General features: G+C 40.7%; 2 protein-coding genes across 2 annotated transcripts in view; one reads left to right on the top strand and one right to left on the bottom strand.

Annotated features, from left to right (window-relative positions):
• Positions 1-29,308: 29,308 nt before the first annotated feature.
• ARHGAP18 (Rho GTPase activating protein 18) lies at positions 29,309-97,627 on the top strand. Its single transcript, XM_081998052.1, has 15 exons — positions 29,309-30,095; positions 60,125-60,324; positions 62,630-62,865; positions 65,645-65,717; positions 71,182-71,351; positions 73,584-73,749; positions 76,485-76,576; positions 79,219-79,296; positions 82,088-82,247; positions 84,797-84,879; positions 86,090-86,296; positions 87,105-87,251; positions 92,855-92,979; positions 94,197-94,258; positions 97,409-97,627. Exons 1-15 carry the CDS (start codon positions 30,022-30,024, stop codon positions 97,498-97,500), a joined length of 1,965 nt encoding a protein of 654 aa, XP_081854178.1. The 5' UTR covers positions 29,309-30,021; the 3' UTR covers positions 97,501-97,627.
• A 29,644-nt stretch (positions 97,628-127,271) lies between these two features.
• LAMA2 (laminin subunit alpha 2) overlaps positions 127,272-144,179 on the bottom strand; it is a 291,049-nt gene continuing 274,141 nt past the window's right edge. Inside the window, exons 56-62 of the mRNA XM_081997942.1 lie at positions 140,237-140,349; positions 138,550-138,739; positions 136,034-136,189; positions 132,197-132,350; positions 131,707-131,837; positions 130,317-130,539; positions 127,272-127,855 (exon numbers count right to left, since the gene is read on the bottom strand). Coding sequence (XP_081854068.1) covers positions 127,698-127,855; positions 130,317-130,539; positions 131,707-131,837; positions 132,197-132,350; positions 136,034-136,189; positions 138,550-138,739; positions 140,237-140,349 — 1,125 coding nt within the window. The 3' untranslated portion in view covers positions 127,272-127,697. The remainder of the gene's footprint in view (positions 127,856-130,316; positions 130,540-131,706; positions 131,838-132,196; positions 132,351-136,033; positions 136,190-138,549; positions 138,740-140,236; positions 140,350-144,179) is intronic.

Here is a 144,179-nt window from a genome sequence, read left to right as displayed (position 1 = left end):
ACGCGTGACCCGCGCCGCTGGCGACGCCGCCTCCGCCGCCTCCCCGTCCCTCCCCCCCGGCAGCAATCGGGAGGGAAACCTGGGCGGCGGCCGCCAGGTGCGTTGCGGTGCGGTACGGACCCGCGTGAGTGAAAGTCACGGGGGTGGCACCGCGGGTGGGAGCGCGTCCGCCCCCGCAGCCAGTGCCTGGGCTTCGTCCGGCCCTTCCCCGAAGCGCGACTCGCAGCATGACGGGACAAGAAGGCGCTGGGTGGAAAATACGGGTTATTCTTCTTTAGTCTGAGAAGTTGGTGTCCCTGCAGTACTTGTGTAGCGTAATGACAGGGCATGGATTAGGCAAATGGCATGTTTCTTCTTTTCTGTACGGCTTCTGGCAGGATGCATTACCAAGCCATTTTTCCCAATATCATCTATTCTCATTAGAATTTAGCAGATAAATGCAAGTATTTTTTGCGCTGAGTGGAGAGAAAGCAAAAATAATACGCAGTCCTGGTGATGTTCCACTTTTACTTTGTTGAATCACAGTTTTTCTCCCGTATATGAATGTTCAATGTGCATCGAAAGACTTGATCAAAAACATAAAGAAAATGTATCAAGAGGCAGCATACATTGAGCAAGAAATTTAATTTGTGAAAGCAGTGATATTTTTGTGGAGCATGTTCACATGAGTGAGGCATGCCGGCTGTGGGGACTGATTTCATTTAGCTGCATTTTTCCAAGTTAGCCATAGAAGGGAGTAGGAAAAAGGGCAATCAATTGTACTGTAACTTTTTATTGGTGTGATTTAAGACTTGATTCCTAGGATATCTGCAGTCTGTAGATTATTTTTTAACAATTATTAAAGTAATAATACTTTGGCATGAAGTACATGAGAGAAGCACGTAACGTCACCAGTTTTTAACCTGTTTTTTCCAATAGGATGTTTTAACTGCTAAAACAGCTTAACCTATTCTGCAAGCCTAGCCAAAATTACAGCTCTAATTTAATAAATTTGTGCGGTTTTATGCTGCCATTCCTTGGACGGGGAGATAGAGAAGGAAGTCAAGAAGGAAAAATCCCTGCCAATTCCATACGCCTGCCTCTCTTCTCCTCCTCTGAAAAGTGGCTATTTGTTTATCAGCATATTACTACTGGTTTTGAACCAGAGCTTCATGGCTCTATTTGCTTTATAAGCATCAGACACAAAAAAATCTCAGCCTCAAAGACTTTATAATACAAAGGAAATTCCCAGCAAATAATGCAGACACATAGGGGAATGCAGCAAAGCAATAGTTATATTCTTGAACCAGCAGCAGCCTGATCACTGTCAAGAGTTTTGTAGGTATCATGAGAAAGGATGCAAAGATGCAAACAAGTTCATGAAACTTAAAGGAAGCTCTTCTCATGCTGGATGAGCATCAGGGTACCGAGAAAGTGTGATGAACATGTATGAAAATTTAATAAATGCGTGGCCAGTGGCCTGCCTGAAGGCAGTATTAGATTATTTTAGTACTGAGTAAAAGAAGTCAGTAAAATTAGTGAAGATGTTAAAAAGTCCAGCAATTTGCTTTTATAGGATAAGTAGAGCTATTGGAAATGTGGCTGGAAAGGGACTCAGTAAATGCAACAGGCAAAGAAACTGAATGCTATAGTCCTGAATGAACATGAGTTAGGATAATTTTCCATTTGTCAGACCTAAATAAGAGGATGGATACTTCACTGAGTATTGCTGGAGTGGTAAATAGTGGCAGTATCTGACGGGACATAAATAAGCAAGAGGTGTTCCCTGGAACCCGTACACATCAGCGAGACAGAGCACATTGGCTCGCACAAGAGGTCAGGGAAGGGTACTCGGTCATCTTTAGTGAGTCTGCAGGCTTAACGTGCAGCTTGATTTTAGCAAAATCACATAATACTTTTGTCCATCCACGTCACAAAATCATGACAGATAGGTCATGATGGATGTTTCAATCCATGCCAGTCAGGCATGAACAGCTATTATCAGGCATTACAGTGTGCTTATTCTGTGCCTCCATTAGCAAGGGACCAGCAATATAACAGTGAACCCAGAACACAGTAAAAAGAGAGTGCATAAATATGAAATGGTCTGACATGTTCTTGAAATACTGTAATTTATGAGCTCTGATTAAACCATTTTAGAGGTTTCTGGCTAGCCATGCAATATTTTTCCTATATGTAAAGATGGAAATAGTTAAAAGCCAATTAACAGCAAGGAAACCGAAAAATAAGCTGCTCGACTGAGTTAAGAATAGTTAGGCAGCTGGTGTGCTGGGAAAAATGCTCAACATCGGCATTGTCCCTTTTTCTCCCCTGAGTGCAGCATACACAGAAATGCTAAGGGTCAGCTGTCATCCTCGTATTCTGTGTAAATTCTTAACCAGCGAGGCCTGGTCCATGAATTGGATTTTAAGGTTCTGCCACAGTTAAGTGAATAAATATTATGGTAATATGTCATAGGAAAAAGATATTTGAACATGAAAGACTGTACTTATTATGTTTATAAGATTACAGTTTGTGGCAAGATTAGACTATGCCAATAAAATAGTATACCGGAAAGCCCAAACAATTTCTATAATCAGATCCTTAGAGAATCATAATTATGCCCTTAATTCAGTACTTACTGAGAAACATAATTAATTCAAGTCACTGTAGGACTTGTACAGTTAGCAGAAATGTGGACATCATAGGAATCTGTCTTACCTTTGAACTTGACAACTTGCGAAACAAAGGATCCTGAAGCTACAAGAATAATATTACAACCTTGGGCACAATACAATTGTTCCAAAAAATATCCTTTCTGGAAATAAGAAGTAAATACATTGAAATACAGTACTCATACTTGCTAGAAGAAATCATGTAGCAGTACTTGGTCTCTTACACTTACTTCAACTAATTATCACTTACAAGGGATGGCTCTGTACCCATTTAAGCCAAAAGTAAAGGTCCCATTCAGCTCAGTCATGAACTTCTGATTAGTTTCAGTCAGACAAAAGCAAGCTCACTGAATGGGGGCGGATCAGCCAAGAAAATAACTGTGAAAATACTAAATTACGTTCTCAGCAAGGCAAGATATTTTCATATAAATAGACTTTATGTAATTATATCTATGTAAATAAAGACTGCTCACCAAGTGAAAGCAAAGCAGTATACAAAAAATGAGACGAGCAGCGATTCTTGAGAACAACAGACAAAGGAGATGGCGGCAGATAGAGTAGCTCCCAAGGACACCACCAGGCAACACAAGCAAACTGAAGACAAAGACCTAGACTTATGAATGTAAGACATTCACAAGGGGAGAGAACATTCAGTGCTACCAAGGAGATTTCTACAGTAAATTGTATTGCAGAAATTTGAATTGAAGCATGGCTGTGGTAGTTCCTCATTTTAGGAAATGAAAATGATTAAGCTACACAGGTGGAAAAGAGCAGTCCCAGACTTGAAGAGCTATTTTGGAAGTTCAGTACTGGTTATGAATTATCTGTTTTTATAACCTGCTTCTGAAAGTGGTCACATGAAATGCAACAAGACTGTTAACTGAAGGAGCAACTAATAAGACTTTTTTGGAGTGGTCATGAGATCCCTGCTTTTATAGGTGAAATATAGGCCAACAGTGTCCTGGCCTGTATCAGAACTAGTGTGGCCAGCAGGAGTAGGGAAGTGATCGTGCCCCTGTACTCAGCACTGGTGAGGCTGCAGCTCAAATACTGTGTTCACTTTTGGGCCCCTCACTACAAGAAGGACGTTGAGGTGCTGGAGCGTGTCCAGAGAAGGGCAACGAAGCTGGTGAGGGGTCTGGAGCACAAGTCTTATGAGGAGTGGCTGAGGGAACTGGGGTTGTTCAGTCTGGAGAAGAGGAGGCTGAGGGGAGACCACATCGCTTTCTAGAACTACCTGGAAGGGGATTGTGGTGAGGTGGGTGTTGGTCTCTTCTCCCAAGTAACTAGAGACAGAATGAGAGGAAATGGCCTCAAGTTGCACCAGGGGAAGTTTAGACTAGATATTAGGAAAAAACTCTTTACTGAGAGAGTGGTCAAGCATTGGAAGAGGCTGCCCAGGGAGGTGGTGGAGTCACCATCACCAGAAGTATTCAAAAAAAGTGTAGACGTGGCACTTGGTTTAGTGGGCATGGTGGTGTTGGGTTGATGGTTGGACTTGATGATCTTAGAGGTCTTTTCCAACCTTAATGATTCTGTGATTCTATGATTCTACATCTTTAAAAAGTTGGCCAGCAAATAAAAAACTTATGCTAATACTGTCAGTCACATCTTCTTTCATCCCTCTTACTCCAACATCTTTACACTCACCACGAGGTCTCACTTAGGTTGTGCAGGGCTTTGGTATGAGCATGGACTTAAGGATCTGCTGCTTAAAAATCCATGGCCTGGGTCTGGATGGCTCAAGATGTGGCTGATGGACTGAATTCTGCCTGAGGAATGTTTCCAGCTGGCTTGGCACATTTTTCTCAAAGGAGCCTGGGACCAAGAAGTTTGGACAGGATGCTGTGCTGCTACTCCAACACCTCGGCATGTGGCTGTGCATGGTTAGCTTGAGGAAGGAGCAAAAAGGAAGGAGAGAATGAGGAACCAGAGGAAGGAGCATGACTCTTCCTCCTGCTTAGAGGTTGAGCAGAGGCTGAAGCTGCTGATACTGCTGTTACAAAGACACACAGTCTGGACCTCTTGGTTCAGCATCCCTGGCTATCATACTTGGACAAACTGTTTCCCTTGAAGCTTCTTTTTGACATGCTTCGTGTCCTTCTTAGAGCACCCCAGGGAATTATGATGATTCCTGAGTTCAGCAGGCAACCTTGCCTCTACTCTTCTGGGGTCTTGGTACCATCCTGGACATCTCCGATGGACAAGTAAAGCATGCAGGGTTCTGGCATGTGCTGCAGGTGAAGTTATACAGCACAGCTATTATGCTCTTGCACTAGCATACAAATAGTCTTCATGGACCACTGCCTGGTCTTTGATTCTTTAAAAAAAAAAAAGTCTGATACCTATACATAATTTTGTTTCATTTGTGAAATTATAAGTGAGCACAATTAACGTATTGGGACATATAGGCCTGAAGTTCTATTTTTGACTTCTAAAGTTCTTGAGTTCATTTTGTTTTACAAGCTTAATGTATGTAGCTACTCTCTCTTGCTTTGTCCGCCCCAGTGCAGGAGCATAGCACAGGAGGATGCTATTTTAAACTAAAAGAGGGTAGATTTTGACTGGATATAAGGAAGAAATTTTTCACAGTGAGGCTGGTGAAATACTGGAAGTAGGTTGCCCAAAGAGGTAGTAGATGTCCCTTCCCTGAAACATTCAAGGACAGGGCTTGAAGATGGCTCCCAATTCAAGTTGGACGGGGCTCTGAGCAACCTGATCTAGTTGAAGATGTCCCTGCTCATTGCAGGGGGGTTGGACTAGATGAGCTTAAAAGGTCCCTTCCAAGCCAAAGATTCTATGATTCTGTGATGCCAGGTTGGAAAGGAATTCATACCTCACTGATTGCTACCTTGCGGCTTATAAAAAAGCTACCATCTCTAATTAATTTCATAAACATACAGAGCTTTTTTAAAGATTGGGTTGTTTGTCCTTCTTGATGGGTGTGCAACCTTGTTCCCTTTGATATTTAGAAACGGATTTCTAATTTCAACCTACAGTTGCCAGTGGAAAGTTTCTACACATTTCTTGTGTATTGACATTGTCCATTAACTTAAATGGATCTTCCCACACAAGATATCTATGTTTATGAGTACTCACAAACAGCAGTTTTATTGTTGTTCCTTAGTTGCTCATGCTGAGTAGATTCTGCCTATTCCATGTGATCATCCATGTTTGAATATGTCTGTCTTGATTGTGAGTGATCCGAAGTGACACTATAATTGTAAGTAATATCTGATGGATATCTCTGTTGATATTAATACTCTGCTATCTAGCCTGATATGTTGTAGGACTCCATACGCCTTTTTTATTGCAGTTCTACATTGTGTCTCATGGTTTTCTTACGACCAATTAATATCTCTCATTTCAAACTGATGAGTCCCCTGGCTTATAGCATGAAATCTAGTTATTAAGCCTATTAAATACATGCACTTGTGTCTCATTTTTATTTTTCCAGTTTTTTTATTCATCCATTTTTCCTGTATAATATCCTGGTCTTTCTCTAAATTGATATCCCCTATTTCATACTATCAGTATGAATTTCACATTTTTCTTTCTGTGCCAAAGTTATGAATGAAAATATTAAATAATAAGATCATTAGTAAGAAGGAACCTTGAGAAATTTTAATAGGAAGACTCCCTTTCCCCCCATTAATCTATTTGCTTTCGATGTAATGCACTGCTATCTCTTTTCAGCTAAGTCTTCCCCCAGTTTACAAACTTGCACTGTTCCTGATCTCCTGTTTGTGTAACCGTGTATTTATGTTCCTTATGTAGTACAGTACCAAATACAATACTGAAGGCCATATAGGTTAGATCTGCTGCAGACCCTCGTCTTTAATACAAGTTATTTTATTACCAAAATCTGTATTTCCTTGTTAAAGTCATGTTGTATTACATGAGGTTTCCATTTACCTCTGTGTCTCAAAATATCCTTTCCTTGGAAGTTCTTAAAAACACTTGCACACTGTTGAGCTCAGAGTAACAGGTGTAAAGTTGCCAGTTTTTCTTTTTTTCTCTTTGTAAATTATATTTGTCATGCTGACATTCTCTGGTGGCATCACTTGAGCTGATAGATGTTTTTAATTACTTACTATTGAATTCATAGGTCAAATGTTTCAATATTTGGGGCAGGACATTATCTATTCTGCCTGGCTTAATTTTACCAAACCTTAAAAACTTTGCTTCTATCTCGAATGTCATTTAGTGTTATACACACATTTTTGGTAGTTGTCTGTCTTTTGCTGTCATTCCCCTTACAGAAGATTGAGTCAGAAAGTTTTGGCGTGGCCATGCCAGCATTATCTTTGATCTCAACTCCATTCTTACTGTGTAGTAACTTCACTGCCATTTCATTTCTCTTTTTCTCTCTATAGTCAAAGAATAGTATACATTAATTTATATTGCTAGGTCTCAGGTCCTGTCAACTGTCAGGACTCAGCTTGACTTTTGGCAAGTCTCATTTCATTCCTACACTTTTTGACCTGCAAGACAGAGCTTTCTTGTTCCCCACCCTGCCTTTCTTGTAGGCTTTTTGCTCATACCTAATGCAGTGTTTAGGTAAGTCCATTTATTTTTTCAACCAGACATGCTGCACACTTGTCAGTTAACTTTATGGAGCTGCCAACTCTCTTTCTTTAGAGGGTACTGAACATAGAGGAAGCCCATGGTGAGGCTGTAGAACAGAAAACTCAATGTCTTCGACTTGGGGATCATCTATGTGTAAGTCTGAACTATAACTTTTGTTTAAAAGTGCCACAGGATGAAAAAAAGATGTGCACTTTGAAAAATGCTGCTAGTAAAGACATACAATTTAGTTAATTCATCTCATTTTGACTAAAAAGGATTACTGAGTGATTATGTATCAGCTCTGCAAAGTTGTCACCCTCTTCCATCAGCACATTTGGCTCTAAAAGAGGATGTTTGTTCATCGTTGCTTTGAAACAGCTTATACCACTTTCTGACCAACCTATGATAAATGACAAAAAAAATTCTTGAAGTGAGTTAAGAGTGCCCAGCCAGCAGTTTTCACTCAATTAAACTTGACTAGCTCTTTGACTAAAGAAGGCCACCACTGATATTTTTTTAGCATTTTATTTCTCATCATTCTGCTCCATGCGGCACCTCGCAGAAGCTACACAAAGGCAGGAGGATTGTCAGAGCCCAGGAAGCATGAGATGAGACACTCATCATTTCAGCTTTTTGCCAGGCTTTCCAGGTGTAGTAGAAAGGAAGAGAGATGCTTTTACTGTTTGGAGGTGGAGGGTGACCCTTGCCACCAAGGACAAGGCTGGCTGGCAGATGTTTATCAGACTGCATCCTCTCTTTCTGACACTACCTGTCAAGCCAGACACAGCCCCAGCTGGGTGGTCGATGTGGTGCCTTTTCCGACATTGGAAAGGAGATGGCTGATGTGTAGTCATTTCCCTCGTTCTGTTAGGAAATACAACAATAATAGCTCTGCGGCATACACATACACCTCCATTCCCTCACTTTTCCTGCTCAGATGCCTATTTCCCCCAATCCTTCCTGAAGTATCCTCTCAGCCAGAGCCTCTCCTGAGCAAAACTGACTGCAATGGGTACTTGAAAAGCGTAATATTCCCATTTATTTTTTTGCTGCCACAGTGGTCAATAGAATCATTGGATACTTGATTCCTATAATGTAATAAGTATTAATTTTTATCAGCCTAATTCCGCCTTTGTACTTTCAAAATCACTTTCATAATCTCTGGCCAAAAAAAGAAGCTTATGTGGCCATCACATTCCCCTTGGAGGGAAGGGTTGCATCACTTGAATAATTTTTCTCTCCGCTGTGCAAAGATCAAAATGAGAAACACTGCTGCATAAAGCAAGCTTTGAGAGATAGAAATTTAAAGCAGGAACTTAATGTACAGAGAAAATGATTAAAAAATCCACTCAAGAAAATAATACAGGCAAGGACATTTTACTTACTAGAAGCCAGCAACCTGGAAGAGCTCTCAGCTGCCGCGTCCCACTGAGCTGTGGGAATTTGAATGCTTATCAGGTGGAGTAATTAGAGACTGAGTCATTTTGTGGAATTACTGATAGATAAGTCAAGCAATGTTATGGGAAGATGTTGGTGACTTTGTAAAAAAACGCTATATAGTTGCAGTTGTAGAAAATATTCTTCCCAGTAATCATAGTAACAAGTAGTGAGAGAAAAGAAATGCACATCAATTAAAACTGTCCACCCAGGCTAAATAGAGAATACAAGAAAAAACAAGTAGCAAGAATGACATTTGGAGGCAAGCTCAACACAAAGATCTTCAGCAAAAATGAAACAGTCATAGGCATTCAATAAATTTAGCAGTTTTAAAAACAGAAGCTCTCATACTTTATGTCCTACTCAAAATAAGCTTAAAGTCAAGGCAAATATTATTTATGGAATTAAAAATTCTGTTTGTTTCTTCCTTATGGCCAGTCAAGCCTGCAGAAAGATGACGTTTCTTCTTTTGTTTGATTTTGTTTTGTTTAATACTGTTTTCAGAGTTGGAATGTCTGTAGGTGGTGGAGTGGCAGATCTCCTCACGCTCTGGACAGGAGCATGTGCTGACATCATGGACTTACCATAATTCCTGAGGCAAAACCAAAGGGCTTAGGGATTTACACAAAGTAATGAGACCCAGACCGACTTACCCTTGCTTACATGTATCTTTTCCTTCCTTCCCTTTCTGCAGAATTGACATTTCCTCTTGCAGAAATGAGAGTTTCTTGCAGAAACTGCCTCCCTCCTTTCACAAGTGCAAACCACCCCCTATAGTCCGTCCTATAATGCTATCTAATTATTTAATTTGTCTCCAAAACCCAGATTTCTGTAGATGGCTTATATGTGATTGAATCTGAGTGTCAGAACCTGAAGGCAAACATTAAATAAGTTGGGGACATATCCTCAGCATTGTCTGTGTGTAATTTGCATTGGAGCTGTACAGAGCAACTCGGTGGAGATGGATAGGGAAATGCTGACTCCAAGAACCGTGGTAGTAGCCTGGTGGATGGTGCTGTGCCAGATACTTAACTTGTAAAGGCAAGAGTCCAAAAAACTCCGACATTTCAATAAAAGCTTCATTTTATCATGTAAGCAAGGAACACTTAAATAAAAATATTGTTCCTTTATCTCTCAAGTTGAACGGTCAGCGAGATTTTACTTTGATGCTAAGAAGTGGTAGAGTCATATTCAACTTTGAACAAATATTAATTGCTAAAATTACAGCATAGCTGAATGAATGTGGCAAAAGAAGCATTTGTGGAAAAATGTCAACTTCTGTGAAGGAACTCAAATTACTATAACAATGGTATTTTGGCACAGGAATTATGAATGCCACAAATCAGCATTCAACTCTGTGTGTGAGTCAAATGTGAAGTTAAAAAACCCCACAATCTGTATTCACTATGAAATCAAGCAGAAACCAATAATTTCATTAAATGGTACAACTGGCAGAGGAACGGCAGAATCAGAACTCTAATTCCTGACAAATATTTTGCCAGATAAAATTAGTAGGAGGAGTGGTTTTATAGTCCTTGGTTATCAGAAACCAATGTTTACTAGTGAATTTATAGGAAGTTCTTTATATTTTCCTGTTTGAAATAAAACTATGAAACTCCCATGTACAATTTATTATGATGGACCTAACATGAAAAAAGCAAGTATAGATGGAAAGTTGTGCTAAGTGGGTTCATTAGATTCAGTTAAAATTTGTAATAAGAGACAGTTTTAGCATGTAGGAAACTGAAGTGGTTCAGTTCACACGTTGCAAAATTGTCACATTGAACTAGTCAAATGGCTGGGACCGTCACTCACCGGAAAGGGAATTGCTTCAGTTGAGAATCGGGATCCTTGCTAGAAGTTTATGCTCATTCAAGTGAAGACAAGAGAAGGTGACACTCACCCATCAGAAGTGTGTAGTACTTTACCACTTCAGTAATACTTCTGGAACAGAATCATAGAATTATAGAATCTTGGGGTTGGAAGGGACCTTTAAAGACCATCTAGTCCAACCCCCCTGCAATGAGCAGGGACATCTTCAACTAGATCAGGTTGCTCAGAGCCCCGTCCAGCCTGACCTTCGGTGTTTCCAGGGATGGGGCATCTACCACCTCTCTGGGCAACCTGTGCCAGGGTTTCACCACCCTCTCTGTGAAACATTTCTTCTTTGTATCTAGTCTAAGTCTGCCCTCTTTCAGCTGAAAACCATTACCCCTTGTCCTGTCACTAGAAGCCCTGCTAAAAAGTCTGTCCCCATCTTTCTTTTAAGTCCCCTTGAAGTACTGGAAGGCTGCAAGAAGGTCTCCCCAGAGCCTTCTCTTCTCCAGGCTGAACAACCCTGTAATACTTTTGTTTGGACACAAAAGTGAACAAAGATTGAAGATATAAATAGTCTTCAGTGGAAAGAAGGCTAGACCACTTCTAAATAAGAATTATAAACCAAATTACTGCTGTTTCAGTAGTATATTGTATGTCCTCTTTGTCTTGGGCCTGGTGGATCAATTTTTATTCTGAATGCTGTTATGTGATACACATTTAACAGTGGTGAAGGAATAATAGAAGTCCAGCAGTCTTTAGTGTTTCTGATTGCTGTAAGAAATTAACTGTCTAAAGATAAATTAATGTGCATTACATTGTATCTCATGAGCCTTACCCTTTCCTCTGTGAGGGAAGGACTCTGTTGGAGCCTCTCACTCATAGAAGGGCCAGTGACTCCTCTGTGTGGAGGCATCCACTGCAGTCCGCGTTGCTCAGACGTGCAGATGACCGTGCGTGTGCAGAAACACAATTACAGTTCTGATAACATCTGACAACTAGGCGAGAAATGTCCTTTAGAACCAGTTTCGGTCTGTCTCAGGTGATTAAATCAAGCCTTTGCTGCAGAGGTGAGCTGTGGGACCTTCACCCCTGCACGTTACTGGTGTGGGATCACTACAGTGAAGGGTGGATGCAAGAGGAGAACTGGTCTCCCATGCGTTTTTCCTGTAGGACATTTTAATTCTGTTAAAACAATTTCGGTCCTCTCTGCTCTTCACAGTAGAGAAGCATATGGTCCCACATTTGATGGCCAGCACTAGCAACAGATTAACATCTGAAATATATGCTACATTTTGCTATTATGACAGTAAATGCAATTAGACCTGGGTGTAATGAGACAAAAGATTCCACAGACAGAGAAAAGCACGTGTTCTCTACGAATTAGAAACCTGGTATTGATTTGTAATTATATATATGAGATAGAATGGATTATATCTCCAATAATCTTTAAAGACTACCATCTGCCTCTAGACAAACTTAAGAAGGAAACTTAATTTGGATAAAAACCTGCTGTGGATAGTTAATTCAGTTAAGGGATCAATTTCTAATAAAATTTAAGGATTGGGCTGTGTGATAATCCTTTGAATTACCTGCAGCACCAAATTTGTTCTCAGCTTTTGTTCCCCACAGTGGCACTGGGCTTTCTGGTAAGTGATAAAACTTATTGGCCCAGTGCGGTCAATAAAAACTGACTGAAACAAAATTGAAAGAATTTAAAAATTACTGCAGTCATAATAGTAATAATAGCAGTAGAACTCATCAAAATATAGATGACAATAAAAAAAGTACTTTAAAGTATATAATGTAATAGTGATATGAGGTAAGTAGATGTTTTTAAGATTAATTTAAAAATAAGAACTATGAATGCATGCACGTGTAAATACACTTGCTACAAATGGGATCAACAAAGAGCTGCCGTGGTATGGAATAAGACAGACATGAAATGAGGGCAGGACAGAAGTGTCTGAGTGAATGTCAGTTTGAAGTATCTTCTCAGTCTCTCAGGGCTGCATTGCTGCTCCTAAGCAAGAGCAGTTTGCATGCAATGAACTCCCTGGTATACACTGACTCCCCCTGCGCTCGGTGTCCTTAGCAATTTCCTTTGAACTCTCTCACTCAGCAGAATATAAGAGCCAGTTCAATTTGATAAAGAGGAAATCATGTTGACTTGTATACAACAGATTTAAGTGCAGTACGGGGTGTTATGTTTTCTTTCAAGATTTCTTTACAGCTAATGCAGAGATGCCATTTTAATGTTTTTGGACTTCCATGTTGCTATCCATTTAACCGTTTACATCAGATTTATAAATCCTTCATGACATTTTTGCTAAAGGAAATATTATTTCATCTATTACACTGCTAACAACAGCATATAGTCTTCTTAGGTAAGTCAGAAGTTCAGGCCAGTGTCAGAGGTTAGCTACATTAGTCATTTGCGATGAAAGGAAAGCCTCTATTAATGCTTATGCACTAGGATTAAGATGACTTGAATGCCGTAATCCTTCCTGTTCAACTGATGGCATCATGCTGCCATCTGACAACAGCTGTTTCCTCCTTAATCTAATGGAAAAAAATTGTGGTAGATTGTTGCTTGCACCATTACAAGCTCAGTCGTTCCAATTTATGTTTTAGTAATTATGACAATAAAAACCTCTTAAATGTATACATGTTTTACATGTAGTATAGTCTTGTTTATTTTTGCCATCTGCTTTAGTAAGTGCCCAAAGAACCAGCTGACATTGTTCTGCACCAACATTTAATTTTCAGTTCTGTAGTTACAAGCATGCTGTGTGGGACAGCAGGATCCAAAACTTGTCAGGAGAAAACCAGGCGTTTGGGGCACATCAAAAAATGAGTGAGCATTGCATGTCATGAGACTTTGTACTTGCCACTCTTGGCAGAAGGTGAAGCATGAAGTTCGCAGTCTTTTGAAGCTACTGGACCTGGAGGATCCTGTCTTGGAACTGGACATCAGGCTGACATCTCTGTATTTCCTGCCAGCTGCTAGTTTCATGACATGAAATTACATTTGCCTGAACTATTCCCTGAGCTTCAAATTGTTGAGGTACTTAGATGAAGCTTGGAGTTCTGAAATTCATCCGTGAGAATCTGATTTGGACACTGTTGGATTGTGGATCCCATCATAGGCGCTGGTTTGACTGACAGCTCTTCAGATAGTGGGTTAACATATACTGAATGCATTTGGTATTGGAGATAAAATAAAGGCTTGCTAAATGACAAAGTATTCCTTGAAAGTTGAAGACCGAAGATTTGTATTTATTTATTTTTTCAAAATCTCCTTTTGAGTTGGTGATGCACAGGAGACTGACAGCTGTTGGCTGTGAAGTAGGAGAATTTAGCCTGAAGGTCCTACCCCTCTTTATGGATGTTTTCTGAGTTTATCTTGGGAACACAATGCAATGCAGACATGGATAGAGGGGAGAAAAAAAAAAAAAGGGACACATTGAAAGTCAGGCAAATAATTCTGTACCTTTCAAGAGCAGAAACTCAGAACTGAAGGATCCCTTGAAATACTTTATTATAATTTCAGGTGAAGTCCTTTGAATTGAAAATAGGCATGTCCATATTTACAAGAACAGTGAAGGCTGTAGAAGGCACCTGGTTTGCACCCAGCGTTGCCCAGCACTGTCCGCGTGTGCTGTAGATCATGCTAAGGGTACCACCCCCTCTCATACACAGGAAAGGGAGGAAGGATTATGTGAGTGTCAGTTTGGGAACTACTATGCTCTGATCCAGCCAATTATTGTAAACAATCCTAATTATCAACAGCAGAAATACCCAAAGCCAGCTCCTAACTTCCAGCAGCAGAATTCCCAAGTTTTGCTGGGGGAAATGGGCTCATGGTCAAGGTCTCCCAAAATCCACCTACAGCAGCCCAGTAACTGCTGAGGGAAGTGAAAACAAAACTGCTCTGTTTTGCAAAACACAAAATATTCCTAAGAGCAGGACAGAAAGGACAAGTGGTCCTACTCTGCTGTCTGCTCTTCCTGGCAGATAAGCACCGTGAGAGACAGAATTCCTTACTTCGTGTTGGAGGATGATGGCTTCACAGGCTGGAACACACCATGGACGCTCTGCACAGGGACTGAACTCATTCGCTTCTAGAGTTGTGCTCTGGAGTTTGTGCAACCACTAATTTGTAATTCAGAGGATTTTTGGACATACGCTTGTATTAGGTAAGGTTTGTGCTAAGATTCTTAGCTTAGCAAGTCACTGGATTCTGCAGTGCTCTTTTGTATTAGCCGCTTCCAGTAATGAGACTTCACACGCAAATACGAATAGTTGCGGAAAAATGAATATATTGCAAGACCTAATAGATAGAATTAAATGTTGCAGTTGTTTTTATGTCACTGCAGAATGTATCAATAGGGATCAAATGTTTAGGGATGAAATGGAAGGAAGCAAAATATGGAATACCCTGCTTATATTAAAGGCCTGCTGTGTAAACTGTATTCAATACCATCTTTAGCGATGAGTTCTTGTGAGTATTCTCAAGGGGGTTTCTTTTATTTGCACCATCTACCTTGGTTTAGTCTGAAGCTCATTTATACCGTTTATTTAAAATGCATTCTTAGGTTTCAGCCCTACTGCCTCAAACATAACACCAAAACCAAACTATCAGTGGGACAGTCTGTGGGCGTCAGTATGAGCTGGATTATGAGCTCTGGGGATGCATGTCAGTGTAATTTTTCGAAGGACATAGGACCTGATAATGCATGCTGACATTTTATAGTGAGAACAGATCTGGTTTTAGAAAGTCTTCAATCCAGAGGTATTCTAAATATTTGTACTTTTTGCTGTAGCAAAATGTAGTTGACAGCTGTAATGCTTTAACTCAAACTATCACCCAGAAATTCGGAGTGATGCAGAGGATGTCTTTCTGTTTATCCATTGACATTTTTGATATTTACATTTCCAATCAGGGCATGAACACAACAGTTTCACCTGACTACAATGCACCATTAAAATTTAAATACATGTTTATTTTGCTAATACATAATTCACTGAATTAAGATAACACTGAACATCCCCTGTGAGCTAAAAACTTGGCTTGCAATTTAGAAAGGGGCCTGTGTTCTGCAGATAAGTACACTGTCAGTGTTATTCTGTGTTTAAAATGTTTCAGCTACAGGGGTTAGAATTGAAGAATTGCTTCATTTCAGCGAAGCAGGAGCAGGCCAACCTGTGCATCACAAGATCCGGGTTTAGGACTGAGTTCCTGGGAGTTATTTGTGACCACGGCACATTAAACGTGATCCGGATTTCCTCGAATGGTGATGCTTTTAAACCTAATCAGAAAACTATATCCTCAGAAAGTTCAATAAATTCAGTCATAAAGTTACTGACTTAAAAAATAACTTTAAAAAGTTATTTTTAAAATAATGCAACATAATAAAAGTTTTTTGCCACTGTCCTATATACTGAATCGTAATGTGTATTTTTGTTCATTTATACACATTTACACTACTTTCATTGTTGCGAGGAACCAGAATTATTTTAAATTATGGCCTCTCTGAACATAAAAGCAGCTCCACCGGATTGGACCAGAAGTCCATCTATCTGGTATCATACCCATGTTTAAAAGACACCCATACAAGAGTTTTAAAGCCGGTCCGACATTCCCAATGCATTCGCCAGCTTGCAGCCATATGCTGCCAGGCAATTCCTGAGCCAGATGTTCTTTCTATGCATTTAGTAATAGTCCATGGACTTCTTTTCTGCGAACATGTCCGGTCTTGCTGAGAGCCTGCGTAAGCTTTTAGCTTCCCCAGCATCCTGTGGCAATCAATTCTGCTGCATAATGACACATTACGTGAAATGCCACCACTTTCTGTTTGTTTTTAATCAGTTTTTCATTGCAGTTATAGCTAATTCCCCTTTGTTCTGGTACTGGAAGAGACAGTAGACGATCCATTGATATAACCTTTTTTTTCCCCTTTGAGGTTTTGTATCTTACTGATTTAGGTCCCAGTCTTCACCTGCAGACCACCTTCTCTGCCCTCTTTGGTTTGTTTGTTTTGTTTTGTTTTTTGTTTTTTCTCTAATTGATCCTATAATTATAGTAGCTAGCAGTAAAATCACTAGGATTACTTGTATGAGCAAGGTATACCCAACTAAGCCCTGAATTGGAAATGGTACTTAATATAGTTTAAGTCTGAATACAGCTTCCATTGTATTTTGTTTGGATGTTGGGGGCAAGCAGCTGCTTAATGGAAAACCTGATCTGACTGTACAATTTAGGCCAATACTTATTTCATTGTTAATACGCATCGTTTACTTCCGTAAGAGTATGTATGCCAAAAGAGTTTGCCATGTACTTTTATGGCTTAAAAGACTTTCTGACATACACCAAGTATACTACAGAAAAGGCCATAGGTAAATTTATAAGTATATTCCCAATATTCTTCTGTATTTTGCTGTATGCCTATAATTTAAGAATGGTACATAATCATCTATTCCAAAACTTTTGTACTTTCCATCCCTAAATGTGAATAATACAAAATACAGTACACACACTGAGTCTTCATACTTTGAAATTTGGGTCCTTGCAAAGCAACTGTGAGGAAGCCTTATTTTAAAATATTAGCCTTGCTTTTCATTGAAGTACTTATTTTCATTGAAAAGAACGAGAAATTAGGTTGACTAAAATAGTTACAATATTCTTAGCTGAAGAGTTAAAAGTAGGGAATTCCACTGGCTAAAGCCGGACACTTGAAGCCCTTGCAGGCTGGCATCTTCGGTGGCGGGATATGGCAACGTCCTAAAGTTACTACCATTTCACAGCTTGTTGGCAGCTAAAAAATTACATACTTGCTTCATGGGGAAAAAGAACATTCCAGTTTTGCCCATGTAACAAGTACTTCAGGCAGTGCTTAAGACATTTAAAACTATTATGGTTATATATTGTAATATATATTTCTGCATAACATTACAGCACACATTAGACATTGTGCTGATTCCTTGTGAAAATATCTTCCTGCGATTACTGTAATGAAATGCACTTTGCATAGATAATGTTGTAGAACCTGATGCTTCCACAAACAGATAAGTCTCAAACTGGGGCTAGGAGAAAGAAAAATCTTCAGCTTGAAATCTGCTCCTATGAGCATCTGCTCTTATTGTAACAATAATCTTTCACAGCAATTTTGTCTTAATTTTTAGTGATGCCCCAAAGCAACTGAATGGAAGAAACTAACAGGCTAAGAAAAGAAATTATTTTTGGCAGGCATGCAGCTTTTTCCCCTGAACTGTTTATTCATGGCCAGGAGCCCCAGAAACAGCATACAGACACATGGTCCCTGCGCTGCTTCTTTGGTAAAACTAAAACTAACGGATATCTGAAGGTTCAGTGGATGAATATTAATTTTCCTAATTTTTGTGAGTGGCTTGTGGGCTCCTGCAATCTTGAAAACCAGCCTATGTCAGAAAGAAATGTTTTTTTACTAAACAATACTGGTAAAAGCCCTATTGCAGCTGCAGTAGAAAAGCACTTACTGCTACTACCACCTAAATACCTGAACATGTAACATTAAATGTTACAAGTATATTATTTTATCAATATTTATTTTATCAATATCTTATATTGATAAAATTTGTCTACCCTAGGGTCTTTTTTCTTTATCCATTCTGGAAGAGTCCAGCCGGCAACATTAAAGTGTAGGAGGCCCTAGTGAGAAAGCCCACTTTCCCGAATGCCTCTAATTCTTTTGGGAAGTGCTCCAAAATTGGGTATTGTTGACAAGTGCCCAGCCTGAACTGTAAATGTCTCCCTGCACGTGAAGGTGAGAGGGAGCTGACACCTGGTAATCCCATCATTTCGGTGGAAGCACTGGGCGGGAAGAATAGTACGTGAATCCTTTTGGAGTTTCACATTGTTGTTCCATTCTCCCGCCTAGTATTTTTTTTTTTTTAACCCAAAAGAAAGGGTGATCTAAATATTTTACCATATTGCTATTTCATAAAAGACCTGTGTAGTATAAAGAATGATGTTGAAATAAAACAAATGGTGATCTAAGCAAAAAATGCAAACAGAAAGCAGAGTAAGAAAATATTTGGTTGTTCTATAATTATCCCCAGTGAAAAGAAAAACCCAACAACACAACAAAACAAGGAAGAAGCAACTTAAATATTACAAATGTTTTATGAATCCAAAACTCAGAGAGCAAACAATTCACTCATGAATTTATTTATTTGTTCCTCAGAAGAGAATTCCCAAGCCCCGACACGCGGGTGGACCGTCCCCCTCCAGCTGCACCAGCAAAGCCAGGGGACTGAAGTCCTGGCGGGAGCCACCCTGGTGCCCGTCCTCCCGCGTCCCCTCGGAGGGGGACGAGGGTGAAGGAGCCCGAGCGATGCAGCTGATGTTGAACTCACAGGACAGGAACTCGGGGCTGAAATCTTAGTCCCAGGAAAATGGGCAGAGGCTTAGTCTCTGGCTCCGGTGCGTTCGACGTTTTGCTTCACGTGCTCTGGCTGTGGAAAAGCTGCCGTATCCTACTGTCCTGTCATTTATAACCCCGTTTTCCAAAGCTTTTTCAGCCTTTGATGAAGTAAGGCTACCTTCTTCACAAGCACTGATGATCCCAGCTGTGGAAATGTGATAATTTCTTGTCCTGCAATGTGGGCATTTGCCATATAATTTGTCAATTTGCCTTTTATCTATTTATCAGTATTTATCATCTCTGTCTCCATATGAAGAGAACCTAACGCAGGCTATGGTAATGTCAGTTAGGCAATTAAAAAATTTGGAGACAAGTGCTGGTCATTAGATGTCTGCTTATACAGGCAATGAGGGAGAAAAAACATTTGGATAGTATTTGAGGCTTGCGTGTTTGTTTGTGGCCTGCGTGCTGGCTTTGCCATGCTTCTGATTTGTCCTTCACCTTGTAGCTTGTCCTCTTAAATCCAGATTATATGTGGTAGCACAGAGAGAAGCAAAACACAAACAATGTAATTTTCACGTGACTACTACTTGATTACCCCTAACCAGCTAAGCCAGCAGAAATGTAATTTTATGACATTTGTTAATATCACTGTTACAATTCTGGGAAAATTTTAGACTCTCCTGGAGTGGAGGTACTTGTGTGTAGTTGAAGCTTTTGTACATCAGCCAGCAGGTGACGAAAGCTCCTACAGATGTTTATCCCCACATGTACTTCTGCAACATGATCCAAAACAAAGTTAAATTAAATAGGTGCTATATTCCCTCAAAGGCAGCAGAGCTTATGCTATCAGAATTATCTTCTTTGCAATATTTTCTGCCAAGTTTCATTGTCACGCACGCTCACATACAAGATGAGTCTCTTTCCAGTAAGAATTTGTGAAATACTCTCCTTAAATTGCTGAAAGTGCTTATTTCTTACATTTCAGTTTTAAAGATGGTAGAAAATGAGTTTGGAAGAAGAGGTAAAACCAAAAGTTTATGCAGCCTACTTACCATACAGGGATTGTTAAATTGCATCATTACCGATCAAGAGATGATACTCTGGCTGGAAACGATGTGCCCCTTCAAAAATGTTACCTTTCATTAACGCACAATGCGGTCCTCGGCTCTTTGCCTCCGTCTGTCATACAGACAAGTTCAGAGTATGCAAAGTAGTACAGCGCTTTCTTTTGTGGTCAAGGAAGGACAGAAGAGAGAAGTTGACGATTCCTTCATGTTTTAGCTAATTTGTCCCGTGATAAGAGGCAGATGGACTCATGTAAATTCTGAGATGGAAATAGTAGTGACCAGATTATAGTGCCTTCTGTCAATTTGATTTTGTATTTAGTAAAAATACATGAAAATGTTTGAGGGGTGGTGTTCCCCGATCTTGGGAATTGCTTTCTGTCCCTGAGGAAAATGCGTGCTTCCGCGGATGCCAGGTGGTAGTTCCATTTCCATGGATTTTCAAGTGCCGCGATGTAACCGTCCCCCAATGCGAGAGCACGAGACAAGGGCTGCAGATGGCTCCTCATCAAAGACCAAGAGCCGCGTGTCGCGAGGCTGGCTCGGAGCCCCGCTTCCCTGTGGCAGCCGCCTGGGTCGGAGCCCTTCCTTGGGTGCTCATCCCTCTTGCGGGGCAGGCGTGCGCATCCTCCTCCGCCAAGCACCCCGCTTCCCCGGCCTCTTTCGTCCCGTGCGCGCTCGTTCTGATTTTGTTAGTATTAATTTCTCCTCCTGATTTTGTTAGTGGCCGTAGTAATTTCTCCCAGTGATGCTACGATTGCATTTCATAGATTGAAATTTCAGGAGACTTGATCATAGATATAGTCCTCATAATATTTATGTTATGTATATGTGTACATTTAAGTACATTTACATTGCTTTTCCCCATATGCATCCTTATTTAAAAGATACTTCAGCTTCCCTCTTTTTTTTTTTTTCCTGGACATATGGTGAACAGTATTGTACATAGCGTGAGTTATTAAATAGTAAGATCCTATATTAAATCAAAGTAAATGTAACCACTATAACATAAATACCTTATTGTGTGTGAATATCTTCCAAGTGAACTGCAAACGTTATGTTTTTCCTGCAGAAACTACACAGATGATACCCTGATGTAGGCAAATTTTAAAGTTTAGCCCTCTGTAGCACCAGCAATTGCTTCCAAAATACACAGCAGGGGTAGTATATTCTTGCCTTGTATTTCTGCAGCTCTGTCTGAACTTCGCTCTGCGAACCTGTCTATCAGAATTTCACTGCAGTCAGAGAGGAGCAAATTAGCTGCAACAAGTGACTTTTAAATTTAGTCATTTGTGACTGTCACAAATGTACCCTTAGAGGGCTGAGGCCTTACAGGCTGCAAATTTGATGCTTTGTTTAAAATTATTTGTGACTAGCGTGTGTGGCTATGCCTCAGTCTAGAAATACTCATGAAGTTTATAGTAATTGTTATGTACATGGTACTACAGTGCAGCTATAATAGCGCTTTCAGTTTTTATTATTATTTTTATTTTATTATTTTTATATTTTCCTATTCTATAAATATAATATGTAAAATACTATTTTTTATTTTATATTATTTTATATAATTTTTATTATTCTTGTTGTATGGCTGGTATTTTTTCAGCTTTCTCGCTGGCTGCTTTCAATCACAAAGAAACAAATAAAAATTCACGTATTTATTAATTGTACAACTTTTTGCACAAGTGTTCACTTTAATGTTTCTTGTGGTTGTTATTCATGAGAGTTACATTTTGAGTAGCTATGAAGAGCTAATAAAAAGTATCAGAACTACTATCAGAAATAAATAATCATTTTTTTTCCCTACAGTTTATGTTTGTGAATTTCTTTGTTCAAAATTTGGCCAATCCTTGTTACAACAATGCTATTGGGAAATAGCTTCCAATCCCAAATATCATACACTTACATTCAAATTTAATTCAAAATTACAAGTGCTAAGAGTTGCTGTCAAAGCTAATTCATGCAAAAGATGTAGAAAAAAACTTGGTTGTGTTACTTGATGATTTTTTACAGAATACAAGCAATAACAGAAACAAGCCTGGTAAGCTGATGAAAAAGGCAAGACAAGCAAGAATGTGGGGACTTCTACTCCTCCTTTCTGATTTGTCTCTGATACTTAAAGACACGGTTTTAAGAGATATTGTGCCATTAATAAGAAGTTTCTCAAACTTAGTCAGGATTTCACATGTGGTTAAAGTATGGTACCCTTCTCTTGGATTTTAGTTAAATGTCTGCAAAATGCAGTTCTGAGTTGATGAACCATTCCTGTAATTCATGTTGAATTCAGAAGCTTGTTTCAATTCAAAAGAGCAAAAATAATACCGACAGCTTGAAACATTCCATATTAAGAGGGTGCCTGAATTTGATTGCATTGTGTAAGACCTGAGAGAAGGAAACATTTTTCTAAGATTTGTTTGGGGTGAAAGAGGATGATGCAAAATGAGTATTTTTGTCAGTAAGAACTAAGAATATTTTCCTTTGTGTTAACTTGAAGTTTTGACTGGGTGATCTTCAGTTTCAAAGCCCTTACAGAGAAGCGGTTTTCTGTCTCGCAGCCCATGACTCATGCAATTGTTCCTTTCTTTGCTCTGAAGCATTTCTTCTCAGCTCATAGCGACATTTCTGGATAGTTCTGGCTTGCTCAGATTAGGATTGTGTCACAATTTTCACGAGCTATTCTGACTGACTAAACTCAGAAGAAACTCTTCTTAGTGGCTGCTGCATGCTTTACTTCACCAGCTGCTTCTGTGCCGCAAATTCGGCTGTGATCAAATCTGCAGGCAACAGCAAAATTAGAAGGGTAATGAAGAGAAGAGCTCCCAGTCAAGGTGCAGACTGCCTTAGTGAACATGTGTGAGAGAGAACATGGTTTCATCTTCCTAGTCAGATGTAGACTGAAAAAACTATCCCAGCCCCTGCCCACACCTGATCTGAAGCTGGGGAGGGGAGCAGCTGACAGACTGTGAACCTGAGTGATGGGTACAGCCTGCCTTTTAAAGCAGCAAATCATACATTTATTTTCAAGTCTGTTTTCCACGCTTGCTAGCACCATCTCCATCTCACTTGATAAAACTTCAGTTGGCCAGTTCATCCATTCAGTTACACCCCAAATGCTGGATATAGGGGTCTACTTCTGGACTTAAAGGATAGGAGAGGTGGAGTTGTGAGCTACAGGAATCCTCTCCGCTCCTGCCTCTCCAGTGCGTTTGGTGTTGGTTGCAATGCCCAAGAGAAGAGGCAAGCCCAGGATTTCTGGTGTTCATATGACAGCACCGTCACAACGACAAAGTGAATGCCCCCTACCACTGTCTACATATCCCTCGTAAGAAATTTCAGAATGAGCTTCCTATGTGAGCTTCGATGCGCAAACTGGTCAGAAAACGTGCTCAAACCATATCATACGTGCGTATGTTCAAGGCAGTCATAGAAGGAGTATAAGCACCCATGTGAGAAGCAGCCGTGAGAAAAGCTGAGTCTTCCACAATACTGTGTTTGTGATATAGTCAGGAGAGTATTTGTGACGTTGTACAAGGTCTCGACTGCTCTACAGAGTTCGGGGCCCTCATGCTCAAGAAAGATCAGTTCAAATTGGAACAGATGCAGAAAGAGTCAACAAGGATGGTCAGGAGGATGGAACATTTTTCCCTGAAAGAAAACCAAAAGCACGTAGCATGTTTAACGCAGAAAAACTCTTTCTGAAAGTTTATACAGCTGCCTTGTATAAATGTAAAACAAGACTGAACAGGAACATGACATACCATGCTCCAGAGATTTTATCTTTATTTCATTTTCAAACACCAGTAGAGTGTATCCACCTATACAGTGAATGCATTTGGCGTGCATCTAGGTGACACCTTGGGTTAATTAAGAAGGACCGAGGCCATTATATTCTGAAAATGCACTTTTCATAATTAGTGGCATATGTGAAGTCATGGTTTATAAAACCAAAATTGTATCAAAACTAGCTCAAGAGAAAGGGGGTATCAGAGTCACCAGTGAAAATCCCTTAGTCCCCAACATTCAAACAGACTTTCCACTTTCCAAAGGTGGCATGAAACATCAGTTGTGGTATTAAGTTTTCCCCAAAAGTCCTATACCTCTCGTGGAGATACTGCAAGGTGTGCTAGATTTATCATCTGTTCTCTGTGATACAGAAATCCATGCCATTTTTATCCCTATTAAATCACACACTAAAAGAAAGTAAACATAATGAAGAAACAGGAAGTAATGTGCTGCATTTTTTGGTACCTTTCAATGTAATTGAGCATATGGTGAATAATCCTCATAAATAGCTAGATATTATTAGCCCCATTACATGGGTATGGAAAGGGAAGCAAGAATTGCTACGAGGGTTTGTGCAAGGTCATGCTACAAATAAACATGGGTAAATTACCACTGCTGAAACGGATATACTTCTGGGTAAAATTCAGCAGCTGTCTGACCAGGAGCAAAAACATAAAGCAGATGAGATGAGAACCTCAACCGCTCAACCCCCCGTGTGATTTATGTAAAGTAAGCAGATGGGCTGCGATGGGTGAGACCTGAATTTCTCCAGGGGGTGCATTCAAGAAAAATCAAACTAGATAACCCAGAATAAATTAATGTGCTCATTAGTCTTCATGTGGATAATCTCAAAACCAGCATCGGTAGTTACGGTTTCACTTTTTGCAGTCATCGAATTAAGAGTTACCGAGGCAGCCACCAGAGTGCACCAGATACATTTTAGAGCAACTTGCAAGAAAAGACGGGAACCTAAGAAGTGTCCCTCCCTTTTCTTATTCTCTTCCTTTTTGCTATGGGAAACAAATCAGCTGTTTAAATATGTGTGTGGAGGGCGGTGAGGGAGAAGATGAAAACTTTCAGAAAGCCAGGAGGGTGTCAGTCCTCTTGCCCGTGGCCACGTCCTTGCCGTTGCTTCTGTGACAATTGTGTCTCGCTTGCTACATTCCCCCACGTATCGAGCTGCCAACTGATAGTACTGGACATTTTTTTCCATAAAAAATCCTTTGAAAATCTGAATATAGGATACACATTAGCTTACTGGATCAGACCGTAAGAAACATTCATGATGTGCTGGCTAGCAAACATGTTCCCAGCTTCCTGTGTACAAGTCTGCTTTCTGCGTACACGTGTGTGACTTCATCCCCATCTTTGATGTTCAGGGGTATGCAAGCTGACCTGAAACACCTCCGACGTACCAGTAGTGCACATTTCGGAGTAGTGGCTACTCCACATTGTGTACGCCAGATGGTACACATTCTAACTTAATGTTGAGTCTTCCATGTTTTGAAGTGCAACATAAAAGCATTAACGGTGGAGCTTATCTGACAGGTGCGGACATCTGCATGTGACTTACTCTAAAATAAAGTCAACCATTCTAGCCAGTGGACATAAATAGACAATTCTAGAGCATGATTCATCTTTATCTCCTAAAGCAGAGGTCTAACACAGGGCAGAGGATTTTACCCTCTAAAAGTGCTTTCTCTTCACAGACTTTCAGTGGAGCGTAAGATCCCTTGCATGGGTGTAGGCATCAAGAGTTAAGTAACAGAAATCATACCCTGAGTATGTAACCGGTAATATTCTTTTTTATATTATTCCTAGCGTTGGTTATTAATGGCTGCAGAACACTGTTCACATATGTGGTTCTTTATGTAGTGGAGTGCAACAAAACAAGAAGTGTAAAGCTTAGTAACTGTTACATTTCCTCTTACAATATACAGACAACTTTCCATTTCACGTCTTTTCTGGCTGCTATCTGGAACCCTGGAAACACAATTTTGACAATGGAAGTGCTGCCGTTTTATTTGAATGTGAATTAGGTGAGTGAGCTGATGAGACATTTTCTGCTCAGTTTAAAACTCATCTGAACAAACTTTACAGTAGATAATGCTAGGGAAAGGATGAAACTCTCCTGCATTAAAAACATACTTTAAGAGTTCTGAAGTACAGTCGTACTTTCACTGCAGCACTGCACTGGTTGTCTAAACGCTCTGGCCCTGGTTCCAGAGGGATCTCTGGACCTCAGCAGGAATAAATCCATCTACTGCCATTGAAGTCAGCCTGTGAATTCAAATTTGTAAACTCACCTTTTACTATTTCCTCTAGGCAGTGCTTCTCAGTGGGTTGCATTTTTACCTGCTGATAACTGACGCAACATCAGGAACATGGAAGGTGAAAAATCACCCATCACCTATATAAAATATATAATCATATATTTATACAAAATATGAAAACCAGTGTGAGTTACTTTTTTATTTGGGAAAATTTTAAAAAGGAAAAAGAATCGCTCTGCAGTAAAGAGTCAAAAGCATATGTTGAACACATGCATGTTCAAACCCTGTAAAGCAGTGCTGAAGGCTGGTAGTGCTGAGATGTTCTTTGTAGCAATTGCTTTGTAAAGAGAGCACTAAGCACGAGAACCCTGCGTGATCTCCTTGGCTCTGGTGACTGATTATATTAAGTGTAAAGGCACTGCATGACACCTTAATCTAAATATTTAAACTCTTTGAAGGAGTCTGGGATTCTGTAGCAAGATAGACTGATTTGTAATCTCCTTTCTCAATATCTCCTTTTATCACGTAACGCTGTATGCCTCAAATGGTGCATTCTTATCTCGTTGATTAGGAACAACCTTACTTTCCAAAGAAGCATTCCTGTACCTTGTTAGGAACCTGAATGTTAACTGCAAACTCAGCAGTTAGTTAAAGTTGGTTTAGGCAGAAAATATACCAGTGAAAAGAGTGGTGATATTTATGTCAGTTTACAGCAATAATACATCTGTAGGTCAAAATTGTCTGGCTGGCTAGACACTCTAAATCAGGAATAATTTCATCAAAGAAAACTATGCTGGTGTTATCCTGTTGTAACAGCAGAGAGTTTGATCCTAGCAAGTTGTCAAACATAGTAAAGAAAAAAGTGTGCCTAGAGTTAAGCTCCTAAATCCACTTCCATGTTTGAAATGTGTCATATTAAAGACAGATTTAAGAAGGGAATCAGTATCTCTGGTGGTTTTATCAGTAATTTAATCCCTATTCTCATTTATTAATAGAATTTATTTCTTTCTAGCTCCTTTTCCCACCCTCCTTGTGATACATTTACAAAAGCTTTTTTACTCTCCAGTTGCTGGTACCAACTCATTCTGGGTTTTGCCATTCTTAATCTCCTCCCTGGCCCCATGAATGAGGCAGGTTGTTCCCCTTCTCCATTTGCAGTAAAATTTTCTTTGAGCAGTCCCTGGCGATGCTGCATTGCCTACATCTTGTTTCTGCATTCTTCTTTTTACAGCGGCAGTACGGCATGTTATGTTGTGCCTTAATTACGATGTGTTTTAAGATGCTTATCAAAGAAAAAGCAGTTTATATTTTTGTCCTTGTAACGTCTAATATATATTTAGTTTAAGCAAAGGGCTTTGGAAAGCACTCATTAAACACAGAATGCGTGAAATGTTTTTACTTTTCTTTCTGTTATTTTTATAGCTATTCTTTAAAGGAAGTTTTATAACTAAGTGGGGTATTTGGCGTGCAACCAATTAGATGAAGCTTTAGAAATGGCCAGGTCCTAAAGACCCTGGTATTTACATTTTTAATTTTCTTGGTTTAGTTTAAAAGAGAAAGGTTGGGTCCTTAACAAAATAATTTTGCATTCTGCATAGGCTGTTTGACAATTGACATGTACATTTAAAGAAAGAGCCAAAGGCACCAGCAGATAGGTATGGTGACATTAATAGGATGTTTTCTCATCTCCACTGACATACTTCTGAAGGGACCAGTGAAAACAGATGAGTCTTGTTTGTGTGTTTATGTGGGAAGTTAGACCTCAACTTTTGCCTTTCGGACACAGCCTGAGAGATGTAGAGAGAGTGCTGTGCCTTTGCAGTGGGAGTACAGGGAAATCTGTTCACAAGTACTAAGTTTTGCAGTGGTTTCATGTCCTTGTTTTTGTGTGTGTGGGCGTGTTGAGTAGGTACATGCCGATAATTTGTCCCAGCGTGTTGCTCCTGGTGCATACTACTAGTTCAGCTGTTGTAGCTGTGCTACTAAGCCATTGCTGAAGCAGAGCTATAGCTGTGCCTTCTCTTTCATCCATTCTTTTTGGAAACTGAGAACATCTGGGGAGGTAGGGCAGCACCAACCTCTTTTGTATGCACTGTAAATCTGCCCCGATACAGCTAGTTAAAAAATCTACACAGTTCAAGATAGGCCTGTTCTTTATTTTAATATATATGCAAAGCTTGTTGGTACTACCATTTATTTTTTTAGTAAATTACTTATTTAAAAAAAATCTAAATATGAAAGTTTGATTAAAAAAATTAACAAAATTCATACAAAAAATATTTTAGTCAAAACACATTGGCCAGCTGCCTACAGATAAAACATCTTACGGAAGCCTTGGAAGAGGCAGACTTTATTAAAACCCACCCTTACCCTCAATTCTTCACATGAACGTAAAACTAAGGCAGCAGTTGTCCTTCAGGGGTGTAAGAAGCGAAAAGGCACCTCTGTAATGGTTGGTCTACTGAACACCGGCCAAGTCTTCCTGTGCTTGTAATGCTGAGACGCTTTGCAAAATTTCATGGTGAGTTACCTTTTTTAAAGCCAAGTCTTCCTGTGCTTGTAATGCTGAGACGCTTTGCAAAATTTCATGGTGAGTTACCTTTTTTAAAATCGGGGATATCCTCTTTGGCATTCTGTAAGAGGTCACCCTTTTAAGAAGCTACTGGATGAAATTATCCACTTAAGTCAATGACAAAATTCAGTTATGTATGTCTGCTTCTCCCCTGAGAGCAACTTCACAAGGACCGCAGGTTGAGATTTCTGTGCCGCCCTGCTTGGCAGCTCTGTGCTGGAGAACAGCTGCACAGAAAAATGCATGGTCCACCCACGACTGCATGGAGCTTTCCTATTTAAGAGTATGATGATTTAAATAAGTGGAGGTTCAGACTCCAGGTACCTGCATGCTCCAGAACACTTCACATAGCCCGGTACTGAACTTTGCAGCTATTTAACTGCAAGCAAAGCAGTTGCATGATTTTTTTTTAGTTTGTTTTAAAAGGAAAAAGGAAATGCGATGCAAGTTACACTCATATTGAAGTTACTCCATTCACTTATGGCAAAAAGCAATTATAATTCAGACAAATCATATGCTTCTGTGAATGCAGACACAAATTATAAACCTAAATACTGCACATCCATTTACAGGGTATGTTGCAGTTGCCATGGAAAAAAACAGGTTTGAGTGTTGCGATACAGATACCAGATCAAAACTACTACCAAGGCAGTGAGCGCATCCCGCCTCACCAGAGTTTCTGCCGAGGCGCAGAGGAGGCTGACCCTACCGAAAAGGCCGACCCAACGCTGCCCTGCTCCGGCTGCCGCTGGTTGGTAGAGCATGACCTTGGAGCTAATGGCGGCTGGTTTAAGGCACAGCAGCTCCGAGGCAGCTCGGTCACCTTGTGTCCGTGCCTGACCCTAGCACCTCCTGTGATTTGTATAACGACAGCTTGTAATTAAAAAAAAAAAAAGAATCGTTTTTTTGTACGAAAAGTTAAACCAAGCACAGAATCGCGCTGTGATTCAGTGAAGTGCCAATGTACAGAGCAGAGGCTGAACACATTCCTGATTTTTCTTACCACCGCGCTGCGTTCGCAACACCGCCGTCCCGCGGGCCGCCGCCAAGGGAGCGGCAGCTTGCGCGTGGCACGCAGCACCTACCGTCCGGCCAACTCATCGGGTCTGGAACTGCAGCAACTCGTCTTTAATGCGCTGATTTCTCCGCGACACCCTAAAACAAAGCCCCGCCCGACTGGGGAACGCAGGGGCTTCAGCGCTACGCGCTGCAGGGGAAGCGCACAGAGGGCGCCGGCGGGCGGCCGCCGGTGCCCGGGTGCCCGGGTGCCCGGGCAGGGAGGAGGGGCCCGGCCCGGCGAAGGGCGGTGGCGGCCCCGCAGGAAGCGCTGCCGTCACCCGGCCCTGCCCCGCTGCGCTGCCGGCGGGAGGTTGGGCCGCGCTTGGCCGCGGCCGGGCCGCCCCGCTCCGCCTCGGCGTCCCCAGAAGGGATGCGGCGGCGCACGCCATGAGCTGGCGGTCCGGCTCCCGCGGCGTGGTCCTCACCGCCTACCACCCCAGCGGCGGCGGCGGCGCCGGCGGGTGAGTGGCGGCGCGGGGAGGCCGGGCCGGCAGCGGCGGGCGCTGCCCGTCGTGGCCCGGCCCAGCCCGGCCCGGCCCGGCCCGGCGCAGGCGGCAGGTGCGGTCGGGGGCCGCAGGGCTGCGGAGCCGGCTCAGCGGGAAGCTGTTGGGCGGGGAGAAGGTGTTTCTCCGGCCCCCGGGGGCTGGTAGGGTTTCCCCGTCTCTGCGCTTTGACCCGCATCTTCCCGAGCGGTTTTTCCTTTCTTTTCTCTAACAACCTCCCCGTGCGTGGAAAGCCCAGGCGTTTTGCGCGGCCACCGAGAGGCGAGTGCAAGCAGCAGCCGCCGGCCGTTGCCAAGGCGTTTGTAGCTGCAAACAGTCCCGCGGCCACCGAGGGCGTCCCCGGCGTTGCCGCCGAACGGTCTCGGGTCGCTGCGTTTTGCGTTGGAGCGCGGCGGGTTCGCAGGGCGCAGCGCTGGGTGTTGCCCCGTGGCTTCAGGGGGAGCTTGACCCCAGAGTCCTTGGGATCAGGCTGTTCAGGGGATGCAGCGCATAGATCTTCATATAACCTGGAGGGGTTCTTTGGTTTTCTTTTTCTAATGCTTTGTTCTTTGCATTATTGTTTTGTGGGTTTTTTTTTTTTAATTGGATAAATGGAAGGGAGGTGCGGGTAGTGACAAAATAAACTTTTTAAAGCAGTTGTCACTTTGCTTAAAAAGTGAAACTGATAAGGGACAAAGCCAACTTCACTGCTAGGAAGCCTGAGGACCTCCTGGTGCCCCACAGCGTGTTTAATCCAGGCAGAAGCACTGCTGGCTTTTCCATAACAATAACCAGAGAGGCTGCTGTGTGGAAAGGAGAGTTTTGTCTTTATGGCTCATCCAGTCTTGTCTCTTCCTTGCTGAAAGTGCCAACAAAGGTCCCATTGATAAAGATGGGACTTTTATTAAAGCTGAGAAGCCAGCTGAAACTGTGAAGGTACTGAGCCTGGCACACTGCTTCCACACGTGCATAGGAAGAGCATGTCTGATCAAATAGATTATAGTCTGGTTAAAAGAAGATAAAAGGAAGTACAGTATGACACCCTGGACAACAGATAACTGTTGCATTATGATATGTCACACCAAGAGTCCACGGCAAAGGCAAGAACTGAACCAAAATACAGCCTACCCTGTGTTTGAACAACAAAGCCATGCCTCTTGTTTTATTGAAGTACTTCCTTCTTTGTAAAAAATGTTATTTATCAACCCTGCTTTCTGTCCTGCTGTCATCTTTGCTACATATAAGGGCACTGCAGATCTAGTTGTTTACTACTGAATGCAAAATACATGCATTTCTGCTAGAAAATCACAAAATTCCCCAACTTCTCTGTTGTTGTTTGTAGTGTTTTGACTCCTCATACCCCTCCTCAAACTTCCCACGCAAGATAGGGAAGCAACAAGGTAGGAGGGACAAGATAAAAACCACTTTCCCTGCTCCTTGGGATAACTTCTGAATAAGGGTCTGTGTATCTGTAAACTGCCAAGGTCACTTCCCCCTTTTTAATGTGGGGCTGCCTGGATACATGGCTCTAGGCTGCAATTACTCTTAGCCCCCAGAGGCCCCAGACACGTGGGTGCAGTCCTGGGGGCCCCTCTGTATCCTAGAAACTTGTCTCCTGTGCTAAAGCCGCAGCGTTAGGCGCAGTGATCTCATCGGGTTCCCACTCATCTGCAGCTGCTTCTGGGGACAGCTTCCTGGGTAAACTGAGACATTGCCATGCGAGTAATGGCGAGCCTTCACAAACTCTTCTGATGTGGGATTAAGGGAGTGCGGGGGGGGAATAAATGTGAAAAGCAGTTTAATTTCCTTAATTATAGCATATCAATGCGTACGTTAACACTGCACAGAACAGGGGATTCCCACAGTTAAGTTTGTCTGGATTCTACCCTTGGCAGTATTACGGCTTTCCAGGCCATGCATGTTGCCATTTCGCTCATTAAACTAAGATCTTAAAGGGCACCTCTCTACTTTTCTGCTGTGCCACTCTAAATTTGGATCTCAGTCCTGTCTCTCTCTCCGATTTTCATTAACCAGGATCTCAACTCCATGGTCCTGATTCATCTGCTCCCTCCTGCCCTGGATCCTCAGTGTCTTCCCAGTTCTGAAGTGAGAGAGACTGGGAATGTTATTTTCATGAGGCAGGGAGGGAGGGGAATGACCACTTGTTATTTTTTGTTCTTTTGAAAAACAAAGAAAGAAAACTTTTCTGAAACATTATAACATTTATGTGGGATTTTTTTCCGTTTTTCTAACTACCTTCCTTCTTTATCAACATTCCCAAGATGTGCAGAGTTGCATGACAACAATAGAGCAAGCACCCAAACCCCTATATTTCTGAAATATTTTGTGGAAGTTAATTTCTTCCAGTATGCTCTGCACAGGGTGTGAGTGTACCGGTTCTGCTGTCCAGATTCTGCATTTTATTACTGGTGTGAGATTGGAACTTATTTTGCCTTTTTTAAAAATAACAAGAACAACTTTCAGTATCTAGGTTAGCATCTCTCTGCTAATTTGAAAACTCTGTAATTTTTCACAGGGATCAGTGTATTAGGAAGCCAGTGTAATACAGCGCCAGCTGTAATGAAGCAGCCCTTTTGGAAATATTACTAGAGAAACTATGTTGAATTATTTTTTTCACAGTCATTCAAAATAGTGCTTGTTAGAGATTGCTTTGTTGGAGGGTTGGGGAAGTGTGGCACTGGTACACATCCTGCAAAAAAGCGATACATTGGCTGTGCTCCTAACAAAGTGGCATCCTAGGAAAGGGCTATATTTCCTAACCATTTATTTTTTCCTTCAGGCATACTAGAAATCTTGCTTCATAAGACTTAAGAATTTTACTGATCTAATAGATTGTTGAGCTGTTTTTCTGTTCTTTTTTTGGTCATTTAAAGGCATAATGAGCCTGTGAAATATTTCCTTTAGCAAAGGCTTACCTTACCATTGGTTCACTAGGCTAAAATGTAGAACAGCCTCGGTGTGATTATTTCCAAGTTTGACAATTTAGCAATAGTGCCTTGACAGTGGTGATGCACAAAACAGCATTGGAGCTGTCGTCTTTGCCATAAAGAAGTTTATTTTGCATTTTACTTTAAAGTAACAGTTAAAGAAATATCTTCATATGGTGTAGACATTGATTGTGGGTGACTTCTGTGGTATACCTAAGTATTTATTTAAGAACTTCCTTAGAGAAATCAGAAAGGCAGATAACCCAGTATCAATTCACTTTTAATAGCACTCTTTTCCATATTGCTTCAGTTTTCTCACTTCCCGGTTTTTACTTATTAGATCCACTAATGTTGTCATGCCACTTGCATTTTGGTGTCATCTCCTTTTCTTTATGATGATCATGCACAAGCTTTTAAATAATTTCTTCTTTTTTTTCCCATAGAACCATTTGTTGTTATACGGACTGTGGAAAGTAAGAGTGAATCAGATAGCTTTCAGTCCAAGACCCTGTTTCAGTGACTGCTTATAGGCACGTCACCCTCATGCACATGAAATGTGAAATCCACACCCTTTAAGTATAGGCTTCCAGTGCCATTTAGGTTCCTTGCTGGGGAATTTTACCCCATCTGCTATGGCAGAAAGGACTGCAGGTCCTGTGTCATATTTGCCAGCCACATGTAGGCGTTTCAGATAACAAAAGAGTCTTCTCACATGGCTGTGTGGGCTTACCCGCAGGCAATCAAATGCCATCCAGAGTCCTATACAGGACTATTTCTGTCCTGTAGAGTGAGTGAGTGAATGTGTGTGTGTATGCACGCACGCACACACACACATATATATATATACACATGTATGTAAAAATATTTTTAAAATCTGATTATAAGACTAAGACCAAGTCTGGAGGATTCAATGGATGGGGAATAGGATACAGCAAAACTACAAGTGATTGCATGCGGAGTGCATACAGAACTAACTGCATGCAGATCAGCGCATGAGGCAAATAAACTTCTGCGACAGAGCATTTTCAAGAGCCAAGCCTAAAATGCAAACTGCATAATAGATAAATTATTTTGAATGTGGTGACTGCTGGCAGTTGACTTTGCTTTTCTCCCCACGCCTGTGTCCCGTCGGGGAGGCTGCCCTTCTGTGTTGTCTCCCGTGCTGCACCAGGCTGTCGCGTGAGGCACAGCCTCCTGTGGCTGTTCTCAGTGAGCGACTGTGCCGGCTCGCCAGCAGCCAGCACGTGCGCTTCTGCTGCCGCTTCACCTGCGCGTCTTCAAGCTGACATTGGAGGAGCGGTCTGAGTTTTGAGGCTTTGCGATCCAGTGCTTGTTTAACATCATGTGGTCCCAAAGGGCCTGTGAATCCCCGTGTTGCTAATGGCTTATTAAGAAGGGACTCCAGCATTTCATAGGACACGGCTCTTCTTCCTCAGAGGCCATACAGTTATATGCACCCTCCCTTATTTGCTTTATTTAAATCTTGCGTTTGGTTTGCCGGTGCTCACTTGCAAAATGAGAACGATGAGTTGCGTTTCCCTGAGATGGAAACCTCAGACCGGTTCTGGAAAGAGTGCTGCATCCCTGAGCTACTGTATGAGAGAAGATTGCTGCTGCCTCAGGTCTCTTCTGAATGACACCTGCTAGCAGGGCCAGCGCTCCCTGAGGCTCACCGTCCCGCTTCATTACTGAATCTGCATGACTTCGGGAGATGTCAGCTGAAGCTTGGATCTGTGTGGCAGTGAAACCAGGGGGTCTCAGTTGGGTTTTGCTGTAGAGAAGTGCCTGTTTTGGTGGGTCACTGTGTGAGTCTGCATAAAACAAAATACTTATTTTTATATGTCTTTCTAAATATGTGCTTTACTAACTTAGTAGTGGTAGCATCTGTGTTAACTGTGGGTGTCGTGGTTTAGCCCCAGCCGGCAACTAAACCCCACGCAGCCGCTCGCTCACTCTCCCTTGGTGGGACAGGGGAGAAAATCGGAAGAGTGAAAGTGAGGAAACTCATGGTTTGAGATAAAGACAGTTTAACAGGTAAAGCAAAAGCCGCGCACACAAGCAGAGCAGAACAAGGGATTCATTCACCACTCCCCACGGGCAGGCAGGTGCTCAGCCATCTCCAGGGAAGCAGGGCTCCATCACGCATAATGGCTTCTTGGGAAGACGGACGCCATCATTCCCAACGTCCCTCCACCCCTTCCTTCTTCTTCGTCCCAGCTTTATATACTGAGCATGACGTCGTATGGTATGGAACATCCCTTTGGCCAGCCTGGGCCAGCTGTCCCGGCTGTGTCCCCTCCCAGCTCCCCGTGCACCCCCAGCCTGCTCGCTGCAGGCCAGCGCTAGAAGCTGGACTGCCCTTGACTGCTCAGCAACAGCTCAAAACATCAGCACGTTACCAACATTTTCTCATCCCAAATCCAAAACACAGCCTCACACTAGCTAGAAGCTAGAAGTTAATTTTCTTCTTTCTATGAAGAAATTTAACTCTATCCTGGCTGAAACCAGGACAGTGGAGATGGGTGACAAGTGATGGGCGTGAAATACTTGGTGCTTTCCACAGATAACTGTGGTCTAAGTCACTCACTGCTTGATCTCCCTGGGAAAGAAACCAGATGAGAGATGACCTTTGGGCTTGGAGAAATGACAAAGACTTCTGCTGTGAATTGCCCACAATATATGATTTTTTCAAATGTTGACTGTAACAGACATTACAAATCACACATACAAGAGGAGTTTATTCTTTCCTTACCAGAATAATCTGCCTCATTCATTGTTCAGTGTTTGTTCAGTTTAATCTGAAGATTTAGTAGTTTGCATCTTAAGCCAAGAAGAAACCTACTAGTAAGCATGAATTCATGCCTTTTTTCAAGGGCAGTTTCCATCTCCATACCATCAGAGAGAAAAGCTGTCATGCCTTTCCCCCTCTTCTTCCACCTGTGACTCACTCTTGGAATTGAAATCCAGTGAAATCCAGTATGAAGGACTAAAGCACTATGAGGGGTATGTGTAATGCTCAGTGTACAAGCAGCAAATTCACAAGCTGATGACTCACAACTGACTTACGTTGGTGGAGCCTTTTGCAATTTCATTTGCAATCTGCTAGTGCAGCGCAGATTTCAGGTTCTCCGAATCATCGCAGCATTTGTGTTCCTGACCCTTTGTAACGTGTCTTTCGTGATGCCAGTATGGATGGCTCAGCACAGTGCATTCCATGTGTTTCTTTGCTCCTGTAAAGCAAAGTTCTATCACACCATGACTGACTTTACAAAATCATAGCAGTCTTTTTATCTGCGAAGTTTACAGGCTCTACATCAGCACAGTCTTTATCTAAATGCATTAGAAAAATCTTTCCTGCCTTGGATTTGCCTCCTAATTTGAACAGTGTTTATTGTCTGATGCCTACCAACATCTTCAGATAGAGCTGACAGGCAGCAATACATTAAGTTGCTTTATTTAGTATTGCTTTTGTGTCTTTTGTACTTCATGCATGTATAAACATGTAGTATATTGCAGACCCTTAACGTGTTGCTTAGTTACTGGCATATTAATCCCAGTAACTTGACCTACTGACAGCAACATGTGGTATCCCAGCATTTCCTGCTTCCTTGATGCCGTATTCCTGCTTCATGGAGTTCCTCTTTCCCCCGGTTTGCACCTTTTTTCTTCTTTGAATTTATCTTGCTCCTGCCTTTGGTTCTTGCTGTGTCTTTCCAATAGATTAAAAAGCCTGCCTAGTTCCTGTTACCTATCGTCAAGCTGCTGCTCAATTTTACCTTGGTAAGCAAATAATTCTCTTTGAGTCTTTTTGTTTCTTCAGTTTGAAAATCCTTTTTGTGACACTTTTCTTCACCATTTTCAGCATCCTTCTTTACACTTGCCCTGCTACTTTGCAGTCTACATTACATGCAGCACTTCAGTGTCAGTCTCATGAGCGTCACCTATACAAGTAAAATCACTGCCTTGCTGGAAATTACCACCTTAGCCAATTGTGTATACTGCAGTCGCGCCGTCTTGTTTTTCTAAGCATCCTGGTGGAACTCACTTTGAGTTGCATGTCCTTTCTGAGCTCTGGATCTGCCCAAGCTTTTCTTTTTCAGTGCAGTCCTCATTGTGTAGACATAGTCACCATTTCTTGCACTTAGACATCCATTTAGCATCTGTCAGTATGATAAAACAACATTATTTCAGCAAGCCCAGTTCACTAGGTGACCTAGATTATTCTACGTCCTGGATGTAGATTTGATTTAATGCCCTTCACTATCAGTGAAACTAGTCTATTCAGTTCTACTCTGGGTCAGGCCCTTAAACAGATATAAAATGAGAATAACTGTGCTGAATCAGTGGAGCTACATAGCAGAAAAGAGGGAAATCAGGGCCCTCTGTATATAAGCTTTCTTTTTTATTTTAATGACATACAGAGAATGAGAAGATGTCATGCTTGTCCAGCTATAAAGAATGTGATGCATAAAGGCCTTTTGAACAATTTAATTAAGGGCTTTCCTTTTTTTGCTTGAGTGTGTACCAATCTAGATGATAGCATAAAATACGATGTATCACAAGATGTGATGTTACAAGCATGTAGACTTTATTCAAAACCAGGATGTAACTGAACTTTCAATGAGCAAAGTGCCAGAGGAGCTGTGTAAAGCTGAGCTCCAATGTTCACTCTAAGTGTGGTATCAAATGAATGTTTTTTTAATTGTTTCTCTAAGTTCTTGTTCTTTGAAAAGCAGGATTGTTGAACTTGTTTTTGAATAAGACTAATGGCATTTTCAGTCTGCTGATACTGGCACTTGGTTAAAAAGTATTAATGATCTGTTGTTATTGCCAATATTTTGCTCGTTTCGTAACTGTTACTAGAGAGGCTAGAGCTGAAAACTGCAAGGTTTTAAAAGGCTATTCATATGTGTTTTGGCAACATTTGCAATGCCAGCACCCTTCTCTATAGTTAATGCTTTTTTACTACAGTTACTGAGTACGTACCTTCATTTTTTTCTGCTATGAATCAGAATACTTCAGCCGAGTGGAGGCCGTAACTACAGTAAGTGATACAGCGAGGTTCGTGCTGTGAGTGGCGTTGCAGAATCCCATTACACATGGGTCACTGATTGCCACTCCAGAATCCTCACTAAATCTGCTTGGCCCAGGGGAAGAAAAATTCCACACCTGTAAGGTTTGAGTATTTCCAAGGTGACAGTGGACTGTTTTGTGAGGGCTGATGGTTTTGCAGTGAACTTTCCTCTGCCTTGGAGTCTTGATCTCAAAATAATCATGTTCAGGCTGGGAATTTAAATATTTATAACCAAATAAATAGGAAAAAAAAAAAGTAGGGTTTTTGTTTTTTAAAGTATTTGGATGTGTACAAAATAAGTAGACTTGGTTTGTTTCATAAGTACAATTGTAGCCATCTTTTTCTGAGGTATATTTTTGGCGATACCCCAGGCAGCATATGGGGCGAGTACCTAAGCAATTTACCCCTCTGCGCTCCCCAGAAAGCTGAAACTATGAACTTATTCTTTGGTCAATGTTTTGTGCCAACTCTCTAGTATTACAGCAGAATAAAAGCGTGCACAGAAATGGCTACTTACCTGGTCATACCTTCCCACAAGGATAAGCTGCTCAATATTCCCCCTTGTTCTGTGACTCTGTTCCCTGCCCTTCCTGCTACAGCATCCTGATCCTGTTAGCCTAGAAATGCTTTCATGAGAATTTCAGGGATTTCATTTGTCATCTTTCTACAACATCCTTCTTTCCTAGGGAGGCTTCTTTGGCCAAAAGGTGACAGTAACAATGTATTAGAATGTTTCCTCTGCAGTGCCCCCAGTATTGTTGGAGAACTTAAAATAGTTTGGGGTGAAGTACCTGAGGAGGAGCAAATGTATTTTTAGCATGCTTAAAAATATGCTGAAAAGTACACCACGCATGAGAAAGCAACAAGGTAAGAACATATTCAGCAAAGAAATTAATATCTTATTGTGTATACTCGGTGCCAAGCCGCAGCAGAACAGCTGATATGTTTTGCTTGGTTTAGCATCAGTACAGATCTTCAATTTACCACTCTTCTGACTACCTCTTCTTCCTGTCCACCAGTCCCTAAACCACCCAGACTTTCACTCTGGCTTAGGGAAGTCAGATGTTTTGACTTTCCCGTTTGAAAACCAGGAAAATACTTAAGAGGATATGTGAGAGTTGTTTGCTTGATGTTTAGTGATAATGTGCTCAGTAAAGTACATTGTTTAATTTTTGTTATTTGTAATCAGTTGATTGTTTTTAGCTGATTTCTGTGTAATTGTGAGAACAATAGTTGGCAGGACTCAAGGCCACTGATGAAATATTCCCTCTATCAGAGGGCAGAAATTCTCTGCCTTTAATGAAATACAACACCAAGTATACTATACCAAGAGGTAACAGGGAGCTTTGCCCCTGGTTTAAGACAGTGCAAGGTTAGATTTTAACTGTACAAATAAAGCAGAAAGTTCTTGTAGGCTCGTAGTGGCCCAAGGAGTGTTATCGTAATCGTGGTTATAGCTGTGGTTTTGAGTCTGTGGTCCCAGATACAATGCAAGAGGCTTGGAGCCGTGACCAGAAGCCTCAGCTACTGAACAGCGAGGAAGCCCTGGTAAGTGCTGTCATCCACACAGCTGAGGCTGACTGGCTGGTCACTGCGGGAGACCGGAGCTATGGTTACCAGGGGCCAGCGGAAGATGCTTTCTCTCTCGGCAGTTGCTAAGAGGATGATAGATCTAACAGCTCTGTAGCGCAGGTTCTGGAGCCTCACAGCCTGATTCCCTTTCCCACAACCAGATAAGGAAACACTAGTAACGGTGTTATCGCTGTGGGAATAGTCATCCCCATCGTTACAACCCATTCAGCGGGTAGGCTTTCATGTCCTACTAAACGTGTCCTGCCAGCTGTGTCTTCTCCTGAAAAGCCTGTATTTCAGGTAGACTCGAGGAATATCTTCTCGTTCTGTTGAAAGTATTATCTCAGGAGAGAGATGCCACACTATTTCCTGAAACTTTTTGTTTTCAACTCAAGAGTGCCTCTCCTATGGCTTGTCCAGAACCAGCAGAAGTTTTGATGTGCAGTGACAGTGGGTGCAGGCCATGGCTATATTAGGCTGACATGGGCGCTGAAAAGAGTGGGGTCATCACTGAGAGTAAAGTTTCCTTCCAACTCTCACCTACACCTTCCAAATGTTTTTCTTGCCCTGGCATTGGCATTTCTGAGCTGACTGAAGTAGGTTGTGCTGAATTAAAGAAAAAAAAAATCCAACTGAAAGCAGTATTTTTTGCAAGTGTTGTTTTCAGACAGATTGGTTTCTTAACCTAGCTCAGCAGGTGACTGCATCAGTGATGGTGCTGGCACAAGGGAAGTGATGGAAGGCCACAGGAAAGGGGAGTTTGACAGAACCCTCTGGCAGCAGCCTACATTTGTGCCAGCTTAGTATGATCATTATGGGGCTGCGATTTGACAAGGTAACTCATTTTTATGAGTCCTAGTACTGGCTATGGCCACATCCTGCGAGAGGCTCATCTGATATAACTCCATTGGTTCAGATTTGTTAAAAAGATATTTGATGGCTTAACTTTGCACTGACAGGTTTTTAGTCAGTTCAGGTACAGCTTGTCCTTTAGCAGCCCCTCTAAAGCTAGCATAAGCTTCATCTCTGGCTCATTTAGTCCCGACTCATACCATTCAGTGATTCAGTCGTGTGCATGGCCTCTGCGTGCCAAAGGCCATGAGAAGAGCTCCTCGAGGTGCAAGTGCGTTGCACGGCAGGGAAGACCTGCACTTCTCTTAGGGAGCTGCAGATAACCTGCCTTCCCCTTGTCGTCTGCCCGTGGCATCCTGCAGCCTGCCTCACCAAAAGAAGCAAAAGCCCAGCTTGGATTCCGACACACTGTAATGAGGTAAATTAAAATGCAGCTTCTAAATTGTGGTTGGCCATCTGTTGATAAGCTCTTGAAAGGCTGCTGATTTGTGCCTTGTTTAAACACACCTTTCTTTACTCTGAACTTTGCACCAAAGAGATTGCTTTGGTTTCATAGTGTCCAAGGTAGTACATCAAAAGAGTATCAGGAATGAGAAGTATAATCAGAATAGCTCATATGGTTTCCTATAGGAAGTGCAACCAAACTTTTCATCGCAGTAATATTTTCTGTTTTAAGCGTAAAAAAGACTAACATTAAATATATAAGACATTACACAAATTTAAGTTATTGAAAATATTATATACTCATTAAAACGTCCACGCATCTGTCTGGTGACCCAAATTCTGCCTGCCTTCTCCTTTCAGAGAAGGACATTTACACTGTGGTACTTGTTCTTCTTTGAGGTGAAAGCTAAGAAAAAGATTATTTGTTTGAACTTATTATTGTGGATGATGCATACAAGAACAAACCGAAACATGATCTTTTTTTCTCCTGGTAAGTAGGAGCTGCTCATGTAAGTTTACGGGAACTTTACGAGCTTCATGCTGTGAAAGCTGGTATTTGGCACTTTGTACTTCAAACCAGAAAACGGCTTATAAAGATGTATGGTATTAAAATCTGTGTGATGTGTGACAGTGTTTTGGATTTGGGCGTTGCTTGAGCTTTTGAAGTGATTGTTAAAGAAAGTTTAGTCAGCCTGTCTTAGAGAGTGGAAAGGAGACATTCCCTTACATGCTTTCACCCACTGTCCGTTTGCTGAATTATTTGATACAGATTTCACTAAACACAGACCTCAGCACAGGTTGTTATAATTTCTCTTCAGAAGTTTCATTTTAAATATATCTATGTATTTAATCTCTGAAATACAGATTAGGTGCAAATGCAGTTTTTATTGTATACTTTTGGAGAAGTTGCTATAGGAGGTCCCATTAGTTAGCAGCTGAGAGCTAGCAGCTAGCTGGGGTGAGAAATGCAGCTGGAGCCTGACTGTTGGTCAGTACCTCTGCACGGGGCCATGCCAGCGAGAAGTGGGGCAGGGGATGGGACAAGATGGAACAGGATGGGATGACAGAGCATTCAGCATAAGCAACCTTATATGCCAGTCTTCTCAAACCTTTCAAACGTTGTATTATAATCTAAGCTTGTACCTAACATTTCATAGGAGCCTAGAGGCAGGCTCTTGGCTGTCTTTTAGCAACGGGGTGTTCCCTCTCCTGTGAACAGATCACCAGGCGGTGCTGCCTGTAGCTTTCCTGGGCCACATCTCCACTGCAGCACGCTCAGACCTTAGCCCAGCACCAGCATGAGCCTGCCAGGTAGCTGGGTAGCTGTATTCACGTGGGTTTCAGCCTGGGCTGAGAAACCTTTCCTTCAACCCGGCTTGGCCTTTTGGGTTTATTTCTTGTCCCCCGTGTGTAGTGTGGTGTTGGCACAGGTGCACAACCTCTGGTTCTGGACAAGGTTGGTGCCTTTTGTACCATGCTCTGTTATGTTAGTTTCCAGGAGGTTTTTGAACCCCTATTTCTTTCTCACCCTCCGCATAATACTTTGATACAAAAAATGTTATTCAACTTTGATCCAAAAGAGCTTCAGTTGGATAAGAAGTATTTCTCCAAGTAGGTTATCTTGCACAAGTCACTAGGAGTTAGTCTTCTTATTAAATAGAAGAATCAAGGTCATATCCATATATGCTGTGTAGGTTTCTTTTTCTTTTAATTTATTTGCAACCTTCCTTATAGGTAAGGCTGTAGATAATCTTCATGCCTGTACATGCAAACATTTTTTACGTGGGTGTATTGGTAATTTTTTTTTTTTTTTTACAATGTATACTGACTTGTATAATTTTGTATACAGCTATAGCTGTAATACACTTTGCTGGCTCGGAACACTCAAGTTTTTGGCTAACAGTGTTGCTCTAGGCAACAATTTTTGACATGAAAACCCTTTTATTGGGCTACTATAAATTTCTTTCTACAATTCTGAATCCCTTTAAGACTTGAAGTTCTTCTCTGTCTGTCTGAATTTCTTTCCTTCCATTCTATAATACATACACTATATATAAGTGTGTATTAGTTTATATATGAATAGATGACCTGGAATTCTATGGATTTGATTTCTACTTTCTATGGAGTGATGGTTTCATCCCATCTGAGCACACAGATCATTTTGTAGATATGCATATTAACATCTTCCTTAAGATTTGTTTTCTTTTCCTTTCATTTAGTTTTTTTCAACTTGCAAATGAGGATTGGGTAGTAAAAGCTTCTTGTAACAATGTGCAACATCATCTGTTAATGAATATCTCTGAAATAATGGGAGACTCTTGCACTCGAAACAGTGTAGGACTGCTTAAAAGCTATTAAAATTGAAAAAGTTTTCTGGTGTCCATCAGATGTCCCACAATACTATGTGATCTTTGCAAAAAAACCCCACCCCCGTTCTTAAGACTATTTGGGAAGTTGGAAAGCTAGAAATGACAAGCAGCTGGACAATTTCTCATTCTACACACCTCCATTCCAGTAATTATAAAGGCTGTTCAGCTGTCACTTTCATCTAAATCTTCCTAGGTGACTTATGTAAGGTATTCCATTATATGACCACACTGTTGGCATGAGAAACTAATCTCTGTTGCAATTTAAAGTTGAAATTATCTTACTTCTGTAGGACTCTGGAATTGCTGAACATGTTTTGTACCTATCCTTCATTTTATTTTTTTAGATACATTCCCCATTTTTGAATCAAAACATGTATTTATGCCAATACCTTATTTATGTCATTACTGAATGATTTTCTGTCTGGTTTTAAGAACTTTTCCTCACTCATATGTAGCTTAAGTTATAGTAATATTCCTCTGAAGACTGATGAAATTTATCTGAGTCAAAATATTAGTATGAAATTAGATTTTTTGACTAAAGATGGAAAAATAAAACTGTTCAAAGAAACATATCCTAAAAGCATGAGTTGCCTTTACAAGTAGGTGCAAGCACTTTTGCAGCTTATAGTAACCAATGAGGGAACTGTAGTATTTTAAAGCTTTGGTTTTTATCGTTAACTGTGTTACTTTGGTTCTGTGGCTTGTTCTGAGATAGTCAGAGATGATCCTTTGTCCCATTTCGAGCTGCTGCTGTCAGGAGAAGCCATTGCTAGTACTTTAAACAAGGAAATGACTTACAGTAACTCCCAAAGGGGTATATCATCTTCCAGACCAAGAGCAGGACATTCCTTTATTGATATGTAAGCTGCCTTGTGGCTGGCCTCATTAGCTCTGGAGGGGCACAGCATGTTTCCCAGGCCTTCGACCTGATCCCAGAGTACCTGATATCCCTCACTGATAGTTGTCCATCAGGGTGGCCTGTCAAACAGTAGCTTGGCAATTTTACCTCGGGAAGTCTGCCATCTCCTTAATGGTCTTCAAGCACTCTGAGCCCATGTGCCATCCAGTCTGCTTCCAACTGGTTGCCGTCTGAGAAGGGTGAGAGAGTACTGCTGCAGTGAGGGGTTGTGGGACAATCAGCTGTGCCAGGCTGCTAAAACGACATTGATATCCATTTAGTTTTCCAAGGAGGAGGCCTGTGACACTCACAACCAGAAGAGGGTATTGCGTTGTCTTTTTCCATTACCGGGGCTCCCTTATGCCACAAGTTTTGCTTTCTCAGAAACATCTGCTTTGTGTGGTTGTCACCAAGTTGCTGCTGCTAGACAAGTGGGACTTCGCCTGCTCATCATCTGTGAGTGAGCTCTCCATAATACTGAGGAAATTGTTAAAGTTAGGGAGGTATGACAAAGATGTCTTGCATGTTCCTTCTGCTAGATACACCAAGATTTGCCTGCCCTTGTTTCTCTGTCTTGATAGGTTGGAAGAAAGGCAAGGTGGCTCGCATGTCCAGCTGTGGCAAGCTCACGTGTGGATGACTACTGGACAGATGTAACTCTGTACATCGTGGTTCCTTTAAAGGATGCCTTGCAGGTGTTTTCCCAAGGACTCTAGGATTAAACGTCATTAAGGAAGAACTAATGACAAGGGCTTTTCAAAGTCCAGATGCAAAGTCTGTGCATCCAGGTCTTCTGCTGTGTCAAGTTGACTGAGCAATACAAGGCGAAAAAGCGGTGGCATTGGTTTTTTTGTTGGAGGTGGCTTTGCTGCTGAAAGGGTCACTATGTTACCTTGGATGTCTAATCATGATCTCCAGTAGAAGAAGGCCTAGTTGTTGTTTGGAGATGCAGTGCTGAGGTGATGCTGATGCCCTTTCCATGGACATAGACCCATCGCTATTTCCAAATAAAGAACTATTCTCTGCTGTGGCCACAGAGGGTGGTGATTTGCACTGGCCTGGTGGCCTCCTTCAGTCTTGCATCTAGTTGGCTCTTAGTGTTATCACACAGTCCTCTGACAGTGCTGGTAGCTGGAGTTTTCCCATGTAGGCTCTCCTAGCAAACAGTGATACCCTTCCCTTTTTCCCGAATAGCACTGGGTGCGTGTCAGACTGACTGCCTTCCTGCTTCTGCTGTCTTTGAAGGGTAACCCCATCCTTAACATGCCTTTTAAGGATGGAGCGCCCAAGGTCTGGCACATGGTTGTTTTGGGGTGTGGATTTAGGCTGCTCCGAGAAGGTTGCTCAAAGCGTGGTGTCTGCTTCTTGCGACTTACTTCATAAAGGGTGGTGTGGCCTTAAGGCATCACCCTTGGGGGCATCTCCCTTGGGCACTCCAAGGTTGCACTGGTGTGAAGACCATGTGAACGGAGCCAAAGGATACTCGAAGAGCATTACTTGGGACACTCTTGTGGAAGAGGCAGCTTCAGTGTATTACCTCATAATTTAAAACAATAGTGTATAAACTTGGTAATAAAAGGTCATATTTATTTTAAGAGGGCATTGTACAGATAATTTAAACTAATTTACTTCTGAGGTGTCATGAAACAATGAACGAGGGAAGATGCGGTCAGTTGCCTAGAGAGCACAGTCAATGCAAATATCCTTAAATTCTTTGTTGCACCTTCCTGACTTTCAAAGAGGAAGTAGATGTGAGCATCCACATCTGATGAAGGCACCCAACAAAGGTGGCAGAAGCTGTAAAGTATACACACCAGTTTTGCATTTAGAGAGTTGAGAATTCAGAAAATAGTATAATTTAGGTATATGGGCATTTGTCTTTCTTTGAATGTCTCCTTTTCATCTTAATGTTAAAATATGTTGTAAATTTTCTGTTACAGAGTTTCCACTTCCCTTGCCATTGCTCTGTTGAGTTAATGTTGTAGATTGTATGATGCTGACAAGTGTATACTTCCATTTCTGTGTTAACCTGTCAGCACTTGTATAGTCTTCGTAAATGTAAGGCTTTGTCCAGATGCCTTATTTTGGTGAGGGAATTATTCTCTATCCTCTGAGATAGAATTGGCTACTTATACAATCAAATATTTTTTGCATGCAAAGAAACTTTTAAGATTGCAAAAGTGCATGTTCAGTGCAGAAAATATTAAGAAGGCGTTTACTTTAATACCTCTGGTAGGAATGGACTCGATTGCGTCGCCCTGCCTGAGCATGAAGGATGCATTTGTCACCTGGATCAGGCCAAGAGACGTTCAGTTCCTTCATCGCCTCCCCAGCACTGTTGTTATGTGCTGGTTCCTTAATTTTTAGGGTGCCTTAGGGAGCGCTTCCAGAGCTGGAAAGCCAGTGGGGTCCTGCCCGGCATGGCGAGGCGACTTGAGGGCTGAGGGTGGGACAGAGTGGTCGGGCTTGTGAGCCGGGAGTGCAGGACTTGGGGGTTCCCTGCAGCTGCTGCCCTGGTTTGCCTCACGCCTCGTTCCCTTCGCTGTCTAGAAATGCCTCTGCCCTGTCACTCTCGGCTCAGGCCCGTTCATGCTGTCTTTCCTTCCTCCCCTTTCCCCCCAAATTGCAGGCTTAGATCACTGTCATAATAAGTTTTCAAATTAATTAAAATGGAGTTTTCTTATGTGACTTAATACTGGATGCAGCAAATGTTTTTTTTGCTGTGTGCATATGATGCTGTGTAAAAACATACGGTATTCATTTGTAGAAGATGCGTCTCATAATGGGAAGTACAGATGTCTAGCATGGGGAGCTTGGTCCTGTACCTAAAAAGCATGGATAGTAATACTCAAGAGTGCATGACATTGCTCTTTTTCTTCTGTACACAGTGTGTGTACATGCAGCAAAAGAAAATATGAATTTGTATTTATAGAAGCATCTGCATATGGATTGTGCCTTATTTCCAGTTTCATGTGTTGTATGAGAAGCATTGTATTTTGTTTTCCTTGATTATTAACTGGGGTCTGTAATCATAGCTACTTAGTGTTATAAGTATGTGCTATTTTTACTCTGTTTACACAAAGGAATATGTCGAAAGTTGAAGTCAGGGACTTAACCTCTAGATACATGCGGAAAGTTAAAAGAGTACAATGTCATTTTTTACTTGCATTTTTTGCTGGCAGTTACCCCCCACTAAAGTGTTTTGTTTACGAATGCAGGGTAAGAGTTATGGCTAATATTAGTGATGCAATAATTTTAAAAAGACAGATTGATATTGCTTTATATAACTGATTGACGTCTTCCAAAATAGACTGATACCTTTTTAGAACAATAATCATGGAGAACATTATCAGCTGAAAAACCATAGGTGGTACCTATATGTTGATTTAGAAACTGATATCTCTAATGTTTGTAAGATGCTGGTAAAGAAATGGGTGTTGGTTAGGAAGGAGAACAAAGGTTTTTCCTAAATAATTTCAATTAAGAATTGTCTTAATAATTTATAATTTAAAAAAATGACAGTTTGGGGTTTTTTTACTTACTACCAGTATTTAATATTTAAATCCTAGAATTCTCACAGCCCCTGCCTGCATCCTTTTTTTGATGAGTGTAATTTAAACTAAAGTTGGTAAGAGCTCTTTTCGTCTTCCGTTTCCATGCTTCTGGAAACAATTTTTTTCTCATTTTACTAGCAGCACATTTTTTTTTTCAGCGTAAGCAGTGACTGTCAGCCTTCCCTTTCTAACCAGTCTTGAACATTTCCTCTTGCTGCCTTAAAAAATGACAACAGTCTTCCACAATCGTGTTAAGTTTTCATGAACTCGCTGCCCATGTACCCACATGGAAAGGAGACTGCTTATGCCAAAAAGAGTCAGATGTAAGAGTAAAGAACAAAAAAATGTAATGCAGTTAGTGGAAATGAGAAACAAAGATTGTATGTGTAAAATCATGATCAATAATAAAATACATATGGGTTTTTTTTAGGGGTTTTAATTTTGAACAGTTGTTGCTATTAAATAATTTATTATTTAATTTGCATGTTTTGTTTACTTTATCTTGTTTCTTTTCCATTTTTCCCCCTCTTGTTTGTTTTGTATTATGTTCTCTTTGTTTTTCCTCTCCTGGAACAAAACAAAAGCTCTCTTAAGTCCTTACCCTTGAAGTTTTGTTTCTGTATTCAAGCCCTGATGCTCAGACCTTGTGGACAGGTAGCACAGTAGTGAATGCTAAGGTAGGCATTTAGTGATGGGTGGCATCCTATCAAGGGGGACCCAGACTGTGAGAACGGATTAATTACTGTGAGTAATCTGGCTTCCCCTCCCCATCGCTCCTCTAGAACCTGACACATCAGAAAACGCATCTTTTCTTCCTTGCTGTCGCCTCCCTCTGTGGCGGTGAAGCGACAGAGCAGTTAGAGCTCTTAAATTGCACAGCAGGGCTTTTATGTTGTGGCTACCACTAGCTTCCAAACTTGCACGCGAACATGTCTGTATGTCAAGGCTTGTAGCTGTACATCTGTATGCTTAATTTGTAAGCAAGGGGACGTACCTACGCATACAAGTACCAGTAAAGCCTTGCAGGGAGCTTGGTTGAAAAATACACGTTTTTCTATCTTTTCTGCCAACATTCAGAAGACAGAAGTGGTAGCGAAGGGGGAGAGGGAAGGAGAAAATCTGTGGTCCCGAGTTGCTTCCTGCTTGCTTGGTTGTCTACTGACATTTAAAAACTACCAGAAATACGAGGAGGGAGGGAATATACTAATGCATTTTTTTTTTTACTTAGAGGGGTTCCTACTGGGTTGTAGGACATCAAGCCTATGGAAATGCTCATTAGCGTAGGTAACAGAGAGGGCTGCAGACAGTTCAGTTGTTACACCCCGGGAACAGGTATTTCCCAGCAATATTTGCTTAGAAAGAGGAATTTGGTAGGAAAGGAGATGTTACAAAGGCTCTGGACAGTCATGGCTTTAGCAGTTGCTAGTTGCCCCAGAAGATGGAGAGTAAGAATTGTGACTGAGTGCCCTTTGCAATCTCTTCTGCTGAGGTGACTGGACTTTTCTGCTGCCCTCTGTGCGGTGGGTCTGTGGGGAGGGGGTGTGAAGGGCTGGATCAGGGCAGACCTGCGTTGCCCTCCACCTCTGCCGTGGCACGCTCTGCCTGGCTCCCACTAGAGGAGTTCCTCAAAGCAGGTTTGCCTCGTGTGCGGGGACATACGCGACGTTGTTGTGTTAGCTCCTCCGAGAGCAGGCGAAATCCCAGTGACTGCTTTTGAAGCTGTCTGCAAACCCCTCCTTCCTCATGCTGAGCCTGAGCTAAACCCACTGTCCTGAACTAAACCTGCGGTGTCCTTGAGGCCTCCCTCTCTCCTATCCCCTTGCCTTTAAGGATGCTTCTTAAAAGCATCCTCTCTGACGTTTTGCTTCTGAACAGACCGGCATCCCTCAGCACGCTTGCATGCTGGCCCGCCTTGCACGTGCTGCTCTCCTCAGCCCTTTCTGCTTCCTCCTCTCCCTCTCTCGTCCAGCTTCTATGAGAGCACCTTTATCTACTTTGTCTTCCTGGGTCTTTGTTGGTGGTTTGTTTGGACAAGGAAAACAGTTTCCTTACAAAACATCTTTAGACTCCTGCACGGATTTCCTTGCCTGCTGTTTGCGAGTGCTCATACAAATTCATTTACGATTTATTCTGCATGTAAGGATTATACTGTAATAAATTGCCTACGAATGCATGCCAATCTCCTTCAAGCGTAAACAAAATTACGGAATTGTGCTGTAGGTCTTGTATTTGCAAGTAACAGGGTGATAGGTCTAACTAATAGGTCCTTTAACATGATAAGAGCTAATGCTTTTAGAGAGCTAATTGCTTTTAGAGGCACAAAAGTGACTCCAGTATCATTTCATGGCCTGAACTGTATTTTACTAGATGGTCCTGGTATTTGCCATGATAGTTTAAATCGGGCTTTGTTGCCATACTTAATTTTTTCCACTGTGAAAAGAAAAATAAATTATTTAAATCTTTCCTCTCTGTGCCTCTCAGTAACGGAATTACAAATACTGTATCTATTTCACTTCCTGGGTTATTCTCTTTGATATTTGTGAAGCCTGAAGTAATCTCACACAGGCTTTATTCTCTTCTTTGGGAGAAGATTAGTTGCCAACAAGCAGCATGAGAGTTGTTATAGAGAACATATTTTGCATACATTTTTGTAATTGATAGGAATCGTAGAGGATGAAAAGAATCAAAACAGCAGAGGACAAATCTGTGTCCATATGAAGCCAGGTGATGTAGGAGACATTTGGAAGGAATGAGAATGGTCATGAACAAGGGTCAGAGCCAAAAACATGACAAAGGAGATTCAAGTTAGGCCATTCTTTTCTTTATTTTCCTAGCTGTGAGCAATATGTTTTGTTTAAAACTAGAGCTTTAAACACAATTAGGGTTGTATGTGAGGGAAATGCACCGAGTGTCTTGAGTTTGGAGACTGACTTGTGTTTTCATTCAGTGGGACTTGAGGTTCTGTAATCACTTCCAGCTCTTCTAAAAGCATCCATGAGTTGCAAACCTGCTTCTAACGTGGTGCCACTCGTGTGACTGTACCTATACGGGTCACACAGGTTCCCTCATCCCCTTGGTTTCCTCGCTAGTGGATTTGGCACTCCCAGGGATAGCTGTTTCTCTTTCTAAAAACGTATGCTTTTGAATCAGAAATTTCTATGTATGGGCAAAAAATAGGAATGTATTTTCAAAGCCTTTGAGAGTGTCATTCAAGTGGTACGAGGATTAAAAGGGTCAGAATGGCAGGACCTGAGACAATACGGTCTACTTCATTTTGTCAATGCAGAAGTAAAACCAAAACTGATTTCTTCTGATACTACTTCGCCATTTAGGTAATTGTGATAATTCTATTGCAAGTCTGATAATATGTGATGTTCTATTTAAATCTCCAAATCTGAGTCTGTGAGACTCACCTTTCACTAAAAGAAATAAGCAGGCTTCTGTATTTTATGGTTGGAGAATAAAGCTAAAAGCATGCACTGGGGTGAACAGCTCAGACACTGAATTCAACAGTCCCCCTGAAACCAAGGAAGCACAACTGGTGGGGTCATTTTGTGGGGGACAGGCTTCATGGCTGCAGTTTTCAATCCTGAATTCTTTCTCACTTTGTGTGGAGTGGAACAAGGTCATGTTTATTCTCAAACAACCTGGGTTGGCATATCAAGTAATTCTTTTTGCAAGTGTTCAAAAGTATGTGTGTTATAGTTCTAACACCCTTTTTGATAATACAACATTGCACATCATCAGTCATACACAGGGGCCAATGATCTTACCATCATTTTATATAGGGTGTGTATGTGTATCAGTTCACCATAATTATAATTTATCTGATCGGAAGTAGAGAACAGGTAGAGTCTGAACAGCTGTGTAGGAACATCAGGTCCTATTAAAGGAAATGTCATGAAATATTTTAATCTTCTTAGAAGTGCTGCATATAGTTCAGGCAGATTAAGTTTTGGCATCATATCTGGAATATCCCATTTCTGCTGCAATGGATTAGAATATTAAGCACCATAGTCTGTGTCATTGCCACAATTTCCTTCCTGTTTTCTTCAGTGACAGGTTGGTGTTGGGAAAGGAGGAAGGTCATGTTCACTAAGGTAAGAAAATCTTACATAAATAATAATGAGGATGTGTCTGGAAGCAGTACATTGTATATATATATACTTCTTAGACTTATAGTCTGGCAGCCCTAACTTTGGCCTGTTTTATGTTTGATATTCATGGAGGGGTTTAAAAGGCCAGTTTGTGGGGTTTTCTGGTGTGGGTTTGTGGGGTTTTTTTGGTGGGTTTTTGTTTTTTTTTTTTTAATCTCCAGAGCAGTTTTGTGCAGGCATTAACAGCAGCTGATGGTATTACAAGAAAATCCTAAGAGGCCTGATTCTCCTTGCTCAGCCTTTTTTATGCTCATTTTGAAAGTTAGTACTGTTTTACACCCACTCTGCAATCACTTTGTGCTCTATCTTTGGAAGGAGAACAGAGCTTTGCCTCACTTCCTACTTCTCTGGCTTTTTGTTGGAGCTTAAGGGGAATTTGGACAAGTTTGATTGCAGTTGACATTCGAAATGTCTTACAAGGTCACAAAGTAGCCAAAATAAAACTCTTTAAGTTGGGAGAGAAAGAGTGCTAAGTGTCAATTCACCAAAAATGTTGGAAATTGTGTTGATTCGTTAGTGTTATCTCTGCATTCCCTGGATGACTTTCTTCAAAAGACTGGGTTTCAGAAGAGTTTGCAGTCATGGAAAGATAAAAGATGGAAAAGGTAGAAAGGAAAGGATGCAGTTGTTGCAAGGAGTGACAAGATTTAGGAGCTAGAATGAGAAACAGTAATACAAGTCCAGATTAAAGTTTCTAATGCCTTTTAAAAGCTATGAAGCATTTTAAAAGGAGTGAGAAATATTTTTACGTTGTTCTGGACACCAAATCTCCAGACTTGGGTCTTGGTAGGTATTGCTCAAGGGTTACTTGCTGCTTGTGAAAGCTAGTGATACTGGCATTTGTTTAGTAGGAGTTTTTAGCTATCAATGAAATAAAAAGGATCTTTTAAATATGTTAAGCCATATAAAAAGATGAAGACATTTACATTTAAAAAAATAATTTAACTTCAATTAGGTAGTGTCATTACGCTGTAGCTTTTTGAAAAACCCAGTTACTTTAGGACAACCTGCTTTGATGGGCACATCAATTACAATTTGAACTTTTTTTTCAACAGAAAACATTGAAAGATGCTCAGAGCTGCACTGCAAAATACTAGATACTGTGCAAAGGGGCGGTGTGACAGAAAGAAACTTCTTAAAGATGAGGTTGAAACCATTAGAATAAGTGATTTGGTAATAAAAATCCTTGATTTAACACATTCTTGGATTCAAGGCCTTGCATTATCTTCATGTCTGATCTTTGGGGTGCACCTTTGCCTAGAAACTGTGAAAGATCAAGATGCCCTTCGGGTAGGCGCTATGGCCTATGGAAGGTCTGGCAATCAATTCCCCAGCCGGTGTCCCAGCCAAGAACAGGGAGCTTAAGCCAGACAACTGCTGCAGCCATTAGATTAGAGCTTTCTTGGTTAATTCAGTTAAGAAGTCTTTGCACCTCGCGGTGCTACTTGGCTTCTTGAAAGGAGGGAAGGGGTGGGAGCTTTGGGTTTAGGAGCTTTACTTATTCCCACACTTCTGTAGCTCAGCCCTCAGGATGCGAAGTGGGACAGGAGGCCACATTGTTTCCCTCTCCTTATCTTTTAGTTGTTTAGATTTGAAAGGACTTGGGAAGTCCTGTATTTATATTCAAGAGCACAGCATCCCATGGATGTGATTGCTTAGTAAATAGTTGTCAAAATGGGGCACGGTACCCACAGGCATTTTTTGCTTGTTTAAACCTAGTTAGCCTTTGTACAAACTTAAAATTACTTACGCAAATTACTGCTTAATTTTGTAACTCCTATTGTCAACATGATAATTCTGTTTTGAGTGCTGCTCTATTTATAGCCACTGTGCTGGAGTCTATCACAAACCCACAACAGCAGAGCTTCCTTTTATCTGCCTTGTAGTTCCCTATGGGGCAGATCTCGATCTTTCATGCTCAGTAGTCCAGTGGTGAAAGACTCCAAAGACCTGAGAATTATTCTTGTTTCTGTCACTGATTTGCGTTGTGAATTTGAACAGCATGCTTCACCTCTCTGGGCCAAATACCTACCTGTTCTTTTTCCCTCTCACAGCCTTTGCGTATCTTGTTTATCAGGTTATTGACACGTCTAACTACGTGTTGGTATGATCCTCAGAGTCAGTGAGTCCCAGTATCAGCTGAGGTATGGCTGCAGTAATACTATGAATAGCTTTTATGCAAATTGCCACGCGTACACTGGCTTTGGGAGCGATGACTCCCTTTGCGTGGGCAGTTGCTGCTGTAATATAGTTGTAGTCATATATGTTTTTGTAATTTTATATCTCTGAAAGTGCTAGTTTATTGGGGTACCGTAGAGTGTATCTGAAGGGGCTGCAGTGCTCAAGATGTTGCCTGTACAAGAAACCCAATAGCAATGGTTTATGGCCAGGATTATTTAAAGAAACTTAAGGACAAGCATACAAGGACTGTATTTTCAGTGTACAGCTTAAGAAGTTTAATAGTCCAGTTTGACAAATAATTGTATCACTTGATAATGCAGTGCTTTTTTGCACTGTTCTCAATGATGGAAATTGGCTGTTCGTGAAACTTTTAGTCTTGCAGAACACTGAATTGGCCTTCAGTTTGGAGCCTGCTTAAAGGCAACGTTTAAGACTCCCATGAACTTTGTTAGGCCGCTGTGAAAAAGGACTGTGTTTGTTTAACCCCCGAGAGTTGTATTCTAATTGAGGTCAGACCCAGTAATTAATCAGGTGGCCTCTTCCTTTGTTCCACTTGTGACACTTTTTATAGTTGTGACAGTTTTTATTCAGGAAAGATCGAAGCCTGGATTTTGAACTCCAAAATTTGGCAAAAGCAGGTGGAAAAAAGCGACTCTCTACAGGAATTCCTAATTTGTAGGCAAGCAGAAAAGGTGTTTCCCACTCTTCCTTTCACTTGTGTTTCATTCATTTTTGAATTTTTTTCAGAGAGAAGATAACAGATTATAGGGACTGGTATCTTTTTGCATTATGTTCGTACAGTGTTTAGTGGCTGGACTTTGTCCTCTGCTGGAGTCAGTGAGCTCTGCTGCAATAATCCTGTTAGAGGAACTCCACTTCTCTTTCAGCATTGTTAATCTGTTTCGTTGGTTCAACAGTGTATTTATATTCCCTAGTTTTTATGACCATGAACATCCTACATTTAGTATTTCTACCTTTCAGTATATTTAATATAACATACTGAATACACATCTAATACATGCATACCCATATATATAGTATATAAGGATACCATACAGTTATGATGTTTCTATAGTGATGTAGAAGGATCATATTCAGATTCCAAATTGGTGGCTAGCACTATAAAAATGGCAAAGATATCTTTTTATCATCACTCGCCGTTTTAAAACACAACATACTCCTTAATTCTTAACAGAGAAAACCAGAAGTAACGGCAAAAGTAGCTTTCGAGAGAAAGAACTGAGTTTATCTGAAATGCCAGTGAAAGTGCACCTTACTAACTGATTAATCTCTAGCTGCTGTGGTTTACATGTGACACGTATCAGTTCTGAACTGCTAAAAAGGCACTAGAGCAGAAAGGGAGATTTAGATTTCACAGGGAAGAAAATAAGGAATAGAGACAACTGCACTAGTATAAAATGGTTATTGATGAAATCAAAATCAGGCTGACAGAATCTGAAAAAAGCACATTTTTATTAGAGTGTTAAACAGTGATTCATGTGAAGAGCCGTATTTTCTTACAAGCTGAGAAAGCACACAATTGGTCACAGAAGGAAAGGCTGAAGAAAATATTTGCACACAGTTCTTGTCCCTTAAGTACTTAGCAAAATGTGAAGCTCGTCAGTGCTTGGTGAAATAACCCAAATCTGGTTTCTTTCCTTGTAAATGCAACAAATGGTGTTCATTACAACAATTGTTTTTAATAGCTCCCCTCTGGAAGAGCTGGAGTGCATCGTCTTGCATCCTTTGATGTTTCTAATAAATAAATGCATCTCTGGTGGGTGGGACAAGAAGATTAACTCTGGTAAGAGACTGCAGTAACTATATTGAAGAATGGGGTTTATCCCTGGGGGCTCAGTTTTGTGCTGAGATAAATAGGCAAAGATCTCATTGGCTGCAAAGGGCACATGTCTGAGTATCAGAGGTCAGAACAGACTCTGTAATTTGGAAATGAGAGTATTGCACTGCTCCCTTTAAAGATATTTGAAGAGTAAACTGTTTACTAATGATTGGAAGTAGACGTTAATAAGATTTTAATAGACTTTGAGAGTGTTGTTAGCAAAGACCTTAATGGAAATACAAGTTTTCTGGGGGAAAAAAAAATGCTGGAGAGTAAATTTACCATTTAGTAATCTGAAATACTAAATGAGTAGTGTTTGAAAATTACTGACAGTGTTTGTTAGCGGTAGCTTATAGCTTAAATTTTCTGGGAAAAGAAGAGAGATCTCCTTGAAGACACTTGTGAAAATCAGCTGCATTCCTCAAATTTTAAATAGAAAAAAAGAACACCTAAAAACTTAAGAATGTGCTGGAGAAGTAACCTATTTTCTGCGAACACAATAATAGCTTTTTTTGTAATGAACTGTGTTTATTTCCTTTCGATAGTGTTTTGGAAAGCAGCCTTCTACAAAATTTTAAAGCTTGCAACATGTATGTGAAATACTTTTTTAAGATTGATTTTTTTAATGAGTCTTTCTGCGAATGTAGGGTTAATTTTTTTTAAATGCATGTTTCTCTTCCAGATTCCTTATAATATTATCGCTACGATTGATTGCTTTTCCCCTTCTCCTCTCTTTTTTTCTTGACTTGTTCCCACCTAAACATTTTTATTGTGTGATGTGCAACTAATGTTTACTAAGCATGTGTTTGGAAAAGGATTTAATTCAGTGTAAGGTCACAGCAGAAATTCCGTGTTCTTGGTCTTGTCAGTAGATACCTAAAAGTAGCATTCTATTTTTACCTAGACTGTGCATTTTAAAAATTACTTTTCTTTTCTCACCTACACCAACCCTATGATATCAAGACTGTCCTCATCCTCAAAGGGTCTTTCTCATTCATGGCTCTTTGTGCACAGGGAGAGGCAGTTCGAGGATGCCTGGAGCCACTGCTGTGCGGATTACGCACCAAATGCTGCTTCACTGGCATCTTTCTCTGGTGGGACATGCAAAGCAAGAAACGTTAAACCAAGTGAAGTGAAAATACGGTCTGACTTGCTCTGTCAGCTGAAGTTTTCGCACTTGTTCTCTCTCCCAGCCTGAGCCTCTCTCTGTCCCATCCCGTAGAAAGGTTCATTGTGGATGTGGACAAATGCAGACGGCTTTGAAAGGGTTTGCAGCCCACAGAGAAACCGGGGGTAGGGGGTTGATCGAGTCAGGCAAGAGAAGACAAGGAACCGGTGAGTAGAGCGGGAGTGGCGTGGCAGTGGCCTTGGCTGCCGAAGAGCCGGAGCGCTGCCGGCGCTGGGGCTGCCAGCTGCGAATGGGCCTAAAGCAGTGTGCCGTTTGAGAGGGAGATTCGCAGCAGCGCGGTGAGGGTTTTGGGTGCATATTTCTTGGAAGGTTCCCCTGGTCCTTTGTGTCTGTCTCTCTCTGAGGGCTTTCACGACGAGAAGTGGCATCACTGCCCCACTCAAAGTTGAGCGTTGCTGTCTTGGTTCGTTAGTGAGAGGGAGAAATGTCGGGCTGGGAAGACCCTTACAGGAAAAGCTGCTGGTATTTGGTCGAGTAGAGCGGGCCTGTGAGCGGTGATTGAAGGGTAGGGCGCAGTCTTTGAGAGTTAATGGGGTGTTTGTAGTGTACAGCAAGTGCTCACGGGACCCTGAAAATGGCCTGGAGTGCTCTGTGCTGTGTATCAGCTGTGCGTTTCGGGACGCAGACTTCTCTGAGAGAGGGCTTGGTCTGGGGAAGGTAAGGAGCTGGCTTTTTTGGAAGGACAAGAGTAGCAGTGCCCTAGAAGCATGGCGCAGAGCCGCGGCCTTGCTGCAGAGTATCCCCCCTTAGCAGCCAGAGCCCCCCAAAGTGCATGCTTTTGACCTATTCGAGCTGTTAGTTTTATCTGTTGCCTGGTGTGCTGTGATGGTTAAATTTCAGCTGAGGTGGGTCAGCGAGAGCAGGTTGTTCCAAAGGTGAAAGGGCACCGAAGAGCTGCCGAGCAGCTCCGCGGGGTTAAAGCGAGGGACGATAAGCTGCAATCTGACCTTGCTCAGGCGCAGTTCAAGTGTACAGAAGAGCCTGTTGTGAGAGGGACCCAGTCCGCTCTGAGCACCCTCGGCCGCCGCAGGAGGGAAGCCTGGGCAAAGGCTGGGAAGCCCGACCTGCTTCAGCCACGCTCTGCACCTGCGTTGACTGCTGGGGACGCTTCCGATACGGCTCCATGAACGTCTTTTGGCAGTGCTTAGTGTTGGATTGACAAGCAGCACAGGGCATGCACGGGACACGCCTGTCAAGAGAAGTTTAAGAACGGAGGTAGCTACATGCAGAAATTGTGTTTATTGGGTAACGTGCACTACTAGCAAGACGCTGGTATTGTCATTGATGCAGAAGCTAAATACTCCTTTCTGTGTTTTTCTTCTTCCTGGGCTTTCAACTACAGGCAGGTTAAGGGATGGTGTTGGGGTGCATATTAGCTTGGTAATTCATTGTCATTTATTAACTTGTACCTGGAGCAAAGAGGCAGGGCAGGTGGAAACTCATAGTCCTTCCATAAGGCTCTTTAACTTTAAAGGCAAAGTCCATATAGTTAGTATTTCTTATCAGAGAATCAAGCACATATGGTGTGAAAGGATTTGTGACTTGGACGCACAAGGGACTTATCTTCAGAGAGAAAGGTATGGCTTTTTTTACTTAGGGGCAGTTAACAAGCGTCAGTTGTCCCAAGATAAAATGTAAGGACGAGGTGCTTTTGTTTTAATTCTTGATAAACTTACAAAGTCAGCCAAATGGGAAGGTAGGACTTAATTTACTGCGTTTACATTGTGATAAATCCACAATACTTGATCTTTGATACGTTTTTCTCTCGGAATAAGTGATGTTTATTATTTAACCCCAAACCGTGCCTTCTTTTTTAGAATATGGAGACCAATTCAGACATAAAAGACATCTGAAGCTGTTCCTGATATGTTAAGAACTTACTATTTTTTAATACAAGGAAGAATTTTGATATACTGCCATCATAGTAGAGTAATTTAGTTTAGAAAAGACCACTGGAGATTATCTTTGTCCGATCTGCCCCCCACTCCAAGTAGGGCCAACTCTGAAGTTAGATCAGGTTGCTCCTCGTGTAATCCACTGATACTCTGAATCAGTTTGTGGCTTTTGATTTGGTACGTTTGACTGTAAGGATAACCTGTAACTTCAATGACATCGTTACAACATTTGAACTTTTTAAGAGGAATTCTTTGCTAGGTCAGCGGTAATATTTGCCAGTGAGTTAATGAGGTCAAGATGAGACCTAGAGGTTTCAGCTTGTTGATTTCTTTTTTTCTAGTCGCAGCTATACTTAAGATGTAGGATCGCTTTTGGAAGACTTAGCAACATACATCTGGCAGGGTGAATCAAAAAGTAGTAACATCAAACTATAAAAACGGTAAGCTTTTGGTCAAAGAGGAAGCAACACAGAAACAAATAGTGGCCTTTATTAAACATGTGGATTCACCTGTTTACTTCAGAAACTGTAATTTCAGTAATTCTAATTTGTCCTTTCCCAGGTGCAATTAAGGTCGTAGATACCAGACTAAACATTAATATAAAATAAAAGCAGAATAGCAAAGGAAAAAAGTAAGGGTACTGTCAAGCTATAAGAATTTATTCAGACAGAAGGGCACTTTTGAAAAATTCTTTGTGAATGGTAATGCTAGGAAGATACGTACAATGAAGTTTGTGGAACTGACTGCTGTGAGCTGAATTAGAGGTTTGGTGTAACTAGGATTACTGGAACTTGGATTCCTCTTTAATACAGACTCCTTTGTGCCATTCCAGGTTGGCAGATACATATAGCAGAAATGTTAAATTAAAAATATATTCCAGATATTAAAAGTAATTTTTAATATCTTGGTTTGCTTGTTGACAGTTGTTTGCTTTAATACTTTGACACAATTCATCACTAACTGCCTTCACAGATATGAATATATCCTGTATCTTAAAATGCTAACCGATAGTTGCTTTTTGGTTTATGTTCATAGCCGTCGGTCTGGCCAGTATACAATGAACCATGACCATTCCAAGAAGACCCCCGATGGAGCATCGTTTGACCGGTCAGGATCCCAGGACTCCTTGGATGAACTGTCTATGGATGACTACTGGAAAGAACTTGAAAACATCCAAGCAACCAGAGGAAATAACCATGAGGAACGAGTAGCGCTTGTAGTGAAAGAGCCAGATGGTAATGAAATCCATTCTTGCAAATGATCATCAGTATGCTGATTTAGGGATTTTTCTTTAAGTCTTATTTCAAGAAATGGCACCCACCAAACATACTTAAATCAAAAAGGAGGTCACTCTGATGAATACCCACTTTGAAAATTCTGTTGCCTCTGATGCATATTGCCAGAAACAGGCAGTGCCCTGAAAGAGAATTGTATCGCAGATAAATAAAAGGCTGGTTTTCCTTTAAATGGTGTTTGCAGGACATCAGAAAGGTGCCTGTGCTTGCAAATCACAATAATTGAAGCTTTATTTGCAGTTTACTGTTAAACTAGCTTACCCTTTCACTCTTTGTGTATGCTCTTCATTACTGTAGCTATTGTGGATAGAAACCTCATGCTTTAGAAGACGAGCAAATGATTAACCAGTTTAAGTTTAGTGAGTAACTTTTGACGCTTGTAACTATTGTGACTATTCAGTTGTATTATTTTTGTTTCTCAGAAGCATCAATTATGTGCTGCTCCTGAGGGCGTGATCTCAAAAGTTGGGCAATTTTTTTATTTTTCTTGTCCTATCAGGCAAAAGAGGAGTAACAACCTTAATTCCACTCTTCTCAAAAACTATTTTTGAACAGTGCAGTGTCAGCCTCTCTCCCATTCTTACAACAGGCTGACAGTCTCAGTAAATTAAAATGGTGAGTTTTGCATTTTGTTGTGGCCTCTACATGAGTGAGAAGAATGTCCTCTATTAGCTTTCAAAGGGATTTGCACTTCTGCCTCCCTAGGCCTTTTGAAACATAGCCACTATTTACAGGTGCTCTGAAGAGGGTAGCAGCGTGCCCTCTGGAGAAAGCAGCAAGGCTCTGAGCCCATGTGCCTGGAGAGCAGGGTATCTGATGCAGCTGCAGGGCTTTCTACAGAGCAGCAGAGCCCATCGTTCTGCAGTGCATGAGCCTCTTCTCTTACCCCAGCTCACTGATGCAGCTATGCCTTCAGGCTCTGCACTCCAAAACCCACCATTTCCTTTTTTATTTATAAATAGCCGCCTTCCCTCTAGTTACTGCTCCAGCTCAAGCCACTGACTCAGGCATAAAGCCCAAGCAAGTCAGCACAGTTGAGCTGATCAGCTCGAGCAGATGTTGCTCTGCCCCACAGCTTGCCTAATGTGCAGCACCTCGCTTGGGTACAAGTGCTCCTGAACGTGTAGGACACTGCACCTGGCCGATTGGCCTGCCTGGGTGGGGGCTTGCTTGAGACGTGGCCATGCAAAGGCAAGACAGGGGAGAGATGAGATACACTTTGCTCACATCTGCTCTGGAGAACGGGTGTAGCCCTTCTTTCCAGCCCTAATAACAAAATCTGAGAGAGTTTTGTCAGAGACTGAGGATTTGGCCACACGGCTGTAGCAAAATTCATACTTAAAATTTTGTGTCTGTTTTCTGAATGCTGTTAATATTCAGGTGCCCACTTGGATGTGCAGTGGGCACTGTGGGAAACTGCAGTCAATAGTGAAGTTGATGGTCCAGTTTTGGAGTACTTTTAGGTATCTGATAAAGGGAAATGTTGCTTGAATGTTTGAGAGGACTGTTGGCATTCAGCACAAGCTCGGCTGCTACAGATAGAACTTAGTGTTTTAAAGAAAGTATCATTAGAGAGATACTGATTTCAGAAGCAGAAGTTTTGCCATCGGTGACAGCATTTAATAGCTTTCTCCTCTTTCATGTGCAGTGATCTGTCAATAAAGGATACCTTATCAGCTATAAGACTAAAGCAACAATTGTTTTGTGGGCTGTCAGCAGCCTGGAGACCATGTCGTAAGAACTGATTAAAAAATAGCATTAAGGTGACTCCTGTAACCTAGTTTGTCCTTCATTAAAATGAGCTAGTGGAGGGCTGTAGGATTAATGTATCAGGAAAAGTGGGCAGAACCACGTCAGTAAGGGAGCTAAAAAGAACTAAAAATCAGTGAAGCAGCAATGATCAGAGCCTTTCAGACTTCCCCATACACATTTATATCTAGGTACATTTATAAGATGGTATATGATTTAATAGAAGTGCTGTAGGTTATTATAAAGATTGCCCTGTAGCACTCTGTATTGGATTAACTATTTTAAAAGCTTTGACATCATAATGTAAACCCTTTTGAATCTTTAGAAACAATAGCTTTTTTCCAACTGGTGATAGTGTAAGCAATTGTTCTTAATTGGAGATCCCCTTAGTACTTTCCCTGTGAACTGCATTAACTATATCATCTCATTAACATCCAGTGTGATTAACAGTACTCGAAAGCCAACGTTTATGCCTTTTTCTCTTCGCCTTGCTCAGAGGGAGAACTGGAAGAAGAATGGCTGAAGGAGGCAGGTCTGTCAAATCTGTTCGGCGAGAGCTCTGGTGACTCCCTGGAAAGCGTGGTGTTTCTGTCTACACTGACCCGAACCCAGAAGGCAGCAGTAGAAAAGCGAGTAGAGACTGTCACACAAACCATGAGGAAAAAAAACAAACAGCACCAGATTCCTGATGTCAGAGACATCTTCAGGTTACAAAATGACTCAAAGGGAAAAGTAAGTTCCTGTCCATTGTTTTGTTTGATTCTGGCAGAGAGAAGAGAAGGACAGGTGGGGGTGAGGGGAGAGGAGAGGGATGCACAGACACAAAAGGGATACTTCCAGAAGATTTGTGTCTAACTTTTCACTGATTTCCAAGGGATTTTTAAACTGAATTTATGGGAATAGCGTTGGTCCAGACTTGACATTGCACTAAGCAATTTTAGTCTGTAGAAAAAAGTATGTATATTGGCCTTGTGTTACTTAAAGGTGATGAGTAAAACAGCCGCTCCATGGTCAAGATATTAATCTGAATTAATTTTAATGCAGATGGAAAGCTTATGACAACAATCACCCAAAGGGCTACCAAAAGCCCACTTATATCTTTGGGTGGTACTGCCCTGCAGCCATCCTGAGGGGTCTGCCAGGTAGGGGGCAGTACCTCTAACCTACTGGTGCTTTTGTTTCTTTTTTTAAAAAAAAAAAAAAGGAAAAAAAAGGCACATCAACATAACCTCCTCTATTTTGGGGCACATCAACATAACCTCCTCTATTTTGGCTAGGTCTTTATGCCCGTCAGCTTGGGACTTAGATCCCGTACTGTGTGGGTCATTAAACTGTGTGTGGGAGGTTGCTCTGACAGGTCCTGAAGGGTCCCAGTTTCCTCTCACGGGGTATGGGATGGGAGAGTTCATCTCCTATACGCAGGAAAGGGCAGGGAGGGAAATGGAGACCATGATTAGAATTCCTGTTCTGTGGAGAAGCATATGTGTCCTGTCTGCTCCCCCAAAAGCAATGAGATCTTCAGCCATAAGAAGACTCCGACCTGATGGAAGTGCACGACTGGTTTACGTGACCTCAGCCCCGTCCCTCATTCTTGCTGCTGCCGCTGCTGTTCAGCGCAATGGTAGTGGTGGTGGAACTCCTTTCAAATTCAGTAGAGGTGAAATGTAGTGGGAGGTTTGTAAGCTCAAATGTGTGTTCTGGAGGCACAATGTCCCTTTCAGCATTCTGCTTTGCATGTGCTTGTAGAAGGGATATTAACTTCATAAAAGCTTTCTGGGATCCAGTTTGGAATCGACTACATCTAAAAATTACAAGATCTAATAGCAGAGCAATTTACGCGAAATGTCACATAGCTTAAAGCAGTGTAATTTCCCTTTCAAGTATGTTACTTTAGTGAAGCACAAGAAATACTCATGTTCCTGTATTTAAGCTACACATTGTAATGTTTGAAAATCATATGCCACAGTGTTCAGTAGACTTCTGTGTCTCTTAAACTACATGTTTTGATATTGATGACATCAGTAAGAAGTAATGCAAACAGACAAATGATTGTAGCCATTTAAAATGTATAAAATAGAAGGTTAGAGTATTTATTGAATATAGAAATAACTGGAAAAAAGAAGAGCCATTCTAAACCTGTCTCCTTGACTAAAATAAAATAATACAAGTGTAGGCTCCCAAACCTATACTGCATTCCTTTCTCCAAAGCAAGATAATTATTCAGAAATCATTGCTTGTGGTCACAGAAAGCCTGTAGTGAAGCAGCTTCTACAGCCTCCCTGGGTAACTTGTCTCAGTGCTTTGTTACTCTCCCATCATTAGAATGCTTTTTATGTAACAAAAGAGGACTGAATCCATCGGCAGCTGTATGAAATCATTCCAGTTTAATAATAGCCTCCAAAAATCCTGTAACCTCCCTTCACCTGGAGGGAAGCAGGAGGAAAGGTAAAACAATAGTGTTGATGTTTCACATCAATGCAACAATTGTGTTGATGTTTCTACTAAATTTCCTGCCATATTCCCAAAGAGAAGCTAGACTTTTGGTACCTTGACAGCTTCCCAGTCTGCTTCTACTGCTTTGTGACACAGTAATAATTTTCTGGGCTGTCATGCTATCTTCTTCCACCTCTCAAGATCCCTGATTTCTAAAAAAAGTAAATATACAGATTTGTGTTGGTAGGAGAAATCTTTAAAACTTGAATTTTTTTCCTGAGTAAGTATGAAGTGGTACAGTACTTGAGTAAAATACAATTAAGAATCCAGAATGCTAAACACTCATTGTTGATTTGACTTGCCAAAAAGATAATAAAAAGAATACCTGTGTAAAAATGTATATGGGTAGCTGTATACCCATATATATGTCTGTTTGCGTATAGATTTTCTACATGTTCTGAAATATTTTTTTTGCTATAGTAGGTGTCATCCAGTTCACAGAATGTGGCAAATCTTGAGACTGGGTAGTGCAGCATTATAGAAAGGAGAAGATGGTTCAAATCCTCCCCTGTTTTGTTGTCTCTTCTAAGTGTCCTTGTTTTGCTGTTGGGAATCTAAGCTGTAAGCACATACATTAATGTCAGGTCGCTCTGCAAAAGGGTTGGGATCGTTCTGTAGGGGAGGCAACCATGTTAGATTTTGCAAGAGGAGGGAATTTGGACTGAGTCGGTCATAATGTCTCATCCAGGTTCCCTTTCCATATCCTTTCCAGTGCAAACTATGGCTTCAGGTAAAAAAAAAATGTTTTCTTATTCTTTGCAACTCTGGAAAATTAAGTCTTCTACCCACTTAGCCTTTTAGGAATAAGGCAAATGGACTTAATTACTTCTTTTTAATTACCTAGATATCAGAACCCCTTAGACTTTGGCAAAGGGTTTTCTACTGAAACATCCAGGTGTGCTTCTGCATACACCTGAATTGCAGGAGTATGTGTTTAAGTCCTACACAGAGTCAAAGGAGTTTCTACAACCATGCATTTGGTTTTTACAGGCATGCATATTTATTGTTCCTTTCTTAGGTCTGTGATGGAAATGAATCCTCAACTGTGAGAACAGCTGAAAACAAAAATGAAGCACAAGATGAAACAAAAGGTAATGCCAAACAACTATCTGCTTTTTTTTTTCTTTTGGTTTGTAGGCTTTCTGCAGAGGCTACTACATAGGCCTATATTTCAAGTAACTTTTTAGCAGAAGAAAATGAGATTCTTATGAGAAACCTGTTCTGGCCTGTGTTGTGGTGTAAAATTTTAAGAGTGGCTGTAGATAGTGTCCTTTGAGCCGTCTGGGAAACCTTGTTTGTTACCAGTGATCATCATATAATTGAGTCATCTGGGAGAAGTCTTCTCTCATAGCTTATGCGTAGGTCTTTCCTGATACTTAATTTATCCCTTCTGGTTTATCTTTGCTGTACAGTACAGGAAATGAAGCACTGTACATAAGCTCATCAGTGCATACAAGAGAACAAAAACAAATGGACTATAAACATCCAAAAAAAGTAAGAACTAGCTATGTATCTGCAGCTCAAAATGAAAGAAAAACAGGGATGGAAGAAAAAATTTGTGCACCTTTTTCAGGAAAATGGAAAGGAAACAGCATTCTGTTTGTGTAGGACTGGGTTGGGTTCAACAGTGTGTGATTACACAAAAGGGGGTGCAGTACCCATGGAAGAACCCTCCCTCTCACTGCCCAGTAGGACAGAGCATCACAGAAGTCCTTAGCTGATTCCATAGTTTCTGTTTTGAGAGTATGAATTTTGATGAAAGACTTTGACAAAGCTTTCTGCTGTTCTTCAGGTCAAATAATAAAAGGGTGGCTGCCCTGCATCATCTTAGGTTTTTCGAAGTAGGGGTTGCACCATGTCTGTTATACCACCGTACCCATCACTGTAAAGATCAGGACATTAACTGGCAGCCATTTAAGCTTTAAGGTACTGCATTGCTATTCTGCATTGTTTCTATGATGAGGTTTTTTTCTTCTTCTGGGAGATGGGATATCACATAGGTGTTACACTGAACCCTATAGCCACTTAAATAGGCAGGCAGGCAGCTCAAGTTCCCTACTGCAAGTTACTTAATCTGTAATTAGACTTAGAAAACAGCAGCAAACGGTACAGGACATGTATGGAAGTTGAAGGGGGAGAGATGAATATAAACCAGCCCTGAATATCACCAAATCTGTGAATTTCCAGAAGTGCTGTTAATCCATCCCTCCCTCACTCTCAGCAAACCTCACTCCAGTAAGAACAGTAAAAAACTGGGAGGACTGCCAGACTGCTGGTTCAGCACAAGGGAAGGAAGAGATACTTGGTGCTTGTGTCAATAAACTGCACTGTGCTGAGCCAGGCTTCCACACACTGTAGGATTCAGAGCTGGAAAATTACCAAGCAATTATTACAGAGTTTTTATCACATCTGGTTCTTTTTTTCCAGTGGCCCGATGAACCCTTCAGAAATGGGAAGTTCTGAAAGGCAAATCCCATATGCTAGCTCTCTTCAGCACAGATTGCGATGTGGATGGCAAATGCAGCCTGCTTACATCCTGATACACTTCTGCTCTTGTCAACATGCTAAAGTAGGCTCTGCTTCCAAGGTTGGAGCAGGAAGAAAAAATCAGTTCAATTTGCAGTCAAACCATGCAAGTTCAGTGGTGTTAAGAGCACCACACCTGTTTCAGTGCTGTTTTGTGATTGTTCCTCCAGAATGATGAGCAAATTAGTGTTATACAAACAATGAATGAATTTAAGACAAAAAGTAAACAATGCCTGATATTTCAGAGATACTAAGTATTTATGAAATCCAAATCCAAAGATACTATTTTAAAATGGAAACCCCCTTTGACAGAGAAGTAATACCAGTTTTACCTGAAAAATACAAATTTAATCTTGGACATTATAAAAAATTAAAGCTTAAATGGACATGTCTTAAAACTATTAGAATGAATGACTCTGCCTTTCTCCAAAGGTGATGACTCTGTTCCTGACTTTGTATTTGAATGCTGCATTCCCAAGTGCTTCTGCCAGACTGAAGATGATAATGGTTTGCTCTTAGAGCATGTGTGGGCTGTGTGAACCTGTGCTCACTCCTTTCTTGCAAGTCTGACACACCTGGTTTCTTGCCTAATCAATGTAAGCAAACTCAGGGAATAACACAAAACCATTACGTTTTTATTCTTTTCTGCCTGATCCTGCTCAAACAGAACAGTTTAGTGAGTTCCTAAGATTTTTTTGTTGGTAGATGCTTATTTGAGGTTTTTTTGGAAGAAGCCTCCCTTACTGCCTTTAAGTGCCTGTTTGTTTCATGTATGTACAGAATGTGGAAATGAAAATAAAATTCAGAATCATGTATTAAGCTGTCAAAAGACATTATTATCACATTAACAATCCATAACACTCACTAAAGACCTGCAAAGCTAGCAGTACGTTCAACAGCTACGAAATAAAAAAAAATAATTATCTTTGGATGCCTGTGAAAAGGAGTAAATATCCATGTTGGTTGAGACATCTCAAGAAATAAAAAGGAAAGAATAATGCAGATGAAAAGGTAAATACTCTTTAGCTTAAATAGAGGAACAGCAAAAGTCAGTTTACTGTGGGACTGCAGTTGTCCTTCTGAACACACACGATTAGCTAGAGGGAAAGAGTGTAAGATAAAACTTCTGAATAAGGGCAACCTCAAAGCATAATGATCTGGCAAATGGATGAAAGAATTGTGTGTACTATGTGTAACATGAAGGAAAAGAGCTATAATGTTTGCTTCTTGGTAGGGAAAAGGACTGAAATGTGGTTGTAATTTTTTGATTGAAGAGTTTGTTTCTGCTTTTCATTTTACATGATAAATGAAGAATCTATGGCCAGAGTGATAGAGTTTTAAGGAAAAGTTTTTTATTTTCTATCTAAAATAATCTATGAATTAGCATTTTAGAGAAATGCTTTGTCAATCAAAAAAAAATCAGTTGTTCTACCTTTCCAATTATTAATTAAGATCTATCAGCATAGCTGCATCGGGGTATACTTTAGATTTGCTAGCAAAACTAGGAAATGGCAAGGTTGTCGCTTCTGATGTTTCCATGTCCTATTAAAAAGAAAACCAAAAGTAACCCCCACCCCACTCCTGAAGAATTCCCATCATTTTATGTGGTCTTTAAATAGCACTGTGAACCAGGGAAAGGGTACAGGACTAATATAAAATATGGTTTCCACATCCTTATAGGCAATATTTACATTCTTCTGTATCACACTTGCATTTCTCTCATGAAATACTGCATGCACTTGGCAGGCTGGCAGAACACCAAAGCTGCTTCCTCTTACAGCTGCTTCTTAGTTAATGAATGCACAACAACAGGAACAAGGCTATATGACCAAGAAGAAACTCCCCACAACAGCAGCATTTCCAGACCTTTAAAATGTGCACAGCATTACCAAGACATCTGCTTTCCAGGGCACCTTCATATGACCAGAGGACTGAAATAGGAGCTACTGCTTTATTGTTAACATCAGAACCCTCCCAGGCTGGTAGGAAGTATGTAGGTCAGATATAGGCCACATTAGCATGACAAAAGTCTTGGGGGGACGCGGAGCTGTTTTCCTTTAGTTTGGATGCATTAAACAGTTTACATGATGTATACAGATATGCACACAGGGACACCAAAGATTGAAGCCAGGGATGAATTTGACCTTGCATATGTTTGGTTACTGAGGTCTCATATATCTCTTTACTGAAAGGAGCAGCTCTAGTTTCAGGATCAACTTAATCTTTCGGAGTCTATGGAAAGTGAGCAGAAGCCACTCTGGAAAGAGCAAGTGATGAGTAACACACACAACAGGCAAAATTTGGAAATGTTTAAGAAGAGTCAGAGTGTTAACTCAAATCTGCCTTCTCTCTCTGGAAGTGTCTCAACTCTAGATAATTACATTGAAGTGGGAGTGGTTGTGTAAAGCACTGTGCCCTACTAGAGAGTGGCTGTGGTGGCTGCAGCCACGTGCCTATCAAGTCCCCTGAGTTTTGCCCTGACAGACTGAAGTAATTTTCAGGACTCACCCTGAAGAATATCAGTGACTACGCTTGTTTTATGTATAGTCTTTCAATTAGATGCAGATATGATTCAGAAAAAAATTGAGTTAGTATAATTTTTTTTTATTAAAACTTGATGCTTCATATGTTTTTTGGGTTGCATGCCTGCAGCTTAGCTCTTTTGCAGACCGCTGGAAATATCAGTGGAGAGCAGCACTTCCCTGACACCTTCTCTCTTAACCAGCCTATCTGCAGCCTTTCCCCTGCTTCAAGGTCAAATGTTGCTGTAGCTGTAACTATTTTCTGGGAATTTTTTTCTGGCTTGGCTTAGCATAGTTATTCCAGGCCATACAAAAATTTCCCACAGCAGTGTAGAGAAATTAATCTGTTACACAATATTCTTGTACCAAAGCATGTGCACTGCTTATGGTTCTCCTCCTCAACCTATGTCCTTTTCCATCACGCTTTTCCTGCACTTGTGGTATGTGAGCTTTGAACAGGCTGCAGTATCCTGTGAGTAGGAGCCAGTGGCAGAATCATGGTCCTGTTGAAATGAGCAGGATTGATTTGTTTTGATTTGTGCTGGTTTTAAGAAAGCCTGAATTTCATCACAAATACTTGCAAGGTATTTGTAATATCTTGTACAAGCAACCTAATACTGGATGTGTCCTTTAAGAAGTACCACATCACGAGAGAGATGGTGGAGAGATCAGAATCTTTCTCTGGCTAAATTATCTTTGTGCTTTGTATTAAATAGCATTATTTACAATATAATTTTCCTCTTGCTTCTTTCATGATCTATTTTAACTTCAGACTGAAAATCAATGGTTGATTTTCTATGAAATTAGACTACTTCTTTTTCTAAAAGCAGAACTGCCTCTCCCTTTTTTCATTTTTTTCTTTATTTTTAAACGAAAAAACAGTTGTAAATTTGTCTAGTGTTTGATTCCTTTAATGAACAAAGAAAGAGAATTAAGGCCATTGTTGTGTACTTAGTCCTTCCCTGTATCATGGAAACATGTCCAAACAGTTTTGAGGAATCTAGACTCTTCAGACTGAGGTGAGGACAAGAATGTTGGGACAAGGACATGATCTGTTATTCCCAGATGTTAATGCTTTGGATCATAGAGGAAACATTCTCTTCTGCTTTTGAAATTTTAATAGCAGAACGAATTACTGGTTTGGTTGCTGGATGTTACAGTCTTTGAGGCTGGAAAGTGTTTGTTGGCAAGAAACTTTTGATGCTAAAGCTGTTTGGCTCTGGAAGATCCTGGAATCTGCTGTTTGTTTGAGGTGGATTGTTTTATCTTTCCAAAATAGATGAATAGGGAAAAAAACCTATGCCTTGGCAGAATTATTCAAGAAAAACCACAAAAGATGGACCCTTCTAAGAAGCTAAAATTTCAACTGACATAAAAAATGGAGAATCGATGAAAGTCCATCCCTTGCACAGCATTAACTTCTACTTGGTTTTAACCTTACTCTCATGCGCTGAGTGCTGCTTAATTGTGCTGCTGTTGATTATTAGTTTTTTTACTCTGTTTTCAGGTCCAAAGTTCAATCTTGGAAAGGATGAGCAGAAGAGCCCACTTGAAGACATGCCGTTTTCGGACACTGACATCAATTTGGAGATACCATTTGCAGAACAGGCAGCTAATCTCAAAGACAGCTCAGTAGGCAAAATGTGCAAGGGTGGAGGGGGTGACACTCTTCTCCCGGTAGGTGTTTCCTATTTATTGCTCTCATTCTTTTGTTTTTACTAGTGGTAGTGTTTGGATTATATTTATCTGATATGGGGTGGATTACATTTAGAAGAACATTGTCAGATCCAGCTTCGTGGAGAGAAGCCTTTTCAAGATAACTCATTTTTGGGAACAGTATTCTCAGTAACATGGAAATAACTACTTTTATGCCTATTTATGTCACTGTCTGTCTAGCAAAATGCACTTTGTGTAAGTAATAATGGACTAGTAATAGAAGCTGGAATAGTGGCTTAGTGGTACTTGTACACAAACTGTGCCCTTACTTTATTTGTTTACAGCTCCTTTTCCTGTTGTCTGAGGTGAGATGCTTTACCTCTGTAATAAAAATCTCTGTTGTCATTTAAAAAGGGTTGATGGATGCCTGTAAGAAACCTTGTGCAGTTAGCCAGTGCAGGCAAGTGAGGGATGAAAATGAAGAACAGAATGGTCTATAGAAGTCTAAAGTCAAATGGCAGGAAATTAAGGATTAGTTTATGCTCAGTTTTACTTTCCAACTCTTAATAAAAAAAGGCTCATTCTGAATTAATCCAAATAAATACAAAAGGAGATCCTCCAAGGCATTTTGTTGTTGATCCTCAGGCATCTCTTTGAGGATGTCTCTCGACCTAGCAGTTCATGAACATGCAGTTATGCATGACCTGTAAACAAATGACTGGTGTGAAAAATGTCTTTTTTTTTTTCTAACAGTGTATGCAAACATGTCTGAGTAAACAGTGTCTGAAGTAATAATGTTTCACAGTTCTTCAAACACTTAAATTAGATAAGGACATGTGCAGTTCTTCAAATAGTAATTACCCATGTATCCTAGTTTAAACATTATAAACCAGACACTAATGGGTATTTAGAAATGGATTCTAAAGTGTTTGAGGCATGTTTCTCTAACGCAGCCTAAAACAAAGAAATGATAGCTATACTCTGACTTACTTCTGTATATATGCATATACATATTCATAATACGTACATTAGCTATACTTTTAGCTAGGCTTATGAAAGGATTGCTCAAAGACATGGCTATGGGATTTCTCCTTCAGTGATGAAAGGAGTGGCAAAATGATAGGAAAAGGAAGGGAGTTACCTCTTTAAATCTACAACTTGTATTTGTTGCACCTTCATCACTGGCAACTATTTTTAAACGTACATGTTTGTGCAAGTCAATGAAACCTCAAGGCGGGAAACTGACTGTATATCTACAATTTGCAAATGATGTTTATGTTTCAGTAGGTGGCCTTGTAGTCATGTAGCATAACCACCAATTCATCTGTGCTATCGCTAGGTTTGTACAGGGTGAGAAAATAATTCTGAAGTATAGTCTTATCTTTCCAAATGGAAGAAAGTCTTGTCAAACTTCTTGCTGTGAGTCGTGCACACTGCTAATGTCAGGCACAGGCAAGAGTCTCTCTTACAAGCCTGCTGGTGTGAAGTGGAATTAAAAAGCCCTATGAGCTGGGAAGTCCCTATCCCTCGCCCTCTTGGCACACTTCCTTATATTGGTCTCTGACTGCAGTTTCTGAGCATTTAGTGAAGTAGAAATGAGCCATAATTAAGGATCCTCCATCCCTAAGAAGGGATCCCCTTTATTATTATTTATATGGCAGCCAAATATGTTATTTTGTGTGCATAAGTGCAGAGGGATTTTTAACCCAATTGTATGTGCATAGATTGTTCATGTGCCATTTCCACCACCATAAATTGCAAAGGATGCAGAAGGTGGTGGTGTGGGGGGGTGGGAGGTGGTTACAAGCAGGACAAAGCCAGACTGTTATTGGAGGTGCACAGCAAAAGGACAAGAGACAATGGACACAAGTGACTACAGGGGAATTCTGTTTTGCAAAGTAAAAAAAGTCCCCTTGAGAGCATTAAGCACTGGAACAGGTACCCACAGAGGTTATTGGGAGTTTTCAAAATTCAGTTGGACATTGCAACAAGCAACCTGATCAGACTTTCAATTTAGCCTTGTTTTGAGCAGGCAATTGAATTAGATGACCTCCAGAAGTCACTAGGAAGCTAAATTGTCCTATGATTTTAAGATCATCTGCTTTTCAACCTATTTGGGGGATTTTCCCGTGATTTAGTCAGTAACAGCAGACTTCATGACAAAAGGTTGTGCCCTGAAGGAAGCACAGCCTTTGAGCTAAGTAAATTGTTATTACTTGGATTATTCACTCTGCAGCAAATCTCTGCTTTTAGAATTTCAGGCTGCCGAAGGACAAAACAGGTACCACAAAGATTGGTGACCTGGCTCCTCAGGACATGAAGAAAGTCTATTCTTTAGCACTGATTGAATTAACTGCTCTTTATGACATACTCGGGACAGAATTCAAGCAGCAAAAAGCTGTAAAAATCAAAACCAAAGGTGAGTTGGTGTTTCATATTCTGAACCAAATGGGTCTGTTTTAATCCAATAGACAAATGCATCTGATTCTTTCTGATTTTCCAGCAGAAAATTTATATTAATATATAAGTAGTAACATAGGTCCTGAGCAGCGTTTAATTATATGCCTTAACTGAAGGCACACTTTAAGCAAGTTCATGCATATAGTCACTCCAGGTATGGGACTGTGCTCTTTGTCTAAATTTACTGACTCACATCAGTCACTGAGCAGATAAACCAAGGAGTGAAGAAGGCGAGCTATCTTAGGAGCGTGCTGCGCAGGAAGAATTGCTTCATGGAAGTTTGTATGTGCTGATAGATTCCCTGGGAGGGCACGTGTATGTGCTCTTTCTGGGTATTCTTTTCCTGCTTTCCTGATGTTAGATATTGTGCTACTTTTACAGTTGGCCTCAATGATATTAAAGGTCTTTTCCAACCTAATAATTCAGTGATTCTCTGATTCTACTTGACATTTTTTGTTTAATTGCCCTCGGCTGGAGATGCTGGGAGCCTTTGTCACCTGCTTTCCTCTTCTGCCTGGTACAAACTTTCCTGTGTCACACAGGCCTTGCCCACCCAGTATTTACTCAGGCCATAATGCAATTTTTATGCTGAATGGCATCATATCAAGTGGAAGATTTGGGCTGTTGCAGAGGATGTTGAGACGGTTTTGCTCTGCAAGCCATTGGAGCGTACATATAAGCACAGTGCTTTTCTTGGGGAACATAGGGCACATGGAAACCAATTTCAAGATACTAGAGGTTTTCAGTGCTTTGTTTGTTTTCTGTATTTCTGACTTCTGCTAAATGCTTTACAAGAGCTTGAAATGTGTTACCAGTTAATCACAAGTCTGCTTTGGCCAAAACCTTGTTGTCAAGGTTCAGTGAATGTGACAGTGCAATTGCTCACTTTAAATAATTGAATGCAACAGAGAGGGTTGAGAGATATACAGCAAGATACAGTAGATTCTTCAGAATATGCTCTTCATGTTACAGTACTAGAAAATAACTTTTTAAACGCAAAAGGCAAACACAGAAACATCTACAAGACCTTCATCCCTTAAATGCATTTTCTTCTTGCAGAAGTGCTTGTGCTTTCACTAGAAAACAGAGACAAAACACTTTCTTCTCTTGCATTTTTGGTCTTATTTTTAATTGATTCTTCTTACCAAATTTATTGTTAATTGCATTTCATTCCTAGCATTATTATATGAATGACAGGCAGTCATGAGAAACATTGAATTGATTAAAAACTTTTAAAAAAGTTTTTAAAAGTTAAAAAAGATGGGCTAGACTCATGGAAATGTGTAGGAAATAGACAGTAACATGTCACTCTTTCTGCCAAACAAATCTGCTTTTGTAATGTAATGCCTTCAGTGCCTTGTTGAGCTACCTGACCCTCACCTCTTCACTCCGGAAGTGTTGTCTGGCCAATTGATTTATACAATGGTGGATCTATTGGCTGTTCCCCTTTGTGCCTGAGCACGTAAAGATGATGAAAACATAATTCTTGCAGAATGCCATGCTGTGCCCAGCCCTGCCTTTCTATGGGCTCCTACAGTTTGTTTCTCCAACTTCATCTCAGTAGAAACTTTTATTATTGACAAGATCTTCAAGGTGATAGAACTGTGGGGTATGGATATTGAGTGTATGTACCAGTCACTACATATTTTATAGATAGACTTTTTATGCTGGTAGAGATAAAAGAACTCCCGGATTTGGCACTGAGACTGTTGTTTCTTTGACATATATCGCGTTCCCTCAAGGGCTTACATCTTTTTAGTAATTACAGCTGTTCTGTGTTCGATATTGGTGTGGCATCATATACCAAGCAGGAATTTTGAGTTACACATAGTGTTATATGCTGTTTCAGAAAAATTGCACATACAGCAATTATCACTAATTTTGACAGAGAAGTTCTATGTCAGCAAACTTTAGGTTAGTCATTACTAGTAAACCTCTCTCTTCATGGTCATTCACTTCTATTCAGCTAGGCCATAAACACATGGGATTCCCATTTACTTGAAGACTAAGGCTAGATTCTTTTTTTTTTTTTTTAAATTTACATTGCTTTAACACTATTGTAAAGGTTATTTTCTAACCAGGACTTAACTGTACTTTTGCTTTTATTTAAAAAAAAAAGCAAAACACCTTTGGTGAGATGGTGGTCTTGCTATCCTGCTGATATTTCTGTATAATGTAAAAGCACAGGGGTTGAAAAACTCTTCTTTCAAAACCCTCATAGCGAGAAGTGTTCAGAGTAACTCTGGGTGGTAATTACATCTGTCTCATTTTAGTAGACAAATTTCTGGATATTTTACTCATGTCATTTGCATCTTAACTGTAGTAACTTGCATTGAGTGATGAAGATCTGCATTGCAGGGTCATCATCACTCCCATTCTGCAGACCAGAACCATGTAGATGGTTCGTTTATGCAGTTTGCTTTACTGTACTGCAGAATATGTGGAGGCATATTTGAAGTCAAAACAGAAGACTCCTGATTTATGGTTGAAGGAAGAGATGAATGAATCCTTTTAGCCAGAATGCTTTGTGTAATAACTTGATTGATGAAGACATTCAAACACTTTGAACAAAAGGTCAATAGCTCTGAATGTATTGAATAGGCTTATCGCCTCAAAAATGTGGGTTTATGTCATTATCACATGCACTGGAACAGATATGGATAATATCTCAGTTTCTTTTGCTTTATTCTTCAGACTCTGGCTTGTTTGGTGTCCCACTGTCAGTTTTACTGGAACAGGATCAGAAGAAGGTGCCAGGGACCAAGATCCCATTGATTTTTCAGAAGGTAAGAAGGCATGAACAAGCCAACTAGTTACATGCCTGCAAATGACAAACAAATAACATTTTGTCCTGGATTTATTTGCTCCTTGTAGCACAGTTTTCAGTATAGTACTCTAATCAATCAAAGTTATTGTAACTTTTATTTGCAGCTTTACTTATTAATTCAGTAAATGTGATACTTTGCTTTGTATCAGACATATTTTGAGTTAAAGGATTAAAGTTCATTTTTTGTTAAACCTGGTCTCCGTGATTTAGGCAAGTTTACTAATAAGCCTGTGAAAACTAACAATCGGTGTAAGAACCCACTGCAGCCAAATTCCATTTCATAAAGGTGGTGTAACTTACATCATTAGTAGGGCTGCCCTTTATTTTTTTCAGAGCAAATACTTGAAATTCCTTAGAAATTCTCAATCCCTGGCCCACAGGCTGAACCTACCTTTCTAGCAAATGGTTTTCTCCTTTCAGAAGTGATTTGGGCCACAAGGCAGGTGGCTAGGGGGTGGGAGTCAGGCTGGATAACTGCCTCTGGTGGCGGCGGCAGCAGCCCTTTTCCAGAAGATTTGTTGCTTTAGTACATGGGGGACTGTGTCATATCATGGTAATGGGGATGATAATGGGAAAGATGGAGGCCCTGGATTTACTGCCCATGCAGGTCTCATTGCATGAGAAGGGAGAGACCACAGTGTGTGGACCTGTCCTAACACTGACAGAAACTCAGTGCTGTGTCATTATCGTTTCAGTAGGTTTGGGTGACCTGCTTGTTAAGTTATTTTTCAAGAAACAGAAAACTCAAAGTAGTTTTGCATCACTCTGTCAAAACTATTGTCATTCATGCCAGAAATTACTTCCTCAGGATCATAAAAATACATTCCTGGGAAAGATGCTATCTAGAAAAAAAGAAATCAAATGACAAAAAGTGATTGATCACTGTGCTGTCCTAGCAACATAGTAAGCATAGTTTTTCAGGAAGAAAATTCTACATAAACATTTCTAGCTTATAGATGTGATTTGTTTTGCAAGGTGCAGGTGTCATTTGGAATACAGTTTTTCCTTAAATGAGAATATGAAAATAAAAAGTTTCCCATTTCTTCTGCCTGTTCTCTACAGCACGTGCTTTCCAAAGAATATGAAATTTATATAAAGTGTAAGAAAGAACATTTTTGTGTATACTGCTTTTTAAATGTATCTTGGTTATCACTGAAATGAAACAAACCAAGCTAACAGGCAGGCTGCTAAATTTTAAAAAATGTTTTAATAAAGATTCACCTATTTTTTATTTCATTGAGGAATTACGGTTAAAAATAATGACATAATTTAGCCTAGGGGTTTTCCAACTGGAAAATCTGAGGGTAATACCAAGCCACGTATCTCCGCCAGAAATTTCTGCTGATAGTAATGCAGGTCCCTGACCTGTTAATGAGGCCATGCATGGAGATGAAGAGGGGATTTCCCATAGGCAGGAGGCTGGTGGTGGCCCGTGGCCACCTCTTGCTGCCTGCCAAGGGCACACTTGTGAGTGTGTGTGAAGGAGTTGTGGCCACTGGCAGTGCCACCAGGCCTTGCCTCCCCCTAGACATGGTGATGGTGGCAAATCACACAGCATGCCCGCAGCGTCTTTGTGTCCTATAGGTGAGGGTGGCAGCCGCTGCTCTGGTGTAAGCCCAGTACAGTGGGAGTTGGATGCAGCCAGTTAGCACTTTTTCTTTTTTTTTTTTAACCAAGTGTTAAAATATACCAGCGTGACACCTTTACTGCTGTTTTCTAACTTTGTGGCTTGTTCTGTCCAATCTTTTTTATGGCATTTATTAGTTACATAAATACAGTGGTAGGTAAACCCCCTTTAATTTCTGTAACTGGAGAAAACACAACTGTGTTGCATAATTTTTCTTACTCAAGAGCTGGCACAAGAAGGTATGTAACAAAGGCACTGCCCTAGTTAAACACTGTGAGAACCATTTGTGCTAAAATGATGTCATCAGCTTTTGACGTTTACAGATTTCTTTTGAATACTCTTAGATCCATTCTTCAGTGAATACTTCTAGGTATATCTTTTAGAGAATTTAGGATATGGTTTTTAAGTATTTTTACAGAAGTTCTACTAATTTATCTAAGCCACATGTAGGATTGCAAACTGTTGTGTTTCTTAGGAGAATGCCAGGATTTTCAAAACTCAAGCTTCCTTAAAGCCTAAAAGTACTTAGGTCTTCTCTGGTAAAGTTGTACTGAAGAGTATTTGGGAGAAGGTTAGTACTCTAATGTTACCTCTATTGTTTTGATTCAGAGATGTTTTAACAAGGATACTAATTGGGATTTATTTCTGAAGACAGATTAGTTTTAAGAAAAAAAGGCTTCAGTCTCCAAAGGAGGTCTAAAAAAAATACAGTTTTCTTTTTTAATAACACAGACAAAATCTTCTTTAATAATGTTCATAAAACAGGTAAGAGCCCTATTAAAAGTTTTTTCTATGTCTACAACAACTGTAATCCATTTGTAAACTGTGTGTGTGTGTCTACTTGTTATATATGTGCATGGGCAAATGTATGCATACACACACATGCATACATAAAGGCTCTGGTATATCAGAACTATTTATCAGTAATTTTTAATTGGCATCTTCATTCATGCAATTTACTTTGTGTTTGACAGCTCATTGCCCAGATAGAAGAGACAACTCTGGAAACAGAAGGACTTCTTAGAATACCAGGAGTTGCAACAAGAGTAAAGGTAAAACATTGTACAGATTTTCAACATCCCCAAAAACTTAACTGTGCTTGCTGATTTTATTTTGTTTTGGAAATATATTTTAATATCAGGTTGTTTTGAAAATTTTCAAAAACAGAAAGCAGAATCTCTTTACAAAGAAAACTGAGTTTTATTGGCCAGGAAGCTGATGGTTTCATCCAGGGTACTTTTGTGGAGAAGACTGGAGTTTGAGTTTGAAGAAGAGTCAAGGCTACGTTTCAAATTCAGTTGTGCCAAAATCTCATTAATTCTTGGCACGAGCTTTCCAGCTTTTTGCTTTTTCCCTGAACCAGCTTAGTCATCTGAACAGTTCGTACATAGGCTTTCTACTCCAGGAGGAAGCTTTTCTCTGGCATAGTGAGCCTATTTTAATAGCTAGACTTAACGTGTGTTACAGGGGAAGGCAGCCAGCATGCACTGAAGAACCTCTCACATTTATTTTTATGAACGACAATATAACTACTGGGCTCACTAAGCGCAATCTTGTTAGGCACGTCCATACTCACTGACACTTTGCAGACTGAGTGCCAATTACATGCAGACTCTTCCCCAGTTATTTGCCTTAATGCAGGAAACTAAATACACAGTATGATTCACGCCAAGAGTCAATGTGTTAAAAAGACGGTCTGAACTGGCCTTAAATTATAAACAGAAAGGACCATTTAAGTGGATTCAGCTGTCCGAAGACGTCTGCCAGCCTCTGTCATGTAGAACTCGGTCCAGCAGCTGGTTCATTAGAAACAGCTGAAAGAAGGAAATAGTATGGAAATTGGCTTTGTTTATTTACCAGTAACTAAGATATTATGTTTTTGTACAATTTTCCTCTATTCTGTATTTTCCACTTTTCATCAGTTCTGCATACTGGAATGAATTGGGAATGTTTTTGTTTATTTCTTTATTCTTTGATTTTATCAGTTTAATACAATTTTCCAGGCAGGGGATCATTCACTATTTGACTTTCATTAATTTTTTACCTCTTTATTTGCAGGAGCTGCTTCTTTGAATTAAGCAGTTGTTTTGTTAGCAAAGATGTTAAGTTCCTTTACTTATTCAAATAGAAAATTTTATAGAAAACCAAAGAATTTAGCATGCTGAAGGACTGATGTTTTCTCTTAATTTTTTTAAACTTCTTTTCCTGTATAGAAAAATATTTTCCTCATTATGTGGTTTTATAGAAAGGCACAGATAATCTAAAGAAAAAATATTTTGCTATCTTATTCTATAGATTTTAGAGTTATATTAAAAAAATACATTGCATATACCCCATAGTTAAATACGTTTACCTTAAAATCTAAGCATTGGTGCATTACAATGCATACTTGACATTGAGGCCCTTGCCTCTCAGATTAAACAATTCATTTTATCTAGATGTTTAATACTGCATTTGCCACAGTGATTTGGTCTGAATGTGGATGGAAGAGATGATGAGACTCGGGGGGAGAATTTTCATCTCTATTTCTAAAGCTTGCTTTTGTTGATGAGCAGGAAATCATACCCACTTGACTTTAGACATCTGAGTTAGGATCTTTGCACCTTTGAACCTCCTACATAATCAGTGGAGACAGAAGACCTCTCTGGAGGACAGTTGAGAACATCCAACTTTTATATCGACCTGAGTGTTCACATTTTCTTTGAAAATAGATCCATTTTCCATTTGGACAAAGTTAAATTTAATGAGAACAGTATCTTAAAATGTATCTAGTATCCTCTGTCCAATGTGCCCTTCTTGTCCAGATAAATAATTAAGGCCATATTTTTCCATAGCAATTCCCCTCACTTCATCTCACATACTTTAACAATCTGTCCTCCTTTCCTGTCTGGAAGAACTGAGGCAAGAAGAAGGGAGGAATGTGTGAGAGGTGCCTCAGAGACTCTGGCCCTATACTGAGGCCACTTCCCACTCTGCCCGACTGGGAAATAAAGGAAGGGGTGCAAGGCTGGGACTGATGCTTAATGGGGGACTAAGAAGGACTCAGTCTTTGTGTTCCCTTCCGTACATCTCTGGAAGCCCAGTAACAGCACTGCCATGGGAGTAGGGCAGGTGTATATGGTAATATCTGCTGCCAACAGCATCTCACCCTTTCCCAGCCCCAGAGTTATGAGATATCACTGAGACCTTCAATGCTGTTTATTCTGCTGCATAACCTCATGTTTTACAGTACAGTCCCCTTCCACAGAGCGCATTTGACATACAGTGCCAGACAAAGCTGTATGTACCCAGCGGCATGGAGTTCCCTGTAGATGGCAAGACGTCCAGCTATCCAGTTACGCAGATCTTTTCCCTGTGTTAAAAAAGAGAAACAGCCTCACCTTAGTGTGTGTTTTGATAGGAAACTGTGTGTCAACACGCATAATTGCCGTATTTGTTTATGAAAATGGCATGCATTACATGCATGCATTACAGCATAGCAGAATTCCTATGTGTATCAGCCACATCTAAATATTTTGGGGGTAGGAAAGTCATGACCCTGACATGAATGAGTATAATAGCTGGTTCTTACAGTATATTCCATATGGCCCTGAGGCAGGCCCATGGAATTCCTTCCTATATGATTGGACTGTCTGCTGCCTATTACTATGTGTTTGCTTGCAGTGCTTCTGATCCCAAATTTATCTTTTTGTAGCAAAAGGTCAGCGGCAGCTGAAGTTAAGTGATATTTCAGATGTACCTTTTTTCCCCCCTTTCAAAGTATGGAAAGTATTGCTGTATATATAATGCATGACTTCCAGCAGCCAAGTGTTATTGGTGCTTTCTGTATCTACTGCCTTTCAGAGTCTTTGCCAAGAACTGGAAGCAAAATTTTATGAAGGGACTTTCAACTGGGAGAACGTAAAGCAACATGATGCAGCAAGTCTTTTAAAACTCTTCATCCGTGAACTTCCTCAGCCACTCCTCACTGTAGAATATCTCAAAGCTTTCCAAGATGTACAGAGTGAGTAATGTCCTTTCTGTCTCAGCTGTGAAGAATTGATACCAGTGCAGAAAAGTGCCTCTTTGCCATAGCAGTATTTTCGCTAATAATCTGTGAAACTGAATAACAACAGTGTGACTTCTCCTGAGAAAAGACTGACCATATTTTTGCTAATGTACAAATAGCATTTTTCATGTAACATATTTTAATAGTTTACACATAAAATGAAAGTACACTGCCACTTTTTGATAAGATGTTTCTGATAGTTGTTAAGAGGTATATATGGGATGTAAGGAAATTGTGTGTGATGGTATCAGTCTATAAACAATATTTACTTCAAAAGAAAACAACAGAAAAGATATAGTAGCTCTGCAAAAAATCTAACAAATGGTAATTTATACCATTTAGGGTATTTTATCCATTTACAACAGGAAAAGTTAGAGCAGAATAGTCAGAACTGCTGATCATCCCTGGTCCCTTGAGATCAGCAAGTTCCTGTGAAAATGTCCTCCTTGCCAACTGGTCACCAAGGCAGCAAACATACTCTTTGTAATTGAAAGAGAGTGGCTTGGTGATAATGAATCAGGAGCGAGAACCCACAGACGTAAACTTCCCAGCCAGCACAGGAGTGCAAGTTTCAGAAACATCTATTCCCTTTGTCTGCAGGCAGAGTGATAGCTCATTTCTAAGGGATACTTTTCAGGGAATTCCCATGGACAGGCAGACAGATGAATAGTCTTAAAAACTGTGGGTGTGTCGGTCTCCAGGTTGTGAGCTGCCTTTCAAGGCCATTAAGTTGGTGGGAGTAGGGGGCTGATGCTTAGTCCAGCTACATAGTGTTGTTGATTTTACAGTACTGAGCATAAGTTATAGCTGTCCAGAATGCCTTCAAATGATGCTGGCAGCAAACAGTTCCTCAGGGTTGTTCCACTTACCGGATACTGATAGGAGCCAGGAGGGTTTCTGCTTGCTGCTCCTGAGCTGTCTGAAGGCTTATGTGGTTTTACTTACCCAGAAAATACTCAGATGCCAGGATCCAAAACACTTTCTACATTGAGCCAAAGGATTTGATGCAAAACAGGCATAGCACTTCATAGTGCTCCCATTGTCTGCCTGTCTTGTTGGTTACATGTAATGAGATTAGGTCTTAGAGAAAAAGGGCCATCTTTGTGACAGTAATCAGTGTTTTTCATGATACTGTGACTAAGTAGTGTGGTTAGAATTAAATATTTAAACAACTTAATTTAAACAATTTAGTTTGTTAATTTAAGTAATTCAAACAACTAAAATTCAATTGTTACTTAGGTGAACAGACAGAAAACCTTGATTTAAGTAACAAATTTTAATTGTTTTGCAAGTGTATTTTTGCTTATTTTGCTAGGAAAAGGTTGATTCTCATTGGTTTTTGAGCATTGTTACACTATGTTTTGCACCTAAATTTAAGCTTTGCTTTTAATGTATGTCTTTCTAGAGCAGGTAGATACGCTGTTATCACTACTTGCATGTTTTAAATGGCTATATATATCATTTATTCATCACTCATTTATTCAGAACCTTCAATTTTTATTATGGTAGAAAGTAGTCAGCAAGGGTTTTTTTATTTCACCAACAAACTTTATTTTTTGGCGATATCTCCCAGACTGATTTGGATGAAATATATTTGAAATAGCAGTTCAGTTGGAATGCCAGCAGGATGCATGAGAACAGCCCAGTTGCATTTTGAGATAGTGTGATAAAACTATGTCAAGTGCAGGTACCTCATTCTTCACTTGTTTTATGTATGGCCTGGTTCATCAGGAATCTGCTGAGAAGACTTTGCCAGAGCATGTCCTCTAAAGCATGACAGGAGGAAGTTTATCACAAGTGACAAACATGAGAGGATGTTGGGCGTTTCTGCTGCTCAACAGAGCTAGAACATAGGAGCTCTTCTAGGAGGTGGTAGGAGATGCACTTGTCCTGCATCTTGGGTGAATGATGTGAGGCTGAGCAACTGGATAAAAGGCAGAACCAATGTCACTTTTCTTTAATGATAGCTTGCCACATTTGGTACGGCACTCACTGCTGTAGATATGTGTGAAGCTTCTCTGCTCTTGGCTTTATCCCCACTGGTTTGCCATTGCAGCTGCTGCTGCTGCTTATGTCCCTGGAGACCTGCCTTATTCAGCAACACATCGTATTCATTCTCCGTGGGTGACTTGGGAGACCATGCAACTGTTAAGGCAATCAGAGAAACTGTGAAAGCAGTTTTGAATATACCCTTTCATATGTTGGGGCACAGGCTCAAGAAGGGAGGAACCGTTAGCTATTTCTTCTTGTAACATTGCAAAATAAAGAATCACAAGGCATCTAGAAAATATTTCCAGAAGACTGCTGAGTCATACTGCAACTGAATCCTAAATGAACATTTGGAAATGAGAAAACAAGGGTCTGCTAGTACTTTGTCAGAATATGACAATTAGCCATGTGTATGCATTCAGCATTTTGCAAGATGTTTCCACTTTGAAATCATGCTTCTTGAAGAGGACAAATGACAGTTTTAAAATACTGAGGTTCATGTGCTTCACTGGCAGATCTTCCAACGAAGAAGCAGCAACTGCAAGCTTTGAATCTTTTGGTTCTCCTTCTGCCTGAAGCAAACAGAGACACTCTGAAGGTTAGAATTGCTAATGTTTTTTCCTGCACAAATATTTTGTGTGTTCCTGTGAATCCACTGTAATGAATGCTGTTTTCTTTTAATATTCTTTTTTTCAGTTCAAAGTTAATGCTGAAAGTAGTGATTCTTTCTTTTTTCATACTTCATAGAACTAAAAAAAAACAATCCCCAACTTAGGACCCTAATTCCTCCCAAGTGACTTTTAAGAATGTGACTTGAAATTTTTCCAGTAGATTGCAATAATAATCTCCCAGTAAGCAACGTTTTCTCTTGCAAGTTTCATTCCCTTTTTTTTTTTTTTTAGCAGTCTTTATTTCCAATGCAAAAAATAAACAGTGTTAGAATACAATGGATGAGAGTTTGCGTTTAGGAAATGGGTTTAGCTCTTCATGTTTATTCCTAACTTTTCTCTGTGCCGTTTGTTTCTACTCTCAATAAGCTCAAAAGTTATACTTTCTTTTGGTATTTGCAGCATGTTACATGGAGTCTTCCAATTTGGGCTTGTAGCAAAGCAATTCATCTTTTTCAGAATATGCTTCCTATTAAAATTACTACAATCAAAAATGAATTTGCAGGATTTGTGTAGGATGGAGAACATCTTCTATTACAGGCAAAAAAATCCCATAAGATGTTATTTAAACATTTAAACATGACTTTCTTTTTGAGTTTGTTTGCTGTGTGGAAGCAGTCAGGGGGGCTCCTGACTTGAGTTAAAAATATCTGGAACAGAATTAATTGAAGATTGTCAGTTTTGAACCGGCTACCTGTCACTCACAAATTGCCTGCCTTACAGAACTAGCCACTCCATGTTTCCATAACTATGACAGCTGGCACTACTGTGTTCACCTTCAATTTAAGAAAAGCCAACAGTAATGTTTTCAAAAGCATCTGTAGGATGCTACTTATGCACCTACATAACAAGGGTTTTGAAAAAAAGTAATCTTACCGTGCAGGGCTTTGAAGTCACTTGAAGGGTTTTGAAAATGTTTTGAAAATGTTATCTACAAAAGTAACGAGACTGATTTACTTCATTACTTAAAATGAACAAAATTTACATTACAGTCCGTGAACAAACACTTCCTATTATTGATTGCTTTTAATGTGATTTTGTTAGGAATGAAGAGCTTTTTCCAAAAATGTGTAACATCATGTTTAACTCGTAACTTTTTCACATGCAGAGTAAGTTCTGTAAGTTCTACTGTTATTTCAGGTACTGCTTGAATTCCTCCAAAGAGTAATTGATCATCGAGACAAAAATAAAATGACGTTAAAGAATGTTGCGATGGTGATGGCCCCAAACCTTTTCACGTTTCATGGGCTTGGCTCAAAAACTATTGAACAAAGCGAGTTTGTTATGGCAGCTGGAACAGCAAATGTCATGCGCTTTATGATTCAGTACCAAAAACTTCTCTGGACAGTAAGTGTATTCTTAAAAGGGGAGCGGGGAGGGGGAATCATAAGTTTTGTAAACAAGGCATCTGAACAAAGAGGTAATATGAACTTATTTCCATGATTTAGAGAAAGATGAGCCCCATGCACCTGGCTTCTTGCTCATAGGTTACAGGAGTGAAACGGAATCATTACATCTTACAGTAGAGTTAAGCTTTGATGGTCAGAGTTTTAACATTGTATGTACCATATGTGAACCCAAAAATAAGCCCTTGGGGGATCTTTGTGTTTGGTCTATCAGTATGCATTGTTATGAGGAATTTATTCTTTTCTGCATAGAGGTATTAGCAGGAAACACGCTGTTTTAGTCCATTTCCTTTTTGGGCCAAACTTCATCTTATATAAAACATGTTTCGATAAAACGTGAAGTTGTGTCATGGTCTCAAGCAAAGCTTTAACTTAGACTCGAGAAGTTCAGGCTTTGTTGTCCCTCAGCAATGGACAACAATTTTAACCTTTGCTGCATGTGAGGAAAAGTTATCACTGTGGTATAGAGACTGAAGTGTTGAATGAATTTTTTTGGCTGAGGAAAGTAAAAACACTGCATGATTCCACCTCTCTTCTCCTGAGAGCTTACTGAATAGAATATAACATCACAAATGGAGTGGTTTTTAAATTGTTTCACAGTTTTGTATTATTTGAATCCTTAATTATTACTGGAAATAAATACTATTTTTTCAAGTTCCACCTGATAATCTGTCAGTTTACAGTTTGGATAACTTAGCTACTTAAAGAAATTTTGTAAATGTTCATACTTACTATCTATATTCATCTAGATTCCTAAGTTTATTGTTAACCAAGTGAGAAAACAAAACACTGAAAGCCAGAAGAAGGAGAAAAAGGACAAAGCTATGAAGAAACTTCTGAAAAAGATGGCATATGACCGGGAAAAGCATGAGAAACAGGAGAAGACCCCTAATGATGTAAGGACAGATACATTTGAAATACTTTATTAATAAGACTATCATCTCTAGTGAAAAAATGGATACAGCAGAGGGGATATCTACATTTATTTAACAGAGAATTTCAATACGTAGCAAGTTAATATGGGTTTCATAGTTTATGGGTTACCAACATGACACATTTAGAGGGTTGGATTGTTTGTTTTTCTCAGATTTTTCAAATTATTTCTATTCTGAAAAATGATATCCCACAGGTTGTTTCAATTTGGGCATCTGAAATAAAAGTACATTAGGTCTGTATCTGTAGAGGGAGCAAGTGCTGTGACAACACTCACTGTTACTGTACCCACATTTAGATGCATTGCTGCCCAACGGAAGTCACAGCAGACCATGTGTTTGCTTAAATAAATATCTAGATTTCACTATTTGATATTTAATAGTGTTTGGAAACAAAGCTAGCATTTAGTCCTTCTTCCTCCTACAGGAGTTCCCAAACCACTGAACTCTTTGCCGTAATGAATCTTTAAGTATTCCTTGTAAAGTGGAGCATGCTAGAGCATGTACAACCTGCCCTCCCAAGAAACCCCAAAGGATGAAACAAATGTAAAAAACCTGATAAACTGCTGCTTATGCAACTATTGTCCAAGTCTCTACTCCCAACTTACCCCTGTGTATATAATCCACAGTTCAGTATCTCTCCATTAGGTAATTGACTTCTGCCAGGCCCATCAGTCATGTCAAGGCATAAGTTTCAGTGTAACACTCTTCACACATTCTTTACAGTGAAAAAAAAAAATCCTGTGGCATTATAGTGTTAATTTTTCCTGTACTTTAGAAATATTTTAATTAAACTTGTTCCCACTGACACAGAAACTTTTCAAAAATATATCTCATGTACCTTGAAATTTCTTATTATTTATTATTTCAATGAAGTTTAGTAATTACAATTTTTTGAAGCTCATTAGCTTATACAGTACGGTATCTTAACTATAATGCATTTGAAATACATGATTCCAAAGTTATTTTAAATACATAAACAGATAACACCAAATATGTGTATCTTGATAACATACCGAATACATACCAGGTTTAGGTGGTATAAAAATACCACCTTGTGTGTTGAAGTCTTATTGACGATTCCGATGAATTAGAGACATCTTGTGGTAGCTTGTAAAAATGCATTGGTCTGAATGGTCTGTAGTTTTATTATCAAGTATGTGTATAGCAAACTGTTACAAAAAAGGATTGCCATATTCTAATAAAAGCATTTTTTAAGCTATTAAGCCAAAAAATAGAATATGGCAAATGAATATATGAATAATATCCCTCAAATCTTCCTGGTTTGATCTTGCAAGTATGCTGCCCTTTTTTTTTTTTTTAGTGTGCAAAAAGCTGGATCCTTTGGACAACTGCATCCAGTATCTGCAGGAGACATATATTTCAGTGTTCGTACCTCATTTTATATGCAGTATTTGATATGTCTCTTAATGTCCGAAATTAATTAATTCCCCAGGCATCACTTTGCCTTACTTTTGTATCTATCTATATGAAGGAATCTATACACAGAATGAGGACTTACATACAATTCTAAAATAAAGCTAGTTAAACACTGACATTTGTTTTATGCTGTCTAATAAGAAAAGGATTTTTTGAATACAATTCAGTTGAGTTATAATGAGATGACACTTAATGCTGCCATCCCCTGTTCAACATAGGAATAACAGCAAACACACTGAAATAGGCAACTGCTGTTGTAACTTCAGGTACCGGATTTTTTTGTACTTCAGTGCTGTTGGTCTTTTAGAGTAAAATATGCCTTTTTAATCCAGTGCGGAGTTAGAGCTGAAGTCTCATGTAATACATATCCAAGTGTAAATATAAAGTTACTATTCAAGAATTTTCTTTGAGCCCTAGAAATCTCTAGGGATTTCCTTCAAAATTAAATGGTGCAATTTTTCACAATTACACAGTTTTTCACGATTCTTCATGCTTATTTGAAGCATTCAGTAATTTGGGTGCCTGAGAACGTATTACACTTAAAATCATATTCCCAAATTGAGAAGGCTTCATTATAAGTCCCAATTTTATACATTTTTCCAAGTAAAAAAAGGTCTCCTTCTTTAAGGAAAATTTGATGTTGTTCCGCCCCCCCCCCCCTTTTCAATTTATACTGCCTTAATTTGAAATTGAGATGATTTTCCTGTGCAGTTCCTGAACTGCATTCCACTATTAGGTGGCAAGTGAGGCACCCAGACTTGTGGTGATTCCCCACTCCAGTGAAAACTGTTTGAAACTTTTGAGAGTTAATTATCTTGCGTGCAACTGGATGAAAAATAAGAAAAAGTCGCTATTTTCTACCATATGCTGTGGCACCCCACATGATTAAACACAGATGGACAGAACTTCAGTCACTTCCATACTCTCCAGAAATATCTCAGTATCTGCATTCTTAATGGCAGTCAGTTCATTTGGATAAAATTTCACCTTGTCTCTGATGAGGCCTCTATATCAATCACGTTTCCCCTTTTAAGACGGAGGTTAAATAGCATTTACTGCATACTTTGGGCAAGATCTCTGTGCAGTCCTAAGAGTGGTTAATATTGAAAGGCTTGTGAGGGTTAACTGCTTTTCAGGTTACCTATGCATACCTATGGCCCCAAGTCTGTGTTATGGATTAAGTCTTTATGTTGCTGTTGGGGTGCATAATGCTCTACTCAGGGAAAGAAAGATGCCCTCAGGACTGGAAATTTACCTACTAACATAGCCAGATTTAGACCATCTGTCATTGTATTCCTCTATATGTTGCAGTTGTTCCAAAAAAAGGAGGAGGTATGTTAGCAGCACAATTCAATGCTGCTGGGCTTATCTAATACAGGTTAGAATAACCATTGTATCCCATAGCTGTTCTGTTTGCATAACCTTTTTGAATTTTCACAGTATAACATTACCGACTCTTGCTGAATTTGTTATCCACTGCAATGCCAGATTATTTACTAAAAAAATTGCTATTCTAAGTCCTTTCTCTTTATATAGTTTTACAGGTGTTTGTCCCAAACTAGGTGCAACACTTTGCAGTTCAAAGAGAACAACTGCATCCCATTTCTTTCAGACTTGCAAGATCCCTTTGAATTCCAGTTTCGTTCTTCATAATGCTCGTGCACCATTCCTCTTGGTATCATTTGCACATTTAATAAGTATATATTATATTCCATCTTCTGAGTCGTCAGTGAAAATACTGCATAGTCACTTCATTTCTCTCTTTGTCTAGCCTGATGAATATTTAAGTGTGTCATGCAAAATGGAACAGGAGAATCTGGCAGAGACCCACCACAGATCCTATAGCCAAGCAGTGGCAGTTCTTTTGTGATACGTAGATTCAAGTCCCTCTGAAAAGAAAGGGTTTGAAAGAAGATGAGTACTTCATAGGTAACTGCTGTGCCTGCTGCAGACTATGTTGGAGGCCAGTGTATTTTCCATCAACTAAGGATGTATCTCTCTTCATGTTTTTAAAGTGTGCAAGGACGTAACTCAGCCAGAGGTTTCAGTGTTGTAAACCTCATTCTGAGAGAACCTGTGAGGCAGGAGAGGGGACTCACAAACTAAATAATATAATGACCCACCCTTCATCATATTGTCAATTATCTTTTAGGTACTTGGCTTATATGTCATGATGTGGAGCCCTAACGTGGATGTTTTGAACTGTGCTGTGCAGAGAACAGGTCCTTCTGTGACCCTGGTCCTAGAGGTTTTATGGCCACGTTTTCTTTCCCACCAACTTGCACAGTGAATGGGCTAGGCTATGCTCAGTGTCTGTTCTCTCTATAGTTGGGCACCATGAACATACTAAGCATGAGTTCTTCTGTAAATGCAGGTGGTGAAGGTGGCAAAATGTACTCATTAGCTGAGCTAATAATGATTCTCTCTGAATAAACAAAGTAGTTATTCTGTTTGATCTGTGACTGTAATGTTACAGCTCTCTGGACATTTCTTGTTCCTTCTCTCATACACTGCTGTATAGAAAAAATCCCCCTGTTATCCAGATGAAGGTTGGGAAAACTCCATTAAAATCAACCGAGACAAAATGATACAGAATTGTATATAAAAATGAAAACCAATTTAAATTTACCATGCTGAATTTGATGAAAAACCAGTTAGGGACATCTATAAATAACCATTTCATCCTTAAAAGTTTCTTTTCCTTTTGCCAGATTCCCAGCAGTTTGGAAGGAGACAAAAGATGTTTAAGCAGGTGTTAACTTTCTAGCAGATGGCTGCAGACATTGTTTCCATAGGTGGAGGCCTTAAAAAATAGATTTGACAAATTTACAGGTAAATTTAGGGGGTTGCTCTTTGAGATCCATTGCAGCCTTTTGAATCTTTGATTCCACAGTTACTACGAAGCAAATTCCCAATTTGGTGATCTTAGTGCTTTAGACATGAACAGTTCTGTCTAGTGTTTTTAAAATCAGTAATTAAAAAGACTGGATATAGAAGGATTGTTTGCTTAAAATTACTTACCATAGCTCATCACTTGTATAGTAATGAGCCTTTAGCTTTCTCAGGAAGCTGTGCTTCTGATTCTACTCACACTTAGACTTGTTCTATATTCGTTTAACTCAAATGGTTTCAGAAAAGCTATCCTAGATTCATAGGTGCCCAGATTTGTTCATTGATTATGGAGGAAAAAATGTTCAGCCTTACAATTGCAGTAAATAAGGGGGAGAAGAAGAGAATGAACTGTCATAATCAACCTTGACTACTGAGACTCTCACATTTCTTTTCCTATCAAAATGAGTACATTTGGGTAAATGGTAATGTAATACGAATAGAAAAATTACCTCAGGATTTCCAGGAACAGACATTAGGACCTTATTCACAAATAAATTATGCCTTTTGTAACTGCAAATGTCATGTACTGCAAGTTGAACAGAAAAACTGTCCTTCGGAGCCCTCCTTTCTGTAACCAATGTGATTGATATTCATCATCAAGGATTTTTGCGTTGAAATAAAATACAAATGCATTATGTAGTCAGACCTGCAGGTTGACTAGCTGAATATATTCTGGAGAATAAAAAATAGGGAGAAAAAGCTGCAGTAGTGAATATCTGTTTTAAAAGGAAATTATATTTGAAAAGAGGAATCACTTAAAGTAGACTGACCCGTGAATACTTTGTGATTTCTTTTTTTGGCATGAAATTCAGATTAAATGAAACTGGAAAGGTTTCTTCTGGAAGTTTTAGTGGGGGTGGTGGTGCAGGGAGGTTGCCTGGCTTTCATGCATGCAAGTCTTTTCCATATCAATCTCATATGCTTCTTAGTATGCCAAAGCGTGCTCTTAATATAGCAGTAATTGTTATTGTTATTCTTAACATCTTTGAAAAATAAGTAAACACTACTGTTCCTTTGTTCCAAAGTTGTCCCTGCTGTTAAAAAGAGATTTGAAGGTCTGATGTAATTCACTGAATTACTGTGTAGTTGTCATATTTCTGCAGCGAAGTGTAGAGATAGTACAGTGCTCTGTAAGTACACTTAACTACTAAGTTACTTATTCCATACTGTATTTTGAGAAGCTCATCAAAGCCAGCTGCGAGCAGCTTTGTTCCAACACCATTATTGCTTTGCAGGCTGATGTTCCTCAGGGAGTGATACGGGTGCAAGCGCCTCATCTTTCGAAAGTTTCCATGGCAATACAGCTGACAGAAGAACTGAAAGCCGGTGATATAGTAGCCAGGTTTCTCAGCCAGAAAAGGTACAAACACATTCTTGTTTTGTTACCATGTCGGGAGATGTGTCTTTTCATATACTATATCAAGAAAAAAGTTTTAAAATACTTTAAGTCCAGGTGAGTTCATGAACTTTTGGGCCAAATTTAGCCTATTAGAATACATGCTTGAGGAATTAATTTAGTGCTCCTAATGTCATTAAAGCTCACAAAGCCTTTAGGAGTGGCATTAGTAAAATATTAGCTCCTATTTAATCTGATGGGTCAGGAATACTTTTGTAACTTTCTGAGGAGGAGATAGAAGGGAACTTCAAGACAATAAGCCTAGGGAACAAAGGAATGAGGAAAAGAGAAAGAAACTATTTTGTAAAAAAAATGCATTTATATATAACATTTATATATATTATATATATTTTATATATATTATAGGGGGATACAAATATGTGCAAACGTCATGCATGTGCAGTGGTTTAAAAAGAAAGCTACATTTGAGAGGGAGAAGTTTCAATCAAGCTTTTATATTTATTTTTTATACATATGAGAAAAGTAAGAAATGATAATAGACTTAGCAAGAAAAAAAAATTAACACACAAGTGCATCATATATAACTATTCATGCTAAAGCAGTAATGTGGTATACTAGTTGAGATTAAGCAGCTTTTTCCTAAATGCTGTTTTTAGAGGTTTACACTTTTGACAGAAAGTTATTTTCTAGCTGTGCCTTAGCATATATTATTACAATTAAGCAATGAGAATAATAGAATCCCTTTGCAATATGGGATTTTATTCTTCCACTGGCTGTTTTTTACTTCTTTTAGTGTCAGCAAAATTAAAAACAGCAAGAATGTGGTTTCGCCCACCCAACCATAAGGCTTCTTCAGAAATATAAAATGTTTGAGGGGAATACTTATTTTTGCAGCAGCAGTGAAAGAAAAATCGGAGGCTAAATATTCAGGATACTTGCTAATAACAATGGAATTATTTTCTAAACCTCATAGTTTCTTCACTTCTATCTTATTTTACCTTTTCTATGGTGTATTGCTCATTTGCAAGGCTATTCATTTGCATTAGCATGCAAGGCTGTTCTTGTTCACTTACTGTATCAGTAAATGAGTATAAGCACGAAGGTTTTATGACAGGCACACTGCTGATCTTAATTAGCATAATTTCTCCCGGACACATCGAAGTGGCCGGTGTACAAGCTCTTTCGCCATATTGTTACTCACTGTGTTTTGTTCCTGACAGTGGAAATGTCCAAACACTCAAGAAAGAAGAGGTCTTTCTTTATGAAATAGGAGGAAATATTGGTAAGAATGGCTTCTGCACAGCTTATTTTGCTAGAATGGGATTCCTTGGCACATTGTCCATGGGCTTCACTGTGGTTCCATTTTTATCCATGTCCCTAGTTCTCCCTGACACTAAGGTAGACAGTTAACCTTGGGGAGAAGGAAGCAGAGATGTTGGTGTGATCATCATATTAGTAGTGCCTTATTATCTCTCCCAGAGGAAGATGGCAGCTGTAACAGGTGTTCCTGATACGTATGTACAGTGAAGAAGCACAGAAAAGTTGTATTGGAAGGTGCTTGAAGTTCATCTTATTCATCTCTTCGTATTGGGGCATAATAAGGGAACTTGCAGTCCTTCATGGTCTGCATTTGAGCGTTGCTTGCAGGTTCCTTTGGGGAAAAAAATGTTCAACCAGAAAGATGACCTAGAGATAAAATTTTCCAGTGGTTAGTCTTTCTGCGCTGTGTCTTCCAGACCCTCTTGATTAAAGCAAATAGCAGATCAGCAAGGTTAACGCCAAAGGATAATTTTGAACACAGTTCTGATTTTTTTTTAATGAATGCAAAACTGTTTTTGCATTGCAAATCAGTTTCTAATCACAGTATTTTTCATATGTTCAGCAAAAAAAAAAGAGAACTAGAAAACAGTATTGTATTGGACTTACATTTATTTTTTTCTTACTAGCTGTAACCTATTAAACTTTATTTGAAATTATAAAATGTCATGAATGCCCAGTACTTCTGTACTCTGCAAGTTTGAATCCTGGATGTAAATTGCTACTTCTAGCATATTTTTCCATTTTACCTAGTTACTGTTTTATATAAATTTTTGTGTGTGTGTCTAAACCAAAAGACTTAAATTAAAAATAACACCTTCCTATGTTCCTATGTTCCCTACAACAGATATATGTTAGTGTTTTTACTAAGTCTGATGGCAAAAAAAGAAGTTACTGACATAGCTGGATGCCAGATTAAAGTATTGTATGTTCTCTTGCATGTCCAATATGAACATACATTTGCAGGTTGTGATCCCAGTTGTAAGACATTTTTAAAGGAGTGTCTTGTTTATTGTACAGAGGTGTAGTTGTCATAGAAAAAAGTTTTTGTAACAGAATTCCGGTGAACCTGGAACAACCTACTATCACTGTAAACATGTGACAGAAATTGTATGTCTCTCAGAGAAAATACATGGCTAGTTGCAGATCTGTTTTATTTTGGTTTATTTTGTTATGAATCAGGATAGAAAGCTGAGATGTTTCCTCTGTCTGAATGGTTTACTTCCAGACAATTTCAACTTTAATCAGCCCTTACAAATACTAGTCCTTATTAATACCCTCAGTTGAGAGGAGAGAAACTCCCGGACTTCAACCTGCTGTGCAGGTTTAAGTAAACCAGCTGTCACAATCTTTGCCATTCTGTATTTCTGCCCATTGTGACTGACTCATGTAGAGGGACCCCAAAAGGGAGAAGACTTGGCAGGCTCATGATACCCTCATGTGCTTACACTTATGCTCATAATTGTAACAGGCGCAATGCTGCGATCCTGTCCCCTAGCAGATAGAGCTGCTGAAGTCTCCAGGCGTTTTTTGAGTACTCGGCACGCTATAGGCTTCAGGGCACTGAAGGGGATTTCTGCCGTTGCTTTGTGACCAGGACTGAACATGGACATGGCAAACCACTGCCCCTGTGCTCTCACTGCCTGAACATGCTTCACAGTGTCAGGGAGGGGGCTTAGTTCAGCAGTGTGGGCAGTACAGGTTGCGTAGATTGGGCTAAAAATCATAGAGGCAAAACAGGCTGCCACTTGGCAAGAAGAATGGATGGAGAGGGAGCAGAAGGAGACCGAGCTTGGTTGAGCCTGCTCTGGGCAGGGAGTGCAAAGAGCTGGCAGACAAACCCAGCTAAAGCATCGCACCTCTGCTCGCCTCCTGCGTCAGGACCATATGTGCTGGAAACATCTGGCTGGCACACAGGTCACCTACCCCGACCACTTACATGCTGGAGTAGGAGAGGGTCTGCGATGTAGAGCTGCAAATGCATGAGATAATGCTTTGCCTGTGGAGGAATGGGAAAAGTATGCAGATCTTGATGGATCAGCAAATGCTATTTTCATCATAGCTACTAGACGTAAATTAATTGCTTGAAATGCACCAAGAACACTGTACTACTTTTCCCTCCTATGACAGTAACTATTACAAGTGCTATGCAGAACTGCTGACCAAGAGGAGCAGGATAGGGAGTAATACCTTCTTAGCAAAGACAAACCTTGCTCAAACTTTCCACTTAACAAGTGGAAAATAACCTGAAATTTTAATGGGCTTCTATGCAAATGTAAATGGTTGGATATAACCACAGGAGGACCAGGGCATTGCTCCTTTTTTCCTAAACTGTCGCAGAGGGGAGCTCCCAGGTGCATAGTCTGTGTGAAGAATATGACCTAGAATGTGCCACAGAGGTGGCACAGCACCTATTCTCCTTCCTTCTTCCTCTGTCCCCCTTCTTCCCCAGGACAGATCATAGAATCACAGAATAGTTTGAGTTGGAAGGGTCCTTTAAAGGCCATCTAGTCCGACCCCCTGCAACGAGCAGGGACAGCTTCAACTAGATCAGGTTGCTCAGAGCCCCGTCCAGCCTGACCGCGAATGTTTCCAGGGATGGGGCATCTACCACCTCCCTGGGCAACCTGTGCCAGGATTTCACCACCCTCACTGTGAAAAATGTCTTCCTTATATCTGGTCTTAATCTGCCCTCTTTGAGTTTAAAACCATTACCCCGTGTCCTATTGCAGCAGGCCCTGCTAAAACATCTGTCCCCATCTTTCTTTTAAGTCCCCTTGAAGTACTGGAAGGCTGCAAGAAGGTCTCCTTGCAGCCTTCTCTTCTCCAGGCTGAACAGCCCCAGCTCTCTCAGCCTATCCTCATAGCAGAGGTGTCCCATCCCTCTCATCATTTTTGTGGCCCTCTGGACCCTCGCCAAGAGGTGCATGTCTTTCCTGTGCTGAGGGCTCCAGATGGGAAGAGTAAGAGTGCTTCTAGGTTTTAGCTGCATTGTCCTTTGTTTAATAACACAGAGAGGGCTTGAAAACCTAAATGGAATAAAACAATGGCAAGAACTTTGAAAATTGTTTCTTTTTTGGTGCTGATGTAACCACGTATCTCTTCCTGTTTCTAGGAGAACGCTGCCTTGATGATGATACCTACATGAAGGACCTATACCAGCTCAACCCAAATGCTGAGTGGGTTATAAAATCTAAGCAGAGCTAAGGTCACAACTAATGGCAAAAGAACAACCTGTGGACTTACTTTGTAAGGCTGAATGTTTCAAAGGGATAGTGCGTCCTTTCAACATTCAACTGCATAATATATATTAATAGAACCTTATCCAGTTTAAAAAAAAAAAAGTGATGGAAACCCAACAGTGATTACCAGTAAATTTTCAGTTTTACTCACAGCAATATTTTGGAGATTGCAGTTTTCCCACTCATATTTGAAATTAGAATAAGTACCTTAGATATTTTAATGGCACTAATCTACCTCCCATATGGTAGCTCTTGTTTCAGAAGAATTTATTTTTCAAACAGATGTTTAACCTCTTTATATTAGAGATCTACAATCTGTTTGTATAGAATTGTGTGTTCATGTATGTTTTTACAGTACTAGTACACTGGAGAACCAAATCCTGATCAGCACTTCTAAATGGTACAGTAATAAAAATACCTAAAACTAGTCATATGAATTTCCCAAGTAAGTGTGAAATTCACAGGAAGAAACTGCAATGCAATATATTTTGTCTTTGGAAGTCCTAATTTTGTTCACTTTGTAGGTAAAGTTTGATGAAAACTATTTAAAAACAACTGTGAAATTCCTTTCACTGCAGCTTTTTTTGCTAGATCTTTTAAATATTTTTTATTCTTATTCTAGTTGATTGTATTCTTGAGATTATTAAAAAAAAAAAGAAAAAAGAAAGGACCATGTGACAAGGTGAGTAATTTTCAAAGCTCACCACTCTTAGCAGTGCCCTTTCTGGAATATTGTCAGGCACTAGAAAGACCTTTAGGTTTTCAGCAATGATATGCAGCCATGTTACATAAACTGGTTTCAGTTTTTTTGGACACCTGATAGATTGCAAAGCATTTTGTAAACTGCCAAAACCTGCCAATTACTAGCACAATAAAAACTTTCAGGAAGAATAAAATAACTGTGAAGGGAAACTGTAGTCTAAATTTCATAGGCTGCAAACTACCAAGCCTTTCATTCACAGTCAGTGTAATGGTCTACTGTGGAGTTCGCATAGGCTTTTTGGATATTATCTACCATCAGCTTTATGTCTAGTCTGTCCTGGATGAGGCTAGAGATCGAGTTTTGGTTTCCCTTGCGCTGACTTTGGGCTCACTAACTTCTGTACCACTTTAACTTCTGTAAGCTCAGCTGTGCTTAAGTGCTCTCACCTGTGTGCTGACTACCTAAAATAACTACTGTGAAATTATATCCTTGGAATGAAATATTTTCTTTCAGTGCACACACAGAATTATATTGACCTCATACGGAATATTCTACATACAATCAAGGAGTGATTTTTTTTTTTTTTTACTTGATCAAAGCCAATTAAAGGACCTTTCTGCTGAGCTTTGGATACAGGTCCTGACTGTGTTGTTCCCAAAGTAACTGGAACTCTCCATTTTATATATAAGCAATGAAACAGAACTCTGAAAGGTCATAGAAAAGTTAGACATCTGCTCATTAGTTATCCACAGCATATGAACAATTTTGGGGGTGTAAGTATTTATTGTTTTTTAAAGTTGATGGTTGTCTTCATATGGAAAGGAAGCACTGAAGGATTCTCAAATTCAGCATAAATAAATCTGAAATAGTTCTAATGTGACTGTACTGCCCTTGAAGCTCCATCTCGTTGGGTACCCCTGCGTGGTGCAGCACTGTGCCACTGTGGGGGAAACCTGTAAGACAAATCACTTTTGTCCATAGAACAAACCACACTCCCTGTTCTTTAAATGTAAGGAGTAGAATAGAAAACCAATACAATGCTTAGGTAAATATTTATGAATCTAATGTAATAAATATAAGGGTTTTTTGTCATGTAATACAAAAATGATGTGTGTTTTGATAATACACTTTAGTTCTGTAAAAGGTTACTTGTTACTGGAACTCTAGATGTTATTTTAATCAGGAGCAAAGTGCAGATGATAGGAACAGCTGTACAGTTTCAGTATAAAATTACAACCGCCCTGTGGCTATGATCTCTTAAATAACTTTGTTTTTGGTTTAGTGCCATTATCTTTTTTAATTTAAAAGGCTCTTTTATAATTAAATGTTGTTTTTTCTGACTTCTTTCCTCATTTGAATTCTTCTATTTGTATGTAAAACATACCCAAGTGACACTAAGCGGTGATTATTTTTTAATTTCACACTTTATATCTTTGTAGGTAATTTGTACTTTTGTGTATGAAAAGAGATGCTGATAAGTTAGAACGACTCTTACAACATGAATGCCTGCTGGAAAAGGAAATACTGGCTAGAAGTTTAAAACTTTGCCACAATCACAGCACACCCTAGCTAAATCTGTAATAGAATGCTTTAGTGGGTATATGGGAAGGAACAGCAACCCTCTCAGCATTTATTGAAAATACTGGCTCTTAATTCCTCCTAATTAAAGAATTAAATTAGGCCACAAGGGGGAAGTCCAAAACGCATTCAGGTAAGCTGATAAGAATCTTTTATAATTAAGAAGACAACACTGCCTGGGTTGCTTATTTGGGGCAATTTGGCAGCTGATCATTGTTTGGCTGATGACTTGGGGAAGCACATCCGCAGGTGTTTTTTTTACCGGGCTGACAGCTTAATTGATTTAACACTTAGTACGCAACCCTGTGTGGGTAGAGGGGTGGGGATGGGGGAAGGAAGGAAGGAGTGGGGAAGCAGGTGGTAGTCTCTTGTGCTGCTGCCTGGATGTTGTGGAGCATGTAAAGATGGTTTTGTGCTCAAAAATCATCCTCCAGTGTATATTTGGTGGGGCAGGGGTGAGAGGGTCCACAATGCTTGTGTGGGGTGTTGTCACCTTTCTCGTACTGCCTGCTCTCTTCAAAGACCAAAGAGTTGGTGCTCATTTTTCCATAGCCTCCTGTACCGCCCCGCCTTGTGTGCAGCCCATGCGCTGTCCCTGGATATCTGCGGGCACTGGGAGGAAAGCGGTCATCCCAGCCACCTGCCCCCGCCGGAGCCACAGTGAGGCAGGCAGCAGCATGGCAGGTTTTTCTCGCGTTGCAGGTCACCATGCAGCGCATGCGAGTGTGCTGGTGAGGTTTCATGAAGGCAGTAGGGAGCAGGAAGATGAATGGGTCTGGATGTGGGAAGCATGGGCAGAGTTTCCTTAGAATCATAGAACAGTTTGGGTTGGAAGGGACCGTTAAAGGTCATCTAGTCCAACCTCCCTGGAATGAGCAGAGACATCTTCAACTAGGTTTAAAACCATTACCCCTCGTCTTATTGCAACAGGCCCTGCTAAAAAGTCTGTCCCCAACTTTCTTATAAGCCCCCTTGAAGTACTGGAAAGCTGCAATGAGGTCTCTTGGGAGCCTTCTGCTCTCCAGGCTGAACAACCCCGACTCTCTTAGCTTGTCCTCATAGCAGAGGTGTTCCATCCCTCTGATCACTTTTGTGGCTCTCCTCTGGACCCGCCCCAACAGGTCCATGTCTTTGCTGTGCTGAGGGCTCCAGAGCTGGGCACAGTACTGTAGGTGGGGTCTCACCAGAGCGGAGTAGAGGGGCAAAATCACCTCCCTGGACCTGCTGGCCATGCTTCTCTGGATGCAGCCCAGGATATGGTTGGCCTTCTGGGCTACAAGCGCACATTGCTGGCTCATGTCCAGCTTTTCATCCACCAGATACCTCCATGGCCTTCTCAGCAGGGCTGCTCTTGATCCCTTCATCCCCCAGCCTGTATTGATACCGGGGGTTGCCCTGACCCAGGTGCAGGACCCTGCACTTGGCCTTTTTGAACCTCATGAGGTTCACACAGGCCCATTCCTTGAGCTTGTCCAGGTCCCTCTGGATGGCATTCCATCCCTCAGGTGTGTCAACCGCACCACTCGGCTTGGTGTCATCTGTGAACTTGCTGAGGGTGCACTCGATCCCACTAAGTTATTGATGAGGATATTAAACAGTACTGGTCCCAGTATGGACCTCTGAGGGACACCACTCATCACTGATCTCCATCTGCATGTTGATCTCCAGGCCTTTCAATATGTGGTGGCATGACTGAGATGAATTCGGGGGGGTAAGGAGATGTATTTTTATCCAGTGAGCACTAACAGAGAAGGAGATGTTTGAGAAAGGCCTGCTTGAAGCTTCTTCACGCCCATTATTTCTTTGTCAGATATTCTTCTTAAAACCAATGGAACCGTCCAATGAAACACACTCCTTTTACTAAAAAGTATTAAGAGTTAAATTGCAGCAGAAAGCTAACTTGGCAAAAGATTTGCTAAATGAATGATTTCCTCTGTATCACCCTTAAATATGTCTGAGGATTAGATCTCTATTGTGCTGCTTTTTTTAAAACGTTGCAGCCATTCAAAAAGAATAAAATGCATACACAGTAATCTCTACAGCAATATTTATAATAATTTTTATGTAGACCAATGCTTATAAGATCCTCAGACCACTGTTTGTGTTTGCACAGAGACCACGTCTGAGGCAGTTAAGTACTTATCCCCATTAAACAGATGGGAAAAGTGTTCATAAATGGCTTGCCTGCAGCTAGAAGGTGTGTAGAAACCAAATACAATCCTCCAAAAATTGTTTTAAAAATCTGCCATATTGCCGGTTACAGAAGTACCACAATCAGGAATCCGACTTCAGGGGACTGTTTTAATAAATACAACATTGAAGTTTTTAGCCTGGTTTCCAAAGGAAAGGTGTCTGGGGTAATCTCGTTGCCTGCATGCGCCTTGCCCTAATTACCTTTGAATCTGCTGGCAGACTTCAGTCATTTTTGGCAAATGGAGTGAGGGGAGGGAATGCCTCAAAAATAATTAAGTTTCTATGAGCTTCATAAAACCAGGCAACTGGAAGGGAGACGGAGGCAGTACAAGTCCTTTGATCAAAGGGAAAATGAAAGCATAAACTCAACCTTTATTTAGGCACCAGAACAGATGCGGGAGAGGGGATGTACACACGCTCTGACCATGGAGGGAGGCTGTGGTGGAGCTTGCAGCGGCCATCGGGAACTGGCATCATGCCTTTGGATGCTCCTGAAAGCGCTTGTGTTGCCCTCTGAATCTTCTTTGCTGACTTGATGTGGGTCATTGTTGCTCAAGCTGCCGCAGGTGTTCTCCTGGGCTGGCTTTTGTGGTGCAAACTTCTGGTTGATACAGCTCACCCCTCACCCCCTTTGGATGTGGCACCCAAGTGAGCACCCTCCCGGCCTGAGCCATACCTGCAGCTAATGGCAATCACAGGGGCGGGGAGGTGGGTAGCGGTACAGGTCTGTTGTGAGTTAACCTTCGTCCTGGACAAAAGATCAGGTCTAAAATTGGTCAACATCCAAGGACAGCCTTCACATACAAGTTTTAAACTGTAGTAGGAATATACCTCACCATTCACATCCTCTAGTCTGAATCATACGCAGGTGGTGGTGGTGCAAGATCCCTGCAGATGTTATCACTCCTTGATTAGTCCCTTTTGGGATAATTGAAAGGATCCCTCATTCTTCCTGTGGCATGTAAAACCAATTAACTAATGATCACTCACATTGAGAGCCAGTGTCTCCGTATTTTATCTGCCAAATGAGCTGTGTTACCATTACATCTCCATAAAGCATTACTCTTGAAAGCACCTGGGTTTTGCTTTCCTTGCCTTGCCTCTCGTGAAGAGTCTGGCTGTGTCACTAGATCAGGTCCTGTAGGTAAGTCAGTTCTGCGCCACTTTACTGTGTGTCGTCTTGTGCTGTGTCCTGGTTTCAGCCAGGATAGAGCTGGTTTTCTTCAGCTAGTGTAAGGCTGTGTTTTGGGTTTGGGATGAGAAAATGTTGGTAACGTGCTGATGTTTTGAGTTGTTGCTGAGCAGTCAAGGACAGTCCAGCTTCTTGCGCTGGCCTGCAGCGAGCAGGCTGGGGGTGCACGGGGAGCTGGGAGGGGACACAGCCAGGACAGCTGACCCAGGCTGGCCAGAAATATTCCATACCATACCATGTCATGCCCAGTACATAAACTGGCGTTGGCCGGGGGGCGGAAATCGCTGCTTGGGGATGGGCTGTCGATCGCCGGGTGGTGAGCAATTGCTGTATTGGGCATCGCTTGTTCTTGTACATTCCTTTGTCAGCATTATTATCATTGTTATCACTGTTGTTTCCTTCTCTCTTGCTGTCCTATTCAACTGTTTTTATCTCAACCCACAAGTTTTTTCCCCCAATTCTCTCCCCTGTCCCACTGCGGGAGGGGGAGTGAGCGAGCGGCTGTGTGGTGCTTAGCTGCCAGCTGGGGCTAAACCACGATATGCCATCAGAGCAGTGGAACTGCCGCCTGGTTGTGACAGGAACGTGCGCTTGCTTTCCTGCCATCCGTCCTGTCAGCTGCACTGAGGGCTATCCGACTTGCTAAATTCTTGTATTTTAAGTATTTTTCTCACAGTCCCACAGTACGTAACTCGTTTATCTGAGGTGGTGCGTCAGTCAGGTACAACCTCAGTGTCCCATTGTCTGGACACAGTGAAACTGCGAGGACAGAAAGCTTTGCACAGCAGAAGATCGCAAGCTCACGTGAGTTACTGGAGTGTCCCTTGCGGGTTACCAGCGTGCAGATGTATGACTGGCTTCAAATGACCCAGAATAAACAAGGGAGCACGTAATTGCTTGGAAATGTTCGAGTGTCGACTGAGGTTCCAAAGCTTGGGTTGCGTCGGATTAGCAACTGGAAATGGGTTGCTTGCTTATTTGCTTTTTCCCCTAATCTGAGAAGAGCTGTTTGATTTAAATGTTGCCTTCTGGTTTTGGATTAGTCCAAAACTTAAAGCGTTTCTAACCTAATTTAGTTGTCTTAATTCTATTCTAGTATGCTCCCACAGCGTGCTCTGTGAATTTTAAGGCGGTTGAGCTCCCAGACCCTTATTCTGGATGCTCCCCCTGCTATCGCCTGCCAGAAGCTGTCTTTATTCATGAATCTGGTTCAGCCTGCACGAAGGCAGTTTCTTTCAGCAGGAGCTGGAGCCTGTGTAGGTGAAATAGCATTGAGGTTCTCATTGCGGGGCTTTGCATATTTGTGAAAGACGGAGCCGAGAGGTGCCCATCCCAGTACCCCTGTCTGCCTCCTCCTGTGCGTCGGTCTCATTCACTACAGCATTTTGCTCCTGTGACTGTAAAATCTTGGGATGCAGCCAGGTAACATCTATCTGGGAAGCTGTTTTTGTTTAGAGCACTTGATCTTGAAGTTAGCAGGGTTTTGTGGGGTATGAGAAGGGTGAAACCTTACTGTGCAGCCTTGGAGTCCTGGCAAAAATAACTGCTGCTGCTTTTAATGTGCCATTGTCGGGTTTAGCAATGAGAGAAAAGACAATTCTGGCATGGTTAGGAGTTCAGATATATGAAAATTATAATGAAAACTCAGCATAATTAGAAGAATTTTTTTGTATAACGGTAATGTGGGTGGTTTGGAGGTATCTATAAAATACACATGATTACAATACTCTGTTCTTGATTTTTTCCAAAGAATTTCTAAGTCTTGTATCAAATCTGCTTGGATAGTTATAAGAGGAATTGAGCTAGTACAGAAGTACCTGCTAAGCCAGTTATAGACTGTTGGTAAAGCTAGGAAAGAACTATTTTATTTTTTTCTGCCAAGACACATGTGGCTGTGGCACAGTAAACTCTCAAAACGCTTACTTGGTGTCCTGGTTTCAGCCAGGATAGAGCTGGTTTTCTTCACAGAAGCTAGCGTGAGGCTCTGTTTTGGGTTTGGGATGTGAAAATGTTGGTAACGTGCTGATGTTTTGAGCTGTTGCTGAGCAGTCAAGGACAGTCCAGCTTCTCACGCTGCCCTGCCAGCGAGCAGGCTGGGGGTGCACGGGGAGCTGGGAGGGGACACAGCCGGGACAGCTGGCCCAGGCTGGCCACAGGGATATTCCATACCGTATGACGTCATGCCCAGTACATAAATGGGAGTTGGCCGGGGGGCGGAAATCACTGCTTGGGAACGGGCTGTCGATCACCAGGTGGTGAGCAATTGCTGTATTGGGCATCACTTGTTCTTGTACATTCCTTTGTCGGTATTATCATTGTTGTTTCCTTCTCTCTTTCTGTCCTGTGAAACTGTGTTTATCTCAACCCACGAGTTTTTTTTTTTTCTAATTCTCTCCCCTGTCCCACCAGTGAGTGAGCAGCTGCATGGTGCTTAGTTGCCGGCTGGGGCTAAACCATGACAACCTCCAATGAGACTGTGAGTTCCTACCTTTTCTTTACCATCTTTTAAACTTCTTTATCCATGCGAGCACTCCCCTCCACCCCCCACCCTGGTGACCTGTTTTCTTAATTAAGACTTTTTATGTCTATTTTTATTTTTTGGGTCTTCCTTAACCACATACTTATGAACTTCCCCCAAAACTCCAATAGGTTCATGAGTCATGACTTTATAAAAGAACTGTGTTATCTTCAGCAATGGATAACTACAATTAACAGTTCAACTGTGTCATACCTGAGTTCTGTTTAATTGGTGGTTGAAGACCATCAGGTGCTGGTAACTAGCCAGTGTTAATTTTCTCAGTTTGTGTTACAACTTTTTACTGAAATTCAGTTTGCGACAGTTCCTCTGAAGTCACTCCTGTAAATCCTAAAGAAATAATGTAGATGCAGAAAATTAGTTTTTCTGTTGTGGTCTCTTCTTTGGTCACTCCATTTGTACGTTAATTATGGGTCCTATAAATTTCTGGCAGACCTCCTACTCCTCAGAAAACAAAAACTGGGTTTATGCCCCTTCAACAAGTTGTTCCTTAAAACCCTTTTTTGGCCTGCTCACTATAACTGAACGTAAAATATGACTGTGTGTTTTGTTCTTTCCTACTTGGACATGGCTTTACATTTTCAAAGAATAACTTTCTGTGGAGTGATTAAATAGCAAAAGGGTTAAATATTAATTCAGTTATCCTCCACTATAGAGTTTTTGCCACTTGCAAACACTTTAACTGTTGCCTTATATCTTTGGGGATTGTTTTTTTAAAATAACTTCTTTTTTCCCTTTTTTTTTAAATTCTCACTTAAAGAAAATGCAATTGTGAGATGGGGGAAGGTACTGTTGCTTCTCCTGCAGTTTGGTATATCTGGGGCATGGCAGAATGAATCTCTGAAGCATTTGAAACCAGATCCTGCACGTTCCTAAGAACCAAGTCAGGAATTGCTTTGCCTCTTGTGCATTTCCTGAATAATGGCTCTGTGAGGCAATTATTTGTGTGTTTAAATATGTAGCTTCATATCTTACACAGCACATATGCACTCTGTGTAGGGATAGTTGGCATCTCTCATTGTTCAGCTTGCAGCCTCTCTGATCTCTGAGCCCCTTTCAGTATATGACCCTCACTGTTGTGCTCATGGGTGGTCCCTCGTACCACGTTCTTCCTCTTTCTGCCTAGAACTTCAGTCCATTGGGAATCTGTGTTTCTCATAGCGAATGTGTTATTTCTGTGCATGCGCACGTCTCGCTCCCTTGTGTCTATTCTGCAGCCTGTCAGTCCCTACCCCCAGGCGTTTGATATACCTGCCATATAGATTCTTAATCAAATCTATGCGTGTGTGTATGCGTATGGGGGGGGTGTGTATATAGAGATGTTAAATGCCTTTATGTATTTATTTTTTAAATTTTTCCCCTCTCCTGTTAAATGGCCCTCTTCTGCTTCACTCCTTCATTTGCCTTTATTTGGAATTAGGGAGCCTTTCTGTAGGTGACGTATTTTTGAACAGTGTGCTCTTCTGTATCTGGTTCTGATTTAAAACTCTTCCGTAACTTTAAAAGTGGTAGCAACATGGTTCTGCATTGGCTTAGGTGAAGAATATCTTTCTTGTACAAATTTCCTCTCTTCCCTCTGTTCTAGAAGTTTCCTCAGATGCCACTGGATCCACACTTTCTCTACCACTTCTGTACCACTGCAAAGGTATGGGCATTTCAGAGAATACCACTACTGATGCGGCCTTTAACTTCCTACCTAGTCATCTTCTCTCTTGTGTAGGTAGACCATAAAAACAGATCTGCTCCCCTTATATCTTTCTTCTCAGCTTATGAGGTCACCTATTTTTAACCCTTTAGGCCAGTTGGTACCTGGGGATCCCTAACATTGCTGATACGAGAGGTTTCAGTGATGGTTCACACTATGGGCTGCCCCTGTCTTAACAACTAAGATCTCTGTCCTGACCTCATTTAGGGAAACACTTTTGTTTTCATTAACTCTGTGATCTCCCACCATGAGACTTCTTGCTACATCAGCTCCAGTGCAGAGGAAGGAAAGCACAAGGGTCACTAACAGTGTTGTCAGTGCATCACTCTATCCCCAAGTTCCTCTCACCTTGGTCAAAGAGGTGAAGTTTTTTGTCTGTGTGCACATCACTTGGCCACACGGCAGACAATCGTATGTGTGACAGTCATGCAGATGCCTGGGAAACCTCTTACCTCTGGATCACCTTCCATCAATATTTTGTGTTCTTTGATGTCCAGCTGATCTACACCAGCAGATCTATTCAGTTTCTTCCTTTCCTCCACCATCTGTGGCTTGTTTGTGATGGGCAGGGCTGCAGTGGTGGTGAATTCACCTATTGTTGTTGTTGTTCGGCTGAAGAATAGTCTCTGAGCACCTCAGGTGGACTCCGTTGGTTTCTAGCACCTGGCTAGGCACAGAGCCATCGTGGCACACAAGCTGCTGCTTAGCTGAATTTTTTGGTTTCGGACAAGTTGAACCAGGGAAGTTGCTGGTGCCGACACTGTTGGATTGCCCTGGAGCCAAGCTTTGTGTCTAGCCCAGCCCCAGCAGAGCCCTGGGGCCCTTGAGGAATTGCTGTTACTTCTCATCTCTGAAGCTATGCCTCGACTGCGTGGCTTCTCCCTTCTGCAGTCTATGGGGCTTGTGTTTTGAGGCTTCTGCCATGATTAGCATTTTGGATTTTGTTTGTAGGGTCAGTAGTGTTGGCCTGCTGCTTTGCACTATTACGGTATGTAGTACACAGTAAAGGGACTTAAAGTGCCTCCAAATCCCTGTGGAGTTTGCCTTTGAATCCTGCGTTAATAATTAAAAAATATATATGTAAATTTTGCTTCAGCCATGTCAATGCAGCTCTAAGACCTTTCTGTTCTCTTCCAACACCTTCCCTGTAGTGTGCTACTCAAAGGATATGATTGCCACCTCTGGGCAGCTCTGCTTTTCTTTACCTTTTAAAGATTTTTCTTTTAAGCTTTGCAGCTAGTCTCTGTTGGACTCTTTGCTGGAGTCGGTCCCCCTTCACGAAAGGACATCAATTCTCTCATAGAATTCAGGTAAAGAAAAGGTGCCTGGGGCTCTGACACGGTAGCAACCTGACAGTTTATATCAAGGTGTGCTTTGGTAACCCAAGGCAGGAGGAACTGTGCTCTCTAGATAGCATTTTATAATTCCTGTGCTTAATAGTTAGCAAAGTATTATTATTCCCCCCGCAACCCCCACAGTTGTGTAAGCAGTTGTGGTGCCTCTGGAGATGGAGGTTTTTCAGTCCTTACGGGCTGTGTCAGAAGCACCAGTGTAAGTTCTGAACCACAGACTCCTCTCGCTTCCAGGGCTCGCCTCCCCCCGCTACGGGCTCGCGTTCGGAGCTCCAGGTCACATTTGAGGCCACAGAAAACCTTGCCACCGCCCCCCCCCCCCCCCCCCCCAAGAGCTTGCCCCAAGGGCTCCTGCTTAAGAACCAAATGAGCAAGGGTGAAGGGAAGGCCTGTTTTCTGGATGCTTTATAAGAAGAGAGAGTGACTCTGGCGGGTCAGCACTGTGCCCATCCTGTCCCTGCGGGCGGGTGTTTTGATGGGGTACCTCAGAGCGACATTTCAGAAACTGCGTCTCGCTGGACTGTTGGCTTTCTTGTCAAGGTTTTGCTCTGACGCTGCACCTCCGCTTCATAGACAATTTGATTATTAATTAGTACTAAAAAAAAAAAAATCTTGGTGGAATGCAACATTTTTCCTTCTTGAACTGTTTGAATCCAAATGTAGTATTTCTTTGTGTCCCTCCTGTTCAGAAACAGCTTATTTTCTTTCCCAACTGATTCTGTTTTCTCTCTCTCCTCCTTCCACACCTTTCATTGTCTTCACAGAATCATTAAGGTTAGAAAATACCTTCAAGATGATCAAGTCCAACCATCAACCCAACACCACCATACCCACTAAACCATGCCCCCAAGTGCCACATCTGCATGTTTTTTTGAACAGTTCCAATGATGGGACTGGGCCTGGGCGGCCTGTTCCAATGCTTGACCATTCTCTCCGTAAAGACATTTTTCCTAATATCCAATCTAAACCTCCCCTGGCGCAACTTGAGGCCATTTCCTCTCATTCTATTGCTGGTTACCTGGGAGAAGAGACCAACACCCACCTCACCACAACCCCCTTTCAGGTAGTTGTAGAGAGCGATAAGGTCTCCCCTCAGCCTCCTCTTCTCCAGACTGAACAACCCCAGTTCCCTCAGCCGCTCCTCATAAGACTTGTGCTCCAAACCCCTCACCAGCTTCGTTGCCCTTCTCTGGACACACTCCAGCACCTCAATGTCCTTCTTGTAGTGAGGGCCCCAAAACTGAACACAGGATTCAAGGTGTGGCCTCACCAGTGCTGAGTACAGGGGCACGATCACTTCCCTACTCCTGCTGGCCACACTAGTTCTGATACAGGCCAGGATGCTGTGGCCACCTGGGCACACCTGGGCTCATATTCAGCCGGCTGTCAACCAGCACCCCCAGGTCCTTTTCCGCCGGGCAGCTCTCCAGCCACTCCTCCCCAAGCCTGTAGCCTTGCACGATGTTGTTTTGACCTAAGTGCAGGAACCTGCACTTGGCCTTGTTAAACCTCATACAGTTGGCCTCTGCCCATCGATCCAGCCTGTCCAGATCCCTCTGCAGAGCCCTCCAACACTCCCACCCAACTTGGTGTCATCTGCAAACTTATTGAGGGAGCACTCAATCCCCTCATCCAGGTCACCAACAAAGACATTGAACAAGACCAGCCCCAGAACCGAGCCCTGGGGAACACCGCTTGTGACCGGCCGCCAGCCGGATTTAATGCCATTCACCACAACTCTCTGGGCTCGGCCATCCAGCCAGTTCTTTACCCAGTCGGTTCTTTACCAGACACTCAATAAATTCAGGCTCCCAGAGACTGCAAACCACCAGCAGTCCTGTGCCTTTAGCTTTGTCTCTTCATTCTCCTGAATGATCATACAAAGACTTGCTTAGAATTGTTAAAAAACTGCTGTAATTACCCAGTCTTTCTTAAATTCTTTTTCATCTGTGTCACACTTCCCACAAGTGCCATTCATTTCTGAATGAAACAGCATTGGTACAAATGATCTTTTCTTGAGCTATTAATTTATTTCTCCTCTGACTTTTTCTATCACTTAAGTATTTGCAGTGTCAGGAACGCCTTTGCTCACCATGTTTCAGTGCGGCTTTTATCTGCTTTTGGCTTAACTTAGTTTAATGGGTCCCCTATCAAGGCACCTCCTGTCGACCCTGTGGCAAGGGACTGTGAGACCAAGGAAATAGTAGTTTTTAGTGTTGGGTACAGATATTAATCTCGGAAGTTATGATAATGGCCAGGTCTTCAATACAGAGCCCTAATTTTACCCTTATGTTTAGTGTAGAAATCTGTTTTAGCTGGGAGATGTGCAGCAATTTCAGAAGACTGAGGGCAATTTGATGCAAAGTTCAGAAAAAACTGTTAAGTCTGTTTCTGAAGTAGAGATCCCTGCAAATTTACCCTAATATAGCATTTCCTTGTGTCCCTTCCCCCAGGAATAGAGTGTTGTTGTTCCCCTTCAGACTGTCCTCAGAGAGTAGCTAGCTGCCTTTGAAAAAAACAGAAAAAGTTGAATAGTCTTATTTCAGAAGAACAGAAATTCTGAAGTAAGCAGAATTATTCAGCCTAATTGTCTCTGGGGTCTCATTGAAGTTTATTGAGGAACAGAAGGGCCAATTCTAACTTTTATGGGCCAGATTTTCTTAAGAATGTAGTATATTATGTGGTGCCTTCCTTATAGTGGATGTGTTACACTGGAAACTTGGTTCTGGGTGTGTGGTTTGTCCCCATTTTCCCCACCAAGAGCACAATCCACATGCTCATTAAACAATGATATCTGAACAGTGAGAGACTGGTTGGCAAGTAGTCAATTAATTCTTTGTAGCAATGAACTTATAGCAAATAGCACCTTATTTTTTTCTTTCTCCTCCTATTTGGCATAATTTGCTAAAACATTTTCACAAGAAAGTTTAAACTTTATATTCATTTGCTTTTATAGTTGGCCTGTGGAAAATAATTCCTTTTTGTATCATATTGGGTTGTCTTTGTGAGCTGGAGGCAGCTAACTGGTCAAGCAATTTCCAAACAGACACTTGAGCGCATTTTTAAATGGTTACTTTTTCAAAAGGTCTATGCCCTTATATCTAAAGATACCCTTGGATGTTTGGATTTCACATTCTAACAAAGTCTATTAAAAGCAAATGAAAAAAACAAACCACCCACCTGTATTGATCAAATATCAATGCTACCCTGCAGTCCAGAAGCGTGCACTTTGAATAGCCTGCATGGCAGAGTGAGTTTCTAGTTTTCTTTGCTCAGTGTTGTACAAAATGAGAGTACGTCTCAGTTCTGTAGGGCAGAAACAGATCTAGACAAAGATTTATGCTGTGAAATGTAATCCAAAGTGAAGCATCCCCGTTCCTTGTTTGAAAACACAGGCAGAAGGGAACATTCAGTGAAACTGAACACCGTCAAATCGGTATCTATTAAAATCTGAAATTAAGATCTATATAAATAACAAGGCACTGATGATGTAGCAAATGAAGGGAAATCGGAACTGGGTTTATCACATGGTTTGGACTAAATGTTACCTTGTTCAGCTGGAAGCGACAGCAGCCCGATGTTGGACCTTGTTTGCTGCGAGCTGAATGAGATTGCCTCTTCAGAGAGACCCGTGGAAGCTGGAGGCTGGTGGTGTTTGTTCTGTTGAGAAGGGGTCCTCCCTCGCTCCCTCTGAGCGTCGCAGAAATGTAGGGCGCACCAGGAGGGCAGAACCCACTAAGAAGGAAGTGTCTTGGGATAAAAGCTTTGGGAGTAAGGAAGACAGCTGGGAAAGGTGGGTAAAGCTTTTCTTCTGGTTTCATAAATTCTCATGGGTTACAAGTATGCCCCAATGGGAATAATTCTTTTTCTGGGAGATGAAGACCTATACAAAATTTCCATAGCTTAGGAAAAAGTGGGAGGAGAGGCTGGTCTATGGGAGAGTCTTCTAGATATGCTGTGTTGAAGCTTCAGAAGAGCTCCTTCTGCATGTTCAGTTGGTATGAGCCATTCTGTAGCTGTCAGAGGTACGGCCGAGTCGAGTTATCCGTGAGGGCCCGTGAGTCCCGTGTAAGGCTTTTGCAGCGTCCTTAAACCTCCAACGTATTGCTGATATGGCTGTGGCTGCTCTCTGAACACTGTTGGAGTGGATGGAGCCTGACTGAAAGTGGCAGTTCCCATGTCCTGATGGGCTGCTGAAGCCTCACAGTCCGAGAAATGAGGAGGTTGGTAGAAATTATGAACTCTTACTGGGCAGTGGTGTCAGGAGAAAGAAACCTGAGTTCATAGATCCTTCGGAGCAACGTGACCTAGGTACAGTCACGGTCCTTGCAGGGGTCCTGAGCTGTGTGCCTCAGAGGAGTTGCAGGGGGCCAGTGGATGCATTGAGAACTACCGAACTCTCAAGGTTATGGTAGAGATGGGGATACCATCTATTACGTGGCACATTGTAGGACTTGCAGTTTAGGGGAAAACATTATGTTCTCCCCCCGAGCCCAATGGTGGAGCAGTGTTAGAATGTCTCAGAAGGGAAAATCATATGTGCTCTCCAATAACAAAAGTATCTCGTAACAACATAACCAGTCTGTTCTTCTGCAGTCAATAATAAATAAGAAGGGAGGTTTGTGAAATGCACACTGGATAGTGCTTTTTTGCATATTGGTAACACTTCTGAGATACTAATCGTTAGACTGGATCAAGCAGTCGTAATACAGAGGGTGCCATCGATAACCCACTTTCTACCAGTAAAGTGGTCTTGCTGTAATTGCACTTCAGGGTGGGTTGAGTTACAGCTTTTTGGTCATGAGAGAGAGCTGAGATGCAGGTTGAGACCAGAAACTTTCTTCTGCAAAGATTCCGAGACACCAGCCTTGCTTAGAAATTAATACAAAAGTGTTGGAGCGTTACCTTTTTTCCAGACTTTTAAAATTTCCCTTGTTAATACAGTATTTGCCAATGTCTGCCAACTCTGCACCTTTCATGGTCTTTTCAGGTTGTTGGGGAAAAAAAGGTGGGGAGGCAAGAAAAAAAGTTCTATTCAAGTATTTGTAACTCATTCAGGTAAGGATTTGCCATTTCTTTAAAGACATGAAAGCTGTACTAGCCTTTAATTCTGCATCTGAGATGCCCTGACTTGCAGCAGAAAACAGAGCAGATATATAGTTCCATTTTTTTGTTAATATGGAGGTTCTCACCTGATGCCGCTGAGCACCAGGCTGAAAATCGACCATGAAACATCTTAAAGGAGTGTCAGTAATGGATGCTTCTGATATAATATTAAGTGGAATTCCTTAGATTTAAAAGAATACTGTAAGCCAAAGCCATTGAAGAGTCTCTACAGCCTTCAAATTGCTTGTCTTGTCTTCTTGATGTAATCGATGCTATCCTGCTAGTCTCTGTGGGTATGGATCCATAGAGAACTTGGTAATAACTACTTCCCGCTGACAGTCTGGTATGTTTATGCTACAATACTGAAGGGAGACAGATAACCCTATTTGCTGCTCTATGTGTTAATTCTATTTTAGCGAAAAAATGTGATGTACAAATATATAAAGACTTGTGGTAGCATCTGACTGTTTCCAAAAATTGGGTAGGGAGACAGTTGGAGAAGAATATAATTGAATTACTTGTACATCTGAAGCATTTAATATTTTTTGCTCCACAAAAGTGTTCCTGGCCTTTGTCACCTGTCATATAGCTATTTCTATAGATAGAAATGTAAAGCATACTGAAGTGAGTTTTATTTTGGTAATGTCTGACCCACTGTGATTTTTGTTATATAGTGTTTGTCTTATTTCCCTGTTACGAGATAGCAGGCACTTAGGATGCAACTGTCTCCACAGTAAGTTTACATGTTTTCAATGTAAGATGACATGACGTTTTGTCTTCTGGCCACCATTCAAATGAAGTTTGCAATAAGTTAACAAGAGAATTAGTTTCACTTGCTCAAAGTCATTTATGGAACAAAAAATATAAAAATATACAAGAGAAGCATTGAGAAGATATTGTTTACAAAGTTGTTTGTTTGTTTGCTTTCTGCCACTGAAAGATGGATCTTTCTTACTTCCTTTTCCAAAACTGCACTTATGTTTCTTCTAGTAGCAGCAGGAGGAAAAAAGCCGCTACTCGTTGCTACCTATTACAGCAGAACAACTTTCTTCCTCTTTAGAAAATAATTTAATTCTTTTTAAAGAAAAATAACTGCATGTAAGGACTAATGAATTGTTCCAAACTTTCACTCCTGCACATACATAATCCAGAAAATAGTTTGTTATTTTCCATTATTATTTACTTGGTTCCAAGGGCTCATGAGTATATTTGGGCAGTCTGTTTGCAGAGATATTGGAGAAAGATAGCTGATATGATGATATTAATGTGAACTGACATACAATTTATGTCTGAAAAATTAAGAAAGGAACTTTACTGTAGGTTTATATAGCAAGCAAGTCCATCTTTCACACTGCATCTGAATTTGCAAAGTGTGAGTGGTGATTATAGCTGAATTGTTTCCCAAAATGAGGCACCTCAGAAGGACATAGCTTTTCAGGAGAGCAGGACTCAAAAGAGTGTGTGTGGCTCACTTGCTTGTGTTTTATTAATCGGCACCTGTTGCTGTGTCCCAAGCTGGACATCTAAAAGCACAAGCTTTAGTTGGTTATTCAAACCTTTACATAGTCTTGGATCCATGAATAGAAGCAGTGGAGATAAGTTTCATTGTGTTTCTTCAGTGACAGAGAAAGTGGAAATAGGAAAAACATTGATCATTTTGATCCTGAAAGATGAATCTCCTCCATATTATGAGGGAATAAAGGGGGTTAATGTACCCAGAATGTCAATCCACTCCCATATCACCTTTTTCTTCCCCCACTTCCCAACCAAGGAGAACAGCTTTCCAGGTGAGCCGCCCAGGAGACTTACCTGGGGTCCCAGGCCGTGGGGAAGGACAGGAGCGTGCCAATGGTGGCACCGGTAGAGGCTCTCTGGAGGGCAGGTCAATGGAAGGACCCTTTTCCCTTCTTCTCCTCCTTCTGAAAGAGCTAAACAGTATTTGACTTTTTCCAATTATTAAGAAGGGGAGAACAGTCTAGCAGCTGTTACCAGGGGAGGAAGAAACCAGACTGTGCTTTCTGCTGGAGCGGAAGACCTTCCCCCACGCTGCACAGTTTGGTCCTAATCCATCTTCTGATGGCTCCTGAGGAAGAAGCACGGTGACAAGCTTAACATATGCTGTACATACCATACTTATGCCTTGGTCAGCTGGCATTACTTTAAGCAAGATCTTGGAATAAAATCAAGGGATTGAATAGAGCATCTGACAGTGAACTGCAAGAAGGCAATTTAGAAATGCAGTAATAAAACGGTTGCTGCTGACTGGAGTCTCGCTCACAGTGAATTACCTCAAATGTATTTGCCTCTTCTGGTTCTACAGTGTTTCCTCTAATTACACTGGTGCCTTGAAGGGACAGTAGTTCTCCATCAGCTTGTTCAAATTGGGTCTTGAGACAACATGACAAAATGTTGTCTCCTTACAGTGGAAGAAGCCAACTAGAAAAAACGCCAGTTCCTTAATGCAGTTGCTCATTGCCCACGAAGAGAATGATTTTTTTTCTGTTGCTACAATGGTTGACTTCCATGCACTTGTCTCCTCAGTTGCATTAAAAGGGCTTCAAGGCAAGGGAGTGAGTGATGGATATTTATTCTGTTTATTAGTTTGAAACAGCACTAATTATAAGCAGATCAGCAAGAGACGGACTGACAACTCGTGTACACCTAACTGCTGTGAAAAATGAAGAACACGCTCCTTTGCTAAATAAGTTCTTGCTCACTGCTGTAGACAAGGACGTCTGGTTTTGAGGGAAGGAGCACGGTGAAAGAGGGGGGTTGAATTGGATTTAATTCATACTGTTTTTTAAGCCGACATCGCTATCTGCTGTGCAAGCACAAGAGGGTTCGCTGTGTCTGTAGGCCTCCTTCCCAGACGCCTGGTTGGCAGCTGTCTTCCCACACTTGGAGGGGGAAAGGTGAGAGTGCATTTACTTCTCCTGTAACACCAGGTTAGATTGTTAGGAGATGTCCGTGTGCTTGCAGAGCCCATGCGGCTGATGGCAGCGTGCTCATCGCAGCCTTGGCAGCGGTGCAGGAAGAAGAAATGGTACACAGCGTCCCCCCTCTGTTAGCAACCCCCCGAAAATCTCTGGCTATATCCCCTCTCTGACAAGATGGTGATTTTTGGAGATGTACCTGGGTTGCATTTTATCTGGTAGATACAGCACAGCTACAGCGTACGCACCGTTAGCAAATTTCAGCTTCGCGGTGTAGCTGTAGATCACGCAGCGCTTTCTCCGGCGTCGAACAGGCAAGGTAACGCCGGTGGAACGTGCCCTCGAAGAGAAAAGGAAGCGATTAGAGCACTACACCTCATTTTTGTTTTCTAGATCTATGGCACCCCTTGCGCTCCAGGTGAGTTGGTTTTGGACAGGAGACTTCTGAGAGTGGGAATTGGTTTTCCATAAAGGATGGAACAACTGCTGATGGTTTTCAATAAACTTCTGCCTGCACTGGAATTAAAGCAGTAACGCTGCTGTGGCTTTCTTTATGGTTTTACTAGTTCTTTGCATCACTTATTTCCTCAGGATACAGCAAATTAATACATAAATTTCCCTTAGTGCCCAAGCTATCCTAATTATAACTGGAAAAAACCCAGATCTGAAAGTCTTTTAGACTGGGGCTGTGAAAGATGTTATTAATCCCAGATCTATTCCAGTGTGTACATTCTAGTATACTACTTACTGGACTATAATTTCTATATAAAGATGATGAAAAATAAGGGGAGTGCTTAGTAGGGAAAAGTAGTCCATTTTATGAAAAAAAAAAAAAAAATTAAAAATACCAGGACTCAGACCCTAATTCCATTTGCAGTATTTAGAAATCATTTACCAGCAGAGAACCTTGCTGAGCTCTTGCATGTGCCTGCTGTTCACGTGACTTTTTTAGGCAGAGAAGACTTAGCAAATTTTCACTGCAAACTTAGCAAGCAAATTAAACAAGATGATGTGTTCAAATGTCCTAATTTTACTGTTTTAGATATCTACAATTTCAGTCCAGCAAGCTGAATTCCCGCTATGGCTGCTGTTTGAAGAAATGATTTCTTGACACTTTCTCTGCTGTCAGTCACTGCTGCCCCCCGCCTTACCTCCTGTTCCCTCACCTTTTCACACTTTTCAGGGTCCCTTTTCCCTTTTCTTTTTTTTTTTTTTTAATCTCAGTTGCTGAGTGAGGACACATACACAAATCTTTATAAAAAGCGTTGCCTTTGGGCAACTTTTTCCACTACCAAGGAAGAAGTTGCACTGGATTGCTGATGTTGTTGCTAAGAGTGTGCAATAAGGTGTTCTCAGCTGGCAGTCATCCTACAAGCCCACAGTTCCCCATGTTTAGCATCAACTGCCATTAATCCCTAACAGAAATATTAAAGTAGTAGTTGTTGCAAAGCACTGGTAACTCCTAGACCCTTCACGTGCTTGACGCCTGCGTTAGGGAGAGTCAAGACCCCGTGAAGTGCAGAATTATTTCTCAATCACAGGACACCCTTCCTTTATTGTTGCTATCACTGTTTAGGGCCAATCTATATGAAGCTGCACCAGAGCTACTCAGGCGTGTCCGAGGAAAAGCTGTCTTTGGTAGATCTGTACATAATCCTTTAACATGTTACCTTAGAAACCACAACAGTCTTGCTGATTTTGATGGAAATTAGCATACAGGGAACTGAAGGCAGAAGTTTCAAAGGAGAAACAGATGAAATGGAGTGGTGTGGTTATTGTGTTGGATGACTTAATTTCCTGGGTTTTATGGATATGCTGTAGGCAAGCTATTTATAGTAAGCCCAAATTGCGACTTTTGATTATTAATAGAAAAATGGATGAGTTACTATTCCTAACGCATCTTAAAGATAAGTATTTCATAAATGCTACATTTTATTAACTGTTTGTATTAAAAACTTACAGTTGTTCCCAAAATTAGTCTGCTAGTTTAACACTTTGGGTTCTGGTTAGATATTTATTTTATACATATCAGCAAAAAATATTTGTATTGTTTTATTAATTTTGGTAACATTTTTTTTTCCTTCATGGAAGCTGTATACTTGAGGTACAGTTTGAGACTTTAGCTGATAATGAGCTTTGCTGCTTAAACCGCCTTGCATCCAGCTTGAAGGTGTACCTGTGGTAGTAACTTCTAGTGTAGCAGTACTGCCCTGCGGTAATAATTCTCCGTATTAGAACAACTATTGGTATGTGTGGTGTACCATGTGTCATTCAGATACTATTTTCAATAAGCATGAAGCTTTAAACACTTTTGATCCAATGCAAGTTTTCTTAAGCAGGTGTAAAATACTAGACACTGACTTCCATTGCCAGTGCCACCATTATGTTTAAATCACAAAGTCACTGAAATAAATTCACACTAGTCAAAGACTTGGGGTAGGATGCGGTGCAGTTGATAAGAGTCTTCCATCCCTTTTGGGTGGATCCTGGTTTGGGCATCCTTCATTAAGAGGCTGAATGCATTCTTGACTGATGGCAGAGCGCTAGTTTTTAAATGGTTACTTTGCAACTGCAAATCAATGTCCCTTTCTAAGCACTGAGTCGGAGACAGATCAGTATGACTCAACTGTATTTGCACTGCTATAAAAAGCAGGTACTGACACAGTGCTCCAATATTTTATGACCTTCTCTACAAATGGATGCCGTGCGCTGGGTGGTTGAGAGCTGTAAAAGGATGGCTATGGCTTAGCTAATGTATGCATTAACAGGGATATTCAAATGTATCTTTCTCCACTGGTTGCTTTTTGTTACACTAGAAAATGAGCTTTAGTTGCTTTGGTTGCAGTACTTGACAAAGCTATGTATGCCTCTTCCACTTCCGTTTAGAGAGGGGGAAATAATTTTAGAGGCCTCAGACTGGCTAATGAAATAGAGAGAAACATGGTCATTAGCTGGAGTGGTGGTTGGCTCCTGAGCCAACTCTTCCACTGTAAGGAAGCATTTGATGCTCTTAGGAGACTTGCTTATTTCCGTAGGTAATGGTTCTGTTTATTGAGTTTGCGCAAATGCATTTGATTTAGTCAATTTAGGCTCTGCATTTAAGCAAATTACAACTTAGGACTTGATCAGCGAGAGGTAAATTAGTTTGAATGCATATAAAAGGATCTTACTGAGGGTAAATTTACAGTCAAACCATTACATGGAAATCATAATGTGCAGTACATGTCAGGTTTGATAAATGAAGCAGGACTGTAAAATTGCCCTTATCTTGAAGTGTGCTTGCACTTGACCAACTGCGGAACTGAAGTGCTATTATGTCTGCTGCCTTGAACTGGCTCAGGAAAGAGAAATCTCTCCAAAGCGGGAATTACTACATTTAAAAAGGACGAGTTGAAGAACCCTTCCATGTGTATAAGCTACCCAGCTCTTCTTCCTCTACTCCCCGGTCTTTTCCCCACCTGGACACTTGCCAAGTACAGACACGGAGTGCTGACACGTGTTAGGGAGAAAGCTGGTGCACAAGCACAAATGGGGAATTACTGGCTAGGCCGTTGCTCTGCAAATAGGAGAGGATGAACTAGGTGGCCTCTTCAAGCCCTTTCTACTGTGTGCTGGAGGTTTTTGGTTTTTTGGAGTTTTCTTTGCTGCAAGGCTGTTTCCTCTAGAGCTAAGCCTATCCGTATCTCTTTCAAGAATATCCCCCACGGTACAGGAAAAGACTTAATTTGCTTTCTTGATTGCCACAAGTCAGCCACATAAGAAGTGGTAGAAAAACTCAGGTAGCCAAATAGTTTTTTTGGGGTTTTTTGTAGTTAAGAATTTAAAAAATTAGGAAATATAGTTTGTCTGTGAAGAAAGAAACCTGTCGTTGCTACTAAGGAGACTAATTATAGATTATCAGTGCAAAATAATAACTATCAACCAAAACTGTCTGTTCTTATATACCACAAAACAGGATATTACAAAGATGTCACATCACAACATGAAAGAAGAAATGGTTTATTAAAACCACCATGGAAAAGAGAAACGTCAGTACAACAATAAAAAATTTTAATTTAAAAAATATTGGGCGGGGGGGGACAGAAAACGGTCCATGGACTAGGCAGCCAAATGGTAAACTTAATTCTCCATCTGTTCTAGTACAGTTCCTAAGTAGCGGCAACATGCAATGTCTTTTATGGAATCACAGAGACTTCTGGTTTTGAGACTTCATCACCTAATATGCCACTGCCAACTGGTGTTTGAGAGCACACTGGTACTGCAATTGAGTATGTAAAACTGCTTGGCGGCTTAAAATAACATACACCTTACAGACAATGTGTACAAAGGTGTGATTGTGCGTTGTGGCCATGCTTGCCTCAGTCTTGCACTGAATGTATTAGCATCTTGCAAACTTGGCCTATGATCTGCATGAACGCAGGGCTTACTGCACCTCCTTAAACCTTACCTTAGCAGGCTTAAGGTGGCTATGTTGGGTTTTGGTCAACGATGACTGCTTAATCCTTCTTTAATGTAACTGGAATGCAGCACTGCTGCCTTTAGTTTGTATTTTCAAGCGTAATGTCTAGATACAGGGTTTTGTTCCTCTCCACTATCCCTTTATAGGATGGACTTTAAGCAGCTTAGCAGTGTGAGAAGTGGTGTTGAATTTTCTGGCCCATAATAATTTAGAAAAAAAAAAACCCAAACAAAAAACCTCCAGAACATTGTTGAAAAACCTACCTATACCCATAACCATTAGCTTGCTGCTGAACAGTTGTAATCTTCAGGAGAGTATATGGTAGAGGGTATACAGACACTTCGAGCAGAATTTTATAGTGCATTTTTTCATTCTTTCATTTACATGAGAAAAGCCAGAAACAAACCACTGTGAGCCATTTTTTTTGTCTGGCCCTGGTGCAGATTTGCAGATCAAGTACTCCCAGGCGTAGCAACCCTTTTCTCTGCCCTGCTGTAATGGCATTCCCGACCTGCTTATTTCCTCCTCGGAGCGGTCCACTTGGCTGTATGAACGTGTAATCACGTATGTAGATGTGGTTTCAGTGTTTTGCATGTTGTAACCTTTTCCTTCAGCGTGCACCAGCCGTATGCAGCGTCAGATGAAAGCTGGGTTTTCTAATTTAGGGCAGCCCACTGCTGCAAGTAGTTTTTGCCTGGGGAGTTTGCTCTGCTCTCCAGCTGCCCGTGCTCTGGAGGAGATGCAGTACAGTATTAGCAGCACCCTGGCCTTTCAACCTCGAGACTTTCCACAAGACAGCAGTTTTGTAACAGCAGTCAGAAGTTACATAGATTTTTCTGACTTGCCTCAGCATCAGTCAATTCTCAACCAATTTGATCAGGTGTTCCAGCCAAATTCACCCCCTTTGCTAAACCTTCTATTACTTCATGGGGAGATTTGCGCAGATTGTCCAAATGGACTTGAATAGCAGCAATAATGCAGCCATTAGCAGAAATAAACGGGCTTGAGGGAATACATATGTAAGGTTAGTTTCTTAAAATGCTGCAGGTCCGTGACAAAGGTCTAAGTGGTTGTACTTGCATCTCAGGTTTACTGGGGAGTTTGTTTCTTTGTGGAGGGGAAACTAGCCAGTAATGTTTGATATTACCCGGATCTGGAAGCTTTTCCCTAAGCTGGGGTGCCATAGTGAGATGCGGCAGAGCTACCAAGTCCAATTGGGAAGAAAGGGTTTACCAGTGGCATGAAATTAAACAAAACACCAAGGGTGGTAGCGGGCCTGTCTGCAGCTTCTGGAGGGCCTTGATTTTTATTCCAACTAATCTTATGCCCCTGAGAGACGTAGGAGCCTACGTCGCTCCACATGCTGAGTTCCCTCAATGCAGAGGGATGGGAGCACACATGGCAGTTTTTCCTCCCCCAGGGAGCCAATCTCTTGACATGAAACTCAGTCAAAGACTGAGGCCTGGGGCTGTTTAAATAAAATTCATGTTATATTTCAGCACAGAATCCTAATGAAGAAAACCACAGAAAATTTATCTACTCTAGAGCCTCAACTGCCAGTCATCCCTCCTTGCTCATAACAACTAGAAGTACTGAAGTTGTCAAAATAATTTATAATTAAAAGGGGAGATCTCATAGCAGATTATTCAGCTTTGCACAATATTTCATAATACTATGTATCATAAAAGTTCGTCATTGAAACTCTAGACATCTACCTTCATTATTATTGTTATTACAGAGTGTTAGATAAAGATGGGGCAAGCAGAAAGCATCAGTTTAACTCTGTGCTCTTTTGAAAAAGAAGGGAACGAGGAGGTGACTCTAGCATTAGGAAAGTTTTGTGTTCTTCTTCAAAATAAGTAACCCTATAGCCAAGTGAAAATTGTGAGACTGTGTTAGATTTGGGCTAAAGGTGCTGTTGTTGGTCCCAGGGGGAGCATGAAAAGTGTACGAGAGCACTGACTGTTGGAGATTTTCCCCTAGGATTTTCTTTCTTTGCTTAAACTAGGTATTTTAGTTTCTGAAGTGCTGTCATTTTATGCTATGTATGTTGTCCACTAAACTTGAAAAGGAAAGGTTTGGTTTTTGGAGTTGAAATAGATGCATCATACTGGGAATTATCTGGGACTTCAGGTACCTGAAGAATTTATTTGAACTCTCGAGTATGAATTATAACAGCGTAGAAATGCATAGACTGAATATTTTGGGGTTTTGTTTCAATTCCATTGCATGACACATCAAGAGTATATTTAAGGAGTTATTTTGAAGAAAGGTCTGCCTGGTTTTGCATCTATTTATGAAGCATGAAACAGTCAAACTGATGTTTCTTCCTACATATTTACACCAGAAGCTCAGCTTATATGTTTGCTGTAAGACTTAATGGATGACTGAAGAACTGGTAGGGTTTTGTCATTAGGAAATGCAGATGATATAAAGAAAAAAATCTTGGGTTAAAAATCCCATGGTCTAGCTATGGTATCTCATTAAATTGCTCTGAATATAACATTTTTCATTGCATAGGGTATTTTCGGAAGAGTTTTATAGGCTTTCATAAAATCTTAAGACAGCTGAAAACTGCAAGGTCTCCTTTAAAGGTTTAAAAACGTGCGTGTGGGCAGATAGGGATCTTTCGTGGGTCCTTCAGTAGCTGCATTCTCATTCTCATGAAAGGTGTGGCATACACCTTTCTTGTTGGTCAGAAACAGGTCAGTGAAAAATTTTACTTCCACGTACTGAGAAACCCCTCAGCAGACATCTGAGATCTCCCAGAAGCCCCATAGCTGAACAAGGGAAGCTGGAATTGGCATTCCTGGTGGTTTCTATGTTAAAAGGGAGATGGGAAAAATGGTTTGGATTTTAAAGCATTTTAAGTTTTTCTTGTAGATTCTAAAGAAAAATACTAAGCCAGCAAAATGTTTTTCACTTTATAAGCTTCTCTAAAGAGCTGAAAGTATGATTTGATAGAAAGAACATGTAAATTACTCTGTAAAGAGAGTGTAAGTTGAAAACTGGTTGTATTTGAAATCAAAACCCCAATTAATATCATACATAGCAGTGTGCCTAAAGCTAGAGATGAAGACGGATTTGTCCCGTTCAGAGAGAATGCTTGTCATAAATGCCCAAAAGTGACCTCAGTCAACAGGGTCAATCTTAAACACAATCTTAAAAACATGCAGACGTGAAGTCTTTAGTTTTGAAATTTAGCAGCAAAGAGTATTTAATGGGTGCAAAAAAAAAGGTGGATTTCTTCCTTACAGAATTTTTTACTGCCAACATAAGGGTTTAAATACTTGTGTTCTGTAGATGTGTATTAGCTTGCAGTCTTGAACTGGGAAATTACATTGCTTCTGGCACAGTCATCAGTGATGTAATCTCTAGCAGTTTGCATATGGCTCTGAGGCTCACAGCCTGCTATTTTCACGAAATTTTATCGATGAATCTGTTGTATGGTAAAAGGTAATAATAGGGAGCGGGTATCATTCCCAGATGCTCTGCCAAATCTTCAAAGGCAGAAAACTTTACTAACAGTACGTGGTGCATCCACTCAGTGATCTACGAAAACAAATTAGGCAGGTTTTTCTGTTTCCTCTTAGCTTGGCTGTTTCCTGAAGTAGCTGTTGTTTCAGCCTACTGAATTTATTTCCTTTAGCAGAGGACAGCAGCTGGCTGATTCTTTCCACCCAAAAGTTCAAGAAATGTAATAATGTGTGTTGTTTCATTGTTTTTGCTGTGTCCCACACATTCCTGCAAGGCTATGCAAGGGAGAAATAATTCAACAGAGCAAAGAACATAAAGGCCTCTTTTTTTTTTTTTTTCTTTCCATTTCTTTTATGCAGAAACTCTACTATTTGTTTCTAAGGCAAAGACATCTTTATGTGAAAGACCATTGCTGATGCAGCACTGAGCAGAGCAGCAATTTCCTGCCTCTGAGGCAGGGCGTGGTATTAATTCATGGCGTTCTAGTCTCAGTTGTTTGAATTTCCCTTGTGTCTTCAAGTCTAAAAAAAAAAAAACAAAACCCCAAAAAACCAAAAACTTTGCAAGCACGTTTAGATTAAAAAGAATCCCACATGCTGGATAGAACCTAGAGCCTAGGAAATATGTGTCTAAACTAGGTAATGCCTGTGGGTGTAACGGGCCAAGCGGCTTGGCTGTTCTGTGTGTTTTGAGAAACTCATGGCGATAACATACGTCCCCCTGCAGAAAAGTATTTAGGCTTCATTTGTCCATATTTTTCAAGAATTTTGGAAATACTCAACTGTATTTGAAGTGTTATGGCCTGTTTTTCTTGATCTACTGAAACTACCCTGAAATATTATAGGGATGAGAGTAGGTAATACGAGGGACATAAAAAGAATAAAATAGAAACATTTTAATATTTTACAGCGTGTGTGTGTTAGTCGCACTAGGAGAAGGTGGAAGTTGTAGTAGGACAGTACATGTCCCATAATTAGGCTTTTTCGGAGACAATGGCATGCTTTACTAATTCTTAGCACTTTGAATGTGTGTAATGTTGCACAGCCATTAACTTTGTTAACATTAAAGGGCCAGTTGCAAATGAAACTAGAATACTTACTGAAGTCAATTACTTCAGGGCTTCACTGCAGCTGGATGGTTTTCTTCAGGTGTATCTGATGAACGTTGGACTCCCCAGATCATCAGAGTGGCAATATACATATTTATTACCATCTCTTTAATGCAGTTTCCTAGTGTAAAGCTGCTTATTCCATGGCAGTCTAGAGAAACACCGTATGCCAAATAAGCCTTCTGTAAAGTACAAAGCACTCCTGCAGGAGGGCTCTCTGGTAGCACAAATTTTGCAGATACCCTATGCACAAATTTTGTAGCTAGCCTTTTTTTCAGTCATGTCAGAAATTCTGAAAAAGTGTATTCAAAGCTCACTGTGGGCAGAAAAAAAAAACCTTGAAAAACCTTTTTCTTTTCATTGCATGGTTGTGCTACCTTACTGCTAGATTTTTTCTGTTTTTCTCTTTTGTGTAGGTAGTTGTTTTTACATTTCTACAGTCCATGTTCTGCATGTCCAAGCACAACCTTTGCAAAAGTGGATTTTAACAATTTGAAACAATCCATAGAAAAGATAATCCACACTTCGGTGATGATTTCACAGTCCTCTAAAATGTACAAAGCACTGAGGAAAATCACCAGGATTTGGCATGTTAGTGAGAACCTGGAAAGCAACTTTCCTCTCCCCATCTATGTTTAAACTGCTCTCCACAGAACACTCAAAATTTTATTTAGGAAGATCTGGGGTGTCTTCTGCATTCAGAATGAATCACAAACGGACAGCATCAAGCAGAAGCATTAGAGTCTAACTTTGGAAGGTGCTCTTACGTTAAAAAAATAGCAGTAGAGATTAGCGACATGTGCCATGCTAATAACCTCTGGGATTCTCCTGCTGTGCCTCCCTGCTGCTCCGGTGCAGTAGTGTCGGATCTCGCCTTCCTTCATAAACTTGGCTTGTGAATTTTGCTATGTGTAGCTTCAGTATTGTGTAGTTGGAGAGGGGGGCAGCACCAAACTTTATTTATTAAGGATCATTTAAAACTGTATTTCCAGGTAAGTGATAGAACCTGGTTCTAGTCCTCCTATTACAGACTACGTTTACCAACATGAAATAACATAATCTCTCTTAAAATCCACTGCTGTTCAAATGGTATAGCAGGGATTTTAGGTGCAACATTTCCTTCAATAATTCCAGATAAATTGAGCAAGCAGTAACATTTTCCTTCCCTTTGTTTGGTTCCATGGCTACAGCATGACTGCAGCCATGTAGACTATATACAATTTTGAATTTCTCAGTGAAATTTTCACAGGAAATACTATGGTCAGAAAAATTTTCTAAAATCTCTTGGGAGTGACCAAAGGAAACTTTTTTGAAGCAAGGTAATAATGCCCATTTCTAATGAAGGACAGAGGTGTGCATGCACACAAGTGCACTGTATTTAGAACGGTAAAGGAACACAAGTTTACAGATCTACCTCACCAAAAGGGAGCATTTCAAGGAGTTGGACTCAATGACCCTTATGGGTCCCTTCCAACTTGAGATATTCTATGATCCTAAGTTCATAGGAAAGGAGCACCCTGCATAATATGTCGTCTCACTCATCAGATGAATGATGAAACATTTCCATTTCGAGCTGTAAGGGAAGAGATGGATAAAAATTATTGCTTTAGTCCCTTAATGAAGGGGGTGGGGGGAAAGGATTAGTTCTTGCATTCTTGGGAGATAGATACCTTGAAATAGCCATTTGTATATACCAAAAACAATACTCAAATACTTGCATAAAGACATTTTATTATGAATGCAATGTGTACATAGACTTTTTTTTTTCTTTTTTAATCTGAGGTGCTTATATAAACAGACCCATATCGGCTGAATGACAGTTAGTTTGCAGGGCATGACAGCGGTTGAACACCCTTCAGCTCCAAAGCTTTGCTGAAGTTAATCTCTTGAGGTTTAGCAGTACCCTTGGTGAGCTTCAGAAATCGAATACATCCTTTAAAACGGATATTAGTAGTCAGCCCAAACTGGGTCACACCATCTAAAGGACAGGAAAAAAAAAAAGGCAAAAGGAATGTTAGTTTGAGTTGATACTTAAATTTGTTCTTTGAGAGTCCTGCAGGAGAATAGATGTTCCCAGCAGCAATACATTAATATCTTTTATTTGCTCTATGTCTTCTTTATTCAAAAAAGACAAACATTATGTGTAAATGTGATAAATGCTTATGCTAGTGGTAACAATCCAGTCTTTCATTTTTCTGCCCTAGCATGACAGTGGCAGAATCTGAACACATTTAAACTGCCATTGTAAACCATGTAACTCAGCTCTGTGACATAGAGAAAATTAAGTGAAATGGCCAAATGGCAGCTTGCTACCTATAAATGGTGTATGATGCATACATGCTAGTCCTGCAGATTTCCAATTTCTCAAGATATTTATCCACAGATAAATAACAGAGCAAAAAAATTGATGCCCTAACATCATGAGGAAGTCAGGTCCTCAGTATGGACTTCAGGTGTCATTTAAGGAATGGTTTTGAGAGTTTTCAAGCATTCTGTTTTATGTTGTTTTTGGGTTTTTTTTTTTTTCCTTGCTGATAGTGAAGCCAGAGATTTGAATACATCCCTTTCACTGAAGAAGGAGGGGATGGATGTGAGGGTTGGTTTGACTGTGAAGCTGGAAATATTTCTCTCAACTGATTGAAATTCATGGCTCAGCTTGTTTCTCAGTGTTCTTCCAAGTGAAAAAGTGGCTACAGGGCTCCACTCTGATACAAATCTATGTGACTGATAAAGTAAAGGTTACAGACATAACTTTACACCTGCAGAGGACTGACTGGCTGCAGCATTATGCTGTTTCACAGAGGATGAGATCGTTGGATCCATCTGTCCCTGCCTGCTCAGGGAAGAGTGATAGTAGGAGATGAGTAATAGCTTTCATTGCCTGTGCTCTGGTAGTGAAAATGTTCTCCGCACAGGAAATTCTCCACCAGCTAATTCTAGCTGGTTTACAACTGTTTTGCCAGAAGAAGCTTCAAGAGGACTGGAAAATACAAACGCTTACTAATTTTACAAAATCTCATGATACTGTGTTTTAAATTTGTGATGAGGCTGTCTTGGTGTTGGGAATGTTAAAACAAATTTTGGATGAGCTAGACTACAGAGCAAGAGAAGTGTGAGGTGTTTAAACGTGCATGTAATTTTATTAAATCATTTCATAACTTGCAATGTGGCTGAACTCAGGAATATCGCTTCAACGTGATGTAAGTGTAGGCTTGTTTTGTACAGATTGCAGTGTTACTTCCATTTGTTTCTCTTTTTATGTTCCTCTTGTACAGTCCAGAATGAGACAGTAACTCCATCTGCAGTGTTTCTTTAGTGCTAGCTCCTATGCTAGCATCCTGTTTTGTTATAAAAAGGCTGCCACAAAGCTGTTTTCCTTCTGGCACAAAGTTGTTAGTCCTTATCGATAAGTCACTATGACTGAAATACAACTCTCATTATCTCAGTATCAAGAACACTTTTGAAAATGTTCTGAAGCTTGAGAGAAGGCTTTTTGGGTGCACTGTATCGCACAAAACAACTTCCAGGAAATCATTTAGGAATTAACTCAGGAAGCATCTTGCCATTGACCTCAGTATGCACTAGAGCAGACACACACTGCAAACGCACTTAGCTTTTTTGTTTGCAAGCTAGAGGGACGCTTTATTATAAATGCAACAAGATTACCACTTTGTAAACACTTAAGTGTGTTTTCAGCAAGTAAACTGCTATTAGATAAGCTTGCTGATTGTCTATAAATGGATGAATATTAGCACTCATTATCAGCTTAGTGGAAGATGAAACAAACTACAGAGCTCGGCCCAGTTCTGCGTCCTGTTCAATTACCTCTGCCTGAAGCAAGTTCTCTCGAGGACTTCCAGAATATTAAGTAGAAAATTTTGATTTTTTTTTTTTCCCCCCCCTTTAAAAACCACTAGACCACGTCCTAGAGCAAAGGCATTCAACAGAAAGAGGTGGTATTCTCTCACCTCTCTGTGCAAGCTGTTGTACACATTCCTCAGGTTTTACAGGCTGATTGACACATACCGAGTGCCCTGCCCTCGGCATATATGCATATATGCATTCTTTAGTTAAATTTAAATTTGCCAAATGCTGTTACTACTGAAACATAACTATTAAACGACAACTAAAGAGAAAGTTTTAAGAGGGAAGCTCTGTGTGTGTGGGCGGCGGAAGGCAGAAAGTCTGCCTGCTCCTCTGTGACTGTGCCTACCTCTGAGATCGGCCAGCGGGATCTGTGAGAGTTCCTTGGTGCCGCAGAACTTCTCATTCTTAAATGCAGCTGGATGCAGAAATGAGCACCCATGCCAACTGATACAAACTTAGACAGTCTTGTCCATCAACTTTAACACACTAGTCCCAAATTTGTTATTTAAGACATTGCCAAGGTAGTGTTGCTAGAGCACAAGTAAAGCATCATTTGTGAGTTAAATGCTCACCAGGATATCCACCGACATAGACAGGGTCATTCGTGTCTGCTGAGGTTGAGGCCCTGTTTGGGCTGTTACCATCCACCTGTCTGTCATCCACAGTCAGCTCTAAACGGTGTTTGATCTTGCTTGCAAGAACCTTGTGCCACTGTCCATCACACAAGCTGCCTGGTGTATCGGGCTCATAGATAGCAGAGAATCGGCCTGCACCATTGTCAACGTGAAACATCACCTGAAAAGGGTGACGTGAAAGTCAGATAGTTCTCAAAACAGTTCTATAGTTCTTATTTTTATTATGTTTTTGTTTATTTCAATCAACATGCTCTGACTGCACACTCTAAAGCTCAGTTTAGTACAAGACTCTATGTGGATTGGTGACCATTTGCATAGTCTTACTGGGGTCTGGGTTATGTCACAGAGATAAACACTAGTGGAAATATGCAAAATTGTTGTATAGGTTGTCATTTTTCCATTTTTGCCTTAGTTTTTGAGGACCCCCTGAAAAAACAGCTCTTTATAGTGATAGACTACTAACTGGTTTACCAGATTGGGAAATAAAAATACTAGTTTCTTGTATATAACTTAATGATTAAACCCTTTCCTCAAAACATTTCATACTCTCACTAATTTAAGTCCTGATGTTGCAGTTTTAGGAAACTCAAGTGTTACACAATTTTTTAAAATAAATTTGTAAAAGTGTAAGAGCCTCTTGATGTATGGGAGGTGGTAAGTGCTGCAGAAAAGAGAGCCCTGATGATGACTGAGATAACTTGAGACTGGGGTACTAAGCTTGCATTTAAACTACTTGTGCTTTTTAAAAACAATCTGTATAAAAAGACAAAAATCATAGAATAGTTTGGGTTGGAAGGGACCTTTAAAGGCCATCTAGTCCAACCCCCCTGCAGGGACATCTGCAACTAGATCAGGTTGCCCAGAGCCCAGTCCAACCCGACCGCGAATGTTTCCAGGGATGGGGCATCTACCACCTCTCTGGGCAACCTGGGCCAGTGCTTCACCACCCTCACTGTGAAAAATTCTTTCCTGATATCTAGTGTAAACCTACTCTCTTTTATTTTAAAACCATTACACCTTGTCCTACTGCATTTAGGCCCTGCTAAAAAGTCTGTCCCTACGTTTCTTATAAGCCCCCTTTAAGCACTGGAAGGCTGCAAGAAGGTCTCCCTGGAGCCTTCTCTTGTCCAGGCTGAACAACCCCAACTCTCTCAGCCTGTCCTCATAGCAGACGTGTTCCATCCCTCTGATCATTTTTGTGGCCCTCCTCCTCTGGACCTGCTCCAACAGGTCCATGTCTTCCCTGTGCTGAAGGCTCCAGAGCTGGATGCAGGACTGCAGGTGGGGTCTAACCAGAGCAGAGGTGCAAAAATGCTTTGCTACTCACTTTTCCATCTACTAGTTCGATGCCAAGCCCATCCATTTTCTGGCTGCTGACTCCTAGGAGAACACCGTTCATTCGTGTTGTGCGGAATTCAAATTCCACAAGCAGGTCTGTTCCCACTTTGTATGCACCAACTTGGAGAGAAAAAGAAAAGCATAGCAAAGTGAAGAAAAGTATTTAATACATTATTCCTAATAATCACACAAAGTGTATTGCCAGTAATGCAAGGTAACTAACGCAGCGTTATCACTGCTCTCCATTTCATGTGAAATCGCATAAGTAACTGTTATGGTGGCTGGGCTTAGTGTGAGACCTTGCTAAAAAGTCATATAGTGTGTTCCTAGGCAAAATAACTAAAAATGATCAGCGAGAGTTTCAAGTATTGGTCTCGCTTTGCCACCAGTCAATAGGAGTTAGGTAGCACTGGAAAAAATGAAAACAGCATCTCCTCTTTCTCTGTTCTTTGCCTACCAGCAGAATCGTTCTTTGTTACCTGTTTTGGCGAAGCCTGTTCCATCGAAGTATGTTCCTTTCTGTGCATTGACAAAGCATTTTCCAACATTGAAGCTGGAAGTTGGATTATCCAGGTCAACAGGTGATTCTGTCATTTTAAAATTTCTGATGCAGCCATCGATGCTATAGGTGACCTGCATTCAATATTTCAAACAAAACATGTAACTGTGCAAAGCAAGCGGAAGTGCTCAGAATAAAGGCCTGAAGTGTGTCATCAAAAAGTTCCTTTCCACTGCTTCTCTTCTGAATTTATGGAGCTGAATAAAACTTGAATTTTACATGGCTAATCCTTAATATCTTATTGTAATTGGAATCTAATCTCAGCCACACTGAGGATGAATTACGTTACTTTTCAGGGATGTGATCTGAGTCACATCTATTTGGCTTAATGGAGGGAACATAAAATAATACACTGCATAATGAAACATAGCAAATTACATCAGCAATGCAGGAATTTAATGGCCTATACTTTACCTTTTTAATGGACTAGGTTATAGGGTTTGCGAGTAGATGAAGATACTGGATATAGTTCTCTGGGCTGCTGGTAATTTTACTAGAGTTTCCCCCCCCCGCCGCCTTTAATCACTTTACTATGGGCCTAACGTTGCATAGTGAGACAGAGCTAACGTGGGCACACAGCTACTAAAATGAACAAAGCCCCTATGTAAAGGTTGTTGCCCGTACATAGTTCTTCGTATAATAACCGTACACAGTGCTGTTGGCCAGAGGGGCAGGTGGGGGCCGGGGCGTGCTTGGGTGCATGGCGGCTCCCGTGCAGGGTAGCAAACTGCAACTCCAGTTTGGCTTCTGTGCTGGGGGCACGTCAGTGTGCCTCCGAGCGGGTGGCATGTGCACGCTTAGGCTGGTGGTGTAAGCAAGGGAGATCCTGCCTGGGGCAGGAGTGAGAGGCCGGCCAGGCTACACCCCGGGTTGCCCTGGGGTGCAGCTGTGTGATCCGTGCATCCCGGTGGGACCTCTGAGAGCCACGGGCATCTCCCCGCCCTGTGAACTGCCTCCAGAGCTCTCCCTCCCTTTGCTCTCGGAGGTGGGCAGCAGCTGCATTTTGGTTCTCAGCTTTAGACAGGGGCTTTGATCTTTGACTTAGAGTTAGGAAAATTTATCCTTGGTATCGGTGGGAGAGAGGAAAATGACAAACGTACTTTGAGGAAGAAAAGGAAGACATATTCATAAGCAATGAAGTAGGAGGGAAGAAAATAAAAATCAGCACATAAAATACAGTATAAATGTGTATAAATACAGAAAGAAGAAAGGCACACCTGCAGAGGGAAGCCTTGACTCTGCACACCACCTCCTCTAACAATATCCTGACCAGTAATTTGAAAGAATTTCCAAAGAATTTCTTTCCTTGTAAATCACAGCTGGGTGTACTGTGAAATTATATAGCTTATTACTGCTAAATACACTTGTACAAAGCCTTCATGAGAACTTGAGCGATGTCACGGAATAAACTCAGTTCTGAGCTGAGCAAAGCTTTCTGTCAGCTTCTTCATAAATAAATAGACCGTTTTCTAATTTCTAAGTGAAAGTAATCTCCAGATCAACAGGTTTTGTTACCAAAAAAGAAAAACACCACAAAAGGAAACAAATCTTGCCATATTCACTGCAAGAATAAATCACAGAAATGCAAGATGTGTACACAACTTGATAACATTCTCTAACTTTAAAATTTCACTTTCCCTACAGAAAACCAAATCCGGTTATACTTTAGCATGGTAACAGGCAATATACCATCTTTTGCTGAAAGCAGAGTTTTGAGTGCTTAAAACGTGACATCTGCTGAAGCTAAACAAATAGGTATCTGTCTTCTGCACTGACTAGGAAGCCAGCCCACCTATGGTTACATATTGGATTAGTGTCTAAAAAGGTTGTTGTGTTTTTAGCAGAAAGCCCTAACTAAGGTAATACATGCTTTCAACTTAATTTGCTTCAGAGCCTTTACATGAAGCCTACAACTCAACACTACTAATACATCATGCGGTGTATTTTACTGAGAATGAAAGGCAAGCACTGGTTTTTACATTCTGCGACTGATATTTGAAGTCATATCTTCCCTTAAATCCCAAAGCACATACATAAGACTGTCAGGATCTGACATGACTGTTATTGCCAGACTCAGACATTTATCTGCATGGGTTCCCTCCATTACTTCTGACAAGGAGCAATAGGTAAGGATTTAGTGTTACCTTTCTCTTTAGATTAGTATTTGTAAATAGCAGATGTATTTCAGAGAGCATCATTTGGTAGTATTAGGAGTTATATTTTGCAGGTACTTAAGTATTGCTTTTGTTTTTCAGTGCCTCGGATCTGGTTTGGTAAATCCAAATGATCAGTAGATTTACCTCAATCTGGTCTTTCTGCACAATCCAAAATTTGTTAAGAAATATGATCTCAAAGGCCAGTTGTCATTATGGAATACAACTCTTAGATTTAGAGTGGTTATCATTCCACCTTATTCCTAATCCATGAGTTGTTATAGTGTCTTGTTTAAGCAGAGTCTAGGAATTCCTTTTCTGTACTTACTTTGTCCACCCAAACTGGTGGACTATTGCCTGTCTATATACTAGTATTTGCCATTCCATAATCATCTTACTATAATGGTGTTTACTCATGCAGTTTCTTTAAGGGTCTGGTTTGTTTCCTTGCTAGGATCTGTTCTTTTGCCTCCTCTTCACCGATTCTGTATAACCACCAAGAATGAGCCTAGACATAGCTGCTACTGACATTCCAGTTTTTTGTCCACATTGTGCTGTACCATATGCCTAATTTGTTGTTTGCTATAATTAAATTCATTTAAGTTCTGGCTTCTGCTTTGACAGACCCCTCTGTGCAGAGAAAAAATAACACAAGGAAGAGGTTTTCTCTGATTCTGGCATATCTTGGGGTGTGGGAGGGCAGCAGGAAAGTGAGATGACTGACATGGAGTTAGAATCATAGAATAGTTTGGGTTGGAAGGGACCTTTAAAGGCCATCTAGTCCAACTCCCCTGCAGTAAGCAGGGACATCATCAACTCGATCAGGTTGCTCAGAGCCCCATCCAACCTGACCCTGAATGTTTCCAGGGATGGGGCATCTACCACCTCTCTGGGCAACCTGGGCCAGTGTTGTGCAGTTAGATGCAATAAATGGCCTGGGTGAAAGATTAGTGTTCCTAGTTAATTCTACAAAGTTTAGGCCAAAATGATATTCAACTCTCTGAGCTCTGTGTTTGACAAGGTAACTTCTGTGTCAGCCTGGAAGCTGGGCATTTAGGCTGAAACAGTGATAAATTGAAATTTGATTTGGAAACAGAAAGAGGACAACAGAGTTTTCATGGCCTTACTTCAAAATACATTCTTCCCTAGTTTAGTAATAACAACACAAAACCAATTACTACAGTAAAGTATCTGTACTACTGGGTACTTTGTCCAGGATAATTTTGGCTTCTACTGCTTCTCTTAGAAGACATTTTTGCTGTTTATTAGCACTTATTGCTAGATGAATTACAGCCAAGAGAAAGGGCAAGTAGTATTCAGGACCTTATACTCTAGCTGTGCAGTGATCCAAGTGGATATGTGTGCATGGATCTTTCTACTTTTCTGTAACAGTAACTCTGCTATTTTAGTTCTTTGCATCAACTGGATTCTGAGGAGATCTTTCCACTGAAAGAATGTCATGTACCTCCAGTAAGGTCCATTTTACCCATATTATCCATATTCTTGAGCAGTCTGAGGGAAAAGCAACACAAAACAAAACTGGGAAGACATTGGAACCAATCAAGACATACTTAAGGAGTGTAAGATAGCTTAAACTTGCTTACCGGACCAATTCGTCTAGTTGTGTAGTTAATGGGCAATCCTCCAACATACAGCATTCCCACAACATCCAATATATCGGCCTTCTTGGGGCTAACAGTCCTATTTGAAACATCATCTACTATAAGGTTTCCTTCTTGCTTTGTTCGAATTACTTTTATCTAAAAAGACACACAAATGCAATGCAATTACAGAGAGTTTTCTGATAACTGTTTCCAGATTGCGACCAGACTTACAGTCCGAAATATATAACAATACGCGAGAAAGTCGTAGGAGTGGTTGGCAGAAGTACTGTGGCAGCAACTATGGGTAATGTTCCTGGATCGGAGCTGATGCTTGAGGTTTTGTGCAAACATGTGGCTGCCTTTTAAGTAGCACTGGGTTAGGAGGCATCATGACTATTATTTATTAGAATTACTGAAAGAAGTTGGGGTTCCTTTAAAAAGCTCGTTTCGATCATGGGCATGCCACAGTATTGTTTTTCCTTGAATCAGATAGCAATTTTAAGTATTGGGAATAGGAAGTGCTGACTGTTAATGGCACTGGTTGCAAATATTACAGCACGTTTGCAGACAATATTGAGTTTATGATTCCAGTAGTTGGGATGTGCTTCAGATCATAGTTCATGCTAGAGTAAATATAATACCAACTATGTTCTGTTGGATTATGGATTCTGTTCAGACAAATGGGCTGTGAATCACATGGAGGAAGTAGAGTTGCTGAAGAGTTGAGGAAATTCTACCCCCAACAACTGCAGGCCAATTTCTTTCCAAAGATTTATACTGAAATCTCTACAAATCAGTACAATAATGTTTCTGTATAAAAAAAGGGATAAAATATAAAATACAACATGCACTTTAGCAGATTTCTAAACAACACAGTGGTTAGCTCACCAGAATAGTAGAAACAGAGAAACAGCATTTTTCTTTGGCTTTTCTTTAACACAGCTGCTTCTGCTTCAGTATGGCAGCACCTCTGTCATGCAGCGGGCATGACTGAATAAGGGGTGGCCTGAAGGCAAGGGACTGAACTTAGTGTTTATAGACAACTGTAAATTCGAGATGGAAAGTTACACCTTGGGCAGAAGGATTTGGTGAGACAGGGACTGGGAATAGAGACCTAAACAGACAGCAGCAGCATGATATGGCTTCTGTAGGCATGATGGACACATTTCAACCTAAACCATTTCAAATGGAGAAGAGGTTCTCACTAAAAGGATTATTTCAAGGAGAAACCTCTGCTTTCTTAAAAACATTGTGGTCTTTTATTCAAGAGGTTGTCCTTTTCCTCCCTCAGAATGGACTTGTGCTTTTTTGGATTTTTTTCTCCATTCTCTTACAAAAATGGGTTCTACTACAAGGGTCCCTCCCTTGCAGAGAGCCAAGCTGCATGCCCAAAGAGCACAGCCTTGCACTAAGAATATATGCTTCGGTTAATTCTCTTAGGATATAGGGAAAATGGCTAAAAGAGCAAAAAAATCTTTGCTCTGTATTTATAGAGTCTAGCAGAAAGGGGCCCTGGTCTCCTGCCAGTGCTCCTAGGCATTATGTAAAACAGATAAATATGACTACATTTTTTCCCCTCACGAAATACCTTGGTTTAGAGCGTTTGTTATCATCAAAAAGTTCACTAATAAATATCCAGTGAAAATAAAATTCCTGTGGAACAGGGTGCAAATGAAGCAAAGAGGGACTAAGGATGACTGCAAAAGGAGGGTGAAAAGAGACCAATTCAAGCATAACAGAAAATGCAATTAGATTTTTTTCTCATTTGGAGAAGAGATGTAGATGGTGACTTTCCAAATATCTGTCCAAAATGTAATGTTTCTTATAGCATATAACTTGAATACACGGTTACATGTATTATTTTCTTCTGTGTCTTTATTGGTGCGTTCAAGCATGTTACCTAATGAATATACTATGTGTCTGTTGTCCTTGGCCCAGTAAATACTAAACTTCATGGTTGTGATATTATTCCTTCGTGTACCATCTGAAAGCCACAGGCATTACATAGAAATGCTTCCTCTCATAAAGTCACAGAAGGGGCTGCCAAGTACATCCATGAATATCATATTTATTCCCTAATGAATTGAATTAATAATGTAGGAAAGATTTACTTAAGTACTTTTTTTTTCTTTTCTTTGTTCTTAGCGTTATGGCTGAACAATGATATTATTAACAAAGAAACAACTGGCTTTAATGGTGTATTCAATCACAATGAGCTGATACTCGCCTGAGCCCTATTAGGCAAGATGGAACATATTCTGCAGTTCCTTACCCTACATGGGACATATTCTAAATATGTCCAAAAATAAATTTCAAAGATCAGCACTAACTTTTCTGTTAGTAGAATATGTACTGTGTAATCAACCGTGCACCTGAAAGCACAAATTTTGCAGACTACAGAAATATCTAGTTGTACAGTTTAGCTTGTATAGACTACATTTTGCAAATATCTGAAGGCAAAACAAAGCTCGCTCTTAGCAGTGCAAAGAATAATTTAGCATTAGTGAGTATTATACCTTGTGCCACTGGCCATCATTAATTTTGTTGGAAATCATTGTGTTGGTGTCTCCGCTTCCCAGATCATAGCTGAAGTAAGGCAGTCCATTCTTTATCTGAACTGTAGCAAAATCAGCATGGTTGATGCGGGCCATATAAAATAACAAGCCAGAATCAGCTGTTGTTCGGACTTCAAATTCTATTGTAAGTCTGAAAATCAAACAAACAGGAAAACAGCAATGAAAAGATAGTCAGACAGTAGACTAATTTATCTGCCTTACCTCTTTTGTGTTCCTCTAACAAAACTTTACATTTAATGGCCCATTTTACTTGTCCATCAGGGTTTAAGAACAATAATTTGGTTACACACACATTGCATTTCACACATATCTGATCCCTGACATGTGAGCTTTCATTAGTCCCTTTGCTGTGGAAACAAAAGTGCAACCTTGGCATAGCATTTCAAGATACAATTCTCAGCTGCAGCTGTAGCTGCTAGAAAATTCCAGTGGTGTTATCTGTCATCCACACACATAACGCTCACAATGAGGAGCAAGCTGTAGTGACAGCTGGCAAATGTTGAGTTTCTAATGAGTTGCACTGCCACAAGACAGGTTGCAAAACTTTTAAAGATGCAGAGAGAAGAGTTTACAATCATGATATAAAACACTTATTCTGATTGCTCCCAACTGGAAATGTGAGTGTGCCTGAGGAGGTCTGCTGTTGTGTGAAAAACACTGACCCCTTGGACCAAACGGTAATGCCAAAAACCTCCCCTACAGCAAAGAACCTGGGAAGAAATTATTTAGATTATCTAGATGCTCAGGTTGTACTGGCAGCACATCACTAACCTAGCCCAAGCTGCAAAGTCAATACCTGAAAGTAGTTGGTAATATAAAAGTGAAAAATCATTGCATGAGAAAGATCAGGCCTGGATTCTTATTTGAAAAGAAGATGTGCTGTAGGATTACATATTTCTTTTAATTATTTTCCTAGTTTTCTAAAATTAGCATACATGAAAATATGCAGTACAGCATCTTTATAGGTAAAAATATGTGTGAGGCTGATGTACCTGTAAACTATAAGGTAGCAACAGTGCTCAGTGGTGTGACATGGCACATTTGTTAATGATCCTGTGCCATCACAGCAAAACGGAACAATTAACACGTTATAGCTTCACAAATCCATGAAAACAGCTGTATTTTTGTAAGTAGCACTTGGAGTTCCTTTACATATCAACATGTGTGTGTATATATCGTTATACTTTGAGAGAGCAACATCATTTTGCCTGTTCACTGTGCAAGCTTGATCTTAGCTATTGGAAGAAAGGGAAAAAAAGGTTTGCTTATTGCAAGAAAATATCAAGTTAATGAGCCAAGAAACTTTCTTCCACAAAAGCAACCCATGAGCTCAGTTGCATGACCTTGTTCCATTCTTCTGGTTTTTTTCCCTGCAAATCAGTCTGGGATCTGTACGTGCTCAAACCTTAACAAACAAAGAGGTAAACTGATTTTGTGAGAGCTACTTAGGAGGGAACTTCATTGCCTAGATTTCATGCTTTAATGCTTTTAGTGTTTGCATAATGAAATTAATTAGCCACAGGACATGATGTTTCTTAGATAATTTTGGGATATGCTTTTGAGAATATTAGGAGAGGCATTTTATTTTGACGTGATTCCATTAAAACTCATTGCTGAAACATTATACCTGTTTTTCACTTTGGTGTCATCAAATGCAACTGCAATGTGGCTGTTCCTTGAAAGACCAAATTGCTTGCCACCTTCCAAAATGGCTGGTTCTGTGTCAGCAGCACAGGAATCCTGTAAAATATACAGCGATCATACAAACTTCATATTCTGTATCTATCTCTGCTGTGCACATGCTGGAAGTCTTCCAGCTGCTCAGGAGTCAGAATATTCCACCTAGTCTAGACACTGTCCCTGCAATTTTCCAATGCATTGATAGCTCATCATACCAGCTAAGGTTATAAACAAGTATGACAGGAACTTGGTGTAAAAGCAGAGCTCATTAAGCTGGCTGTAAAAGCAAATAAAAGTAATATATGAACATGGCTGCTTTCATGCCACCAGTGGACATTTACAAGAGTCTTAAGTGATCTCCAGGCAGCTCAGTGTACTCTTAGCTCACATAACTGAGTTTTAGACAGTAGGATGCCCTCTTACAGAAATGAAGCAAGACTTAAGTTTTAAAGGGATGCTTTGCTGTCAACTTGAAATCTAGGCACCTTAAAAATAATGAATTAAAAATAGTTTCAGATCCTGTGCCTGTCAACGATTCCCCCCTTTTACTTCTTCATATCATTTTATAATTGCATTCTTTGTTTAATGTGCTGTTGAAAGGCCCCCACAAACAATAAGGCAAGACTGATAACTGATGGATAGAAGTAACAACTGTTAAACTCCCCAAGCTGTCTAACGCAGACACTTTACCCAGGGGGTAAAGAAAGAAACCCCTGTCTGTTCCACTTCTGTTAATCTTAAAGTGGTGGAACAATGGCAGGTAAAGTATCTTCTGCCCAGTATAATTTTCCCTTTTTAATTTCACCAGGTCTTTTAACCTCTGGCCCTAAAGCTCTTGTATAGGGCTTGCCTGGGGCAATACAAGACCATGGTAATCACCAGCTCCTACTCATGTCTAGCTTTTGCCTCCTGCTGGGAGTATTGTGAAGAAACTACTCAAAGGATCTAACACAACACAGTATCAGGACAATACCGCTGGGAAAAAACCAAACTTTGGTAGCTTCGAACTCTGTTTTTAAGCACTGTGGCTGATATAATTTTGGATTGGCGACAGTCTCTTATTTGAGTGCTGACTCAGCAGGGACCTGCAAAGCACAAGGTGCAGTGCTTTGCTGACAAAGAGCTCTTTCTGTGAAACATTTTGAAAATGTCATGAGTGACATCAGGCACTGAGACTTCAGTCACAAAGAGGAAATTTCTTTCCCCCTCTCAATCAGTTTTTCAGTAGTGTTATATTTTTTGGCTTTCACACATCACAAAAATCTTCACAACAGTGCAGAGAACTTCTAAAAATTATTTTTCCATAATGAATGCGCTGGTTTGAATATGACAGAGGAGAACACCATGCATACGACAAGTACACATCAATGTGCAATGGAGGGGAAAAAACAGGGAAAATTCAGCAGGACCAAAGTTATGAATGTGTGATAGCAATCTTCCAGTGATCATCAAATAGGAAAAAAAAATCATATTCCCATAACGCTGGGTAAAGATTCTAATTATTTTAAGCTTTACAGGTTTATCTAGAAGTTGAACAACTATGTTAATAATAATACAGTGTATATAATACTTTCAATAGCATTTGGATTTGCTAAAAGTTGAAGATAGGGACTAACTACTGGTACTGAAACAATCAAAAATAATTGGAAAATACACTAACACACACTTTTCTGTGGCATGCTTTTACATATTACATGGTAAAGGGACATATTCTGACAGTAAATTCAATCCTAGGCTGGTATATGTTAGTAAAGGGTCTGGCCCTGATACTTTGGCTGCTCCACAGCATCAGCAAACTGCGGCTTTTCTTCATAGAATCATAAAATCCTTGGGTTGGAAAGGACCTTCAAAGGCCATCTAGTCCAACCCCCTGCATGGACATCTTCAACTAGGTCAGGTTGCTCAGAGCCCCATCCAACCAGGAAGGGCTCATCCCAGGAGGACTGTAAGTGCCAAACACAGCGTGATGGGTGGAATCATAGCCAGCATACACCGATTACTTACTGATAAATACTAATCGATAATACTGAACATTCATTAAGTTGATGGGGAAAGGTCAGTAAAAGGAAAAAAATCTGTAGGGCATGCATTACCAGGTTTTATTCACAAGCCTGTGTCTGCTTTCACTTTATCTAAGGACAGCCAGCTTTACAGCCTTCACAAGACTGTGAACCAAGCGTGGATCATCAGCCTGTATTAAAATAGCCCAGCTTTGTTTTTTCAGTAATGGCCTTCAGGTGTCCTGGGTTTAAACCTGGCTGCTTAATAATCTCCTGTACTACCCGAGACCCTCAAGGCTGAAATCTTCAGCTGCACTTCAGTCTTGTCACATGTCAGGGACTCGACTGGTAAGTCAAGAAGCCAGGTGTGTATCACAGTGGAAATGAAAACCAGAAAAGCCCACTGGTGGACTGTCACACATTCTCTACAAACAATGCCATATTAGCAATTACAAAGAAAGCAATTAGGGGAGAAAGGGAGCACCGCTGAAGCAGTCCCCACAGTTCATTGTGTAGTGTTAATAAAACAATCAAGTAATGCATGGAGAAATAGTGGCAGATACCGTCATGGAGTCAAATGCAGAAGTAATGCTGGCGCTCTTCATTTCAGTGGCAAGCGAATCCTGAGAAGCAGTGAATAACATGAGGCAGAAGCAGCAGTTACCCAATATTGAGAAAGATTTTGGCATCTGTAGCAAGCAGCAGCAGACTGGTGACCAGTGTATTTCCCAACTGTCCTACTTCTAGATCTTGTCTTGCCTTTAGTAGAGGTTTTTTTTTCATTTGGGATTAAACTACCCTCCCCTTTTACACGCAAATGGAAAATAGAGATAAAAAAGGTCCTAAGAGGACTTAAGCAGAACAGATGCCTTACTTAAGCCTACTATGTGGAAAAATTTATTTTTGGTCATATATTTTCCATATACAGACCTTCTACACTGAGCTTCTGTATAATTAACTGTCATATGAATGCTATCTCATTATTAGACTGTAGTTACTTATTTTGTTGCAGCATTCCTCAGCAAAATACTTTGGAGAATGAACATAAAAACTATCTAAAAGCTTGCTTTATTTAAAATACTTTTAAGTCTTCAGAATACTAAACCAGTTTCATTTTTATTCCAAAAGAGAAAGTGGAGTAATGGTGTTTGTTTTATTTAGATTGTTATTTTGAACTCCCGTTTCAAGTTATCACAGCTCTAGATAATGTGACAATAGATGAAACTCACCTAGTTACAATGGGACTAGTTGCTGGTATTAGGGAGTAGATCTATTCCTCTCAATTTTGCTATTTAGAATTTAGTGCTTAGAGTCTTAGAAAATGTGCACTTGCTCTCTCATACGCTTCTGTGTTTTTTTGTCTGTAATGCTTTATCAAGGGGTAACATGACTGCATTCTTTCACAACAGTGAGCATTAAATTGGATAACCCTTTCTACCTTGTTGCCTGGTTCCTTATCTTTCTATGGTAGCCTTACTATACTGCAAATTTGCTTACTTTCCACTCCAAACAGAGAGATGCATTGGAGCCCTCGTGTTACAACTACTCCACCTTGTGGGAATGAATAAAAAATGCTGCCCTAGAGCATTAAAAGGCCGATACACACAACTCTGGGGCTCGGGACAGGGTAATAACTAAGATGGAGCTTGCCTGTCTTGAACCCCAGGCTCCCATTTCCAGGTACACAGACGGCTGCATGTGCTGTGGAGACTTCAATAGTACCTGACAAAGTTCTTCTAGATAAAGCTGTGCCATATACACCTGGACAATGAAGGTGGCTGTGAATGTCAAATATAACATTAGCAACTTAGGGGGTTTTGACTAATTTTTGTAACTTTTTTTTGTAGGAAAACATTCTTAGAAATCCTACCTATGTCCAAGGAAATCCAG

Source organism: Phaethon aethereus (assembly GCF_964289735.1).
Source record: "Phaethon aethereus genome assembly, chromosome: 3".
In the NCBI taxonomy this organism is placed as follows: Eukaryota; Metazoa; Chordata; class Aves; order Phaethontiformes; family Phaethontidae; genus Phaethon; species Phaethon aethereus.
The sequence above is the reverse complement of the archived record's forward strand: the minus strand, read 5'-3'. Positions and strand labels throughout refer to the sequence as shown.

Bases quoted from the DNA above. Each gene is read 5' to 3' on its own strand.
- ARHGAP18 (XM_081998052.1), top strand. From the start codon at position 30,022: ATGAGCTGGCGGTCCGGCTCCCGCGGCGTGGTCCTCACCGCCTACCAC. The intron at 84,880-86,089 runs GTTAGAATTGCT...CTGTTATTTCAG, and splicing joins CAAACAGAGACACTCTGAAG to GTACTGCTTGAATTCCTCCA. The intron at 87,252-92,854 runs GTAAGGACAGAT...ATTGCTTTGCAG, and splicing joins AGGAGAAGACCCCTAATGAT to GCTGATGTTCCTCAGGGAGT.